Genomic DNA, 138,527 nt, shown 5'->3' with positions numbered 1-138,527 from the left:
GATAAGATGATATGTGTCAACCAGGTCAGCGTGCCTGACCACAAGACCCATGGGATTCCACAGTTACGACAAGAATGTGTTGCTAAGGACCAGCCGTATCTTGACGGTATGTGTCGACAAGCAGGACTTGCTTAATCTTTCGCTTTTTTTTTCAGTACAAGTGAGTGAGTGAGTGTAGTTTTACGCCGTACTCAACAATATTCCAGCGGCGATCTTTAAGTAATCGAGTCTGAACCACACAAACCAGTGATCAACATAATGAAGATCGATCTGCGCAATTGGGAACCGATGACATGTGTCAACCAAGTCAGCGAACCTGACCACCCAATCCCGTTAGTCGCCTCTTACGACAAGCATAGTCGCCTTTTATAGCAAGCATTGGTTGCTGAAGACCTATTCTACCCCGGGACCTTCACGGGTCCAGTACAGGTGGGCTGGACGGAAAACAAAATAATATGGATGGGGTATCGTGAGACAGGCTAGGCCAGTCTGGGTGGGTGACCGAGATAAAACACTGTGGTGTTGGTCATGAGGTTTAATGTTTGGTTTACACCGCTGCATGTCAGTCCCGGTTGTTGACCCTTGAAAGATAAAAGAACGTCGACCTGGTAACATTCATGAGTGACCGTCTTTGTCAAGGAGGTGGGCTCCAGACCACTAGGGATGTAGAGATTTTGAGGCCACGGTATGGTGCATATGTCGATACTGAGGCCACGGCAGATGCATATGTCGATACTGTGGCTACTACAGATACATATCTCGATACTGAGGCCACGAAAGACACATATGTCGATACTTAGGCCAGGACAGATACATCCGTCGATACTGAGGCCACGGTATGCATCGCGATGCTGAGGCCACGATACGATACGTATGTCGATACTGAGGCCACGACAAATACATATGTCGACACTGATATGATGCGCATGTTGATATTGAGGCCACAATATGATGTGTATGTTGATACCGAGACCACGATACGATACGATACGATACGATATATATGTTGATATTGAGGCCACAATATGATGTGTATGTTGATACCGAGACCACGATACGATACGATACGATACGATATATATGTTGATATTGAGGCCGCGATATGATAAGCATTCTGATTCTGGAGCCACAATGCGTATCTCGATGCTGAGGTCATGATGTAATACGTATGTCAATACCGAGGCCATGACGCGATGCATATGTCGATACTGATGCCCCAATAACAGTAGTCTGTCTATACTGAGGCCACGATACCGTTCGTGTGTCAACACTGAGGCCACGATATGATATGCGTTTCTATTCTCAGGCCATTATACATATCTTGAAGCTGACGTCACGATACAATGCATATGTCAATACTGAGGCCATAATATGATACCTATTTTGATGATGAGTCCCTGACTGATGCCGATGCCACGACACGATGCGTATGTCGACGCTAAGGCCACAATACGATACGTATGCTGATACTGAGGCCACGATACAATGCGTATGTCGATACTGAGTCTACGATACAATACATATGTCGATACTAAGGCCACGATACCTATCTCGATGCTGAGTTCACGATACGATACATATGTCGACTGTAACCATGGGAAGAATCGAACTCGGGACTTCAGTGTGACAAACGAACGCTCCAACTACTAGGCTACCCCACCGCCCTTCATGCAGTTAGGATAAGATGACGTGCAATCAACCATGTCACTGAATTTAACCACCCGACCCACGAATATACTGTGTAAAACGTTAGGCAGGGCGTGTTTTAACGTGTACATCTGGACGAGCATTTCATACTTTACTGGTTATACTTCAAGGTTGGAATAGTGAGAAAAAGGACCCCGATATTTGCCGACGGTAAGTAAACTGATTATGTTCGAATGATACCTGTGTGTATGTAGCTATTCCTGCAAGAATTATCAGTTCATTGTTTGACTCCGGAACTACTTACGTCTCACCGTAAGTACTTCCGGAATGTAATTGCGTCTGTCATGACCTACTTACAGACGCCATTCTAAAAAAACAGCTGGCTATTTTTTTGCAAGGTACTTTGGGGGTGGGGGTGGGGGGTCTTCACAAAAACATGAAATGTACTGAACAGCGAACGCAAGTTAAGAAAAGAAGAAATCTCAAGCAAGCGTCCATGTTTATGTCTTCTATTTCAAACGTGACCAAATGCCTGAGTTGCGTTTCTTTTTCTGTTTTCTATATATGATGATTAGCCCACTTACAAGGCGTCGAACACCACGTGATACGGGCATCCTCGAAGTGCAGACAACATAATTGACATTGTTACCCCGGATTAGCCAAGTTACATGGTTTTTCCGACCGGTTACTCTTTTTTGTGCTGGGTGAATAGAGGCAGTTTTCAACAAACTCACTTGCCTAGTGATCAACATCATGAACATCAATGTACGCAATTGGGAACCGATGACGTGTCAAGTACGTCAGCGTGTCTCACCACCCGATCCCGTTAGTCGCCTCTTACGTGAAGCATGGGTTAGACCAATGCTAACCCGAACCTTCACGGTTATTTATTTCGGGTTATCCACTATAACCACTAAATCCATTTGAATTGTAATACTATTATTACCATCGATATACTTAATAGCGATACACTGACATTTGTCAGCCAAGTGAGCGAGGATGACCACCCGATCGCCGCTTTTAGCAATGTTCCAGCAATGTCACGACGATGGACAGCAGAAATGGGCTTCAAAAACTGTAACCTTATAGGGAATCGAACCCGGGTCTTCGGCTTGACGAGAGAACTCGTTAACTACTACCCTACAGCTCCTCGCGAAGAAGAACCATCATGGCGCCCAAATCAGGAAGTAGGGGATCAAGATATAGTACGTTTATGACGAACACACTCATATCGAACTGGTGGATACAATGAAGAGTTCTTTTCAGAACACTTGCTGCAAGTTATAACAAACTGGCATTACTGGTCCTATTGAGTTAACCGTAGCTAGCTGTAATACAGTTTCACAAATCTTCGTTTTACTGATTACTTGGCATCCTGGTCTTCTACAATTATACTACAAGTATGTAACATGGGAAAAGCACCTGACTACTTTTCTGGAGAAACAAGTCTCTAGATTAACAGATCATGTGGTTTTTTTTGGTATACAACCATCACTAGGGTTACATCCGTGTCTCATGGTTTGATTTTACAATAAACATTCAAAATATAACAAACGCTTCACGAAAAATCCAGCCCCCAACCTGAATATCACGTACTCTCGCGATATCTCACAGATTAACAGTTATAACTATGCACAACGTTTTAATCTGGACAAGGGTGACGGTGGGGTAGCCTGGTGGTTAAAGCGTTCTTTCGTCACTCCGGAAATCCGGGTTCGGTTCTCCACATGGGTACAATGTGTGAAGTCCATTTCTTGTGTCCTCCGCCGTGATGTTGCTGAAATAGTGCTAAAAGCGGCGTAAAACCGTACTCACTCACTCAAGGTGTTCCCAAATATGCCACAGTTTTCACTCTCGACTCAGACAAAGGTGTAGCAACTTAAATATCCTTAACTGCGATAGACTCTTCTTGTTTCAACAATACCATTGGTGACAATGACATCTCATATATGTCAAAACAGCGCATAATATTTGAAATAATACAGTTTCGTAATGATTTCTACGTTTTGATATTTAAAGGAGAAAATTTATTTCCAAATTTTCCAAATTTTATGTACTTAATCAGTGCACAACTGTAATTAATCAGTGTCGTGTCGCTAGAAATTGTTCCAGATGTCAATATTCTCTGTTGATACATCCTAGACTTACATACATCTGATACGTGATACTTACAAGGCTTGCAAACAACGCAGTCTAACTGTTTCTGGATATTGTTATCCCAATATATCCTGTTTGTGAACAGCTGGTGTAACCGCTGGTCCAATAATGCAGCCTTTATAGCTGTTTGCTTTGATTCAAAATCGGAAATCGAAATTTGTTCCTCTCTTACATTGTTGGTTCCAGAATGATTCTTTGTCACTTCAATATCGGCTGAGATCAATGTCTAGTGTTGCAATACCAGGATATATGCCAGTTTTCTCTTTGGGTCCGTTTAAAATCAAGAAGTGGGGTGGGGATGCTATTGTCCACTGAACTTGTACATTGCGTGTGTATATGAGCACCCTCCATCTTCCTCCTATAAAAAAATCAACAGTCCTTTATACTTGTACTATCTGGTGTGATTGCTATGGATGTGTTAATTCGATAAAACCACAGGTTAAGTAAAAGATGATCTAGTGTAGTTTACAATTCATTATATTCTGAAAACGATCATATTCGTTAAACATGTATTACACATAGTTTGCAAATTGTCGGTTTTTCGTGATATAACACTATCATCCAACTGATAAAGACATATTCCAGTACAAAATGATTGGGTAACCCATGTTTTACCTCAGTGTTATGATGAACAGATAGAGGGATGATTGGGTAACCCTTGTTGGACCTCAGTGTTATGATGAACATACAGGTATGATAGGGTCACCCCTTTTGGACCTCGGTGTTATGATGAACATACAGAGGGATAATTAGGTAACCGCTTGTTGAGCCATCGGACGCTTTAACTACCTGGCTACGCCGCCGCCCAAGTAACCTGATGAAAGTATGCAGCAATTTGAAATCGATTTCAGACCGCGATATGATAAGCATTCTGATTCTGGAGCCACAATGCGTATCTCGATGCTGAGGTCATGATGTAATACGTATGTCAATACCGAGGCCATGACGCGATGCATATGTCGATACTGATGCCCCAATAACAGTAGTCTGTCTATACTGAGGCCACGATACCGTTCGTGTGTCAACACTGAGGCCACGATATGATATGCGTTTCTATTCTCAGGCCATTATACATATCTTGAAGCTGACGTCACGATACAATGCATATGTCAATACTGAGGCCATAATATGATACCTATTTTGATGATGAGTCCCTGACTGATGCCGATGCCACGACACGATGCGTATGTCGACGCTAAGGCCACAATACGATACGTATGCTGATACTGAGGCCACGATACAATGCGTATGTCGATACTGAGTCTACGATACAATACATATGTCGATACTAAGGCCACGATACCTATCTCGATGCTGAGTTCACGATACGATACATATGTCGACTGTAACCATGGGAAGAATCGAACTCGGGACTTCAGTGTGACAAACGAACGCTCCAACTACTAGGCTACCCCACCGCCCTTCATGCAGTTAGGATAAGATGACGTGCAATCAACCATGTCACTGAATTTAACCACCCGACCCACGAATATACTGTGTAAAACGTTAGGCAGGGCGTGTTTTAACGTGTACATCTGGACGAGCATTTCATACTTTACTGGTTATACTTCAAGGTTGGAATAGTGAGAAAAAAGACCCCGATATTTGCCGACGGTAAGTAAACTGATTATGTTCGAATGATACCTGTGTGTATGTAGCTATTCCTGCAAGAATTATCAGTTCATTGTTTGACTCCGGAACTACTTACGTCTCACCGTAAGTACTTCCGGAATGTAATTGCGTCTGTCATGACCTACTTACAGACGCCATTCTAAAAAAAACAACAGCTGGCTATTTTTTTGCAAGGTACTTTGGGGGTGGGGGTGGGGGGTCTTCACAAAAACATGAAATGTACTGAACAGCGAACGCAAGTTAAGAAAAGAAGAAATCTCAAGCAAGCGTCCATGTTTATGTCTTCTATTTCAAACTAGACCAAATGCCTGAGTTGCGTTTCTTTTTCTGTTTTCTATATATGATGATTAGCCCACTTACATGGAGTCGAACACCACGTGATACGGGCATCCTCGAAGTGCAGACAACATAATTGACATTGTTACCCCGGATAAGCCAAGTTGCATGGTTTTTCCGACCGGTTACCCTTCTTTGTGCTGGCTGAATAGAGGCAGTTTTGAACAAACTCACTTGCCTAGTGATCAACATCATGAACATCAATGTACGCAATTGGGAACCGATGACGTGTCAAGTACGTCAGCGTGTCTCACCACCCGATCCCGTTCGTCGCCTCTTACGTGAAGCATGGATTTTGACCAATTCTAACCCGAACCTTCACGGTTATTTATTTCGGGTGCGCTGTACAAAGACAAGCATAATGTGCTTACCCAGCTGCTCCCTCGTTGCCTTAACGATCTGATCATGTCATGGAGACTCAGTTTGTTTTCAGTCGTAGGTCGAATGTTTTCACTTTCGCATTTTTCTTCAGGGAATGATGATTGTTTTATAAACCATTCTTGTGTTATGTTTTTCTGCTCAGTAAATAGTTTTGTTCATAGATCTATGTGTCAACCATTCACTAATTTTAGTTACTTGTTATTGAAAAGTGGATATTACATGTTCTTATAACCTCAAACACCCCGCCGTTTCATGAACAGATTCATGTCTTTTACGTCAGTCTTATCTCGCTACTTCAGTTTATGGTATAACACAATACAGACTCACAGGGCATATCTGTATTACTACATTGTGAAGGCTTTTCTAGATTAATTAAAGTGTCATGGGCCACAGCTGCACTGTCTCTATTATTTAAAAACAATCGCGCACAAAATGAATCATGTGATATTCGATTACCTCTTAAAATGATTTGAAAGTTTTCTAGAAAAAAGAATCCAAAGGATGGTTTTTAAAACCAGTGGTGTTTGGTGTACCACAAGGATGTGTCTTAGACCCGCTGTTGTTTAATGGTTATGACAACCATAAACCAGTAGTCATGTCGATAAATGTAATTGTTGAAGATTATCTTACCGCATCTGGATCTTTTCATAATGATCGGGGAGGTGGGGTAGCCTAGTGGCTAAAGCCGAGGACCCTGGTTCGATTTTTCACATAAATGCTATATGTGAAGCCCATTTCTTGTACCCACCTCCGTCATATTGCTCAAACATTGCTGAAAGCTGTGTAAAACGAACCTTTGTTTTGTTGGTCACAGAATATGTTCCTGGGAAAAGTAGTTGCCTGATTAACGAATCAATAAAACTATGTACCTCGTACTTACAGAATGCCAGGACGTTGTCATGGCAACCAGGTCACGATAACCTGTTACACCTCTGACAGTAATTGTTAAATAATTAATCCACCTTTTAACCTTCTATCACAAAGTATATATTAGATCTATTTTGTTATTTCATTTCACTGATAAATCTTTCAATTATTTTGCATAATTTAACGCTTACAATTAATCTCACCCATTCACAATAATCTGAGCAAAAATCATCGATCAGAAAGTATAAGTTATTTTGAATCCTCATAAAACAGAACGTAATCACTTTGCTAAAAATTCAAAACATGTCTAATTCCTAGATCTCACACTGTATAATATTCTAGTACTCGTGGAATGATCAGGTTCAAGAAATAGTTATTAAAGTAAGTCAGATGGTAAAATGTTTAAATTTAAATGTTTAAATATTAATTTTACATGAGGACACTAGAATTTATATGTTTATTTGCTATCTCGGACACACACACAGACAGACAGACACAGACACAGACACAGACACAGACACAGACACAGACACAGACACAGACACAGACAGACAGACAGACACACACACACATGGTCCTCCATGTCGCTGTTCCGCATAGTATGACTGACATTGGAATTAACGAGCCTGATCTTTCTGTCTACTGAGATGGTCTTGGTTCTCAAGATGTTTCTAAGCTGTACATATGCTTCCGTTGTTCTTTTTTTCAAATTCTTGTCCTTACATTATGCCTCTGATTTGTCGACTTGTAAATCATCAATTATTACTTGAAATAAAAGTTGAACAAATCTGTGTTACCAACAAGGTAATTAATGTATTATACAAAACTAATAATAAGCCCAAGACCGATCTTTGAAAATGCCTGCCATCAGGTGAATAAATTCCGATTGTTATCCACTATAACCACTAAATCCATTTGAATTGTAATACTATTATTACCAGGAACATCGATATACTTAATAGCGATACACTGACATTTGTCAGCCAAGTGAGCGAGGATGACCACCCGATCCCCTGAACGCCGCTTTTAGCAATGTTCCAGCAATATCACGAAGATGGACAGCAGAAATGGGCTTCAAAAACTGTAACCCTATAGGGAATCGAACCCGGGTCTTCGGCTTGACGAAAGAACTCGTTAACTACTACCCTACAGCTCCTCGCGAAGAAGAACCATCATGGCGCCCAAATCAGGAAGTAGGGGATCAAGATATATTACGTTTATGACGAACACACTCATATCAAACTGGTGGATACAATGAAGAGTTCTTTTCAGAACACTTGCTGCAAGTTATAACAAACTGGCATTACTGATCCTATTGAGTTAACCGTAGCTAGCTGTAATACAGTTTCACAAATCTTCGTTTTACTGATTACTTGGCATCGTAGTCTTCTACAATTATACTACAAGTATGTAACATGGGAAAAGCACCTGACTACTTTTCTGGAGAAACAAGTCTCTAGATTAACAGATCATTTGGTTTTTTTTTTGGTATACAACCATCACTAGGGTTACATCCGTGTCTCATGGTTTAATTTTACAATAAACATTCAAAATATAACAAACGCTTCACGACAAATCCAGCCCCAACCTGGATATCGCATACTCTCGCGATATCTCACAGATTAACAGTTATAACTATGTACAACGTTTTAATCTGGACAAGGGTGACGGTGGGGTAGCCTGGTGGTTAAAGCGTTCTTTCGTCACTCCGGAAATCCGGGTTCGGTTCTCCACATGGGTACAATGTGTGAAGTCCATTTCTTGTGTCCTCCGCCGTGATGTTGCTGAAATAGTGCTAAAAGCGGTGTAAAACCGTACTCACTCACTCAAGGTGTTCCCAAATATGCCACAGTTTTCACTCTCGACTCAGACAAAGGTGTGGCAACTTAAATATCCTTAACTGCGATAGACTCTTCTTGTTTCAACAATACCATTGGTGACAATGACATCTCATATATGTCAAAACAGCGCATAATATTTGAAATAATACAGTTTCGTAATGATTTCTGCGTTTTGATATTTAAAGCAGAAAATTTATTTCCAAATTTTCCAAATTTTATGTACTTAATCAGTGCACAACTGTAATTAATCAGTGTCGTGTCGCTAGAAATTGTTCCAGATGTCAATATTCTCTGTTGATACATCCTAGACTTACATACATCTGATACGTGATACTTACAAGGCTTGCAAACAACGCAGTCTAACTGTTTCTGGATATTGTTATCCCAATATATCCTGTTTGTGAACAGCTGGTGTAACCGCTGGTCCAATAATGCAGCCTTTATAGCTGTTTGCTTTGATTCAAAATCGGAAATCGAAATTTGTTCATCTCTTACATTGTTGGTGCCAGAATGATTGTTTGTCACTTCAATATCGGCTGAGATCAATGTCTAGTGTTGCAATACCAGGATATATGCCAGTTTTCTCTTTGGGTCCGTTTTAAATCAGGGAGAAGTGTATATGCGCATGTATATTAGCACCCTCCACCTTCCCCCCATTAAAATATGAACAGTCCTTTATGCTTGTACTACCTGGTGTGATTGCTATGGATGTGTTAATTCGATAAAACCACAGGTTAAGTAAAAGATGATCTAGTGTACTTTACAATTCATTATATTCTGAAAACGATCATATTCGTTAAACATGTATTACACATAGTTTGCAAATTGTCGGTTTTTCGTGATATAACACTATCATCCAGCTGATAAAGACATATTCCAGTACAAAATGATTGGGTAACCCATGTTTTACCTCAGTGTTATGATGAACAGATAGAGGGATGATTGGGTAACCCTTGTTGGACCTCAGTTTTATGATGAACATACAGGTATGATAGGGTCACCCCTTTTGGACCTCGGTGTTATGATGAACATACAGAGGGATAATTAGGTAACCGCTTGTTGAGCCATCGGACGCTTTAACTACCTGGCTACCCCGCCGCCCAAGTAACCTGATGAAAGTATGCAGCAATTTGAAATCGATTTCCTAGAGTATTGTCGTTAAACTGGGACGCCGTGAAAGGGATCGATCTGTCTCATTTGCTACTACACGTACAGGTCTCTGCATGCCTGCAAAAGCCCGTAGACGCTCCGAGCGCACCGTGCACAAACACTGAATCAATTTTTTAAGGCACGCAGGTTGTCGCGTTTTTCACACGAACATTCCATACACGTCAAACCACTTCTTTTCCTTAACATACAAAAATGCGCGTTCCCTTTGAATAAATATGAAAAAACCCCAGGAAAACTGATTATATCGAGGGTGTGAAGCATTTTAGAAAAAAATTCTTCCTTATTATGCATGGTTTAAAGACGCGTGTTTCACTGTGGCTGGATACGAGAGGTATCCGAAAATCTGGTACCGGAAGTAAGTTGGACTCCGTCTCGTATATCGCAAGCTGGTGCCCGCAAAGGGAGCCTGAACCAGCTTAGTACCGGAAGTAGCGCCTCGCGAAACTAACATTCCTACAGCCATACTCGATAGTTGGCTTAGCCTTGAAGAATACAAACAAACATGAAGAAAAATCTCGATTTTAGCAAGAGAAGCAAGATACCGAAATGACTTAAATAAATATAAAACCTAAAGGCCAGAAAATAGTCATGAATGAATGTCTCTACCGAATGTCTCTATCAGATACAAAACACATAGGCTGCTAGGACTCGTTTCCATGGTTACGCACTTTTAAGAAATCACAGGTATAATTGACGTTCCTTAGAGCAATGCGTTAATGGGGAACACGCTTTCTTGGTGTAGGTTTTCTTTACTAGTAAACAGTCAACGGCGAATGTTCCTTTCTCAGCTCATTTGAAAGAGCCTTTCACAATAAAGGTGATGGTTTTGAAACCAGAACAGTCTTCCCATATGTCTGCGAGAAGGTGGAGAAGCCTGGTGGTTAAAGCTTCCTCTCGTCACGCCGAAACCCCCGGTTCAATTCCATACATGGATAAATGTGTTTATTTGTGCTTTCACATGCCATTGTGTTGCTTAATGTCTCTAAAGGAGCGTTCTGACTATGGACCTGTAGTAACAATATGCAACACATCTGCAACGTGAGAACACCCAAACCGCATAGAACTATGAACTGAGTTGAAAGAAACAGCATGTGTCCTAATTCCTACGGACTCATGAAGATCCGGGTTAGAGTTGATCTTCAGTAACTGTTGTCGTAAAGGGCGACGAATGTGATCGGGTGGTCAGACTCGCTGACTTAGTTGACACATGTCATTGTATTCCAACTGCGTAGACCGAATCTCATGTTGTTGATCACTGAATTGTCTGGTCCAGACTCGACTTTTTGCAGACCGATGCCATGCATCTGGAATATTGCTGAGCGCGACGTTAAACAGCCAACCAACAACCACCAATGTCTGTCTGCAAGCCTAACCAGTAGTCGTAAAACTAATTATAAACTCATATACTCCTAATTCCTACGACAAATATCAATAAAATCGTTGTGATCTGGTCCACCTCAGAGTGGTTTGTCGTTGTTTACTTATGGGTTATAGGAATGTTTCTGCAATGTTCCACCTAAGCATTTGTTGATCCAGGCTTCATCTTCTTCTTCAAATATGCACATTGACAGTAAGGCTAGTGCTTAATCTTCAATCCCAATATGCACATTGACAGTAAGGCTAGTGCTTCTTCAATCCCAATATGTACATTGACAATAAGGCTAGAGCTTCTTCAATCCCAATATGCACATTGACAATAAGGCTAGCGCTTCTTCTCCAACTGCAATATGCACATTGACAATAAGGCTAGCGCTTCTTCTTCATTCGACGATTCCATTTTTCCATGTCCGTTTATTCCTAAGAAATGTGCCATAAAAAAAATTCATTGTTGCCGAATAGTCATCGCTTCAACGGCTTGCCGTTTGTTTACAAATGCGTACAGAACGTTACACTCATTCCTCGTTCCCTGAATTGAAAATGCAGTGTATTCAGTGACTGAAACAAGGAAAGATTCCCGCATCGTGTCTGTCGATTTATGTTAATAACTTTTAATTTCAAAACCCATTCTTTCGCGAGTCCACGTGTTACTGATGAAGATAGAGATGCTGGCAGTGCATCGTTATGACAGATGTCGGTACATTCATAAAACATAATAATATGAACATATATGTATTAATAAAACGCATTATACCATATTAAAATGCAAACATATGCCGTCAAATGTCATTGTGCGTAACGACGTTACAGTGGACCAGATGCAAGAAAGAGTGAAAAAAATACATATTTTCTAATTTATCATATCAAATTACGAACGATCATTCGATCGATTTCTCGTTATTTGTTTTACGACACTCATTAACTTGCAAAGATATGCATACTGGCTAAAGAAAGATCCCTTGCAACTGTGGCGACCTATACATTGGAGAAACGCTGAGACCAATCAACACCAGATTGAAGGAACACCAGACCTCAGTCAGCAAACTCGACCAGAAATCGGCCATCTCTGAACACATTCTCAAGAACCCTGGACACTCAATTCGATGGGAGGACACTAGGATACTATCTACCAACAACAACAACTGGCGCCAAAGGAAACTGCAAGAGGCCATCGAGATCCGGAGACAGAAACCAGCCATCAACCGCGACCAAGGAGTGTACCTACCAAGTGCCTGGGACTTATTGATAAATTAATCTCATCTATCTGTGTACATTCTATCTATGTAATTCATGTATAGCCAATCTACCCGAGTACATCCTTACCTACTTGTGTTTGTACATCATCAACCCTCATGTAAACATGCTCATCAACCCTCATGTAAACATGCTCATCAACCCTCATGTATCATGCCCCCTATCGTGTGTTATGTAAACATCATCCAATCATGCGTAATGTATCACCATTGGCTTCTATCCTTATCCCCAATCATGTACATCGTCCTTACCCCGTATCTGTGTTATGTAAACATATCCAATCAACTGTAATGCATTACCATTGGCTCCCATCATTGTTATCATAACTATCGGCTTCCTATCAGTGCTTGTTTATACTGGCTTCCAGCTTTCGTTAACTCATTCCACTTGTTACATTGTTATTGTCTTACCTGTACATATAAATACAGCTCTGTACCCCATTCTCAATCACCTGATGAAGGAGTAAGCAATAACTCCGAAACGTTGTGTTCTCACATAAAGACGTTGTGTTCTCACATAAAGAAGTTGATATCCATAAAAAATCTTCATTCTTATGTATTTCACTTCTAAATGCCCTTCAAAGACTTGTCGTAAGTCTGTGTTGACGTGTGGGTGTTACGATCATCTGAGCGGTGCCATCGCTTTGTGAAACAGGGTCAAGATTCAATAATTCTGCGAACGAAAAGGACACAGGTCAACATTCTGTTCTAGAATGTTACGTTCAGTTAAGCCTATCAGCTGCAATTTCAAGAAATGCACTCCTCAGCAAGGTGTCATATTTCCCAATGCCCGAAGTATGTGCTACCACTGATTCAGACGCTTATAACACAGAATCAACCAATTCAGCATTTCATGTACATATATACAGCGGCCTGAGAAATTCTGATTCCCGTAGGGATATTCGAACCACAGACCTTCTGATCCGAAGTCGGAATCCTTGTCCACATTACCAAAGGGGTGATGAAGCTGAAAAGCACTACCCAGTGAGGGAATGGGTGTGTACCTTTGATGGTGCCGATATTTTATTTTGACATGAAAAATATTTCCCAAACCAAAACAACGGATGTACGTGGCCAACCTTTGCTGGCTTGCAGGAAGACTAGTGAACCTGTTTGTGCTACAGTGTGCCTGTGCATAGAGTCAGTCAAGAACCAACTCAATAGTTCATAAAACAACTTTACATTTATACAGTGGCCATACAATTTCCCAGTTCCGCCTTTTGATTCGAACCATGGACCTTCTGATCAGAAGTCAGGCGCGTTGTGAACACGATCAAAGAGGTTAATGAGGTACAATGTACATGTGTACATGTGTAGGGTGATTCAACGTCCTGGTACATACTTCCATGTCACCGAAAGGTAACACCCGAACGGGACAACAGGGTACTGAAGTTTATTTTGCTGAAGTGTATTATGAATATGCTCAGACCCATGGGCGCCAATGTAGTGGCCATAAAAGTAATCATCTACTAGGGGAGTCCACGCCATGTTGCACTTAAAGAATACAAACATAGTTTTTGCAAATGTCACATGTTGAATAGTCTGTGTATTATCCAAAGTAACTTTTGTTTCATGTTCCAGCATGTCAATATTCTGTTATTGTCACATGTCTCGTAAGGCTGTGAATGCTGAGAATTATTAAAGAGTAAAAAGAAATGTCACACACATATCATCTCCCCTGAGACATCGTTTTAGGAGAAATCACCATGACGACTGGGTTAGTCCAATAATCAATGAGGAAAACTCAATTTTTCTTCCTGCTTCGTTTAGCATTAATAGGTAAACTGCGTCATCTAATTAGATAGGTCGAACTTGTTTGAAATATTGAATAATGTGTCCCAGTCGGATTCTGGTAGAACGAACTGTCAGCTACAGGGCAACGTGACATGAATGTACTTTGTCACTGTTAGCATCAGGTACTAGCATCCATTGCTGACGGAAGTATCAGCAAGCAATAAACCTCTGGGCCGTAAAATGAGCGATTGTTGGCATTGTTCTCATGTCAGGGATGTATATTTACAACGAGTATAACGTTTACTGGACTCTGAAACCCTTGTAACGGAGCTTCTGCCTCGGTTGTTTGTTTGTTTAACGAGGCGCTCAGCAATATTCCAGCTACATGTTAATAATCGAGACTAAACATGTTAATAATCGAGACTAAACATGTTAATAATCGAGACTAAACAGACAATCCTGTTATCAACAGCATGATCATCAATCTACGCATTTGGGATACGGTAACATGTGTCAGCCAACTAGTCAAAACACTGATTATAGAACATTGACTCATTTCCTATTACCGGGTTCCGAATACCGCGCAACTAAGTGTCAGTCCTGATTTTGTAGGCTAAATTAGCTAACTAGATACATAAATATTAATCAGTATTAATACACGCGCATAGCGCACTCTGTGAGTCAGATGCATTGTAAATTATTTTACGACCTCTTGAAACAGGCGCAGTCTGTGATTTCTTAGTTAAGGTATGCTGCCTAAACCTCGACATAAAATAGAAATGGAGTGGTAAGAAAGTTTAAAATTAAAATTCATTTGTTGATACTATTTTCTTCTGAAACAAGGAATTGAAATTCAATGTAGCCAAGGCTGTGTGTGCTGTCTATTTTCACTTTTACACGAGAAAAGTTCGGACCGGCTGAAAAGAGGGTTATAGTGTGGGTAGGTTAATGAGAATCATGTTTCGGTATGTCAGGTCGCCTGACAACCCGATCGCGTTTGTCGGATTGCACGACAGGCATTAATTGGGAACGCATACTGTATAAACGTATAGTATCGTGACATATTCTATTAAGTTAAGGAACAAAGATACATAGTCTCGACACAATATGTACATGTATAAATGTCGATGTCTGTGATATTGCCCCACAAAACACATCCTTTCTCTTGCACCTGTCTCCACAGTAACGCTCTCCATGTGACAGGTCGATATGTCTCTGGGCGATCGATATGCCTGAAAGCTTTATTCCCTTTGCTTATCATACAGTTGTTGATAGCATCTGTAATTATTTTTCCATGACACAGCAACGCCGGGTTGGTGAGGCAAGTACTCAGTCCCCACCTATGTAACTGAAGGAATTACAGCAAATTTGAAGGAATTGCATCTCAAATGTAAACAAGTGCAGCCCACTCGCAAAACAATTGCAGTGATATCGGTAGTTAAGCGGTAATAACAGAAACACAACGCCCCTATCGGAAGCAATGTCGGTTATACTTGAAACACGCTCGGCCATCTTCGGAGATTTCTCGGCTCCGTTCCGTGATTTGTCGCTCGCGTTCTGAAACTCACACATCTAAATATGGCCTCACTGGAAGGAGCACGCGTCTCCGAGAGTTTTGGTTTTAGTTCCTGCTATAGAACCCGTTTTGAACCTGTCTTCAGTAGCCCATGCTAACGGGATCGGGTTGTCACGCTCGCTGATCTGATGCTTGTCATCGTATCCCAACTGCCTAGGTCGATGCTCATGCAACTGAGCAGTGTATTGTCTAGTTCAGACACGATTATTTACTGACCGCCGTTATAAAGCTGGAATATTGCTGGGTGCGGCGTAATACTGCACTCACTCACTCACTCAACCACAGTGTCTTAACCATTCGTATGTCCTGACGTCAAAGACACACTATACACATTTCGCCAATGCTCTCGTTTAGCACAACAAAGTCTTTGCGATCACTTCCCTCACTGAAAAAGTCTTAGACATGACAAGGAGCCTTTGTGAAATGGTGGTAAATCAAACTCATAATGGCAATGAAGGGAAATGTAACTGGACAGTGCTATCTGGAGAACACATTGACATCTTTCTTGTTCCGACCGACTGCAATACTGAAGATCAATAAATGTCTCTCCAGTAGACAATACCAGTTCTGTCTATGTACAGATCGTTGAGCCCAGTTGCACAACATCCACAGAATGCTATATGACTTTCATGAAGAAGATCGACAGGTGTCTCTCCAGGCGCATGCAGTGGTTACCGCCAGCACCAAAATACAATGACCATCATTGAGCCCCGACCTTCACTATTCTGAAGACGTCTTGGAAACGACAGAGAGATGTGTGTTATCGTCGCTGGTTTCCGTTCACTTTTATGATTTACTTAACATCTATGTCTTTCTACGTGAGAGGGAGTCACTTCATGCATCGTATTCATGAAGGGAATCGAATCCTGGTCTTCAGCCCCTACAGTAGTTTGAAATATTAATACGCATTCACATGTATTATAAACACAGACTAAACACACTATAATTATTCATTTGTTCAGGCTCGCCTGGTCTGGAGGTCCAATGAAAATAATAAGGAAATACGGTACACTCTAGGTTCTTTTGTTCGGAATCTTTAATTATGATATTCGTCGTTATCAATATTTCATTGATAGGCTTTTCCCCGTATGCTGAATCATGCGATTTGTAATAGTATATGATCATTGTATTCACGGGGCGGTGACCACTCGTTTTTTCATCGATCCTGTAGTGACAAACTGTGCGATTTTTCTGGATCATTTACGAATGTGTTTTCGAAAAAAATGAGGATTAGGAGGCAGGTCGATCACAATAAAGGGGTTATACAGTCAAGAACCCAATCTGGTTCTAAATTGCAGGACAGCAAAATATGACGTCACTATTTAGACTGGGCCATGTGTACTTCTGCGCTTGCCTGTGCGGTCGTTGATAAATATGATGTGCTACTCGTGCAGCATAGTCCAAGGATTTTTGTAGTCTGCATGTCAAACAATGTGTGCCGTTCATGTTTGGCCATGACATGCCTCTTGTAACAGTGCTATCGGCATAGCCGTAAAACGTTGTCTGTCACCGGAAGTGCAAAATGTCGCAAAGTCCTATGACCTATTCATGTCCTATTTCCATTTACAACATCCGATACAAATATACACGCCTACCTTTCCATACATTTGGCTGGTTTATCATGGAAGTACGGAATCCTAGAATGCGCATTGTTACGTTGTGCAATTGTCACATTGTGGCCCTTTCAAAGCAATCAGGGGTCGCACCGTTATGTCACAACATACCAAAGTGCGACAAAGCGACATTTTGACCATTTGTCTTATTCTCGCAATGTCGCTTTGAACAATTAATATTATTGATTTATTCAACGAAAGGGCGACAACACAACAATGTCCATTTATTCATACAGCGTGTGAAGCCCCATTCCGGTGTCCTTCGCCGCGATTGTGATGGAATATGTTTCATAAAATGACGTACAAGCATATTTGTGATATCTGTGCTGGTTGTGTTCACGGTTAGTCGGGAAATCACGCGACGAGGCAAAAGTTTGGTGGTTCTGATGGCTTTATGCAGTTATGGGGATTGTGCACGTGAGGGGGTGGTGCTGCTGACCTCTGGGTGACATAGCCTTTCTCGTATTCGAACCGCAGAACTTCTTATCCGAAGTCGGACACACATCTGTTTATTGGCTATCTCGGACACACAGACAGACAGACAGACAGACACACACACACACACACACACTTGATGTGTGTGTACCTGTGTGTAGCACGATGACTTCCTTATATATACTTCCAGTAGAAGGTACGTTCCGAGCCGCGTAGTAGGGCACTGATGCCAACTGTGCTCATGGCAGTGTACCGAGGCTTGTTTTACCCCTCGAAGCATATTGAGGCTTATTTTGCTCGTAAGAAGGTACTGAGGCGCATGTTGCTCATATGGCTACAATGTGTGAAGCCTATATTTGCTGTTCCCCGCCGTGATGTTGCTGGAATATTGGTACATGCAGCGTAAAACTATACTCAGTCAGTCAGTATTTTGCTCATAACAGGGCACTGAGCCTTATTTTACTGTTGCTCACGTGACTCACGTCTAATGCATACGTGTTTTCTGTTTTGTCCACAAGTCGCAGCGGCCATTGCTATATGATACATAACAGTAGTCATGCTGTAAAATATGTGCTTAAATTTGATACCTAAACATCCGCGTTGCGGAGCGATACAGCTGTTGCTGTATATTTAATTTGTTAGTGTAAATATACCTGTCAAATGTGTAGCAGGGCGTGGAGCCATCCCACAGATAACATTCGTACCTTGTCGCCATGAAAGAATAAACTCCAAAGGAACCGATAAATATCAGAACCAAAATTCTGACACACATTATCAGTAACAATATGTCCAAAAATAGCAGCGTGTTATTTATCGACGTATTGCTCCAGAAATTCCATATTTCCGCTGAACACAACATGTGACTATATATATATTTTATATATATATGTAGGTGTGGCTGTGTTTGTGAGTGTGCATGTGTTTACGTGTTCATATGTGTGCTTGCTTGAATGCGTGTATGTGAATGAGGGTATATGAGTGCATGTGTCTATATGTGTGCGTGTGTATATTGGATAGTGTCTGAGTTTTTGTGTGTGTGTGCGTATGTATGTTTGAGTGTGTATGCATGTGTGAGTGAGTGTGTATTCTTGTGAATGAATATGATCTCAGTGTGCATGTGTGCATGTATGTGAGTGTATGTATATGTGAGAATGTGTGTGTGTGTGTGCGCGCGCGCGCGCGCGTGTGTGTGTGTGTGCTTGTGTGAAAGTTTGTGCATGTCACTGTTTACATCTCCTTGTGACGACTAACAGACAAATCGATCACAATGTTCACTTCATCAAAACTGACACTTGATGTTTTTACGTTATGGTTATGTAGAGAATGCTACTGCATCAATGAAGAAAATTACGGCCGCCGATTCTGATGTTTTTCGTACCATCTAAGTGTCCCTAATTTTGTTTGTTTAGTGAAGACGCGATTGTGCAGAGTTTGCTTGCCATACTTCAGCCAAGGAACAAAAAGCTATTGTATCTCAATTCTCTGTCCACAAAATCCTGTGAAGTGAGCAAAGGACCTATCTGCCAGTCCAGTATGCACTGAAAGTAGACAGTAGACAGTATTCTCAGGCAGTATACAGTATTTTCAGGCAGTATACAGTATTCTCAGGCAGTAGACAGTATTCTCAAGCCTCCTTTGAAATGTATGTGCTGGTGCCTGTCCTAGACGGCATTGTGGATTTATTCCATTTTCGTTTAATGTGTATTTTGATAAACAATGTTTGTTATTGCATTACATTGTTTAAGAATAGTTCTTTGAAGTAATATTGACGTTACCATATTTGGAAGCTTTTACAACAGCATAGATTCGTTTGGCATAATGAAATTCTGGGTTCTCAAGGTATAGAATGCTATACAAGGGGCATTTGGATGCTTTTGTGATCTCTCAGAACATCAAGTCTGGATGGTGTGTCTAGACTCGACTAATTTTGGACACTCACCTACAACCATGTCAAGTGTACATTCTTATTATTGGCACAGACAATGGTATTGTCTTTTAAATTGCCGCTGAATATGACACTGGCGCTCTGACTTGACTGCTGCTGTAATTAGTCCGCAGTTATTTTATCAATTTGAAAACACGGTACAGTTAATTTAAAGTTTACCTCATGAAGTGGTATAAGCTCCGATTAGATTAGTCTATCAAGAGTTACGTCCCTTGGTTATTTCATATATAGTCCATTGGCTGGAGGGGGTCCACATGCGGCCCCCCCACAGTTCTACTTCTTGGGTATTTTCTAGTAACCATGGGTCTCTCCATCAGAAAAATGCATGTTAACATTTAATAAACTGGTTCCCGAGGTACCTATGGAGAGCATTTTTAATGCTACCCCACATGTTTTTCATACGCCATTTTTTGGGGGGAGGGGAAACAAATGCAACAATATCTTTTTGCCCTGTGAATTCACCGTAACAAACCACCACTCAAAATGTTGGTATTTGAATTCTCTTTCACATGGTACATAATATATGCAAATCAGGCGGACAAGTAGGTCACCAGAGGTCAAAAGGTCACACAATTTAGCAAAATCACAAAATCTTACTCTTGCTCCTATATGTCAAAGTTCTGGTTCCAAATAGGGAATTTTACCGTTATAACACCCCAGGAAGTGAACTATGATGATGTTGTAACAAAACAGAAAGGCTAATGTTCCATTATTTAACCAATTTTCACTTCTACTGAATGTGAAATAAAGGGATAAATCTCAAACCGTAAAATAGGTTTTGAAACTGTCACATGGTCAAAGTCATTCATCATCAGAGCTGTCACTCTCCTCGCTAGACACGTATTCTTCATCTGAAGAGTTGTGGTTCTCCTTCCCATCATAATCGTCATCATCATCATCATCATCATCATTTCCACCTAATTCACTGACAGTATCTTCTAAAATGTCAACCAACCGTTGAGGAAGGATGTCTCCATCAATCCATTGTGGCTGCATGACACCATTCTCGAATGTCCATGCGTGACCATCCATGGGATCAGGTAAAACTGGATCTGGAATATAGGCTTGCTTCCATATCAACACCTGATACTTCACTCGATTCACATGTTGTTTCAAACAGCTTTGACAGGGAGGTAGCGAACCCATCTCGAAGATCATTTTCAGATTCAATTTGGACTTGTTTCCAATGCCACATTTTGCTATCAATTTCTTGTACCGCAGATTATCAACATGCTTCTCACGTGTATCACCATACAAAGCACAGGTATATTCCTCAAGTGTTTCCATCACATGGCTGGATACGTCTGCACATTGTCCTAACTCACTGAATGCCTCTTCAAAGCGCAGGTTTTTTTTCAAAGTTTTAATGGGGTTTACCTTACCCTTGCCTTTGAAGGCGCTAGAGCTTTCACACCCAGTGAATGCGTGGAAGTTCAGTAGAGAAGAGCGGTAAATTGGTGACAGGGTGTTTGCTATAGCTGTGATATCTAGACAGGGCCTCTTGTTGCCTTTTCCAGTCTCAAATATCACATTAATGTTTTGAAGACGCTCTGCGTGGTGCAGTAAAATGAAAAATACATCTGTATCAGGACTCCGAACCCAGCCATACTTATACCCAGCCTCCTGTGCATAAAGACAATATAGGATAACCCTTGAATCTGTTTCCTCCTGTGTGGACTTTAGAGTTACAATCTCCTCCTCCACGGATGTTGTCTTCCCATCAGACGTTAGCTTGAACGCTCTCCCCTCAACCACAAGTATCACACTTCGTTCTTTAAGTGAAGAGTTGTAGTCACCACTACTCCACGAAGACATCAACACTGCCACTAGTTGTTTCTTGTTCTCATCATTTGTTAAGAAGACTGGCCAACTGTGTGGTCTCCGTGTTTTTTCACTACTCACAATGAGCTTCTCACCACAACCTCTCCTCTTCCTCTCGGCATCTTTTACAGAGTTGTTCTGGTACATGTCCCTGGTGCTACAGAACTGTTGAAACGTGGGGCAATAAGTGTAGCAAGATCTTTCATACCAGGGAACAGATGTGCAGTTGATAAGACTATTGAGGAGACGTTCATGAAGCATGCAAAGTCGCGTGGAGGTAGTAAGTGTGGCTCTGGGTTCTCTGGCATCCTAACCAACTATGGTGCATATCAGAGGTGGGCACAGTCATCAAAGGAACGTGCACAGTACCTGCAGGCAGCGTATAGTATGACAGATATGGTACCTGAATCTGTGACAGGAGAAATTCACAGGGACGTACGCAGGGCTGAAGTACTAAAAGGTGAAAGGCGTGTTGCGAAAACAGCTGCCACAATCAATACCTTCAACAATCCATTCAACACTGCAGAGAAAGGAAAAGTGTACAGCCCCCTCATCTGGTGCGCCGGACAGTTCTGATGTTGAGAATGACATACTAAGAGCAGATACCATTGGAGCAGAGAGCAAGAGCAGCTTTATTCAAGATAGGTTAGAAAAGAAAGAGAAATTCTTTGAACCGATCAAGAAGCTCAGACTGACGACAATGGCTGACATGAACAAATCAGTGAAACTGAAGTCATCACAAAATAAGGTGGTGGAATACAAACAGCAAGGCAACATTGCTCTACAGCTCCTTGTCAAATCTCAGACGCTTGAAGGTAAAACACTGAACCTTAGTCAGCTCATGACATACCCTCTGACAACTGTTCCATTCAGTTTGGCCGAAGCAAATGGTTTCATGGTGGAGACAGACAAGTCGAAAGGCTTACACTACCTGACAAAGCACATTGACGACACCCCCATATTTTTATCTGAAAATGTGAAGGGCACATTAGTCTTTGAAGATGGCAATGCCTGTTTCCATTACATCAAGGGGATACCGGCTACATTCCAAGGAATAGCACAGAAAATCTTCAACTGCATGAATAAAAGTTCAGATGTGGTCTTCAGCACGGACATGTACCAGAACAACTCTGTAAAAGATGCCGAGAGGAAGAGGAGAGGTTGTGGTGAGAAGCTCATTGTGAGTAGTGAAAAAGACACGGAGACCACACAGTAGGCCAGTCTTCTTAACAAATGATGAGAACAAGAAACAACTAGTGGCAGTGTTGATGTCTTCGTGGAGTATACGTAGTGGTGACTACAACTCTTCACTTAAAGAACGAAGTGTGATACTTGTGGTTGAGGGGAGAGCGTTCAAGCTAACGTCTGATGGGAAGACAACATCCGTGGAGGAGGAGATTGTAACTCTAAAGTCCACACAGGAGGAAACAGATTCAAGGGTTATCCTATATTGTCTTTATGCACAGGAGGCTGGGTATAAGTATGGCTGGGTTCGGAGTCCTGATACAGATGTATTTTTCATTTTACTGCACCACGCAGAGCGTCTTCAAAACATTAATGTGATATTTGAGACTGGAAAAGGCAACAAGAGGCCCTGTCTAGATATCACAGCTATAGCAAACACCCTGTCACCAATTTACCGCTCTTCTCTACTGAACTTCCACGCATTCACTGGGTGTGAAAGCTCTAGCGCCTTCAAAGGCAAGGGTAAGGTAAACCCCATTAAAACTTTGAAAAAAACCCTGCGCTTTGAAGAGGCATTCAGTGAGTTAGGACAATGTGCAGACGTATCCAGCCATGTGATGGAAACACTTGAGGAATATACCTGTGCTTTGTATGGTGATACACGTGAGAAGCATGTTGATAATCTGCGGTACAAGAAATTGATAGCAAAATGTGGCATTGGAAACAAGTCCAAATTGAATCTGAAAATGATCTTCGAGATGGGTTCGCTACCTCCCTGTCAAAGCTGTTTGAAACAACATGTGAATCGAGTGAAGTATCAGGTGTTGATATGGAAGCAAGCCTATATTCCAGATCCAGTTTTACCTGATCCCATGGATGGTCACGCATGGACATTCGAGAATGGTGTCATGCAGCCACAATGGATTGATGGAGACATCCTTCCTCAACGGTTGGTTGACATTTTAGAAGATACTGTCAGTGAATTAGGTGGAAATGATGATGATGATGATGACGATGATGATGGGAAGGAGAACCACAACTCTTCAGATGAAGAATACGTGTCTAGCGAGGAGAGTGACAGCTCTAATGATGAATGACTTTGACCATGTGACAGTTTCAAAACCTATTTTACGGTTTGAGATTTATCCCTTTATTTCACATTCAGTAGAAGTGAAAATTGGTTAAATAATGGAACATTAGCCTTTCTGTTTTGTTACAACATCATCATAGTTCACTTCCTGGGGTGTTATAACGGTAAAATTCCCTATTTGGAACCAGAACATTGACATATAGGAGCAAGAGTAAGATTTTGTGATTTTGCTAAATTGTGTGACCTTTTGACCTCTGGTAACCTACTTGTCCGCCTGATTTGCATATATTATGTACCATGTGAAAGAGAATTCAAATACCAACATTTTGAGTGGTGGTTTGTTACGGTGAATTCACAGGGCAAAAAGATATTGTTGCATTTGTTTCCCCTCCCCCCCAAAAATGGCGTATGAAAAACATGTGGGGTAGCATTAAAAATGCTCTCCATAGGTACCTCGGGAACCAGTTTATTAAATGTTAACATGCATTTTTCTGATGGAGAGACCCATGGCTACTAGAAAATACCCAAGAAGTAGAACTGTGGGGGGGGGGGGGGGAGGGGGGGGGGGGGGGGGCGCATGTGGACCCCCTCCAGCCAATGGACTAGTACGTAATCCAAGTCATCGCTGATACATGCGGATTATAGTAACACGTGTCATCGGCTCCCAGTTGCGCGGATTGATGCTCATGCTGTTGACCAATGGATTGTCTGGTCCAGGTTAAATTATTCTAATCGCCGCAATATAGCTGGAATATTGATGTGTGTGGCGTAAAACTAAGTTCACTATATATTAATGTATATGTCATAATCAACATAAATTCGCTTGACTGAAGGGAAATCATACATAACAACACAACTAAATACATTTGAATGTTTCATATTCATGTTCATATCTCCGACATTTTGGCATATACTTACAATAAACATACTATTTACGACTATTTTCAAAATATATTTCAGTTTGAAAAAGTAAACAAAGTCACGAGGTTACATGTCAGTGTAAAGTACTGTCTACAGATGGTTATTGCCTCTGATGAAAACGCAACTATGAAACGTCCAAACAAGTGGGAGCACAAAGCAGCATCCTTCTGCATTAGTGGTGCAATGGCCTTCCGGATAAACGTTCATTAGTCATGTAGGGTACACATGGGTGCGAAGCCTACTTCTGGTATCACCGCGGTGATATATCTGGAATATTCCTAAAAGCAGCTTAAAACCGGGTCAAATTCCTACAGTGAGTGCGTGAGTTGTGCTTTACGCCTCTTTTAGCAATATTCCAGCAATATCACGACGGGGAAAACCAGAAAAAGGCTTCGCAATTTGTAGAGGAATCGAAACCAGACTTTTAGCGTTACGAGTGAACGATGTGCTATCACAGCGCCCCTCAAGTTGTTACAATGGCTGTGGGTCACAACAGAATTTTTGTCTCATTGCGTATAATGCACCTTGCAAACTTCACTCGTAAATTCGTATCATGCAGCACAAGGAATGAATGTAAACAATCTGCTACCGCTTCTCAGAAAAAGACGATTGTTTGATTATAATGTAAAGCATTTTAAATCGGGAATGGGAAATTGTTAAAAAAAGTTAAAACGCCAGCAAACATCAGTATTACCAGCGCACTCGTTTGAATCTGTACCATGCAAGATAAAGAAAAGAACGAACGAAACAAAATTAGATCTCATGTAGGAAAGCCCACAAAACTGCGCCAAGTGTCCCTGACAGTAAAGCTACTTCCAGCCAGAACAGACAGATATTTACCCTCCTGTGAATCGGTTGGGTTTGTTTCTTCTTTGGAAGTTCTGTTGATTCTGCTGAAACACCATACCCGAATGGTTCATCTCCGCTGCCAGTTTTCCCCGTGTCTTTGTCGTTGTTATTGTTTGGATTGTGTCCCTTTGCTGTTGGATCATCTCCCCTTTCGAAGTAGAGCAGGACGATGCAAGCATTTCCGAGAACTGCAACGAAGCTTAGGAACAGCATGGCGGTTACGTACACGGCTGGAAAAAATAAAAATATAAAGAAACGTGTATGACCCCCTTGAAACAAGTGTGTTAAATGACCTGGTTTCGGTTAGTACGCGAGGTGAGAATATCCAAATGGTTAAAGCGCCACGGGTTTGATTCCACATATGGGCACAATTTGTGAAGCCCATTTCTAGCGTCCCCAGCCGTGACATCGCTGGAATATTGTTAAATGAGACGTAAAACCAAACTGACTCTAGTAGGCAATGTTTCCTGTAACCGACTACCGTTACAAGAGGCGATTGGTTGTTTGTATCACAAAAAAATATTAATAATCCGACAAGATTATGACAAAATGTTATTAAATTGAATCGGGATCAAATCATGCACTGCATGACATAATTCGGATACGGCCAGATCTGTACAGAATACTACACAAGTACAACAGGCACTAAAGGCAGTTATTTCGGAGCAAATGATACTTGTTGAACTCTGACTAATTAAGCAAGGAAGTTGCATTTTGTCTCGCTTTTAGCAATATTCCAGCAATATCACGGCGGGGGACACGATACATGGGCTTCAGAGATTGTACCCATATGGGGAATCGGACCGGGGCCTTTGGCGTGATGAACGAACACTTTAACGACAAGGCTACCCCAACCACCCCGAATTATGACAAATAGGATGTTCAAATTTCCAAGCGACAGGACAATAATGGGACATTAACTGGACGTGACATTTAAAAGCAGCTGGAGGTTTCGATCAATGCTCAAATTTTCAGTCTGATATAAAGCAAGGATAGTAACTGGACATTCACAGACAGTTAACTATCTACCCTCCAACAGATGGCCTTCATGTAGCTGGAATATTGTCCTGTGCAGCACTGAAGACACAAAAGCGAATCAACTACATTTACAAAGGTGTGTATACTCGTCACCTACCTAGAACAGAGACCGATGTTGAGACCTTTGGCATCGTGGAGTCAATTACTCCCAGGTACACTGTGAACGACAAGAGTGTCGTCATGGAAACCGACATCTTCTCCCCTGAACTTGCAGGAATAAGAAAGCTGACGATGCACAACTGGGACAGGATGAAGATGGGTAGGATAAGAACAAGAATGTAGTAGACAGGTCGACGATCAAGCTGTAGTTTGAACACCACTGCCTCGTATTTTGGGTGCTTCTCAACTTCAGCGACACGAACCTTGTACTCCCCGTTCTCAGTCAGTGCTGCGTCGTTTGGTATGGGATTATGATTTAGGACCATTTCAGTACTCACGTGTATCCAGCTGTACATGGTGATTTCACAATTCTGAGTATCAAAAGGAAAGAGGCGAATGTCAACAGGGCAGAATGTCTCCAGGGATACTGCAGGGCTGAAAACGACTGTTCCATTGCTGAAAATGCTGGCAAGATTCTCTCCATCCCACAGTGATCGCTTCTCACTCACTCTGAAACAAATGGAAACTTGCGTATGCCTATAAAGGAAATATAGACAGTGTTTTATTAGACGTCACATTCCTGTCATATGAATGAGTGAGTTTATTTTTTTTCGCCACTCAGCAATATTTCAACTATATGGCAGATGTCTGTAAATAATCAAGTATGGACCAAACAATCCAGTTATCAACAGCATGAGTATTGATCTACACAACTGGGATGTGATGACGTGTGCCGACCAAGTCAGTGAGCCTGACCACCTGATCCAGTAAGTCGATCAGGTGTTGAAGACCAGTTCTAACCCGGATCTTCATGGGTCACCTCTTACGACAAGCATGGGTTTCTACAGACCAGTTCTAAGCTGGATCTGCTGTATATAGTCGAGTCACGTGGATACAATTGCTTGTGGTAAGAAACTGATAAACACCGAAACCAACGAGATTGATCCTCATGAATAAGCATGAGTAATGGAGTGGGTTCGTTTTTTTATGCCGCGTTTTGTAATTTTTCAGCAATATCATGCTTAAGAACACCAGAAATTGACTTCATGCAATGAACTCATGTGGGGAATTGAACCTGGCTTCGGCATGGTGAGCAAACGTTTTAGCCACTGGGCTTCTCTAAAGAGTAAGAATGTGTAGATACCTGTGGTTGTTGTAGGAGGCCATTGATAGGATAAGTTGGTGAGGCTCAGTGAGTATGTTTGTTGGTGCATGTTATTGTATCACATTTGCATTGATTCATGCTCCGAATTTCAATTACCAGATTTCTAATTTGCAGATCGCTGCCACTGGGATTTTACTGACTGCAGCGTTAAACAAAAAAAAACAACAACAAAAACCCAATGATCATTGACGATCGCTCTTGGTCCAGAATAATTTTGGTTGGTAGACAAGACTTAGTGTAGATGGCTAAAGGCCAGGACCTGTTCAAATTAAGAATAAATAGAATGGGTTAGCGGAAAGGTGTTGGGAAGGCTGCTTAAAAAAACATGTATCAGTCACCATTAATTATACTTCTATCAGTTGAAACTTGAACTTGTGGAGGACGTACATGTTTTGTTTTGTCAATGAAAAGCATACTCTTTATTGGGATATTCCCAGAAATCTCACAAGTTCCTTTTTGTTTTGAGGAACTGAGAATTTCGAAATAGAGTCCATCTTTGCTTGGGCTGACAGTACCTGGTCTACCATACGAAACACAAATTGTGACTTTTTGCTAAAATTATGCTTGGCTTCAATGAGTCCCTGCAGAAGGCACACATCTGGTTACGGTTTCATTCCTTGGAACGAAATAGCATAACACTGTAATGTCAAAAGTCTAACTTGAATCTTGACAGCCCATTTAGGGGGAATCTGCCAATAACCTTTCATGGGGTCAATCTTGCTGATATACTTGGCTTGACCGAATCTGCAGATGCCGTCATTGGGTGTTGCTTGGAACGGGGTAAAAAATTAAGAAGCGGCGTTCACACGTTTCAAGTCGATACAGAATCTGTTACTTCTATCAGGCACAAGAATACAACGTGAACTCCAGTATTTTGACTTGTATTGAACATGTATTGAAGATCCTTATTCAAGACTTCAAGCTAATCTTCTAGGGGCGTTGTTGCAAAGGCACACTAGGTCACTCTCTTATAAAAGCAGGTGAAGGACAAGGTATGATAGAGGCCCCTACTGGCCTTTAAAAAAGTACAGTTTTTCGGTTTATGAAATTGCCCCATACAACATCTCAAAAAATAAACATTGACATAAACTAACATCTTTAAAAAACAATCCATCACATTTACACTTCTGTGCCATGATCCATTATATTTTGAATGGTTTTGTGCTCTAAAATACACATAGCAAACATCGTTATTAAAAATTTAAGTATCATAAGGCACTCACACGGCTGATTTATGAGAGGTAAACATTGGTGTTTGGTTGTTGGTCTCTGCTAGAAAAGTAAGAAGATGTCTGAAGATTTTCGAAATATGATCAAGCAGTACTGTAAAGGTGAGAATCTTTGTTATTATGTAAGAATTTGAGTTTTTCTATCATCTGTGTATCAAACACCTTTGAGTCACCTGTCACTGTCAAAATAACACTGTCATTCAACAGGTTTGCCATGTATAAACATATGCATTTTCCAAGAACTTATGTACCTTGATGTTTCAAATGACATATTAGATTTCATTTAACCAAAATGACTACACGTAACTGTATGAAAAGGATTTTTTTTAGGTAGAATAAGAACATTGCATCAAGGTCTAGCAGATGATGAACACAAGCAGACGTCAAGTCATACATAGTTGTAAAGTGTAATATATGAGCTTAAATTCACACTGGGAGGCAAAGGAATATGCAGCATAATGGATGCAATTGTGGACTGTTGGGTTTTTTGTTATCAGAAATGCAGGTTCAAATCCATGTACCTTCTTTCTTTTTTTCAAAGTTTGTTTATCAAGTCTACAATGTTTAACTAAACTGTTTCACATCAAATCCAAATATTGTAATTTTTTTCCTAAGTTTGGAAATCTATGTTACAACAGTGGCGAAACAGGCTTTAATTAACATCATGTAAATCTTTTCTTAAGACACTGACCATTCACCCTTTCAAGTCGGTCTAGTTGCCTTTGTTCCCAATATTTTAAATTCATATTTTATACATTTTGATCTACTTTAGGTTTATACACTTTTGAATACTGCAGTTCTTGAGAGTGAATCAGATACTGAGATTGATGACTGTGTGAATGAAGAGTAATAGTGGATGTTTTATATCTTTAAAGTGGATAAGTTGTGAATAATTACTCTGTGAAGTCTTTTGAATACTGACTTTAACATGTGCATGGTGTTAATATGAACCTGCGCTGACAATGAAATTTCACCCGAAATGGGCCCCACTGAGGTCAAGACCTGTGATTTTTAGTGCAACATGGTTTGCTATTGTAATAACATATGATGAGTGAGACGTTAACTGTATATTTGCTAAAACTGGTTGTAAATGCTGACTTGTACCACTTGCTAGTTAGAATGAAGCTGTGCCCAAAATGAAGCTTCACCCAAAACAGGCCCCTGTGATTGTTAGTGCAACATGATTGTTATCATGCTTACATGTTGTACAATGGACCCACGGATTACATTTGCAAAGAATGCTGTGGATTTGAGTTTTGGGGACACAACTGGCAAGTAATTGAATTAACAATGTTTTGCAACCCCAATTGGACCCCTTCAGGTTAAAACATTATGACTGACATTGACATGTTTTTCAGTATGACTACCTGTCGTAAAACTGCTGTAATTTGTATGTAAATAAAATAACAGTTGTAAATAAGCCATTATGGCACACTGACATTTTAGACTTCTTGTTATTTTTCATGGGAACGATAAAACCCATTTTGGGCTCCCCTGCAGTAAAATTACACCGCAGAACATATAAAATATAGCATTTTTATGCAAAGCTAACTTGTCTCTAAACAAATAACATGTTTTCAGCCAATTCTGTTAGTGGGCCAAAAACTACCCTTATCATACCTTGTCCTTTTGATAAGGTTATTGTTTATTCCAGTTAATACACTAATGTAACTTTGACTTGCATGTAAACAATCCAGTGACTGACATACTGAGCATCAATGAGAAATGCTTTCGGATACAATAACACGTTTATTTATTGACCCGAACACCTGATAGCGTCCGTCGTTCTTACGCGAAGCATTTTTTAACGATGAATTCGAATCAGGACCTTCACGGGTATTGGCTGATGTTGACATCAGTGGATAAATAGTCTGATCAGTTTAGGGTAAAGGACAAACCTCCCGATGTCCATACTAATCTCTTACAGTATGAACAGGAATGTTAATACTCACATGTTCATGGCTACTAGATCTGGAAGCCAGATGTTAGAACTTTGGACCTTGATCTCAGACACGCCACCATAGTCATCTGGACGCCACGTCAGAATCTCGTCCCGCCATGTCTATACATTCAGGAAATGTTCAGATAATAATAATAAGTGTATTTACAATGCACTAAACTCTATTCACTTGGTGAATGCGCACAGCGCTTACGATCTGGTTTTTATTATCCCAGAAGCCAAAGCTGCCTGTGAGGTGGTAGAAAGTTAATTGTCATATGATATTTCCCATCAGGTATCCATTTTCTGTTAGGTGAATTTTGAACAAATTCACTTGCCTTGCACTGAAGAATCTAGCTGCCAAACACTCATTCAGTCAGAGATCGTGCCAGGTAACTGACAACTCACACAATATTCCAGCTAAATATCATTTGTCTGCACATAGTCGAATCTACTCTGGTGCTTGTTATTGTGGGTAAGGTCCTAGGTACGCGGATTACTCAATCAACTCACCAACGTCAACGAGAATGATATCATGCTTCCATCCACTCAGGTGCAACTCTACTACATAGTGCAGATTTCTACCACGTTCCTTATATATGAAAGGCTTGAAGAGGTATAACATTGACGCTGCATCCATAGCTTTACCCGTAGACTGCCTGGATGAACGTTTATAACCAACACCTGCAAAATATGAAACACAGTCTCTCTCTCTCTCTCTCTCTATCTCTCTCTATCTCTCTCTATCTCTCTCCACACACATATACACACACAAACACAAACCTACACAAACACACACACAGCCTTGAGCACGTACTTGTTGCGTGGATATATGCGCTACATAAATATCCGAATGAATGAATGAATGAATGAATGTTCACATGCACGTCCCCTCTCTTCAGTATCGAAGGAGTGGTGGCTTAGCCTAGTGATTAAAGCATTCGCCTTCCAGGCCGAAGACAAGGTTCGATGGGTCACATTGGTATAATGTCTCGTTCAATGCTGTTGTCACCAGTGGTGATGTTGCTGGTGATGTTTGCTAAAAGCGAAGTTACAAACTGCTAATCCTTTCTGTTCCATTATATCTGTGTGAATCCCATTTTTGCTGCCCTCCGCTGTGATATTGTGAAATATGTATTACTAAAAACGGCGTAAATATAAACTCATCTTTTCAGACACCAAAACACACTATCACGTGATTATTACCATATATGTGAGTCCAATGGTTCTCATTGTCTGCCTTTTCAAGTCCTGCAAATGTATAATACTCATGTATAGTAATTATTGTGGAGTATGTTATACTTGGAATAGCACGTGCTCTTTTAGTGCAGGCTAATACGTGCGTTACTTCAAGAGTGTGGATTCGAATACAGGACAGAATTGAACTCCCAATAGTACTAGAACTGTACATTGCTGAGAAATTATAACCCCATACTTACGTTACGTCTGAAGTGTCTGACCACTTTCAAAAGTATACTGACTAGCAAAAGAAACGCAATTCTGCGTAACATAAATATATAAGTTTACAATTTATTTTGTAGAAAAATACTTTTTTTTCTTCAGCAAATTATGTTTTGATACATAATTACACTAATTACACTAATTACGACGCCAGTGTAGCCAGATCCTAGAGTACCTTGTATGTCCACCTTGGTATTTGACTGCGAAAATTAGGGCCATGAGTTAGCCAAGTGGTTAATGTGTTCGCTCGTCACGCGAAAGACCCAGGTTCAATTCCCCACATGGGTACAATAAGTTATGAAATATTGCTAAAACGGCATAAACCTAAATTCATTCACCCCAGGAAAATCGGTATGTTCTTACCCCGATGTTTGTTGGAGAAGTAGGTGTAGTTCTAACTGTTGAGGAGGTGGTAGGTGGTGTGTAGACACACATGTTTCAAAGATTATGCTGATGAAATGTAAACCTAATGACACTAAACAGATATCACGAAATCACTGGTTGTATTTATTTCAAAACTGATATTCAGCGAATGCACATACCAGATCATGGACGACGAATATCTGAAGGTCAAGGTCGACGCTTATTGCCTGACTTTGGTTCAGGAGAGGTCTTGCAGTGACACTGTAGTTTTGAAACAGGTCCTGCTGTAGGCGAACGACCTCCCAATAGTTGCCTGTTGCAAATGTACAAATAGCCAATATACACAGGACGTGACAACGTTCATGAATTTTATTCCAGAGGCACGAATACGTATATGGGTTAGTCACCCTTACAAGGTAGCTATATAAGTAGACACTGAGAGGGCGTGCATAAATGACCTACACTACAAGGGCATATTATTCAATACACGTCTAATGTATTAGGCATGATGGAGATTATCCGCATAAATACATTTAAAAAATGGAAACAACTGTCCTTGATCAGTTAGTCAGTTATGCTAATAAAACACTTCCAATAACAATGGACAATAGGTTCAAGTTTTCAATACATTACAAAGTTCTAATATTACTAACTGATATCGAAACAGAGTGAAATAACCAACGCAGAAATGCAATTGCTGACAATAAACTGTTCTTTCATGCTGAAATGCAATGAGCTACCAATAAACTGTTCTTTCATGCTGAAATGCAATGAGCTAACAATAAACTGTTCTTTCGTGCTGAAATGCGATGATCCCTGACAGGGCTCGATATGGTCCTTTGTTACTTGCACTGGTGTCGCCTAGTTATTAATCTACCTTCCACCAAGATCAAGTCCATTTTTGAGTAGGTATACCTCTGTATGAGTCATCTAAACAGTTCAAAAGCATATTTCTTTCACTACACATTGCAATAAAAGCAGTGCATCTGGAATTTGTCTGTTGCAGTTATGTTTCTATCTCAGGTTGCAGGTAGGATAACATCTCTTAAATCGAACCCTGCTTGACAAAATTAACATTCTTGGACATTTGAATACAAAAGACAAAAGAATCCTATATTTAGAAAGGACATGAGCCCAAACTCCCGCGATAGAAATACAGTTGGCTGAGAACCATATAATTTTATGATTGTTTATGAAATAGAGTGACTGATCAAAATTAAGATCATCTATGTATATTTTTTCTTGCAAAACACATGAATATTCTTCGATATTGAAAAAACAGTTCAAAACAGTATCTCCAAAATGTATTGAGACGTTGGGACGTTGCTTGTTACTGACTCTAATTCATTCCTTGATCAACAAATGTTTTGTATGCTGTTTAACGCAGCCCTCCAGCTTAACAAACATTTGGTCTGTATTGAGTCAGGTTCCGACTATCCAGTCACTGGGCATTGCAATTTGATACGGTGACATGTGTCAGGTACGTCAACGAGTCTCACCAACCGATCCGTTTCGTGCTCACCCTCATCCCGATCTTACGACAAGCATGCGTTGCTGAACATCAATTCTTACCAGATCTTCATGGTTTTTAATACGACAGAATTACGCCAAAGGGTTAGTTTTCTGGATATGTCGTCATCGGGTGTTGAAATTCACTGCTTTGGTGTTGTTTTGACAACCATTTGTATAAAGCAATCCACAGGTTTAAGAACCAAACAACGCAAAAATTGTCATTACCTGCGTAAACGCCCAGCTTCCACGTGAATAGCAGCAGGGTTTGGAGCTTGAATAGTAACAGGGTTTGGAACCACATCCTAACTGCGGGACAATGCTGTGGATTGTAATGACGGTGACGAGACATGTAGGTGTGGGCGTTCACTAAAACAAATACGAAATCCTGTTTCACCAATGTTTCAGAAAAGTGATTTGTTTTGAAGATAAAGATAATGCATGATTTTTCGAACCCCAAATGTAATGTTCCTAAAGCTAATGGGCGCCGAGATTATTATATTTATTTCGCACTTTGTTAAAAGGGAGTATCCATTAATAAGAACTTCGTCATGCTATGAAGTGCAAAGCTAACAACTAAAACTAATTGCAATTAGGTTACATCTATTTACTGACCCATTAGTAGCTGAAGGTCTAATGCAATAGAAAGGATCATTGTCGGTAGCCGTGCAGCTTGGTTTGATGCATCAGAGACCGATATGATTTTCCTGTAGTTCCTTCTTTTGAATTGCAAAGTGTTCTGTGAATTGTACAGTGAAATAGTGACTTCTTTTAACGCAGCTTGAAAGGCCCAGCAATATCACCAGAATTGGTCTTCATACATTGTACCCAAGTGGAGAATCGAACCAGGGTCTTCGGCGTGACGAACGACAGCTTTAACCATGAGGCTACTTCACTGCCTAGATTCTTCGTGGAAGAAGTCATAGTCCAACATAACGCCATAGGGTTCGCAGTAAACCATCTACCTTTGGTGGAGATATGCTCTGATTTTGCATTTCATCACTTGTACTGATCTTTGACGATACTTTCTCAAACACGCAAATTCAGATCACATTCAGACTTGATCTGGGCCGGTGGAGTAGCTTAATGGTTAAAGCATCAAGACGAAAACATGGAGTCTATTCGCCACATGGGTACCATATAAGAGGCTCATTTCTGGCGTCTCACGCTGTGAATACTGGATAGAAGTGCATGTACAAGACACTACATTAGTGAGTAAATGCAGTTTTACACCGCTTGTAGAAATATGCCAGCAATATCAGTGCAGAGGACAACAGAAGTGAGCTTCGCACAGTGCACCCAAGTAGGGATCGAACCAGGATCTTCAGCGTGACGATCAGACACTTTAACCATTAGGCTACCCAGCCGTCTCTCCCAAAACAATGCACTAATTAGAACGTAAAAAAGCGAGAATATCTCAACATTTATGTGTATGTGACCTATTATATGAATTATTAGGTTATAACTCGCACTGGTTTGCAAGTTTATCTGTGCGTTAATCTAGGAATATATCTTACCGATGCATTACCTTAATGCACCTAACATATGCTATGCGCGGGTTACACTTTCTTAGTAAAGGACAAATTCTAGTTTGTTGGGTTGAGGGCTATTTCGGGATTTAAACCCTTACCCTCAAAGTCAGGCACCTAATCACCAGCACACAAGTAGTGAAATGTGTACTTTAGTAAGAAATTGTAATCTCTAACACAATATATGTTACATTTGACCAGTTTCAGAATGGCATTGTGTATTATAACAAACTGACGGATGTAACGAAGGCACGAATGCACGCACGCACACACTCATGCATAGACACACCCTCACATGAGAAGGAAACCAACTCGAAACACAGTCACGCACGCACGTCACACACACACACACACACACACACACACACACACACACACACACACACACACACACACACACACACACACACACATACATACATACATACATACATGCATGCATGCATGCATACATACATACATACATACATACATCACTTATTGTCACGGGCACTATTGTGGTAGCGATTGATTTACACATGTTTGTTTGACACTTTCTGTGCCATGAGCAACCAAATCTTTACAAACAACGGTCCACCACATCTCCATAAAATGACTGAAGCATATTGATTCCTGTTGCACAAAGTGACGCGAAATGGTAGACCATGGCATGTGAATGCAATGCATTTGCTAACACGCATCTACCTGTACAACTCGGCTTCCGTATCTACATTCACTCTGTGTTGACAAGTCCATTAGATGTGTTGCTGCTTGGCATCCATATGCCAATACTAGATGTCAATGCTATTTAACTGGTGTAGGAATTTCTTACGTAGGTGAAAAAAATTCATCTCTATAGCTGCAGGCATCCTCCACGTGGGTGTAAATATCATCTATGTCGATGTAGAAATCTCCTGCGTCACTGTGTAAACACATGCATATGTAGGTATAATCTATGTACATGTAGGTATAATCTGTGTACATGTAGGTATAATCTATGTAGATGTAGGTATAATCTATGTAGACATGTGTATCATCTGTGTACATTTAGGTATAATCTATGTAGATATGTGTATCATCTGTGTACATGTAGGTATAATCTATGTAGATATGTGTATCATCTGTGTACATGTAGGTATAATCTATGTAGATATGTGTATCATCTGTGTACATGTAGATATAATCTATGTAGACATGTATATCATCTATGTACATGTAGATATAATGTATGTAGATATGTGCACCATATGTGTATATGTAGGTGTCATCTGCTATAGACATAGGTATCATCTGTGTACATTCAAATATATAATCTGTGTGCATGTAGGTGTCACATATGCAGATATAGGTATCATCTGTGTACATTCAGATGTATAATCTGTGTACATGTAGGTGTCACATATGTAGATGTAGGTATCATCTGTGTACATTCAAAAGTATAATCTGTGCACATGTAGGTGTCATCTATGCAGATGTAGTTATCATCTGTGTACATTCAAATGTATAATCTGTGTACATGTAGGTGTCACATATCTAGATATAGGTATCATCTGTGTACATTCAGATGTATAATCTGTGTACATGTAGGTGTCATCTATGCAGATGTAGGCATCATCTGTGTACATTCAGATGTATAATCTGTGGACATGTAGGTGTCATCTATGGAGATGTAGGTATCATCTGTGTACATTCAAATGTATAATCTGTGTTCATGTAGGTGTCATCTATGCAGATGTAGGTATCATCTGTGTACATTCAGATGTATAATCTGTGTGCATGTAGGTGTCACATATGCAGATGTAGGTATCATCTGTGTACATTCAGACGAATAAACTGTGTACATGTAGGTGTCATCTATGCAGATGTAGTTATCATCTGTGTACATTCAGATGTATAGTCTGTGTTCATGTAGGTGTCATCTATGCAGATGTAGGTACCATCTGTGTACATTCAGATGTATAATCTGTATACATGTAGGTGTCATCTATGCAGATGTAGGTATCATCTGTGTACATTCAGATGTATAATCTGTGTTCATGTAGGTGTCACATAAGCAGATGTAGGTATCATCTGTGTACATTCAAATGTATAATCTGTTTACATGTAGGTGTCACATATGTAGATGTAGGTATCATCTGTGTACATTCAGATGTACAGTCTGTGTTCATATAGGTGTCATCTATACAGATGTAGGTATCATCTGTGTACATTCAAATGTATAATCTGTGCACATGTAGGTGTCATGTATACAGATGGAGGTATCATGTGTGTACATTCCGATGTATAATCTGTGCACATGTAGGTGTCATCTATGTAGATGTAGGTATCATCTGTGTACATTCAGATGTATAATCTGTGCACATGTAGGTGTCATCTATACAGATGTAGGTATCATGTGTGTACATTCAAATGTATAATCTGTGTTCATGTAGGTGTCACATATCTAGATATAGATATCATCTGTGTACATTCAGATGTATAATCTGTGTACATGTAGGTGTCACATATGGAGATGTAGGTATCATCTGTGTACATTCAAATGTATAATCTGTGTACATGTAGGTGTCATCTATGCAGATGTAGGTATCATCTGTGTACATTCAGATGTATAATCTGTGTACATGTAGGTGTCATCGATGCAGATGTAGGTATCATCTGTGTACATTCAGATGTATAATCTGTGCACATGTAGGTGTCATCTATGTAGATGTAGGTATCATCTGTGTACATTCAAATGTATAATCTGTGTACATGTAGGTGTCACATATCTAGATATAGGTAGCATCTGTGTACATTCAGATGTATAATCTGTGTACATGTAGGTGTCACATATGGAGATGTAGGTATCATCTGTGTACATTCAGATGTATAATCTGTGTACATGTAGGTGTCATCTATGCAGATGTAGGTATCATCTGTGTACATTCAGATGTATAATCTGTGTACATGTAAGTGTCATCTATGCAGATGTAGGTATCATCTGTGTACATTCAGGTGTATAATCTGTGCACATGTAGGTGTCATCTATGTAGATGTAGGTATCATCTGTGTACATTCAAATGTATAATCTGTGTTCATGTAGGTGTCATCTATGCAGATGTAGGTATCATCTGTGTACATTCAGATGTATAATCTGTGTGCATGTAGGTGTCACATATGCAGATGTAGGTATCATCTGTGTACATTCAGACGAATAACCTGTGCACATGTAGGTGTCATCTATGCAGATGTAGGTATCATCTGTGTACATTCAGATGTATAATCTGTGTGCATGTAGGTGTCACATATGCAGATGTAGGTATCATCTGTGTACATTCAGACGAATAAACTGTGTACATGTAGGTGTCATCTATGCAGATGTAGTTATCATCTGTGTACATGCAGATGTATAGTCTGTGTTCATGTAGGTGTCATCTATGCAGATGTAGGTACCATCTGTGTGCATTCAGATGTATAATCTGTATACATGTAGGTGTCATCTATGCAGATGTAGGTATCATCTGTGTACATTCAGATGTATAATCTGTGTACATGTAGGTGTCACATAAGCAGATGTAGGTATCATCTGTGTACATTCAAATGTACAATCTGTGTACATGTAGGTGTCACATATGTAGATGTAGGTATCATCTGTGTACATTCAGATGTATAGTCTGTGTTCATATAGGTGTCATCTATAGAGATGTAGGTATCATCTGTGTACATTCAAATGTATAATCTGTGCACATGTAGGTGTCATGTATACAGATAGTGGTATCGTGTGTGTACATTCCGATGTATAATCTGTGCACATGTAGGTGTCATCTATGTAGATGTAGGTATCATCTGTGTACATTCAGATGTATAATCTGTGCACATGTAGGTGTCATCTATACAGATGTAGGAATCATGTGTGTACATTCAAATGTATAATCTGTTTACATGTAGGTGTCACATATCTAGATATAGATATCATCTGTGTACATTCAGATGTATAATCTGTGCACATGTAGGTGTCATCTATGTAGATGTAGGTATCATCTGTGTACATTCAGATGTATAATCTGTGTACATGTAGGTGTCATCTATGCAGATGTAGGTATCATCTGTGTACATTCAAATGTATAATCTGTGTACATGTAGGTGTAACATATCTAGATGTAGGTATCATCTGTGTACATTCAGATGTATAATCTGTGTACATGTAGGTGTCACATATGGAGATGTAGGTATCATCTGTGTACATTCAAATGTATAACCTGTGTACATGTAGGTGTCATCTATGCAGATGTAGGTATCATCTGTGTACATTCAGATGTACAATCTGTGTACATGTAGGTGTCATCTATGCAGATGTAGGTATCATCTGTGTACATTCAGATGTATAATCTGTGCACATGTAGGTGTCATCTATGAGGATGTAGGTATCATCTGTGTACATTCAAATGTATAATCTGTGTACATGTAGGTGTCACATATCTAGACATAGGTAGCATCTGTGTACATTCAGATGTATAATCTGTGTACATGTAGGTGTCACATATGGAGATGTAGGTATCATCTGTGTACATTCAGATGTATAATCTGTGTACATGTAGGTGTCATCTATGCAGATGTAGGTATCATCTGTGTACATTCAGATGTATAATCTGTGCACATGTAGGTGTCATCTATGTAGATGTAGGTATCATCTGTGTACATTCAAATGTATAATCTGTGTTCATGTAGGTGTCATCTATGCAGATGTAGGTATCATCTGTGTACATTCAGATGTATAATCTGTGTGCATGTAGGTCTCACATATGCAGATGTAGGTATCATCTGTGTACATTCAGATGTATAATCTGTGTACATGTAGGTGTCACATATGGAGATGTAGGTATCATCTGTGTACATTCAGATGTATAATCTGTGTACATGTAGGTGTCATCTATGCAGATGTAGGTATCATCTGTGTACATTCAGATGTATAATCTGTGTACATGTAGGTGTCATCTATGCAGATGTAGGTATCATCTGTGTACATTCAAATGTATAATCTGTGTACATGTAGGTGTCACATATCTAGATGTAGGTATCATCTGTGTACATTCAGATATATAATCTGTGTACATGTAGGTGTCACATATGGAGATGTAGGTATCATCTGTGTACATTCAAATGTATAATCTGTGTACATGTAGGTGTCATCTATGCAGATGTAGGTATCATCTGTGTACATTCAGATGTATAATCTGTGTACATGTAGGTGTCATCTATGCAGATGTAGGTATCATCTGTGTACATTCAGATGTATAATCTGTGCACATATAGGTGTCATCTATGTAGATGTAGGTATCATCTGTGTACATTCAAATGTATAATCTGTGTACATGTAGGTGTCACATATCTAGACATAGGTAGCATCTGTGTACATTCAGATGTATAATCTGTGTACATGTAGGTGTCACATATGGAGATGTAGGTATCATCTGTGTACATTCAGATGTATAATCTGTGTACATGTAGGTGTCATCTATGCAGATGTAGGTATCATCTGTGTACATTCAGATGTATAATCTGTGCACATGTAGGTGTCATCTATGTAGATGTAGGTATCATGTGTGTACATTCAAATGTATAATCTGTGTTCATGTAGGTGTCATCTATGCAGATGTAGGTATCATCTGTGTACATTCAGATGTATAATCTGTGTGCATGTAGGTCTCACATATGCAGATGTAGGTATCATCTGTGTACATTCAGATGTATAATGTGTGTACATGTAGGTGTCACATATGGAGATGTAGGTATCATCTGTGTACATTCAGATGTATAATCTGTGTACATGTAGGTGTCATCTATGCAGATGTAGGTATCATCTGTGTACATTCAGATGTATAATCTGTGCACATGTAGGTGTCATCTATGTAGATGTAGGTATCATCTGTGTACATTCAAATGTATAATCTGTGTTCATGTAGGTGTCATCTATGCAGATGTAGGTATCATCTGTGTACATTCAGATGTATAATCTGTGTGCATGTAGGTGTCACATATGCAGATGTAGGTATCATCTGTGTACATTCAGACGAATAACCTGTGCACATGTAGGTGTCATCTATGCCGATGTAGGTATCATCTGTGTACATTCAAATATATAATCTGTGCACATGTAGGTGTCATCTATGCAGATGTAGGTATCATCTGTGTACATTCAGATGTATAATCTGTGTGCATGTAGGTGTCACATATGCAGATGTAGGTATCATCTGTGTACATTCAGACGAATAACCTGTGCACATGTAGGTGTCATCTATGCAGATGTAGGTATCATCTGTGTACATTCAGATGTATAATCTGTGCACATGTAGGTGTCATCTATGTAGATGTAGGTATCATCTGTGTACATTCAGATGTATAATCTGTGCACATGTAGGTGTCATCTATACAGATGTAGGTATCATGTGTGTACATTCAAATGTATAATCTGTGCACATGTAGGTGTCACATGTCTAGATATAGGTATCATCTGTGTACATTCAGATGTATAATCTGTGCACATGTAGGTGTCATCTATGTAGATGTAGGTATCATGTGTGTACATTCAGATGTATAATCTGTGCACATGTAGGTGTCATCTATGTAGATGTAGGTATCATCTGTGTACATTCAGATGTATAATCTGTGCACATATAGGTGTCATCTATGTAGATGTAGGTATCATCTGTGTACATTCAAATGTATAATCTGTGTACATGTAGGTGTCACATATCTAGACATAGGTAGCATCTGTGTACATTCAGATGTATAATCTGTGTACATGTAGGTGTCACATATGGAGATGTAGGTATCATCTGTGTACATTCAGATGTATAATCTGTGTACATGTAGGTGTCATCTATGCAGATGTAGGTATCATCTGTGTACATTCAGATGTATAATCTGTGCACATGTAGGTGTCATCTATGTAGATGTAGGTATCATCTGTGTACATTCAAATGTATAATCTGTGTTCATGTAGGTGTCATCTATGCAGATGTAGGTATCATCTGTGTACATTCAGATGTATAATCTGTGTGCATGTAGGTGTCACATATGCAGATGTAGGTATCATCTGTGTACATTCAGACGAATAACCTGTGCACATGTAGGTGTCATCTATGCAGATGTAGGTATCATCTGTGTACATTCAAATATATAATCTGTGCACATGTAGGTGTCATCTATGCAGATGTAGGTATCATCTGTGTACATTCAGATGTATAGTCTGTGTTCATGTAGGTGTCATGTATACAGATGGAGGTATCATGTGTGTACATTCAGATGTATAATCTGTGCACATGTAGGTGTCATCTATGTAGATGTAGGTATCATCTGTGTACATTCAGATGTATAATCTGTGCACATGTAGGTGTCATCTATACAGATGTAGGTATCATGTGTGTACATTCAAATGTATAATCTGTGCACATGTAGGTGTCACATGTCTAGATATAGGTATCATCTGGGTACATTCAGATGTATAATCTGTGCACATGTAGGTGTCATCTATGTAGATGTAGGTATCATCTGTGTACATTCAGATGTATAATCTGTGCACATGTAGGTGTCATCTATGTAGATGTAGGTATCATCTGTGTACATTCAGATGTATAATCTGTGCACATGTAGGTGTCATCTATACAGATGTAGGTATCATGTGTGTACATTCAAATGTATAATCTGTGCACATGTAGGTGTCACATGTCTAGATATAGGTATCATCTGTGTACATTCAGATGTATAATCTGTGCACATGTAGGTGTCATCTATGTAGATGTAGGTATCATGTGTGTACATTCAGATGTATAATCTGTGCACATGTAGGTGTCATCTATGTAGATGTAGGTATCATCTGTGTACATTCAGATGTATAATCTGTGCACATATAGGTGTCATCTATGTAGATGTAGGTATCATCTGTGTACATTCAAATGTATAATCTGTGTACATGTAGGTGTCACATATCTAGACATAGGTAGCATCTGTGTACATTCAGATGTATAATCTGTGTACATGTAGGTGTCACATATGGAGATGTAGGTATCATCTGTGTACATTCAGATGTATAATCTGTGTACATGTAGGTGTCATCTATGCAGATGTAGGTATCATCTGTGTACATTCAGATGTATAATCTGTGCACATGTAGGTGTCATCTATGTAGATGTAGGTATCATGTGTGTACATTCAAATGTATAATCTGTGTTCATGTAGGTGTCATCTATGCAGATGTAGGTATCATCTGTGTACATTCAGATGTATAATCTGTGTGCATGTAGGTCTCACATATGCAGATGTAGGTATCATCTGTGTACATTCAGATGTATAATCTGTGTACATGTAGGTGTCACATATGGAGATGTAGGTATCATCTGTGTACATTCAGATGTATAATCTGTGTACATGTAAGTGTCATCTATGCAGATGTAGGTATCATCTGTGTACATTCAGATGTATAATCTGTGCACATGTAGGTGTCATCTATGTAGATGTAGGTATCATCTGTGTACATTCAAATGTATAATCTGTGTTCATGTAGGTGTCATCTATGCAGATGTAGGTATCATCTGTGTACATTCAGATGTATAATCTGTGTGCATGTAGGTGTCACATATGCAGATGTAGGTATCATCTGTGTACATTCAGACGAATAACCTGTGCACATGTAGGTGTCATCTATGCAGATGTAGGTATCATCTGTGTACATTCAAATATATAATCTGTGCACATGTAGGTGTCATCTATGCAGATGTAGGTATCATCTGTGTACATTCAGATGTATAGTCTGTGTTCATGTAGGTGTCATGTATACAGATGGAGGTATCATGTGTGTACATTCAGATGTATAATCTGTGCACATGTAGGTGTCATCTATGTAGATGTAGGTATCATCTGTGTACATTCAGATGTATAATCTGTGCACATGTAGGTGTCATCTATACAGATGTAGGTATCATGTGTGTACATTCAAATGTATAATCTGTGCACATGTAGGTGTCACATGTCTAGATATAGGTATCATCTGGGTACATTCAGATGTATAATCTGTGCACATGTAGGTGTCATCTATGTAGATGTAGGTATCATCTGTGTACATTCAGATGTATAATCTGTGCACATGTAGGTGTCATCTATGTAGATGTAGGTATCATCTGTGTACATTCAGATGTATAATCTGTGCACATGTAGGTGTCATCTATGCAGATGTAGGTATCATGTGTGTACATTCAAATGTATAATCTGTGCACATGTAGGTGTCACATATCTAGATATAGGTATCATGTGTGTACATTCAGATGTATAATCTGTGCACATGTAGGTGTCATCTATGTAGATGTAGGTATCATCTGTGTACACTCAGATGTATAATCTGTGTACATGTAGGTGTCATCTATGCAGATGTAGGTATCATCTGTGTACATTCAGATGTATAATCTGTGTACATGTAGGTGTCATCTATGCAGATGTAGGTATCATCTGTGTACATTCAGATGTATAATCTGTGCACATGTAGGTGTCATCTATGTAGATGTAGGTATCATCTGTGTACATTCAAATGTATAATCTGTGTACATGTAGGTGTCACATATCTAGATATAGGTATCATCTGTGTACATTCAGATGTATAATCTGTGTACATGTAGGTGTCACATATGGAGATGTAGGTATCATCTGTGTACACTCACATGTATAATCTGTGTACATGTAGGTGTCATCTATGCAGATGTAGGTATCATCTGTGTACATTCAGATGTATAATCTGTGGACATGTAGGTGTCATCTATGGAGATGTAGGTATCATCTGTGTACATTCAGATGTATAATCTGTGTACATGTAGGTGTCACATATCTAGATATAGGTATCATCTGTGTACATTCAGATGTATAATCTGTGCACATGTAGGTGTCATCTATGTACATGTAGGTATCATCTGTGTACATTCAGATGTATAATCTGTGCACATGTAGGTGTCATCTATGCAGATGTAGGTATCATCTGTGTACATTCAAATGTATAATCTGTGTACATGTAGGTGTCACATATCTAGAGATAGGTGTCATCTGTGTACATTCAGATGTATAATCTGTGTACATGTAGGTGTCACATATCTAGATATAGGTATCATCTGTGTACATTCAGATGTATAATCTGTGTACATGTAGGTGTCATCTATGCAGATGTAGGTATCATCTGTGTACATTCAAATGTATAATCTGTGTACATGTAGGTGTCATCTATGCATATGTAGGTATCATCTGTGTACATTCAGATGTACAATCTGTGCACATGTAGGTGTCATCTATGTAGATGTAGGTACCATCTGTGTACATTCAAATGTATAATCTGTGTACACATATGTGTCACATATCTAGATATAGGTATCATCTGTGTACATTCAGATGTATAATCTGTGTACATGTAAGTGTCACATATGGAGATGTAGGTATCATCTGTGTACATTCAGATGTATAATCTGTGTACATGTAGGTGTCATCTATGCAGATGTAGGTATCATCTGTGTACATTCATATGTATAATCTGTGCACATGTAGGTGTCATCTATGCAGATGTAGGTATCATCTGTGTACATTCAGATGTACAATCTGTGCACATGTAGGTGTCATCTATGTAGATGTAGGTATCATGTGTGTACATTCAAATGTATAATCTGTGTTCATGTGGGTGTCATCTATGCAGATGTAGGTATCATCTGTGTACATTCAGATGTATAATCTGTGTGCATGTAGGTGTCACATAAGCAGATGTAGGTATCATCTGTGTACATTCAGACGAATAACCTGTGTACATGTAGGTGTCATCTATGCAGATGTAGGTATCATCTGTGTACATTCAGATGTATAATCTGTGTACATGTAGGTGTCATCTATGCAGATGTAGGTATCATCTGTGTACATTCAGATGTATAATCTGTGCACATGTAGGTGTCATCTATGTAGATGTAGGTATCATCTGTGTACATTCAAATGTATAATCTGTGTACATGTAGGTGTCACATATCTAGATATAGGTATCATCTGTGTACATTCAGATGTATAATCTGTGTACATGTAGGTGTCACATATGGAGATGTAGGAATCATCTGTGTACACTCAGATGTATAATCTGTGTACATGTAGGTGTCATCTATGCAGATGTAGGTATCATCTGTGTACATTCAGATGTATAATCTGTGGACATGTAGGTGTCATCTATGGAGATGTAGGTATCATCTGTGTACATTCAGATGTATAATCTGTGCACATGTAGGTGTCATCTATGGAGATGTAGGTATCATCTGTGTACATTCAAATGTATAATCTGTATACATGTAGGTGTCATCTATGCAGATGTAGGTATCATCTGTGTACATTCAGATGTAAAATCTGTGTGCATGTAGGTGTCACATATGCAGATGTAGGTATCATCTGTGTACATTCAGACGAATAACCTGTGCACATGTAGGTGTCATCTATGCAGATGTAGGTATCATCTGTGTACATTCAAATATATAATCTGTGCACATGTAGGTGTCATCTATGCAGATGTAGGTATCATCTGTGTACTTTCAGATGTATAATCTGTGCACATGTAGGTGTCATCTATGTAGATGTAGGTATCATCTGTGTACATTCAAATGTATAATCTGTGTACATGTAGGTGTCACATATCTAGATATAGGTATCATCTGTGTACATTCAGATGTATAATCTGTGTACATGTAGGTGTCACATATGGAGATGTAGGTATCATCTGTGTACATTCAGATGTATAATCTGTGTACATGTAGGTGTCATCTATGCAGATGTAGGTATCATCTGTGTACATTCATATGTATAATCTGTGCACATGTAGGTGTCATCTATGCAGATGTAGGTATCATCTGTGTACATTCAGATGTACAATCTGTGCACATGTAGGTGTCATCTATGTAGATGTAGGTATCATGTGTGTACATTCAAATGTATAATCTGTGTTCATGTGGGTGTCATCTATGCAGATGTAGGTATCATCTGTGTACATTCAGATGTATAATCTGTGTGCATGTAGGTGTCACATAAGCAGATGTAGGTATCATCTGTGTACATTCAGACGAATAACCTGTGTACATGTAGGTGTCATCTATGCAGATGTAGGTATCATCTGTGTACATTCAGATGTATAATCTGTGTACATGTAGGTGTCATCTATGCAGATGTAGGTATCATCTGTGTACATTCAGATGTATAATCTGTGCACATGTAGGTGTCATCTATGCAGATGTAGGTATCATCTGTGTACATTCAAATGTATAATCTGTGTACATGTAGGTGTCACATATCTAGATATAGGTATCATCTGTGTACATTCAGATGTATAATCTGTGTACATGTAGGTGTCACATATGGAGATGTAGGAATCATCTGTGTACACTCAGATGTATAATCTGTGTACATGTAGGTGTCATCTATGCAGATGTAGGTATCATCTGTGTACATTCAGATGTATAATCTGTGGACATGTAGGTGTCATCTATGGAGATGTAGGTATCATCTGTGTACATTCAGATGTATAATCTGTGCACATGTAGGTGTCATCTATGGAGATGTAGGTATCATCTGTGTACATTCAAATGTATAATCTGTATACATGTAGGTGTCATCTATGCAGATGTAGGTATCATCTGTGTACATTCAGATGTAAAATCTGTGTGCATGTAGGTGTCACATATGCATATGTAGGTATCATCTGTGTACATTCAGACGAATAACCTGTGCACATGTAGGTGTCATCTATGCAGATGTAGGTATCATCTGTGTACATTCAAATATATAATCTGTGCACATGTAGGTGTCATCTATACAGATGTAGGTATCATCTGTGTACTTTCAGATGTATAATCTGTGCACATGTAGGTGTCATCTATGTAGATGTAGGTATCATCTGTGTACATTCAAATGTATAATCTGTGTACATGTAGGTGTCACATATCTAGATATAGGTATCATCTGTGTACATTCAGATGTATAATCTGTGTACATGTAAGTGTCACATATGGAGATGTAGGTATCATCTGTGTACATTCAGATGTATAATCTGTGTACATGTAGGTGTCATCTATGCAGATGTAGGTATCATCTGTGTACATTCAGATGTATAATCTGTGCACATGTAGGTGTCATCTATGCAGATGTAGGTATCATCTGTGTACATTCAGATGTATAATCTGTGCACATGTAGGTGTCATCTATGTAGATGTAGGTATCATGTGTGTACATTCAAATGTATAATCTGTGTTCATGTGGGTGTCATCTATGCAGATGTAGGTATCATCTGTGTACATTCAGATGTATAATCTGTGTGCATGTAGGTGTCACATAAGCAGATGTAGGTATCATCTGTGTACATTCAGACGAATAACCTGTGTACATGTAGGTGTCATCTATGCAGATGTAGGTATCATCTGTGTACATTCAGATGTATAATCTGTGTACATGTAGGTTTCATCTATGCAGATGTAGGTATCATCTGTGTACATTCAGATGTATAATCTGTGCACATGTAGGTGTCATCTATGTAGATGTAGGTATCATCTGTGTACATTCAAATGTATAATCTGTGTACATGTAGGTGTCACATATCTAGATATAGGTATCATCTGTGTACATTCAGATGTATAATCTGTGTACATGTAGGTGTCACATATGGAGATGTAGGTATCATCTGTGTACACTCAGATGTATAATCTGTGTACATGTAGGTGTCATCTATGCAGATGTAGGTATCATCTGTGTACATTCAGATGTATAATCTGTGGACATGTAGGTGTCATCTATGGAGATGTAGGTATCATCTGTGTACATTCAGATGTATAATCTGTGCACATGTAGGTGTCATCTATGGAGATGTAGGTATCATCTGTGTACATTCAAATGTATAATCTGTATACATGTAGGTGTCATCTATGCAGATGTAGGTATCATCTGTGTACATTCAGATGTATAATCTGTGTGCATGTAGGTGTCACATATGCAGATGTAGGTATCATCTGTGTACATTCAGACGAATAACCTGTGCACATGTAGGTGTCATCTATGCAGATGTAGGTATCATCTGTGTACATTCAAATATATAATCTGTGCACATGTAGGTGTCATCTATACAGATGTAGGTATCATCTGTGTACTTTCAGATGTATAATCTGTGCACATGTAGGTGTCATCTATGTAGATGTAGGTATCATCTGTGTACATTCAAATGCATAATCTGTGTACATGTAGGTGTCACATATCTAGATATAGGTATCATCTGTGTACATTCAGATGTATAATCTGTGCACATGTAGGTGTCATCTATGGAGATGTAGGTATCATCTGTGTACATTCAAATGTATAATCTGTGTACATGTAGGTGTCATCTATACAGATGTAGGTATCATCTGTGTACATTCAGATGTATAATCTGTGCACATGTAGGTGTCATCTATGCAGATGTAGGTATCATCTGTGTACACTCAGATGTATAATCTGTGCACATGTAGGTGTCATCTATACAGATGTAGGTATCATGTGTGTACATTCAAATGTATAATCTGTGCACATGTAGGTGTCATCTATGTAGATGTAGGTATCATCTGTGTACATTCAAATGTATAATCTGTGTACATGTAGGTGTCACATATCTAGATATAGGTATCATCTGTGTACATTCAGATGTATAATCTGTGCACATGTAGGTGTCATCTATGTACATGTAGGTATCATCTGTGTACATTCAGATGTATAATCTGTGTACATGTAGGTGTCATCTATGCAGATGTAGGTATCATCTGTGTACATTCAAATGTATAATCTGTGTACATGTAGGTGTCACATATCTAGAGATAGGTGTCATCTGTGTACATTCAGATGTATAATCTGTGTACATGTAGGTGTCACATATCTAGATATAGGTATCATCTGTGTACATTCAGATGTATAATCTGTGTACATGTAGGTGTCATCTATGCAGATGTAGGTATCATGTGTGTACATTCAAATGTATAATCTGTGCACATGTAGGTGTCATCTATGTAGATGTAGGTATCATCTGTGTACATTCAAATGTATAATCTGTGTACATGTAGGTGTCACATATCTAGATATAGGTATCATCTGTGTACATTCAGATGTATAATCTGTGCACATGTAGGTGTCATCTATGTACATGTAGGTATCATCTGTGTACATTCAGATGTATAATCTGTGTACATGTAGGTGTCATCTATGCAGATGTAGGTATCATCTGTGTACATTCAAATGTTTAATCTGTGTACATGTAGGTGTCACATATCTAGAGATAGGTGTCATCTGTGTACATTCAGATGTATAATCTGTGTACATGTAGGTGTCACATATCTAGATATAGGTATCATCTGTGTACATTCAGATGTATAATCTGTGTACATGTAGGTGTCATCTATGCAGATGTAGGTATCATCTGTGTACATTCAAATGTATAATCTGTGTACATGTAGGTGTCACATATCTAGATATAGGTATCATCTGTGTACATTCAGATGTATAATCTGTGCACATGTAGGTGTCATCTATGTACATGTAGGTATCATCTGTGTACATTCAGATGTATAATCTGTGTACATGTAGGTGTCATCTATGCAGATGTAGGTATCATCTGTGTACATTCAAATGTATAATCTGTGTACATGTAGGTGTCACATATCTAGAGATAGGTGTCATCTGTGTACATTCAGATGTATAATCTGTGTACATGTAGGTGTCACATATCTAGATATAGGTATCATCTGTGTACATTCAGATGTATAATCTGTGTACATGTAGGTGTCATCTATGCAGATGTAGGTATCATCTGTGTACATTTAAATGTATAATCTGTGTATATGTAGGTGTCATCTATGCATATGTAGGTATCATCTGTGTACATTCAGATGTACAATCTGTGCACATGTAGGTGTCATCTATGTAGATGTAGGTATCATCTGTGTACATTCAAATGTATAATCTGTACATGTATGTGTCACATATCTAGATATAGGTATCATCTATGTACATTCAGATGTATAATCTGTGTACATGTAAGTGTCACATATGAAGATGTAGGTATCATCTGTGTACATTCAGATGTATAATCTGTGTACATGTAGGTGTCATCTATGCAGATGTAGGTATCATCTGTGTACATTCAGATGTATAATCTGTGCACATGTAGGTGTCATCTATGCAGATGTAGGTATCATCTGTGTACATTCAGATGTATAATCTGTGCACATGTAGGTGTCATCTATGTAGATGTAGGTATCATGTGTGTACATTCAAATGTATAATCTGTGTCCATGTGGGTGTCATCTATGCAGATGTAGGTATCATCTGTGTACATTCAGATGTATAATCTGTGTGCATGTAGGTGTCACATAAGCAGATGTAGGTATCATCTGTGTACATTCAGACGAATAACCTGTGTACATGTAGGTGTCATCTATGCAGATGTAGGTATCATCTGTGTACATTCAGATGTATAGTCTGTGTTCATGTAGGTGTCATCTATGCAGATGTAGGTACCATCTGTGTACATTCAGATGTATAATCTGTGTACATGTAGGTGTCATCTATGCAGATGTAGGTATTATCTGTGTACATTCAGATGTATAATCTGTGTACATGTAGGTGTCATCTATGCAGATGTAGGTATCATCTGTGTACATTCAGATGTATAATCTGTGCACATGTAGGTGTCACATATGGAGATGTAGGTATCATCTGTGTACATTCAAATGTATAATCTGTGTTCATGTAGGTGTCATCTATGCAGATGTAGGTATCATCTGTGTACATTCAGATGTATAATCTGTGCACATGTAGGTCTCACATAAGCAGATGTAGGTATCATGTGTGTACATTCAAATGTATAATCTGTTTACATGTAGGTGTCACATATGTAGAAGTATTTATCATCTGTGTACATTCAGATGTATAGTCTGTGTTCATGTAGGTGTCATCTACACATATGTAGGTATCATCTGTGTACATTCAAATGTATAATCTGTGCACATGTAGGTGTCATCTATACAGATGTAGGTATCATGTGTGTACATTCAGATGTATAATCTGTGCACATGTAGGTGTCATCTATGTAGATGTAGGTATCATCTGTGTACATTCAGATGTATAATCTGTGCACATGTAGGTGTCATCTATACAGATGTAGGTATCATGTGTGTACATTCAAATGTATAATCTGTGCACATGTAGGTGTCACATATCTAGATATAGGTATCATCTGTGTACATTCAGATGTATAATCTGTGCACATGTAGGTGTCATCTATGTACATGTAGGTATCATCTGTGTACATTCAGATGTATAATCTGTGTACATGTAGGTGTCACATATGTAGAGATAGGTATCATGTGTGTACATTCAGATGTATAATCTGTGTACATGTAGGTGTCACATATGGAGATGTAGGTATCATCTGTGTACATTCAGATGTATAATCTGTGTACATGTAGGTGTCATCTATGCAGATGTAGGTATCATCTGTGTACATTCAGATGTATAATCTGTGTTCATGTAGGTGTCATCTATGCAGATGTAGGTATCATCTGTGTACATTCAGATGTATAATCTGTGTACATGTAGGTGTCATCTATGCAGATGTAGGTATCATCTGTGTACATTCAGATGTATAATCTGTGCACATGTAGGTCTCACATAAGCAGATGTAGGTATCATCTGTGTACATTCAAATGTATAATCTGTTTACATGTAGGTGTCACATATGTAGATGTAGGTATCATGTGTGTACATTCAAATGTATAATCTGTGCACATGTAGGTGTCACATATCTAGATATAGGTATCATCTGTGTACATTCAGATGTATAATCTGTGCACATGTAGGTGTCATCTATGTACATGTAGGTATCATCTGTGTACATTCAGATGTATAATCTGTGTACATGTAGGTGTCATCGATGTGGATGTAGGTATCATCTGTGTACATTCAAATGTATAATCTGTGTACATGTAGGTGTCACATATCTAGAGATAGGTATCATCTGTGTACATTCAGATGTATAATCTGTGTACATGTAGGTGTCACATATCTAGATATAGGTATCATCTGTGTACATTCAGATGTATAATCTGTGTACATGTAGGTGTCACATATGGAGATGTAGGTATCATCTGTGTACATTCAGATGTATAATCTGTGTACATGTAGGTGTCATCTATGCAGATGTAGGTATCATCTGTGTACATTCAAATGTATAATCTGTGTTCATGTAGGTGTCATCTATGCAGATGTAGGTATCATCTGTGTACATTCAGATGTATAATCTGTGTACATGTAGGTGTCACATAAGCAGATGTATGTATCATCTGTGTACATTCAGACGAATAACCTGTGTACATGTAGGTGTCATCTATGCAGATGTAGGTATCATCTGTGTACATTCAGATGTATAGTCTGTGTTCATGTAGGTGTCATCTATGCAGATGTAGGTACCATCTGTGTACATTCAGATGTGTAATCTGTGTACATGTAGGTGTCATCTATGCAGATGTAGGTATCATCTGTGTACATTCAGATGTATAATCTGTGTACATGTAGGTCTCACATAAGCAGAAGTAGGTATCATCTGTGTACATTCAAATGTATAATCTGTTTACATGTAGGTGTGACATATGTAGATGTAGGTATCATGTGTGTACATTCAAATGTATAATCTGTGCACATGTAGGTGTCACATATCTAGATATAGGTATCATCTGTGTACATTCAGATGTATAATCTGTGCACATGTAGGTGTCATCTATGTACATGTAGGTATCATCTGTGTACATTCAAATGTATAATCTGTGTACATGTAGGTGTCATCTATGCAGATGTAGGTATCATCTGTGTACATTCAAATGTATAATCTGTGTACATGTAGGTGTCACATATCTAGAGATAGGTATCATCTGTGTACATTCAGATGTATAATCTGTGTACATGTAGGTGTCACATATCTAGAGATAGGTATCATCTGTGAACATTCAGATGTATAATCTGTGTACATGTAGGTGTCACATATGGAGATGTAGGCATCATCTGTGTACATTCAGATGTATAATCTGTGTACATGTAGGTGTGATCTATGCAGATGTAGGTATCATCTGTGTACATTCAGATGTATAATCTGTTTACATGTAGGTGTCATCTATGCATATGTAGGTATCATCTGTGTACATTCAGATGTATAATCTGTGCACATGTAGGTGTCATCTATGTAGATGTAGGTATCATCTATGTACATTCAAATGTATGATCTGTGTACATGTAGGTGTCACATATCTAGATATAGGTATCATCTGTGGACATTCAGATGTATAATCTGTGTACATGTAAGTGTCACATATGGAGATGTAGGTATCATCTGTGTACATTCAGATGTATAATCTGTGTACATGTAGGTGTCATCTATGCAGATGTAGGTATCATCTGTGTACATTCAGATGTATAATCTGTGTACATGTAGGTGTCATCTATGCAGATGTAGGTATCATCTGTGTACATTCAGATGTATAATCTGTGCACATGTAGGTGTCATCTATGTAGATGTAGGTATCATCTGTGTACATTCAAATGTATAATCTGTGTTCATGTAGGTGTCATCCATGCAGATGTAGGTATCATCTGTGTACATTCAGATGTATAATCTGTGTGCATGTAGGTGTCACATATGCAGATGTAGGTATCATCTGTGTACATTCAGACGAATAACCTGTGTACATGTAGGTCTCACATAAGCAGATGTGGGTATCATGTGTGTACATTCAAATGTATAATCTGTTTACATGTAGGTGTCACATATGGAGAAGTAGGTATCATCTGTGTACATTCAGATGTATAGTCTGTGTTCATGTAGGTGTCATCTATACAGATGTAGGTATCATCTGTGTCATTCAAATGTATAATCTGTGCACATGTAGGTGTCATCTATACAGATGTAGGTATCATCTGTGTACATTCAGATGTATAATCTGTGTACATGTAGGTCTCACATAAGCAGATGTAGGTATCATGTGTGTACATTCAAATGTATAATCTGTTTACATGTAGGTGTCACATATGTATAAGTAGGTATCATCTGTGTACATTCAGATGTATAGTCTGTGTTCATGTAGGTGTCATCTATACAGATGTAGATATCATCTGTGTACATTCAAATGTATAATCTGTGCACATGTAGGTGTCATCTATACAGATGTAGGTATCATCTGTGTACATTCAGATGTATATTCTGTGTACATGTAGGTGTCATCTATGCAGATGTAGGTATCATCTGTGTACATTCAAATGTATAATCTGTGTACATGTAGGTGTCACATATCTAGAGATAGGTATCATCTGTGTACATTCAGATGTATAATCTGTGCACATGTAGGTGTCATCTATACATATGTAGGTATGATGTGTGTACATTCAAATGTATAATCTGTGCACATGTAGGTGTCACATATCTAGATATAGGTATCATCTGTGTACATTCAGATGTACAATCTGTGCACATGTAGGTGTCATCTATGCACATGTAGGTATCATCTGTGTACATTCAGATGTATAATCTGTGTACATGTAGGTGTCATCTATGCAGATGTAGGTATCATCTGTGTACATTCAAATGTATAATCTGTGTACATGTAGGTGTCACATATCTAGAGATAGGTATCATCTGTGTACATTCAGATGTATAATCTGTGCACATGTAGGTGTCACATATGGAGATGTAGGTATCATCTGTGTACATACAGATGTATAATCTGTGTACATGTTGGTGTCATCTATGCAGATGTAGGTATCATCTGTGTACACTCAATTGTATAATCTGTGTACATGTAGGTGTCACATGTCTAGAGATAGGTATCATCTGTGTACATTCAGATGTATAATCTGTGTACATGTAGGTGTCACATATCTAGATGTAGGTATCATCTGTGTACATTCAGATGTATAATCTGTGTACATGTAGGTGTCATCTATGTAGATGTAGGTATCATCTGTGTACATTCAAATGTATAATCTGTGTTCATGTAGGTGTCATCCATGCAGATGTAGGTATCATCTGTGTACATTCAGATGTATAATCTGTGCACATGTAGGTGTCACATATGCAGATGTAGGTATCATCTGTGTACATTCAGACGAATAACCTGTGTACATGTAGGTCTCACATAAGCAGATGTAGGTATCATGTGTGTACATTCAAATGTATAATCTGTTTACATGTAGGTGTCACATATGGAGAAGTAGGTATCATCTGTGTACATTCAGATGTATAGTCTGTGTTCATGTAGGTGTCATCTATACAGATGTAGGTATCATCTGTGTACATTCAGATGTATAATCTGTGTACATGTAGGTCTCACATAAGCAGATGTAGGTATCATCTGTGTACATTCAAATGTATAATCTGTTTACATGTAGGTGTCACATATGTAGATGTAGATATCATGTGTGTACATTCAAATGTATAATCTGTGCACATGTAGGTGTCACATATCTAGATATAGGTATCATCTGTGTACATTCAGATGTATAATCTGTGCACATGTAGGTGTCATCTATACAGATGTAGGTATCATCTGTGTACATTCAGATGTATAATCTGTGTACATGTAGGTGTCATCTATGCAGATGTAGGTATCATCTGTGTACATTCAAATGTATAATCTGTGTACATGTAGGTGTCACATATCTAGAGATAGGTATCATCTGTGTACATTCAGATGTATAATCTGTGCACATGTAGGTGTCATCTATACAGATGTAGGTATCATGTGTGTACATTCAAATGTATAATCTGTGCACATGTAGGTGTCACATATCTAGATATAGGTATCATGTGTGTACATTCAGATGTATAATCTGTGCACATGTAGGTGTCATCTATGTACATGTAGGTATCATCTGTGTACATTCAGATGTATAATCTGTGTACATGTAGGTGTCATCTATGCAGATGTAGGTATCATCTGTGTACATTCAAATGTATAATCTGTGTACATGTAGGTGTCACATATCTAGAGATAGGTATCATCTGTGTACATTCAGATGTATAATCTGTGTACATGTAGGTGTCACATATGGAGATGTAGGTATCATCTGTGTACATTCAGATGTATAATATGTGGACATGTAGGTGTCATCTATGCAGATGTAGGTATCATCTGTGTACATTCAGATGTATAATCTGTGTACATGTAGGTGTCATCTATGCAGATGTAGGTATCATCTGTGTACATTCAGATGTATAATCTGTGCACATGTAGGTGTCATCTATGTAGATGTAGGTATCATCTGTGTACATTCAAATGTATAATCTGTGTTCATGTAGGTGTCATCTATGCAGATGTAGGTATCATCTGTGTACATTCAGATGTATAATCTGTGTGCATGTAGGTGTCACATATGCAGATGTAGGTATCATCTGTGTACATTCAGACGAATAACCTGTGTACATGTAGGTGTCATCTATGCCGATGTAGGTATCATCTGTGTACATTCAGATGTATAGTCTGTGTTTATGTAGGTGTCATCTATGCAGATGTAGGTACCATCTGTGTACATTCAAATATATAATCTGTGCACATGTAGGTGTCATCTATACAGATGTAGGTATCATGTGTTTACATTCAGATGTATAATCTGTGTACATGTAGGTCTCACATAAGCAGATGTAGGTATCATCTGTGTACATTCAGATGTATAATCTGTGCACATGTAGGTGTCATCTATACAGATGTAGGTATCATGTGTGTACATTCAAATGTATAATCTGTGCACATGTAGATGTCACATATCTAGATATAGGTATCATCTGTGTACATTCAGATGTATAATCTGTGCACATGTAGGTGTCATCTATGTACATGTAGGTATCATCTGTGTACATTCAGATGTATAATCTGTGCACATGTAGGTGTCACATATCTAGATATAGGTATCATGTGTGTACATTCAGATGTATAATCTGTGCACATGTAGGTGTCATCTATGTACATGTAGGTATCATCTGTGTACATTCAAATGTATAATCTGTGTTCATGTAGGTGTCATCTATGCAGATGTAGGTATCATCTGTGTACATTCAGATGTATAATCTGTGTGCATGTAGGTGTCACATATGCAGATGTAGGTATCATCTGTGTACATTCAGACGAATAACCTGTGTACATGTAGGTGTCATCTATGCCGATGTAGGTATCATCTGTGTACATTCAGATGTATAGTCTGTGTTTATGTAGGTGTCATCTATGCAGATGTAGGTACCATCTGTGTACATTCAAATATATAATCTGTGCACATGTAGGTGTCATCTATACAGATGTAGGTATCATGTGTGTACATTCAGATGTATAATCTGTGTACATGTAGGTCTCACATAAGCAGATGTAGGTATCATGTGTGTACATTCAAATGTATAATCTGTGCACATGTAGGTGTCACATATGTAGATGTAGGTATCATGTGTGTACATTCAAATGTATAATCTGTGCACATGTAGGTGTCATCTATACAGATGTAGGTATCATCTGTGTACATTCAGATGTATAATCTGTGCACATGTAGGTGTCATCTATACAGATGTAGGTATCATCTGTGTACATTCAAATGTATAATCTGTGCACATGTAGGTGTCACATATGTAGATGTAGGTATCATCTGTCTACATTCAGATGTATAATCTGTGCACATGTAGGTGTCGTCTATGCAGATGTAGGTATCATCTGTGTACATTCAAATGTATAATCTGTGCACATGTAGGTGTCACATATCTAGATATAGGTATCATGTGTGTACATTCAGATGTATAATCTGTGCACATGTAGGTGTCACATATCTAGAAATAGGTATCATGTGTGTACATTCAAATGTATAATCTGTGCACATGTAGGTGTCACATATCTAGATATAGGTATCATGTGTGTACATTCAGATGTATAATCTGTGCACATGTAGGTGTCACATATCTAGATATAGGTATCATGTGTGTACATTCAGATGTATAATCTGTGCACATGTAGGTGTCATCTATGTACATGTAGGTATCATCTGTGTACATTCAGATGTATAATCTGTGTACATGTAGGTGTCATCTATGCAGATGTAGGTATCATCTGTGTACATTCAAATGTATAATCTGTGTACATGTAGGTGTCACATATCTAGAGATAGGTATCATCTGTGTATATTCAGATGTGTAATCTGTGTACATGTAGGTGTCACATATGGAGATGTAGGTATCATCTGTGTACATTCAGATGTATAATCTGTGTACATGTAGGTGTCATCTATGCAGATGTAGGTATCATCTGTGTACATTCAGATGTATAATCTGTGCACATGTAGGTGTCATCTATGTAGATGTAGGTATCATCTGTGTACATTCAAATGTATAATCTGTGTTCATGTAGGTGTCATCTATGCAGATGTAGGTATCATCTGTGTACATTCAGATGTATAGTCTGTGTTTATGTAGGTGTCATCTATGCAGATGTAGGTACCATCTGTGTACATTCAAATATATAATCTGTGCACATGTAGGTGTCATCTATACAGATGTAGGTATCATGTGTGTACATTCAGATGTATAATCTGTGTACATGTAGGTCTCACATAAGCAGATGTAGGTATCATCTGTGTACATTCAAATGTATAATCTGTGCACATGTAGGTGTCACATATGTAGATGTAGGTATCATGTGTGTACATTCAAATGTATAATCTGTGCACATGTAGGTGTCATCTATACCGATGTAGGTATCATCTGTGTACATTCAGATGTATAATCTGTGCACATGTAGGTGTCATCTATACAGATGTAGGTATCATCTGTGTACATTCAAATGTATAATCTGTGCACATGTAGGTGTCACATATGTAGATGTAGGTATCATCTGTGTACATTCAAATGTATAATCTGTGCACATGTAGGTGTCGTCTATGCAGATGTAGGTATCATCTGTGTACATTCAAATGTATAATCTGTGCACATGTAGGTGTCATCTATGTAGATGTAGGTATCATGTGTGTACATTCAAATGTATAAGCTGTGCACATGTAGGTGTCATCTATACAGATGTAGGTATCATCTGTGTACATTCAAATGTATAATCTGTACACATGTAGGTGTCATCTATGCAGATGTAGGTATCATCTGTGTACATTCAAATGTATAATCTGTGTACATGTAGGTTTCACATAAGCAGATGTAGGTATCATCTGTGTATATTCAAATGTATAATCTGTTTACTTGTAGGTGTCACATATGTAGATGTAGGTGTCATCTGTGTACATTCAGATGTATAGTCTGTGTACATGTAGGTGTCATGTATACAGATGGAGGTATCATGTGTGTACATTCAGATGTATAATCTGTGCACATGTAGGTGTCATCGATGTGGATGTAGGTATCATCTGTGTACATTCAGATGTATAATCTGTGCACATGTAGGTGTCATCTATACAGATGTAGGTATCATGTGTGTACATTCAAATGTATAATCTGTGCACATGTAGGAGTCACATATCTAGATATAGGTATCATCTGTGTACATTCAGATGTATAATCTGTGCACATGTAGGTGTCATCTATGTAGATGTAGGTATCATCTGTGTACATTCAGATGTATAATCTGTGTACATGTAGGTGTGATCTATGTAGATGTAGGTATCATCTGTCTACATTCAAATGTATAATCTGTGCACATGTAGGTGTCACATATCTAGATATAGGTATCATGTGTGTACATTCAGATGTACAATCTGTGCACATGTAGGTGTCACATATCTAGATATAGGTATCATGTGTGTACATTCAAATGTATAATCTGTGCACATGTAGGTGTCACATATATAGATATAGGTATCATGTGTGTACATTCAGATGTATAATCTGTGCACATGTAGGTGTCACATATCTAGATATAGGTATCATGTGTGTACATTCAGATGTATAATCTGTGCACATGTAGGTGTCATCTATGCACATGTAGGTATCATCTGTGTACGTTCAGATGTATAATCTGTGTACATGTAGGTGTCATCTATGCAGATGTAGGTATCATCTGTGTACATTCAAATGTATAATCTGTGTACATGTAGGTGTCACATATCTAGAGATAGGTATCATCTGTGTACATTCAGATGTATAATCTGTGTACATGTAGGTGTCACATATGGAGATGTAGGTATCATCTGTGTACATTCAGATGTATAATCTGTGCACATGTAGGTGTCATCTATGTAGATGTAGGTATCATCTGTGTACATTCAAATGTATAATCTGTGTTCATGTAGGTGTCATCTATGAGGATGTAGGTATCATCTGTGTACATTCAGATGTATAATCTGTGTGCATGTAGGTGTCACATATGCAGATGTAGGTATCATCTGTGTACATTCAGACGAATAAACTGTGTACATGTAGGTGTCATCTATGCCGATGTAGGTATCATCTGTGTACATTCAGATGTATAGTCTGTGTTTATGTAGGTGTCATCTATGCAGATGTAGGTACCATCTGTGTACATTCAAATATATAATCTGTGCACATGTAGGTGTCATCTATACAGATGTAGGTATCATCTGTGTACATTTAGATGTATAATCTGTGTACATGTAGGTCTCACATAAGCAGATGTAGGTATCATCTGTGTACATTCAAATGTATAATCTGTGCACATGTAGGTGTCACATATGTAGATGTAGGTATCATGTGTGTACATTCAAATGTATAATCTGTGCACATGTAGGTGTCATCTATACAGATGTAGGTATCATCTGTGTACATTCAGATGTATAATCTGTGCACATGTAGGTGTCATCTATGCAGATGTAGGTATCATCTGTGTACATTCAAATGTATAATCTGTGCACATGTAGGTGTCACATATGTAGATGTAGGTATCATCTGTGTACATTCAAATGTATAATCTGTGCACATGTAGGTGTCGTCTATGCAGATGTAGGTATCATCTGTGTACATTCAAATGTATAATCTGTGCACATGTAGGTGTCACATATCTAGATATAGGTATCATGTGTGTACATTCAGATGTATAATCTGTGCACATGTAGGTGTCACATATCTAGATATAGGTATCATGTGTGTACATTCAGATGTATAATCTGTGCACATGTAGGTGTCATCTATGTACATGTAGGTATCATCTGTGTACATTCAAATGTATAATCTGTGTTCATGTAGGTGTCATCTATGCAGATGTAGGTATCATCTGTGTACATTCAGATGTATAATCTGTGTGCATGTAGGTGTCACATATGCAGATGTAGGTATCATCTGTGTACATTCAGACGAATAACCTGTGTACATGTAGGTGTCATCTATGCCGATGTAGGTATCATCTGTGTACATTCAAATGTATAATCTGTGCACATGTAGGTGTCACATATGTAGATGTAGGTATCATGTGTGTACATTCAAATGTATAATCTGTGCACATGTAGGTGTCATCTATACAGATGTAGGTATCATCTGTGTACATTCAGATGTATAATCTGTGCACATGTAGGTGTCATCTATACAGATGTAGGTATCATCTGTGTACATTCAAATGTATAATCTGTGCACATGTAGGTGTCACATATGTAGATGTAGGTATCATCTGTCTACATTCAAATGTATAATCTGTGCAAATGTAGGTGTCGTCTATGCAGATGTAGGTATCATCTGTGTACATTCAAATGTATAATCTGTGCACATGTAGGTGTCACATATCTAGATATAGGTATCATGTGTGTACATTCAGATGTATAATCTGTGCACATGTAGGTGTCACATATCTAGAAATAGGTATCATGTGTGTACATTCAAATGTATAATCTGTGCACATGTAGGTGTCACATATCTAGATATAGGTATCATGTGTGTACATTCAGATGTATAATCTGTGCACATGTAGGTGTCACATATCTAGATATAGGTATCATGTGTGTACATTCAGATGTATAATCTGTGCACATGTAGGTGTCATCTATGTACATGTAGGTATCATCTGTGTACATTCAGATGTATAATCTGTGTACATGTAGGTGTCATCTATGCAGATGTAGGTATCATCTGTGTACATTCAAATGTATAATCTGTGTACATGTAGGTGTCACATATCTAGAGATAGGTATCATCTGTGTACATTCAGATGTATAATCTGTGTACATGTAGGTGTCACATATGGAGATGTAGGTGTCATCTGTGTACATTCAGATGTAGAATCTGTGTACATGTAGGTGTCATCTATGCAGATGTAGGTATCATCTGTGTACATTCAGATGTATAATCTGTGTACATGTAGGTGTCATCTATGCAGATGTAGGTATCATCTGTGTACATTCAGATGTATAATCTGTGCACATGTAGGTGTCATCTATGTAGATGTAGGTATCATCTGTGTACATTCAAATGTATAATCTGTGTTCATGTAGGTGTCATCTATGCAGATGTAGGTATCATCTGTGTACATTCAGATGTATAGTCTGTGTTTATGTAGGTGTCATCTATGCAGATGTAGGTACCATCTGTGTACATTCAAATATATAATCTGTGCACATGTAGGTGTCATCTATACAGATGTAGGTATCATCTGTGTACATTCAGATGTATAATCTGTGTACATGTAGGTCTCATATAAGCAGATGTAGGTATCATCTGTGTACATTCAAATGTATAATCTGTGCACATGTAGGTGTCACATATGTAGATGTTGGTATCATGTGTGTACATTCAAATGTATAATCTGTGCACATGTAGGTGTCATCTATACAGATGTAGGTATCATCTGTGTACATTCAGATGTATAATCTGTGCACATGTAGGTGTCATCTATACAGATGTAGGTATCATCTGTGTACATTCAAATGTATAATCTGTGCACATGTAGGTGTCACATATGTAGATGTAGGTATCATCTGTGTACATTCAAATGTATAATCTGTGCACATGTAGGTGTCGTCTATGCAGATGTAGGTATCATCTGTGTACATTCAAATGTATAATCTGTGCACATGTAGGTGTCATCTATGTAGATGTAGGTATCATGTGTGTACATTCAAATGTATAAGCTGTGTACATGTAGGTGTCATCTATACAGATGTATGTATCATCTGTGTACATTCAAATGTATAATCTGTCCACATGTAGGTGTCATCTATGCAGATGTAGGTATCATCTGTGTACATTCAAATGTATAATCTGTGTACATGTAGGTTTCACATAAGCAGATGTAGGTATCATCTGTGTATATTCAAATGTATAATCTGTTTACTTGTAGGTGTCACATATGTAGATGTAGGTGTCATCTGTGTACATTCAGATGTATAGTCTGTGTACATGTAGATGTCATGTATACAGATGGAGGTATCATGTGTACATTCAGATGTATAATCTGTGCACATGTAGGTGTCATCGATGTGGATGTAGGTATCATCTGTGTACATTCAGATGTATAATCTGTGTACATGTAGGTCTCACATAAGCAGATGTAGGTATCATCTGTGTACATTCAAATGTATAATCTGTGCACATGTAGGTGTCACATATGTAGATGTTGGTATCATGTGTGTACATTCAAATGTATAATCTGTGCACATGTAGGTGTCATCTATACAGATGTAGGTATCATCTGTGTACATTCAGATGTATAATCTGTGCACATGTAGGTGTCACATATATAGATATAGGTATCATGTGTGTACATTCAGATGTATAATCTGTGCACATGTAGGTGTCACATATCTAGATATAGGTATCATGTGTGTACATTCAGATGTATAATCTGTGCACATGTAGGTGTCATCTATGTACATGTAGGTATCATCTGTGTACGTTCAGATGTATAATCTGTGCACATGTAGGTGTCATCTATGCAGATGTAGGTATCATCTGTGTATATTCAAATGTATAATCTGTTTACTTGTAGGTGTCACATATGTAGATGTAGGTGTCATCTGTGTACATTCAGATGTATAGTCTGTGTACATGTAGGTGTCATGTATACAGATGGAGGTATCATGTGTGTACATTCAGATGTATAATCTGTGCACATGTAGGTGTCATCTATACAGATGTAGGTATCATGTGTGTACATTCAGATGTATAATCTGTGTACATGTAGGTCTCACATAAGCAGATGTAGGTATCATCTGTGTACATTCAAATGTATAATCTGTGCACATGTAGGTGTCACATATGTAGATGTTGGTATCATGTGTGTACATTCAAATGTATAATCTGTGCACATGTAGGTGTCATCTATACAGATGTAGGTATCATCTGTGTACATTCAGATGTATAATCTGTGCACATGTAGGTGTCACATATATAGATATAGGTATCATGTGTGTACATTCAGATGTATAATCTGTGCACATGTAGGTGTCACATATCTAGATATAGGTATCATGTGTGTACATTCAGATGTATAATCTGTGCACATGTAGGTGTCATCTATGTACATGTAGGTATCATCTGTGTACGTTCAGATGTATAATCTGTGTACATGTAGGTGTCATCTATGCAGATGTAGGTATCATCTGTGTACATTCAAATGTATAATCTGTGTACATGTAGGTGTCACATATCTAGAGATAGGTATCATCTGTGTACATTCAGATGTATAATCTGTGTACATGTAGGTGTCACATATGGAGATGTAGGTATCATCTGTGTACATTCAGATGTATAATCTGTGCACATGTAGGTGTCATCTATGTAGATGTAGGTATCATCTGTGTACATTCAAATGTATAATCTGTGTTCATGTAGGTGTCATCTATGAGGATGTAGGTATCATCTGTGTACATTCAGATGTATAATCTGTGTGCATGTAGGTGTCACATATGCAGATGTAGGTATCATCTGTGTACATTCAGACGAATAAACTGTGTACATGTAGGTGTCATCTATGCCGATGTAGGTATCATCTGTGTACATTCAGATGTATAGTCTGTGTTTATGTAGGTGTCATCTATGCAGATGTAGGTACCATCTGTGTACATTCAAATATATAATCTGTGCACATGTAGGTGTCATCTATACAGATGTAGGTATCATCTGTGTACATTCAGATGTATAATCTGTGTACATGTAGGTCTCACATAAGCAGATGTAGGTATCATCTGTGTACATTCAAATGTATAATCTGTGCACATGTAGGTGTCACATATGTAGATGTAGGTATCATGTGTGTACATTCAAATGTATAATCTGTGCACATGTAGGTGTCATCTATACAGATGTAGGTATCATCTGTGTACATTCAGATGTATAATCTGTGCACATGTAGGTGTCATCTATGCAGATGTAGGTATCATCTGTGTACATTCAAATGTATAATCTGTGCACATGTAGGTGTCACATATGTAGATGTAGGTATCATCTGTGTACATTCAAATGTATAATCTGTGCACATGTAGGTGTCGTCTATGCAGATGTAGGTATCATCTGTGTACATTCAAATGTATAATCTGTGCACATGTAGGTGTCACATATCTAGATATAGGTATCATGTGTGTACATTCAGATGTATAATCTGTGCACATGTAGGTGTCACATATCTAGATATAGGTATCATGTGTGTACATTCAGATGTATAATCTGTGCACATGTAGGTGTCATCTATGTACATGTAGGTATCATCTGTGTACATTCAAATGTATAATCTGTGTTCATGTAGGTGTCATCTATGCAGATGTAGGTATCATCTGTGTACATTCAGATGTATAATCTGTGTGCATGTAGGTGTCACATATGCAGATGTAGGTATCATCTGTGTACATTCAGACGAATAACCTGTGTACATGTAGGTGTCATCTATGCCGATGTAGGTATCATCTGTGTACATTCAGATGTATAGTCTGTGTTTATGTAGGTGTCATCTATGCAGATGTAGGTACCATCTGTGTACATTCAAATATATAATCTGTGCACATGTAGGTGTCATCTATACAGATGTAGGTATCATGTGTGTACATTCAGATGTATAATCTGTGTACATGTAGGTCTCACATAAGCAGATGTAGGTATCATCTGTGTACATTCAAATGTATAATCTGTGCACATGTAGGTGTCACATATGTAGATGTAGGTATCATGTGTGTACATTCAAATGTATAATCTGTGCACATGTAGGTGTCATCTATACAGATGTAGGTATCATCTGTGTACATTCAGATGTATAATCTGTGCACATGTAGGTGTCATCTATACAGATGTAGGTATCATCTGTGTACATTCAAATGTATAATCTGTGCACATGTAGGTGTCACATATGTAGATGTAGGTATCATCTGTCTACATTCAAATGTATAATCTGTGCAAATGTAGGTGTCGTCTATGCAGATGTAGGTATCATCTGTGTACATTCAAATGTATAATCTGTGCACATGTAGGTGTCACATATCTAGATATAGGTATCATGTGTGTACATTCAGATGTATAATCTGTGCACATGTAGGTGTCACATATCTAGAAATAGGTATCATGTGTGTACATTCAAATGTATAATCTGTGCACATGTAGGTGTCACATATCTAGATATAGGTATCATGTGTGTACATTCAGATGTATAATCTGTGCACATGTAGGTGTCACATATCTAGATATAGGTATCATGTGTGTACATTCAGATGTATAATCTGTGCACATGTAGGTGTCATCTATGTACATGTAGGTATCATCTGTGTACATTCAGATGTATAATCTGTGTACATGTAGGTGTCATCGATGCAGATGTAGGTATCATCTGTGTACATTCAAATGTATAATCTGTGTACATGTAGGTGTCACATATCTAGAGATAGGTATCATCTGTGTACATTCAGATGTATAATCTGTGTACATGTAGGTGTCACATATGGAGATGTAGGTGTCATCTGTGTACATTCAGATGTATAATCTGTGTACATGTAGGTGTCATCTATGCAGATGTAGGTATCATCTGTGTACATTCAGATGTATAATCTGTGTACATGTAGGTGTCATCTATGCAGATGTAGGTATCATCTGTGTACATTCAGATGTATAATCTGTGCACATGTAGGTGTCATCTATGTACATGTAGGTATCATCTGTGTACATTCAGATGTATAATCTGTGTACATGTAGGTGTCATCGATGCAGATGTAGGTATCATGTGTGTACATTCAGATGTATAATCTGTGCACATGTAGGTGTCATCTATGTACATGTAGGTATCATCTGTGTACATTCAGATGTATAATCTGTGTACATGTAGGTGTCATCGATGCAGATGTAGGTATCATCTGTGTACATTCAAATGTATAATCTGTGTACATGTAGGTGTCACATATCTAGAGATAGGTATCATCTGTGTACATTCAGATGTATAATCTGTGTACATGTAGGTGTCACATATGGAGATGTAGGTGTCATCTGTGTACATTCAGATGTATAATCTGTGTACATGTAGGTGTCATCTATGCAGATGTAGGTATCATCTGTGTACATTCAGATGTATAATCTGTGCACATGTAGGTGTCATCTATGTACATGTAGGTATCATCTGTGTACGTTCAGATGTATAATCTGTGTACATGTAGGTGTCATCTATGCAGATGTAGGTATCATCTGTGTACATTCAAATGTATAATCTGTGTACATGTAGGTGTCACATATCTAGAGATAGGTATCATCTGTGTACATTCAGATGTATAATCTGTGTACATGTAGGTGTCACATATGGAGATGTAGGTATCATCTGTGTACATTCAGATGTATAATCTGTGCACATGTAGGTGTCATCTATGTAGATGTAGGTATCATCTGTGTACATTCAAATGTATAATCTGTGTTCATGTAGGTGTCATCTATGAGGATGTAGGTATCATCTGTGTACATTCAGATGTATAATCTGTGTGCATGTAGGTGTCACATATGCAGATGTAGGTATCATCTGTGTACATTCAGACGAATAAACTGTGTACATGTAGGTGTCATCTATGCCGATGTAGGTATCATCTGTGTACATTCAGATGTATAGTCTGTGTTTATGTAGGTGTCATCTATGCAGATGTAGGTACCATCTGTGTACATTCAAATATATAATCTGTGCACATGTAGGTGTCATCTATACAGATGTAGGTATCATCTGTGTACATTCAGATGTATAATCTGTGTACATGTAGGTCTCACATAAGCAGATGTAGGTATCATCTGTGTACATTCAAATGTATAATCTGTGCACATGTAGGTGTCACATATGTAGATGTAGGTATCATGTGTGTACATTCAAATGTATAATCTGTGCACATGTAGGTGTCATCTATACAGATGTAGGTATCATCTGTGTACATTCAGATGTATAATCTGTGCACATGTAGGTGTCATCTATGCAGATGTAGGTATCATCTGTGTACATTCAAATGTATAATCTGTGCACATGTAGGTGTCACATATGTAGATGTAGGTATCATCTGTGTACATTCAAATGTATAATCTGTGCACATGTAGGTGTCGTCTATGCAGATGTAGGTATCATCTGTGTACATTCAAATGTATAATCTGTGCACATGTAGGTGTCACATATCTAGATATAGGTATCATGTGTGTACATTCAGATGTATAATCTGTGCACATGTAGGTGTCACATATCTAGATATAGGTATCATGTGTGTACATTCAGATGTATAATCTGTGCACATGTAGGTGTCATCTATGTACATGTAGGTATCATCTGTGTACATTCAAATGTATAATCTGTGTTCATGTAGGTGTCATCTATGCAGATGTAGGTATCATCTGTGTACATTCAGATGTATAATCTGTGTGCATGTAGGTGTCACATATGCAGATGTAGGTATCATCTGTGTACATTCAGACGAATAACCTGTGTACATGTAGGTGTCATCTATGCCGATGTAGGTATCATCTGTGTACATTCAGATGTATAGTCTGTGTTTATGTAGGTGTCATCTATGCAGATGTAGGTACCATCTGTGTACATTCAAATATATAATCTGTGCACATGTAGGTGTCATCTATACAGATGTAGGTATCATGTGTGTACATTCAGATGTATAATCTGTGTACATGTAGGTCTCACATAAGCAGATGTAGGTATCATCTGTGTACATTCAAATGTATAATCTGTGCACATGTAGGTGTCACATATGTAGATGTAGGTATCATGTGTGTACATTCAAATGTATAATCTGTGCACATGTAGGTGTCATCTATACAGATGTAGGTATCATCTGTGTACATTCAGATGTATAATCTGTGCACATGTAGGTGTCATCTATACAGATGTAGGTATCATCTGTGTACATTCAAATGTATAATCTGTGCACATGTAGGTGTCACATATGTAGATGTAGGTATCATCTGTCTACATTCAAATGTATAATCTGTGCAAATGTAGGTGTCGTCTATGCAGATGTAGGTATCATCTGTGTACATTCAAATGTATAATCTGTGCACATGTAGGTGTCACATATCTAGATATAGGTATCATGTGTGTACATTCAGATGTATAATCTGTGCACATGTAGGTGTCACATATCTAGATATAGGTATCATGTGTGTACATTCAGATGTATAATCTGTGCACATGTAGGTGTCATCTATGTACATGTAGGTATCATCTGTGTACATTCAAATGTATAATCTGTGTTCATGTAGGTGTCATCTATGCAGATGTAGGTATCATCTGTGTACATTCAGATGTATAATCTGTGTGCATGTAGGTGTCACATATGCAGATGTAGGTATCATCTGTGTACATTCAGACGAATAACCTGTGTACATGTAGGTGTCATCTATGCCGATGTAGGTATCATCTGTGTACATTCAGATGTATAGTCTGTGTTTATGTAGGTGTCATCTATGCAGATGTAGGTACCATCTGTGTACATTCAAATATATAATCTGTGCACATGTAGGTGTCATCTATACAGATGTAGGTATCATGTGTGTACATTCAGATGTATAATCTGTGTACATGTAGGTCTCACATAAGCAGATGTAGGTATCATCTGTGTACATTCAAATGTATAATCTGTGCACATGTAGGTGTCACATATGTAGATGTTGGTATCATGTGTGTACATTCAAATGTATAATCTGTGCACATGTAGGTGTCATCTATACAGATGTAGGTATCATCTGTGTACATTCAGATGTATAATCTGTGCACATGTAGGTGTCATCTATACAGATGTAGGTATCATCTGTGTCCATTCAAATGTATAATCTGTGCACATGTAGGTGTCACATATGTAGATGTAGGTATCATCTGTGTACATTCAAATGTATAATCTGTGCACATGTAGGTGTCGTCTATGCAGATGTAGGTATCATCTGTGTACATTCAAATGTATAATCTGTGCACATGTAGGTGTCACATATCTAGATATAGGTATCATGTGTGTACATTCAGATGTATAATCTGTGCACATGTAGGTGTCACATATCTAGAAATAGGTATCATGTGTGTACATTCAAATGTATAATCTGTGCACATGTAGGTGTCACATATCTAGATATAGGTATCATGTGTGTACATTCAGATGTATAATCTGTGCACATGTAGGTGTCACATATCTAGATATAGGTATCATGTGTGTACATTCAGATGTATAATCTGTGCACATGTAGGTGTCATCTATGTACATGTAGGTATCATCTGTGTACATTCAGATGTATAATCTGTGTACATGTAGGTGTCATCGATGCAGATGTAGGTATCATCTGTGTACATTCAAATGTATAATCTGTGTACATGTAGGTGTCACATATCTAGAGATAGGTATCATCTGTGTACATTCAGATGTATAATCTGTGTACATGTAGGTGTCACATATGGAGATGTAGGTGTCATCTGTGTACATTCAGATGTATAATCTGTGTACATGTAGGTGTCATCTATGCAGATGTAGGTATCATCTGTGTACATTCAGATGTATAATCTGTGTACATGTAGGTGTCATCTATGCAGATGTAGGTATCATCTGTGTACATTCAGATGTATAATCTGTGCACATGTAGGTGTCATCTATGTAGATGTAGGTATCATCTGTGTACATTCAAATGTATAATCTGTGTTCATGTAGGTGTCATCTATGCAGATGTAGGTATCATCTGTGTACATTCAGATGTATAGTCTGTGTTTATGTAGGTGTCATCTGTGCAGATGTAGGTACCATCTGTGTACATTCAAATATATAATCTGTGCACATGTAGGTGTCATCTATACAGATGTAGGTATCATGTGTGTACATTCAGATGTATAATCTGTGTACATGTAGGTCTCACATAAGCAGATGTAGGTATCATCTGTGTACATTCAAATGTATAATCTGTGCACATGTAGGTGTCACATATGTAGATGTTGGTATCATGTGTGTACATTCAAATGTATAATCTGTGCACATGTAGGTGTCATCTATACAGATGTAGGTATCATCTGTGTACATTCAGATGTATAATCTGTGCACATGTAGGTGTCATCTATACAGATGTAGGTATCATCTGTGTCCATTCAAATGTATAATCTGTGCACATGTAGGTGTCACATATGTAGATGTAGGTATCATCTGTGTACATTCAAATGTATAATCTGTGCACATGTAGGTGTCGTCTATGCAGATGTAGGTATCATCTGTGTACATTCAAATGTATAATCTGTGCACATGTAGGTGTCATCTATGTAGATGTAGGTATCATGTGTGTACATTCAAATGTATAAGCTGTGTACATGTAGGTGTCATCTATACAGATGTAGGTATCATCTGTGTACATTCAAATGTATAATCTGTACACATGTAGGTGTCATCTATGCAGATGTAGGTATCATCTGTGTACATTCAAATGTATAATCTGTGTACATGTAGGTTTCACATAAGCAGATGTAGGTATCATCTGTGTATATTCAAATGTATAATCTGTTTACTTGTAGGTGTCACATATGTAGATGTAGGTGTCATCTGTGTACATTCAGATGTATAGTCTGTGTACATGTAGGTGTCATGTATACAGATGGAGGTATCATGTGTGTACATTCAGATGTATAATCTGTGCACATGTAGGTGTCATCGATGTGGATGTAGGTATCATCTGTGTACATTCAGATGTATAATCTGTGCACATGTAGGTGTCATCTATACAGATGTAGGTATCATGTGTGTACATTCAAATGTATAATCTGTGCACATGTAGGAGTCACATATCTAGATATAGGTATCATCTGTGTACATTCAGATGTATAATCTGTGCACATGTAGGTGTCATCTATGTAGATGTAGGTATCATCTGTGTACATTCAGATGTATAATCTGTGTACATGTAGGTGTGATCTATGTAGATGTAGGTATCATCTGTCTACATTCAAATGTATAATCTGTGCACATGTAGGTGTCACATATCTAGATATAGGTATCATGTGTGTACATTCAGATGTATAATCTGTGCACATGTAGGTGTCACATATCTAGATATAGGTATCATGTGTGTACATTCAAATGTATAATCTGTGCACATGTAGGTGTCACATATCTAGATATAGGTATCATGTGTGTACATTCAGATGTATAATCTGTGCACATGTAGGTGTCACATATCTAGATATAGGTATCATGTGTGTACATTCAGATGTATAATCTGTGCACATGTAGGTGTCATCTATGTACATGTAGGTATCATCTGTGTACATTCAGATGTATAATCTGTGTACATGTAGGTGTCATCTATGCAGATGTAGGTATCATCTGTGTACATTCAAATGTATAATCTGTGTACATGTAGGTGTCACATATCTAGAGATAGGTATCATCTGTGTACATTCAGATGTATAATCTGTGTACATGTAGGTGTCACATATGGAGATGTAGGTATCATCTGTGTACATTCAGATGTATAATCTGTGTACATGTAGGTGTCATCTATGCACATGTAGGTATCATCTGTGTACATTCAGATGTATAATCTGTGTACATGTAGGTGTCATCTATGCAGATGTAGGTATCATCTGTGTACATTCAGATGTATAATCTGTGCACATGTAGGTGTCATCTATGTAGATGTAGGTATCATCTGTGTACATTCAAATGTATAATCTGTGTTCATGTAGGTGTCACATATGTAGATGTAGGTATCATCTGTGTACATTCAAATGTATAATCTGTGCACATGTAGGTGTCGTCTATGCAGATGTAGGTATCATCTGTGTACATTCAAATGTATAATCTGTGCACATGTAGGTGTCATCTATGTAGATGTAGGTATCATGTGTGTACATTCAAATGTATAAGCTGTGTACATGTAGGTGTCATCTATACAGATGTAGGTATCATCTGTGTACATTCAAATGTATAATCTGTACACATGTAGGTGTCATCTATGCAGATGTAGGTATCATCTGTGTACATTCAAATGTATAATCTGTGTACATGTAGGTTTCACATAAGCAGATGTAGGTATCATCTGTGTATATTCAAATGTATAATCTGTTTACTTGTAGGTGTCACATATGTAGATGTAGGTGTCATCTGTGTACATTCAGATGTATAGTCTGTGTACATGTAGGTGTCATGTATACAGATGGAGGTATCATGTGTGTACATTCAGATGTATAATCTGTGCACATGTAGGTGTCATCGATGTGGATGTAGGTATCATCTGTGTACATTCAGATGTATAATCTGTGCACATGTAGGTGTCATCTATACAGATGTAGGTATCATGTGTGTACATTCAAATGTATAATCTGTGCACATGTAGGAGTCACATATCTAGATATAGGTATCATCTGTGTACATTCAGATGTATAATCTGTGCACATGTAGGTGTCATCTATGTAGATGTAGGTATCATCTGTGTACATTCAGATGTATAATCTGTGTACATGTAGGTGTGATCTATGTAGATGTAGGTATCATCTGTCTACATTCAAATGTATAATCTGTGCACATGTAGGTGTCACATATCTAGATATAGGTATCATGTGTGTACATTCAGATGTATAATCTGTGCACATGTAGGTGTCACATATCTAGATATAGGTATCATGTGTGTACATTCAAATGTATAATCTGTGCACATGTAGGTGTCACATATCTAGATATAGGTATCATGTGTGTACATTCAGATGTATAATCTGTGCACATGTAGGTGTCATCTATGTACATGTAGGTATCATCTGTGTACATTCAGATGTATAATCTGTGTACATGTAGGTGTCATCTATGCAGATGTAGGTATCATCTGTGTACATTCAAATGTATAATCTGTGTACATGTAGGTGTCACATATCTAGAGATAGGTATCATCTGTGTACATTCAGATGTATAATCTGTGTACATGTAGGTGTCACATATGGAGATGTAGGTATCATCTGTGTACATTCAGATGTATAATCTGTGTACATGTAGGTGTCATCTATGCACATGTAGGTATCATCTGTGTACATTCAGATGTATAATCTGTGTACATGTAGGTGTCATCTATGCAGATGTAGGTATCATCTGTGTACATTCAGATGTATAATCTGTGCACATGTAGGTGTCATCTATGTAGATGTAGGTATCATCTGTGTACATTCAAATGTATAATCTGTGTTCATGTAGGTGTCATCTATGCAGATGTAGGTATCATCTGTGTACATTCAGATGTATAGTCTGTGTTTATGTAGGTGTCATCTATGCAGATGTAGGTACCATCTGTGTACATTCAAATATATAATCTGTGCACATGTAGGTGTCATCTATACAGATGTAGGTATCATGTGTGTACATTCAGATGTATAATCTGTGTACATGTAGGTCTCACATAAGCAGATGTAGGTATCATCTGTGTACATTCAAATGTATAATCTGTGCACATGTAGGTGTCACATATGTAGATGTAGGTATCATGTGTGTACATTCAAATGTATAATCTGTGCACATGTAGGTGTCATCTATACAGATGTAGGTATCATCTGTGTACATTCAGATGTATAATCTGTGCACATGTAGGTGTCATCTATACAGATGTAGGTATCATCTGTGTACATTCAAATGTATAATCTGTGCACATGTAGGTGTCACATATGTAGATGTAGGTACCATCTGTGTACATTCAAATGTATAATCTGTGCACATGTAGGTGTCGTCTATGCAGATGTAGGTATCATCTGTGTACATTCAAATGTATAATCTGTGCACATGTAGGTGTCATCTATGTAGATGTAGGTATCATGTGTGTACATTCAAATGTATAAGCTGTGCACATGTAGGTGTCATCTATACAGATGTAGGTATCATCTGTGTACATTCAAATGTATAATCTGTACACATGTAGGTGTCATCTATGCAGATGTAGGTATCATCTGTGTACATTCAAATGTATAATCTGTGTACATGTAGGTTTCACATAAGCAGATGTAGGTATCATCTGTGTATATTCAAATGTATAATCTGTTTACTTGTAGGTGTCACATATGTAGATGTAGGTGTCATCTGTGTACATTCAGATGTATAGTCTGTGTACATGTAGGTGTCATGTATACAGATGGAGGTATCATGTGTGTACATTCAAATGTATAATCTGTGCACATGTAGGAGTCACATATCTAGATATAGGTATCATCTGTGTACATTCAGATGTATAATCTGTGCACATGTAGGTGTCATCTATGTAGATGTAGGTATCATCTGTGTACATTCAGATGTATAATCTGTGTACATGTAGGTGTCATCTATACAGATGTAGGTATCATGTGTGTACATTCAGATGTATAATCTGTGCACATGTAGGAGTCACATATCTAGATATAGGTATCATCTGTGTACATTCAGATGTATAATCTGTGCACATGTAGGTGTCATCTATGTAGATGTAGGTATCATCTGTGTACATTCAGATGTATAATCTGTGTACATGTAGGTGTCATCTATGCAGATGTAGGTATCATCTGTGTACATTCAAATGTATAATCTGTGTACATGTAGGTGTCACATATCTAGATATAGGTATCATCTGTGTACATTCAGATGTATAATCTGTGTACATGTAGGTCTCACATAAGCAGATGTAGGTATCATCTGTGTACATTCAAATGTATAATATGTGCACATGTAGGTGTCACATATGTAGATGTAGGTATCATGTGTGTACATTCAAATGTATAATCTGTGCACATGTAGGTGTCATCTATACAGATGTAGGTATCATCTGTGTACATTCAGATGTATAATCTGTGCACATGTAGGTGTCATCTATACAGATGTAGGTATCATCTGTGCACATTTAAATGTATAATCTGTGCACATGTAGGTGTCACATATGTAGATGTAGGTATCATCTGTGTACATTCAAATGTATAATCTGTGCACATGTAGGTGTCGTCTATGCAGATGTAGGTATCATCTGTGTACATTCAAATGTATAATCTGTGCACATGTAAGTGTCATCTATGTAGATGTAGGTATCATCTGTGTACATTCAAATGTATAAGCTGTGCACATGTAGGTGTCATCTATACAGATGTAGGTATTATCTGTGTACATTCAAATGTATAATCTGTACACATGTAGGTGTCATCTATGCAGATGTAGGTATCATCTGTGTACATTCAAATGTATAATCTGTGTACATGTAGGTTTCACATAAGCAGATGTAGGTATCGTCTGTGTATATTCAAATGTATAATCTGTTTACATGTAGGTGTCACATATGTAGATGTAGGTATCATCTGTGTACATTCAGATGTATAGTCTGTGTTCATGTAGGTGTCATCTATACAGATGTAGGTATCATCTGTGTACATTCAAATGTATAATCTGTGCACATGTATGTGTCATGTATACAGATGGAGGTTTCATGTGTGTACATTCAGATGTATAATCTGTGCACATGTAGGTGTCATCGATGTGGATGTAGGTATCATCTGTGTACATTCAGATGTATAATCTGTGCACATGTAGGTTTCACATAAGCAGATGTAGGTTTCATCTGTGTATATTCAAATGTATAATCTGTTTACATGTAGGTGTCACATATGTAGATGTAGGTATCATCTGTGTACATTCAGATGTATAGTCTGTGTTCATGTAGGTGTCATCTATACAGATGTAGGTATCATCTGTGTACATTCAAATGTATAATCTGTGCACATGTATGTGTCATGTATACAGATGGAGGTTTCATGTGTGTACATTCAGATGTATAATCTGTGCACATGTAGGTGTCATCGATGTGGATGTAGGTATCATCTGTGTACATTCAGATGTATAATCTGTGCACATGTAGGTTTCACATAAGCAGATGTAGGTATCATCTGTGTATATTCAAATGTATAATCTGTTTACTTGTAGGTGTCACATATGTAGATGTAGGTGTCATCTGTGTACATTCAGATGTATAGTCTGTGTACATGTAGGTGTCATGTATACAGATGGAGGTATCATGTGTGTACATTCAAATGTATAATCTGTGCACATGTAGGAGTCACATATCTAGATATAGGTATCATCTGTGTACATTCAGATGTATAATCTGTGCACATGTAGGTGTCATCTATGTAGATGTAGGTATCATCTGTGTACATTCAGATGTATAATCTGTGTACATGTAGGTGTGATCTATGTAGATGTAGGTATCATCTGTCTACATTCAAATGTATAATCTGTGTACATGTAGGTGTCACATATCTAGATATAGGTATCATCTGTGTACATTCAGATGTATAATCTGTGTACATGTAGGTGTCACATATGGAGATGTAGGTATCATCTGTGTTTATTCAGATGTATAGTCTGTGTTCATGTAGGTGTCATCTATACAGATGTAGGTATCATCTGTGTACATTCAAGTGTATAATCTGTGCACATGTATGTGTCATGTATACAGATGGAGGTATCATGTGTGTACATTCAGATGTATAATCTGTGCACATGTAGGTGTCATCGATGTGGATGCAGGTATCATCTGTGTACATTCAGATGTATAATCTGTGCACATGTAGGTGTCATCTATACAGATGTAGGTATCATGTGTGTACATTCAAATGTATAATCTGTGCACATGTAGGAGTCACATATCTAGATATAGGTATCATCTGTGTACATTCAGATGTATAATCTGTGCACATGTAGGTGTCATCTATGTAGATGTAGGTATCATCTGTGTACATTCAGATGTATAATCTGTGTACATGTAGGTGTCATCTATGCAGATGTAGGTATCATCTGTGTACATTCAAATGTATAATCTGTGTACATGTAGGTGTCACATATCTAGATATAGGTATCATCTGTGTACATTCAGATGTATAATCTGTGTACATGTAGGTCTCATATAAGCAGATGTAGGTATCATCTGTGTACATTCAAATGTATTTTATGTGCACATGTAGGTGTCACATATGTAGATGTAGGTATCATGTGTGTACATTCAAATGTATAATCTGTGCACATGTAGGTGTCATCTATACAGATGTAGGTATCATCTGTGTACATTCAGATGTATAATCTGTGCACATGTAGGTGTCATCTATGTAGATGTAGGTATCATCTGTCTACATTCAAATGTATAATCTGTGTACATGTAGGTGTCACATATCTAGATATAGGTATCATCTGTGTACATTCAGATGTATAATCTGTGTACATGTAGGTGTCACATATGGAGATGTAGGTATCATCTGTGTTTATTCAGATGTATAGTCTGTGTTCATGTAGGTGTCATCTATACAGATGTAGGTATCATCTGTGTACATTCAAGTGTATAATCTGTGCACATGTATGTGTCATGTATACAGATGGAGGTATCATGTGTGTACATTCAGATGTATAATCTGTGCACATGTAGGTGTCATCGATGTGGATGCAGGTATCATCTGTGTACATTCAGATGTATAATCTGTGCACATGTAGGTGTCATCTATACAGATGTAGGTATCATGTGTGTACATTCAAATGTATAATCTGTGCACATGTAGGAGTCACATATCTAGATATAGGTATCATCTGTGTACATTCAGATGTATAATCTGTGCACATGTAGGTGTCATCTATGTAGATGTAGGTATCATCTGTGTACATTCAGATGTATAATCTGTGTACATGTAGGTGTCATCTATGCAGATGTAGGTATCATCTGTGTACATTCAAATGTATAATCTGTGTACATGTAGGTGTCACATATCTAGATATAGGTATCATCTGTGTACATTCAGATGTATAATCTGTGTACATGTAGGTCTCATATAAGCAGATGTAGGTATCATCTGTGTACATTCAAATGTATTTTATGTGCACATGTAGGTGTCACATATGTAGATGTAGGTATCATGTGTGTACATTCAAATGTATAATCTGTGCACATGTAGGTGTCATCTATACAGATGTAGGTATCATCTGTGTACATTCAGATGTATAATCTGTGCACATGTAGGTGTCATCTATACAGATGTAGGTATCATCTGTGTACATTCAAATGTATAATCTGTGCACATGTAGGTGTCACATATGTAGATATAGGTATCATCTGTGTACATTCAGATGTATAATCTGTGTACATGTAGGTCTCACATAAGCAGATGTAGGTATCATCTGTGTACATTCAAATGTATAATCTGTGTACATGTAGGTGTCACATATCTAGATATAGGTATCATCTGTGTACATTCAGATGTATAATCTGTGTACATGTAGGTCTCACATAAGCAGATGTAGGTATCATCTGTGTACATTCAAATGTATAATATGTGCACATGTAGGTGTCACATATGTAGATGTAGGTATCATGTGTGTACATTCAAATGTATAATCTGTGCACATGTAGGTGTCATCTATACAGATGTAGGTATCATCTGTGTACATTCAGATGTATAATCTGTGCACATGTAGGTGTCATCTATACAGATGTAGGTATCATCTGTGCACATTTAAATGTATAATCTGTGCACATGTAGGTGTCACATATGTAGATGTAGGTATCATCTGTGTACATTCAAATGTATAATCTGTGCACATGTAGGTGTCGTCTATGCAGATGTAGGTATCATCTGTGTACATTCAAATGTATAATCTGTGCACATGTAAGTGTCATCTATGTAGATGTAGGTATCATCTGTGTACATTCAAATGTATAAGCTGTGCACATGTAGGTGTCATCTATACAGATGTAGGTATTATCTGTGTACATTCAAATGTATAATCTGTACACATGTAGGTGTCATCTATGCAGATGTAGGTATCATCTGTGTACATTCAAATGTATAATCTGTGTACATGTAGGTTTCACATAAGCAGATGTAGGTATCGTCTGTGTATATTCAAATGTATAATCTGTTTACATGTAGGTGTCACATATGTAGATGTAGGTATCATCTGTGTACATTCAGATGTATAGTCTGTGTTCATGTAGGTGTCATCTATACAGATGTAGGTATCATCTGTGTACATTCAAATGTATAATCTGTGCACATGTATGTGTCATGTATACAGATGGAGGTTTCATGTGTGTACATTCAGATGTATAATCTGTGCACATGTAGGTGTCATCGATGTGGATGTAGGTATCATCTGTGTACATTCAGATGTATAATCTGTGCACATGTAGGTTTCACATAAGCAGATGTAGGTTTCATCTGTGTATATTCAAATGTATAATCTGTTTACATGTAGGTGTCACATATGTAGATGTAGGTATCATCTGTGTACATTCAGATGTATAGTCTGTGTTCATGTAGGTGTCATCTATACAGATGTAGGTATCATCTGTGTACATTCAAATGTATAATCTGTGCACATGTATGTGTCATGTATACAGATGGAGGTTTCATGTGTGTACATTCAGATGTATAATCTGTGCACATGTAGGTGTCATCGATGTGGATGTAGGTATCATCTGTGTACATTCAGATGTATAATCTGTGCACATGTAGGTTTCACATAAGCAGATGTAGGTATCATCTGTGTATATTCAAATGTATAATCTGTGTACATGTAGGTGTCACATATCTAGATATAGGTATCATCTGTGTACATTCAGATGTATAATCTGTGTACATGTAGGTCTCATATAAGCAGATGTAGGTATCATCTGTGTACATTCAAATGTATTTTATGTGCACATGTAGGTGTCACATATGTAGATGTAGGTATCATGTGTGTACATTCAAATGTATAATCTGTGCACATGTAGGTGTCATCTATACAGATGTAGGTATCATCTGTGTACATTCAGATGTATAATCTGTGCACATGTAGGTGTCATCTATACAGATGTAGGTATCATCTGTGTACATTCAAATGTATAATCTGTGCACATGTAGGTGTCACATATGTAGATATAGGTATCATCTGTGTACATTCAGATGTATAATCTGTGTACATGTAGGTCTCACATAAGCAGATGTAGGTATCATCTGTGTACATTCAAATGTATAATCTGTGTACATGTAGGTGTCACATATCTAGATATAGGTATCATCTGTGTACATTCAGATGTATAATCTGTGTACATGTAGGTCTCACATAAGCAGATGTAGGTATCATCTGTGTACATTCAAATGTATAATATGTGCACATGTAGGTGTCACATATGTAGATGTAGGTATCATGTGTGTACATTCAAATGTATAATCTGTGCACATGTAGGTGTCATCTATACAGATGTAGGTATCATCTGTGTACATTCAGATGTATAATCTGTGCACATGTAGGTGTCATCTATACAGATGTAGGTATCATCTGTGCACATTTAAATGTATAATCTGTGCACATGTAGGTGTCACATATGTAGATGTAGGTATCATCTGTGTACATTCAAATGTATAATCTGTGCACATGTAGGTGTCGTCTATGCAGATGTAGGTATCATCTGTGTACATTCAAATGTATAATCTGTGCACATGTAAGTGTCATCTATGTAGATGTAGGTATCATCTGTGTACATTCAAATGTATAAGCTGTGCACATGTAGGTGTCATCTATACAGATGTAGGTATTATCTGTGTACATTCAAATGTATAATCTGTACACATGTAGGTGTCATCTATGCAGATGTAGGTATCATCTGTGTACATTCAAATGTATAATCTGTGTACATGTAGGTTTCACATAAGCAGATGTAGGTATCGTCTGTGTATATTCAAATGTATAATCTGTTTACATGTAGGTGTCACATATGTAGATGTAGGTATCATCTGTGTACATTCAGATGTATAGTCTGTGTTCATGTAGGTGTCATCTATACAGATGTAGGTATCATCTGTGTACATTCAAATGTATAATCTGTGCACATGTATGTGTCATGTATACAGATGGAGGTTTCATGTGTGTACATTCAGATGTATAATCTGTGCACATGTAGGTGTCATCGATGTGGATGTAGGTATCATCTGTGTACATTCAGATGTATAATCTGTGCACATGTAGGTTTCACATAAGCAGATGTAGGTTTCATCTGTGTATATTCAAATGTATAATCTGTTTACATGTAGGTGTCACATATGTAGATGTAGGTATCATCTGTGTACATTCAGATGTATAGTCTGTGTTCATGTAGGTGTCATCTATACAGATGTAGGTATCATCTGTGTACATTCAAATGTATAATCTGTGCACATGTATGTGTCATGTATACAGATGGAGGTTTCATGTGTGTACATTCAGATGTATAATCTGTGCACATGTAGGTGTCATCGATGTGGATGTAGGTATCATCTGTGTACATTCAGATGTATAATCTGTGCACATGTAGGTTTCACATAAGCAGATGTAGGTATCATCTGTGTATATTCAAATGTATAATCTGTTTACTTGTAGGTGTCACATATGTAGATGTAGGTGTCATCTGTGTACATTCAGATGTATAGTCTGTGTACATGTAGGTGTCATGTATACAGATGGAGGTATCATGTGTGTACATTCAAATGTATAATCTGTGCACATGTAGGAGTCACATATCTAGATATAGGTATCATCTGTGTACATTCAGATGTATAATCTGTGCACATGTAGGTGTCATCTATGTAGATGTAGGTATCATCTGTGTACATTCAGATGTATAATCTGTGTACATGTAGGTGTGATCTATGTAGATGTAGGTATCATCTGTCTACATTCAAATGTATAATCTGTGTACATGTAGGTGTCACATATCTAGATATAGGTATCATCTGTGTACATTCAGATGTATAATCTGTGTACATGTAGGTGTCACATATGGAGATGTAGGTATCATCTGTGTTTATTCAGATGTATAGTCTGTGTTCATGTAGGTGTCATCTATACAGATGTAGGTATCATCTGTGTACATTCAAGTGTATAATCTGTGCACATGTATGTGTCATGTATACAGATGGAGGTATCATGTGTGTACATTCAGATGTATAATCTGTGCACATGTAGGTGTCATCGATGTGGATGCAGGTATCATCTGTGTACATTCAGATGTATAATCTGTGCACATGTAGGTGTCATCTATACAGATGTAGGTATCATGTGTGTACATTCAAATGTATAATCTGTGCACATGTAGGAGTCACATATCTAGATATAGGTATCATCTGTGTACATTCAGATGTATAATCTGTGCACATGTAGGTGTCATCTATGTAGATGTAGGTATCATCTGTGTACATTCAGATGTATAATCTGTGTACATGTAGGTGTCATCTATGCAGATGTAGGTATCATCTGTGTACATTCAAATGTATAATCTGTGTACATGTAGGTGTCACATATCTAGATATAGGTATCATCTGTGTACATTCAGATGTATAATCTGTGTACATGTAGGTCTCATATAAGCAGATGTAGGTATCATCTGTGTACATTCAAATGTATTTTATGTGCACATGTAGGTGTCACATATGTAGATGTAGGTATCATGTGTGTACATTCAAATGTATAATCTGTGCACATGTAGGTGTCATCTATACAGATGTAGGTATCATCTGTGTACATTCAGATGTATAATCTGTGCACATGTAGGTGTCATCTATGTAGATGTAGGTATCATCTGTCTACATTCAAATGTATAATCTGTGTACATGTAGGTGTCACATATCTAGATATAGGTATCATCTGTGTACATTCAGATGTATAATCTGTGTACATGTAGGTGTCACATATGGAGATGTAGGTATCATCTGTGTTTATTCAGATGTATAGTCTGTGTTCATGTAGGTGTCATCTATACAGATGTAGGTATCATCTGTGTACATTCAAGTGTATAATCTGTGCACATGTATGTGTCATGTATACAGATGGAGGTATCATGTGTGTACATTCAGATGTATAATCTGTGCACATGTAGGTGTCATCGATGTGGATGCAGGTATCATCTGTGTACATTCAGATGTATAATCTGTGCACATGTAGGTGTCATCTATACAGATGTAGGTATCATGTGTGTACATTCAAATGTATAATCTGTGCACATGTAGGAGTCACATATCTAGATATAGGTATCATCTGTGTACATTCAGATGTATAATCTGTGCACATGTAGGTGTCATCTATGTAGATGTAGGTATCATCTGTGTACATTCAGATGTATAATCTGTGTACATGTAGGTGTCATCTATGCAGATGTAGGTATCATCTGTGTACATTCAAATGTATAATCTGTGTACATGTAGGTGTCACATATCTAGATATAGGTATCATCTGTGTACATTCAGATGTATAATCTGTGTACATGTAGGTCTCATATAAGCAGATGTAGGTATCATCTGTGTACATTCAAATGTATTTTATGTGCACATGTAGGTGTCACATATGTAGATGTAGGTATCATGTGTGTACATTCAAATGTATAATCTGTGCACATGTAGGTGTCATCTATACAGATGTAGGTATCATCTGTGTACATTCAGATGTATAATCTGTGCACATGTAGGTGTCATCTATACAGATGTAGGTATCATCTGTGTACATTCAAATGTATAATCTGTGCACATGTAGGTGTCACATATGTAGATGTAGGTATCATCTGTGTACATTCAAATGTATAATCTGTGCACATGTAGGTGTCGTCTATGCAGATGTAGGTATCATCTGTGTACATTCAAATGTATAATCTGTGCACATGTAAGTGTCATCTATGTAGATGTAGGTATCATCTGTGTACATTCAAATGTATAAGCTGTGCACATGTAGGTGTCATCTATACAGATGTAGGTATCATCTGTGTACATTCAAATGTATAATCTGTACACATGTAGGTGTCATCTATGCAGATGTAGGTATCATCTGTGTACATTCAAATGTATAATCTGTTTACATGTAGGTGTCACATATGTAGATGTAGGTATCATCTGTGTACATTCAGATGTATAGTCTGTGTTCATGTAGGTGTCATCTATACAGATGTAGGTATCATCTGTGTACATTCAAATGTATAATCTGTGCACATGTATGTGTCATGTATACAGATGGAGGTTTCATGTGTGTACATTCAGATGTATAATCTGTGCACATGTAGGTGTCATCGATGTGGATGTAGGTATCATCTGTGTACATTCAGATGTATAATCTGTGCACATGTAGGTTTCACATAAGCAGATGTAGGTATCATCTGTGTATATTCAAATGTATAATCTGTTTACATGTAGGTGTCACATATGTAGATGTAGGTGTCATCTGTGTACATTCAGATGTATAGTCTGTGTACATGTAGGTGTCATGTATACAGATGGAGGTATCATGTGTGTACATTCAAATGTATAATCTGTGCACATGTAGGAGTCACATATCTAGATATAGGTATCATCTGTGTACATTCAGATGTATAATCTGTGCACATGTAGGTGTCATCTATGTAGATGTAGGTATCATCTGTGTACATTCAGATGTATAATCTGTGTACATGTAGGTGTGATCTATGTAGATGTAGGTATCATCTGTCTACATTCAAATGTATAATCTGTGTACATGTAGGTGTCACATATCTAGATATAGGTATCATCTGTGTACATTCAGATGTATAATCTGTGTACATGTAGGTGTCACATATGGAGATGTAGGTATCATCTGTGTTTATTCAGATGTATAGTCTGTGTTCATGTAGGTGTCATCTATACAGATGTAGGTATCATCTGTGTACATTCAAGTGTATAATCTGTGCACATGTATGTGTCATGTATACAGATGGAGGTATCATGTGTGTACATTCAGATGTATAATCTGTGCACATGTAGGTGTCATCGATGTGGATGCAGGTATCATCTGTGTACATTCAGATGTATAATCTGTGCACATGTAGGTGTCATCTATACAGATGTAGGTATCATGTGTGTACATTCAAATGTATAATCTGTGCACATGTAGGAGTCACATATCTAGATATAGGTATCATCTGTGTACATTCAGATGTATAATCTGTGCACATGTAGGTGTCATCTATGTAGATGTAGGTATCATCTGTGTACATTCAGATGTATAATCTGTGTACATGTAGGTGTCATCTATGCAGATGTAGGTATCATCTGTGTACATTCAAATGTATAATCTGTGTACATGTAGGTGTCACATATCTAGATATAGGTATCATCTGTGTACATTCAGATGTATAATCTGTGTACATGTAGGTCTCACATAAGCAGATGTAGGTATCATCTGTGTACATTCAAATGTATAATATGTGCACATGTAGGTGTCACATATGTAGATGTAGGTATCATGTGTGTACATTCAAATGTATAATCTGTGCACATGTAGGTGTCATCTATACAGATGTAGGTATCATCTGTGTACATTCAGATGTATAATCTGTGCACATGTAGGTGTCATCTATACAGATGTAGGTATCATCTGTGTACATTCAAATGTATAATCTGTGCACATGTAGGTGTCACATATGTAGATATAGGTATCATCTGTGTACATTCAAATGTATAATCTGTGCACATGTAGGTGTCGTCTATGCAGATGTAGGTATCATCTGTGTACATTCAAATGTATAATCTGTGCACATGTAAGTGTCATCTATGTAGATGTAGGTATCATCTGTGTACATTCAAATGTATAAGCTGTGCACATGTAGGTGTCATCTATACAGATGTAGGTATCATCTGTGTACATTCAAATGTATAATCTGTACACATGTAGGTGTCATCTATGCAGATGTAGGTATCATCTGTGTACATTCAAATGTATAATCTGTGTACATGTAGGTTTCACATAAGCAGATGTAGGTATCGTCTGTGTATATTCAAATGTATAATCTGTTTACATGTAGGTGTCACATATGTAGATGTAGGTATCATCTGTGTACGTTCAGATGTATAGTCTGTGTTCATGTAGGTGTCATCTATACAGATGTAGGTATCATCTGTGTACATTCAAATGTATAATCTGTGCACATTTATGTGTCATGTATACAGATGGAGGTTTCATGTGTGTACATTCAGATGTATAATCTGTGCACATGTAGGTGTCATCGATGTGGATGTAGGTATCATCTGTGTACATTCAGATGTATAATCTGTGCACATGTAGGTTTCACATAAGCAGATGTAGGTATCATCTGTGTATATTCAAATGTATAATCTGTTTACATGTAGGTGTCACATATGTAGATGTAGGTATCATCTGTGTACATTCAGATGTATAGTCTGTGTTCATGTAGGTGTCATCTATACAGATGTAGGTATCATCTGTGTACATTCAAATGTATAATCTGTGCACATGTATGTGTCATGTATACAGATGGAGGTTTCATGTGTGTACATTCAGATGTATAATCTGTGCACATGTAGGTGTCATCGATGTGGATGTAGGTATCATCTGTGTACATTCAGATGTATAATCTGTGCACATGTAGGTTTCACATAAGCAGATGTAGGTATCATCTGTGTATATTCAAATGTATAATCTGTGCACATGTAGGTGTCACATATGTAGATGTAGGTATCATCTGTGTACATTCAGATGTATAGTCTGTGTTCATGTAGGTGTCATCTATACAGATGTAGGTATCATCTGTGTACATTCAAATGTATAATCTGTGCACATGTATGTGTCATGTATACAGATGGAGGTTTCATGTGTGTACATTCAGATGTATAATCTGTGCACATGTAGGTGTCATCGATGTGGATGTAGGTATCATCTGTGTACATTCAGATGTATAATCTGTGCACATGTAGGTGTCATCTATACAGATGTAGGTATCATGTGTGTACATTCAGATGTATAATCTGTGCACATGTAGGAGTCACATATCTAGATATAGGTATCATGTGTGTACATTCAGATGTATAATCTGTGCACATGTAGGTGTCATCTATGTAGATGTAGGTATCATCTGTGTACATTCAGATGTATAATCTGTGTACATGTAGGTGTCATCTATGCAGATGTAGGTATCATCTGTGTACATTCAAATGTATAATCTGTGTACATGTAGGTGTCACATATCTAGATATAGGTATCATCTGTGTACATTCAGATGTAAAATCTGTGTACATGTAGGTGTCACATATGCAGATGTAGGTATCATCTGTGTACATTCAGACGAATAACCTGTGTACATGTAGGTCTCACATAAGCAGATGTAGGTATCATGTGTGTACATTCAAATGTATAATCTGTTTACATGTAGGTGTCACATATGTAGAAGTAGGTATCATCTGTGTACATTCAGATGTATAGTCTGTGTTCATGTAGGTGTCATCTATGCAGATGTAGGCATCATCTGTGTACATTCAAATGTATAATCTGTGCACATGTAGGTGTCATCTATACAGATGTAGGTATCATGTGTGTACATTCAGATGTATAATCTGTGTACATGTAGGTCTCACATAAGCAGATGTAGGTATCATGTGTGTACATTCAAATGTATAATCTGTGTACATGTAGGTGTCACATATCTAGATGTAGGTATCATCTGTGTACATTCAGATGTATAGTCTGTGTTCATGTAGGTGTCATCTATACAGATGTAGATATCATCTGTGTACATTCAAATGTATAATCTGTGCACATGTAGGTGTCATCTATACAGATGTAGGTATCATCTGTGTACATTGAGATGTATAATCTGTGCACATGTAGGTGTCATCTATGTACATGTAGGTATCATCTGTGTACATTCAGATGTATAATCTGTGTACATGTAGGTGTCATCTATGCAGATGTAGGTATCATCTGTGTACATTCAAATGTATAATCTGTGTACATGTAGGTGTCACATATCTAGAGATAGGTATCATCTGTGTACATTCAGATGTATAATCTGTGCACATGTAGGTGTCATCTATACAGATGTAGGTATCATGTGTGTACATTGAAATGTATAATCTGTGCACATGTAGGTGTCACATATCTAGATATAGGTATCATCTGTGTACATTCAGATGTATAATCTGTGTACATGTAGGTGTCACATATGGAGATGTAGGTATCATCTGTGTACATTCAGATGTATAATCTGTGTACATGTAGGTGTCATCTATGCAGATGTAGGTATCATCTGTGTAAATTCAGATGTATAATCTGTGCACATGTAGGTGTCATCTATGCAGATGTAGGTATCATCTGTGTACATTCAAATGTATAATCTGTGTTCATGTAGGTGTCATCTATGCAGATGTAGGTATCATCTGTGTACATTCAGATGTATAATCTTTGTGCATGTAGGTGTCACATATGCAGATGTAGGTATCATCTGTGTACATTGAGACGAATAACCTGTGTACATGTAGGTGTCATCTATGCAGATGTAGGTATCATCTGTGTACATTCAGATGTATAGTCTGTGTTCATGTAGGTGTCATCTATGCAGATGTAGGTATCATCTGTGTACATTCAGATGTATAATCTGTGTTCATGTAGGTGTCATCCATGCAGATGTAGGTATCATCTGTGTACATTCAGATGTATAATCTGTGTGCATGTAGGTGTCACATATGCAGATGTAGGTATCATCTGTGTTCATTCAGACGAATAACCTGTGTACATGTAGGTGTCATCTATGCAGATGTAGGTATCATCTGTGTACATTCAGATGTATAGTCTCTGTTCATGTAGGTGTCACATATGCAGATGTAGGTACCATCTGTGTACATTCAGATGTATAATCTGTGTACATGTAGGTGTCATCTATGCAGATGTAGGTATCATCTGTGTACATTCGGATGTATAATCTGTGTAGATGTAGGTCTCACATAAGCAGATGTAGGTATCACGTGTGTACATTCAAATGTATAATCTGTTTACATGTAGGTGTCACATATGTAGAAGTAGGTATCATCTGTGTACATTCAGATGTATAGTCTGTGTTCATGTAGGTGTCATCTATGCAGATGTAGGTATCATCTGTGTACATTCAAATGTATAATCTGTGTACATGTAGGTGTCACATATCTAGAGATAGGTATCATCTGTGTACATTCAGATGTATAATCTGTGTACATGTAGGTGTCACATATGGAGATGTAGGTATCATCTGTGTACATTCAGATGTATAATCTGTGTACATGTAGGTGTCATCTATGCAGATGTAGGTATCATCTGTGTACATTCAGATGTATAATCTGTGTACATGTAGGTGTCATCTATGCAGATGTAGGTATCATCTTTGTACATTGAGATGTATAATCTGTGCACATGTAGGTGTCATCTATGTAGATGTAAGTATCATCTGTGTACATTCAAATGTATAATCTGTGTTCATGTAGGTGTCATCTATGCAGATGTAGGTATCATCTGTGTACATTCAGATGTATAATCTGTGTGCATGTAGGTGTCACATATGCAGATGTAGGTATCATGTGTGTACATTCAGACGAATAACCTGTGTACATGTAGGTGTCATCTATGCCGATGTAGGTATCATCTGTGTACATTCAGATGTATAGTCTCTGTTCATGTAGGTGTCATCTATGCAGATGTAGGTATCATCTGTGTACATTCAGATGTATAATCTGTGCACATGTAGGTCTCACATAAGCAGATGTAGGTATCATCTGTGTACATTCAAATGTATAATCTGTTTACATGTAGGTGTCACATATGTAGATGTAGGTATCATGTGTGTACATTCAAATGTATAATCTGTGCACATGTAGGTGTCATCTATACAGATGTAGGTATCATCTGTGTACATTCAAATGTATAATCTGTGTACATGTAGGTGTCATCTATACAGATGTAGGTATCATCTGTGTACATTCAAATGTATAATCTGTGCACATGTAGGTGTCACATATGTAGATGTAGGTATCATCTGTGTACATTCAAATGTATAATCTGTGCACATGTAGGTGTCATCTATGTAGATGTAGGTATCATGTGTGTACATTCAAATGTATAATCTGTGCACATGTAGGTGTCATCTATACAGATGTAGGTATCATCTGTGTACATTCAGATGTATAATCTGTGCACATGTACGTGTCATCTATACAGATGTAGGTATCATGTGTGTACATTCAAATGTATAATCTGTGCACATGTAGGTGTCACATATCTAGATATAGGTATCATCTGTGTACATTCAGATGTATAATCTGTGCACATGTAGGTGTCATCTATGTAGATGTAGGTATCATCTGTGTACATTCAGATGTGTAATCTGTGTTCATGTAGGTGTCATCTATGCAGATGTAGGTATCATCTGTGTACATTCAGATGTATAATCTTTGTGCATGTAGGTGTCACACATGCAGATGTAGGTATCATCTGTGTACATTCAGACGAATAACCTGTGTACATGTAGGTGTCATCTATGCAGATGTAGGTATCATCTGTGTACATTCAGATGTATAGTCTGTGTTCATGTAGGTGTCATCTATGCAGATGTAGGTACCATCTGTGTACATTCAGATGTATAATCTGTGTACATGTAGGTGTCATCTATGCAGATGTAGGTATCATCTGTGTACATTCAGATGTATAATCTGTGTACATGTAGGTCTCACATAAGCAGATGTATATATCATGTGTGTACATTCAAATGTATAATCTGTGCACATGTAGGTGTCACATATGTAGATGTAGGTATCATCTGTGTACATTCAGATGTATAGTCTGTGTTCATGTAGGTGTCATCTATACAGATGTAGGTATCATCTGTGTACATTCAAATGTACAATCTGTGCACATGTAGGTGTCATCTATACAGATGTAGGTATCATGTGTGTACATTCAGATGTATAATCTGTGCACATGTAGGTGTCATCTATGTAGATGTAGGTATCATCTGTGTACATTCAGATGTATAATCTGTGTACATGTAGGTGTCATCTATGCAGATGTAGGTATCATCTGTGTACATTCAAATGTATAATCTGTGTACATGTAGGTGTCACATATCTAGAGATAGGTATCATCTGTGTACATTCAGATGTATAATCTGTGTACATGTAGGTGTCACATATGGAGATGTAGGTATCATCTGTGTACATTCAGATGTATAATCTGTGTACATGTAGGTGTCATCTATGCAGATGTAGGTATCATCTGTGTACATTCAGATGTATAATCTGTGTACATGTAGGTGTCATCTATGCAGATGTAGGTATCATCTTTGTACATTCAGATGTATAATCTGTGCACATGTAGGTGTCATCTATGTAGATGTAGGTATCATCTGTGTACATTCAAATGTATAATCTGTGTTCATGTAGGTGTCATCTATGCAGATGTAGGTATCATCTGTGTACATTCAGATGTATAATCTGTGCACATGTAGGTGTCATCTATGTAGATGTAGGTATCATCTGTGTACATTCAAATGTATAATCTGTGTTCATGTAGGTGTCATCTATGCAGATGTAGGTATCATCTGTGTACATTCAGATGTATAATCTGTGTGCATGTAGGTGTCACATATGCAGATGTAGGTATCATGTGTGTACATTCAGACGAATAACCTGTGTACATGTAGGTGTCATCTATGCAGATGTAGGTATCATCTGTGTACATTCAGATGTATAGTCTGTGTTCATGTAGGTGTCATCTATGCAGATGTAGGTACCATCTGTGTACATTCAGATGTATAATCTGTGTACATGTAGGTGTCATCTATGCAGATGTAGGTATCATCTGTGTACATTCAGATGTATAATCTGTGTACATGTAGGTCTCACATAAGCAGATGTAGGTATCATCTGTGTACATTCAAATGTATAATCTGTTTACATGTAGGTGTCACATATGTAGATGTAGGTATCATGTGTGTACATTCAAATGTATAATCTGTGCACATGTAGGTGTCATCTATACAGATGTAGGTATCATCTGTGTACATTCAGATGTATAATCTGTGCACATGTAGGTGTCATCTATACAGATGTAGGTATCATCTGTGTACATTCAGATGTATAATCTGTGCACATGTAGGTGTCACATATGTAGATGTAGGTATCATCTGTGTACATTCAAATGTATAATCTGTGCACATGTAGGTGTCGTCTATGCAGATGTAGGTATCATCTGTGTACATTCAGATGTATAATCTGTGCACATGTAGGTGTCATCTATGTAGATGTAGGTATCATGTGTGTACATTCAAATGTACAAGCTGTGCACATGTAGGTGTCATCTATACAGATGTAGGTATCATCTGTGTACGTTCAGATGTATAATCTGTGCACATGTACGTGTCATCTATACAGATGTAGGTATCATGTGTGTACATTCAAATGTATAATCTGTGCACATGTAGGTGTCACATATCCAGATATAGGTATCATCTGTGTACATTCAGATGTATAATCTGTGCACATGTAGGTGTCATCTATGTAGATGTAGGTATCATCTGTGTACATTCAGATGTATAATCTGTGTTCATGTAGGTGTCATCTATGCAGATGTAGGTATCATCTGTGTACATTCAGATGTATAATCTTTGTGCATGTAGGTGTCACATATGCAGATATAGGTATCATCTGTGTACATTCAGACGAATAACCTGTGTACATGTAGGTGTCATCTATGCAGATGTAGGTATCATCTGTGTACATTCAAATGTATAATCTGTGCACATGTAGGTGTCATCTATGTAGATGTAGGTATCATCTGTGTACATTCAAATGTATAATCTTAGCACATGTAGGTGTCATCTATGCAGATGTAGGTATCATCTGTGTACATTCAGATGTATAATCTGTGCACATGTAGGTGTCATCTATACAGATGTAGGTATCATCTGTATACATTCAAATGTATAATCTGTGCACATGTAGGTATCATCTATGGAGATGTAGGTATCATCTGTGTACATTCAAATGTATAATCTATGCACATGTAGGTGTCATCTATGGAGATGTAGGTATCATCTGTGTACATTCAGATGTATAATCTGTGCACATGTAGGTGTCATCTATACCGATATAGGTATCATCTGTGTACATTCAAATGTATAATCTGTGCACATGTAGGTGTCATCTATGGAGATGTAGGTATCATCTGTGTACATTCAAATGTATAATCTATGCACATGTAGGTGTCATCTATACAGATGTAGGTATCATCTGTGTACATTCAAATGTATAATCTGTGCACATGTAGGTGTCATCTATACAGATATAGGTATCATGTGTGTACATTCAAATGTTTAATCTGTGCACATGTAGGTGTCATCTATGCAGATGTAGGTATCATCTGTGTACATTTAGATGTATAATCTGTGCACATGTAGGTGTCATCTATACAGATGTAGGTATCATCTGTGTACATTCAGATGTATAATCTGTGTACATGTAGGTGTCATCTATGCAGATGTAGGTATCATCTGTGTACATTCAAATGTATAATCTGTGCACATGTAGGTGTCATCTATGCAGATGTAGGTATCATCTGTGTACATTCAGATGTATAATCTGTGCACATGTAGGTGTCATCTATACAGATATAGGTATCATGTGTGTACATTCAAATGTATAATCTGTGCACATGTAGGTGTCACATATGTAGATGTAGGTATCATCTGTGTACATTCAAATGTATAATCTGTGCACATGTAGGTGTCACATATGTAGAAGTAGGTATCATCTGTGTACATTCAAATGTATAATCTGTGTACATGTAGGTGTCATCTATACAGATGTAGGTATCATCTGTGTACATTCAAATGTATAATCTGTGCACATGTAGGTGTCATCTATGCAGATGTATGTATCATCTGTGTACATTCAAATGTATAATCTGTGCACATGTAGGTGTCATCTATGTAGATGTAGGTATCATCTGTGTACATTCAAATGTATAATCTGTGCACATGTAGGTGTCATGTATTCAGATGTAGATATCATGTGTGTACATTCAGATGTATGATCTGTGCACATGTAGGTGTCATCTATGCAGATGTAGGTATCATCTGTGTACATTCAAATGTATAATCTGTGCACATGTAGGTGTCATTTATGTAGATGTAGGTATCATCTGTGTACATTCAAATGTATAATCTGTGCACATGTAGGTGTCATCTATTCAGATGTAGATATCATGTGTGTACATTCAGATGTATGATCTGTGCACATGTAGGTGTCATCTATGCAGATGTAGGTATCATCTGTGTACATTCAAATGTATAATCTGTGCACATGTAGGTGTCATTTATGTAGATGTAGGTATCATCTGTGTACATTCAAATGTATAATCTGTGCACATGTAGGTGTCATCTATACAGATATAGGTATCATCTGTGTACATTCAGGTGTGTAAACTGTGCACATGTAGGTGTCATCTATACAGATGTAGGTATCATCTGTGTACATTCAGATGTATAATCTGTGCACATGTAGGTGTCATCTATGCAGATGTAGGTATCATCTGTGTACATTCAGATGTATAATCTGTGCACATGTAGGTGTCATCTATACAGATATAGGTATCATCTGTGTACATTCAAATGTATAATCTGTGCACGTGTAGGTGTCATCTATACAGATATAGGTATCATCTGTGTACATTCAGGTGTATAATCTGTGCACATGTAGGTGTCATCTATGCAGATGTAGGTATCATCTGTGTACATTCAGATGTATAATCTGTGCACATGTAGGTGTCATCTATGCAGATGTAGGTATCATCTGTGTACATTCAAATGTATAATCTGTGCACATGTAGGTGTCATCTATACAGATGTAGGTATCATCTGTGTACATTCAGATGTATAATCTATGCACATGTAGGTGTCATCTATGGAGATGTATGTATCATCTGTGTACATTCAAATGTATAATCTGTGCACATGTAGGTGTCATCTATGTAGATGTAGGTACCATCTGTGTACATTCAGATGTATAATCTGTGTACATGTAGGTGTCATCTATGCAGATGTAGGTATCATCTGTGTACATTCAGATGTATAATCTGTGTACATGTAGGTCTCACATAAGCAGATGTAGGTATCATCTGTGTACATTCAAATGTATAATCTGTGCACATGTAGGTGTCATCTATACAGATGTAGGTATCATCTGTGTACATTCAGATGTATAATCTATGCACATGTAGGTGTCATCTATGGAGATGTATGTATCATCTGTGTACATTCAAATGTATAATCTGTGCACATGTAGGTGTCATCTATGCAGATGTAGGTACCATCTGTGTACATTCAGATGTATAATCTGTGTACATGTAGGTGTCATCTATGCAGATGTAGGTATCATCTGTGTACATTCAGATGTATAATCTGTGTACATGTAGGTCTCACATAAGCAGATGTAGGTATCATCTGTGTACATTCAAATGTATAATCTGTTTACATGTAGGTGTCACATATGTAGATGTAGGTATCATGTGTGTACATTCAAATGTATAATCTGTGCACATGTAGGTGTCATCTATGGAGATGTAGGTATCATCTGTGTACATTCAAATGTATAATCTGTGCACATGTAGGTGTCATCTATGCAGATGTAGGTACCATCTGTGTACATTCAGATGTATAATCTGTGTACATGTAGGTGTCATCTATGCAGATGTAGGTATCATCTGTGTACATTCAGATGTATAATCTGTGCACATGTAGGTGTCACATATGTAGATGTAGGTATCATCTGTGTACATTCAAATGTATAATCTGTGCACATGTAGGTGTCGTCTATGCAGATGTAGGTATCATCTGTGTACATTCAGATGTATAATCTGTGCACATGTAGGTGTCATCTATGTAGATGTAGGTATCATGTGTGTACATTCAAATGTACAAGCTGTGCACATGTAGGTGTCATCTATACAGATGTAGGTATCATCTGTGTACGTTCAGATGTATAATCTGTGCACATGTACGTGTCATCTATACAGATGTAGGTATCATGTGTGTACATTCAAATGTATAATCTGTGCACATGTAGGTGTCACATATCCAGATATAGGTATCATCTGTGTACATTCAGATGTATAATCTGTGCACATGTAGGTGTCATCTATGTAGATGTAGGTATCATCTGTGTACATTCAGATGTATAATCTGTGTTCATGTAGGTGTCATCTATGCAGATGTAGGTATCATCTGTGTACATTCAGATGTATAATCTTTGTGCATGTAGGTGTCACATATGCAGATATAGGTATCATCTGTGTACATTCAGACGAATAACCTGTGTACATGTAGGTGTCATCTATGCAGATGTAGGTATCATCTGTGTACATTCAAATGTATAATCTGTGCACATGTAGGTGTCATCTATGTAGATGTAGGTATCATCTGTGTACATTCAAATGTATAATCTTAGCACATGTAGGTGTCATCTATGCAGATGTAGGTATCATCTGTGTACATTCAGATGTATAATCTGTGCACATGTAGGTGTCATCTATACAGATGTAGGTATCATCTGTATACATTCAAATGTATAATCTGTGCACATGTAGGTATCATCTATGGAGATGTAGGTATCATCTGTGTACATTCAAATGTATAATCTATGCACATGTAGGTGTCATCTATGGAGATGTAGGTATCATCTGTGTACATTCAGATGTATAATCTGTGCACATGTAGGTGTCATCTATACCGATATAGGTATCATCTGTGTACATTCAAATGTATAATCTGTGCACATGTAGGTGTCATCTATGGAGATGTAGGTATCATCTGTGTACATTCAAATGTATAATCTATGCACATGTAGGTGTCATCTATACAGATGTAGGTATCATCTGTGTACATTCAAATGTATAATCTGTGCACATGTAGGTGTCATCTATACAGATATAGGTATCATGTGTGTACATTCAAATGTTTAATCTGTGCACATGTAGGTGTCATCTATGCAGATGTAGGTATCATCTGTGTACATTTAGATGTATAATCTGTGCACATGTAGGTGTCATCTATACAGATGTAGGTATCATCTGTGTACATTCAGATGTATAATCTGTGTACATGTAGGTGTCATCTATGCAGATGTAGGTATCATCTGTGTACATTCAAATGTATAATCTGTGCACATGTAGGTGTCATCTATGCAGATGTAGGTATCATCTGTGTACATTCAGATGTATAATCTGTGCACATGTAGGTGTCATCTATACAGATATAGGTATCATGTGTGTACATTCAAATGTATAATCTGTGCACATGTAGGTGTCACATATGTAGATGTAGGTATCATCTGTGTACATTCAAATGTATAATCTGTGCACATGTAGGTGTCACATATGTAGAAGTAGGTATCATCTGTGTACATTCAAATGTATAATCTGTGTACATGTAGGTGTCATCTATACAGATGTAGGTATCATCTGTGTACATTCAAATGTATAATCTGTGCACATGTAGGTGTCATCTATGCAGATGTATGTATCATCTGTGTACATTCAAATGTATAATCTGTGCACATGTAGGTGTCATCTATGTAGATGTAGGTATCATCTGTGTACATTCAAATGTATAATCTGTGCACATGTAGGTGTCATGTATTCAGATGTAGATATCATGTGTGTACATTCAGATGTATGATCTGTGCACATGTAGGTGTCATCTATGCAGATGTAGGTATCATCTGTGTACATTCAAATGTATAATCTGTGCACATGTAGGTGTCATTTATGTAGATGTAGGTATCATCTGTGTACATTCAAATGTATAATCTGTGCACATGTAGGTGTCATCTATTCAGATGTAGATATCATGTGTGTACATTCAGATGTATGATCTGTGCACATGTAGGTGTCATCTATGCAGATGTAGGTATCATCTGTGTACATTCAAATGTATAATCTGTGCACATGTAGGTGTCATTTATGTAGATGTAGGTATCATCTGTGTACATTCAAATGTATAATCTGTGCACATGTAGGTGTCATCTATACAGATATAGGTATCATCTGTGTACATTCAGGTGTGTAAACTGTGCACATGTAGGTGTCATCTATACAGATGTAGGTATCATCTGTGTACATTCAGATGTATAATCTGTGCACATGTAGGTGTCATCTATGCAGATGTAGGTATCATCTGTGTACATTCAGATGTATAATCTGTGCACATGTAGGTGTCATCTATACAGATATAGGTATCATCTGTGTACATTCAAATGTATAATCTGTGCACGTGTAGGTGTCATCTATACAGATATAGGTATCATCTGTGTACATTCAGGTGTATAATCTGTGCACATGTAGGTGTCATCTATGCAGATGTAGGTATCATCTGTGTACATTCAGATGTATAATCTGTGCACATGTAGGTGTCATCTATGCAGATGTAGGTATCATCTGTGTACATTCAAATGTATAATCTGTGCACATGTAGGTGTCATCTATACAGATGTAGGTATCATCTGTGTACATTCAGATGTATAATCTATGCACATGTAGGTGTCATCTATGGAGATGTATGTATCATCTGTGTACATTCAAATGTATAATCTGTGCACATGTAGGTGTCATCTATGTAGATGTAGGTACCATCTGTGTACATTCAGATGTATAATCTGTGTACATGTAGGTGTCATCTATGCAGATGTAGGTATCATCTGTGTACATTCAGATGTATAATCTGTGTACATGTAGGTCTCACATAAGCAGATGTAGGTATCATCTGTGTACATTCAAATGTATAATCTGTGCACATGTAGGTGTCATCTATACAGATGTAGGTATCATCTGTGTACATTCAGATGTATAATCTATGCACATGTAGGTGTCATCTATGGAGATGTATGTATCATCTGTGTACATTCAAATGTATAATCTGTGCACATGTAGGTGTCATCTATGCAGATGTAGGTACCATCTGTGTACATTCAGATGTATAATCTGTGTACATGTAGGTGTCATCTATGCAGATGTAGGTATCATCTGTGTACATTCAGATGTATAATCTGTGTACATGTAGGTCTCACATAAGCAGATGTAGGTATCATCTGTGTACATTCAAATGTATAATCTGTTTACATGTAGGTGTCACATATGTAGATGTAGGTATCATGTGTGTACATTCAAATGTATAATCTGTGCACATGTAGGTGTCATCTATGGAGATGTAGGTATCATCTGTGTACATTCAAATGTATAATCTGTGCACATGTAGGTGTCATCTATGCAGATGTAGGTACCATCTGTGTACATTCAGATGTATAATCTGTGTACATGTAGGTGTCATCTATGCAGATGTAGGTATCATCTGTGTACATTCAGATGTATAATCTGTGCACATGTAGGTGTCACATATGTAGATGTAGGTATCATCTGTGTACATTCAAATGTATAATCTGTGCACATGTAGGTGTCGTCTATGCAGATGTAGGTATCATCTGTGTACATTCAGATGTATAATCTGTGCACATGTAGGTGTCATCTATGTAGATGTAGGTATCATGTGTGTACATTCAAATGTACAAGCTGTGCACATGTAGGTGTCATCTATACAGATGTAGGTATCATCTGTGTACGTTCAGATGTATAATCTGTGCACATGTACGTGTCATCTATACAGATGTAGGTATCATGTGTGTACATTCAAATGTATAATCTGTGCACATGTAGGTGTCACATATCCAGATATAGGTATCATCTGTGTACATTCAGATGTATAATCTGTGCACATGTAGGTGTCATCTATGTAGATGTAGGTATCATCTGTGTACATTCAGATGTATAATCTGTGTTCATGTAGGTGTCATCTATGCAGATGTAGGTATCATCTGTGTACATTCAGATGTATAATCTTTGTGCATGTAGGTGTCACATATGCAGATATAGGTATCATCTGTGTACATTCAGACGAATAACCTGTGTACATGTAGGTGTCATCTATGCAGATGTAGGTATCATCTGTGTACATTCAAATGTATAATCTGTGCACATGTAGGTGTCATCTATGTAGATGTAGGTATCATCTGTGTACATTCAAATGTATAATCTTAGCACATGTAGGTGTCATCTATGCAGATGTAGGTATCATCTGTGTACATTCAGATGTATAATCTGTGCACATGTAGGTGTCATCTATACAGATGTAGGTATCATCTGTATACATTCAAATGTATAATCTGTGCACATGTAGGTATCATCTATGGAGATGTAGGTATCATCTGTGTACATTCAAATGTATAATCTATGCACATGTAGGTGTCATCTATGGAGATGTAGGTATCATCTGTGTACATTCAGATGTATAATCTGTGCACATGTAGGTGTCATCTATACCGATATAGGTATCATCTGTGTACATTCAAATGTATAATCTGTGCACATGTAGGTGTCATCTATGGAGATGTAGGTATCATCTGTGTACATTCAAATGTATAATCTATGCACATGTAGGTGTCATCTATACAGATGTAGGTATCATCTGTGTACATTCAAATGTATAATCTGTGCACATGTAGGTGTCATCTATACAGATATAGGTATCATGTGTGTACATTCAAATGTTTAATCTGTGCACATGTAGGTGTCATCTATGCAGATGTAGGTATCATCTGTGTACATTTAGATGTATAATCTGTGCACATGTAGGTGTCATCTATACAGATGTAGGTATCATCTGTGTACATTCAGATGTATAATCTGTGTACATGTAGGTGTCATCTATGCAGATGTAGGTATCATCTGTGTACATTCAAATGTATAATCTGTGCACATGTAGGTGTCATCTATGCAGATGTAGGTATCATCTGTGTACATTCAGATGTATAATCTGTGCACATGTAGGTGTCATCTATACAGATATAGGTATCATGTGTGTACATTCAAATGTATAATCTGTGCACATGTAGGTGTCACATATGTAGATGTAGGTATCATCTGTGTACATTCAAATGTATAATCTGTGCACATGTAGGTGTCACATATGTAGAAGTAGGTATCATCTGTGTACATTCAAATGTATAATCTGTGTACATGTAGGTGTCATCTATACAGATGTAGGTATCATCTGTGTACATTCAAATGTATAATCTGTGCACATGTAGGTGTCATCTATGCAGATGTATGTATCATCTGTGTACATTCAAATGTATAATCTGTGCACATGTAGGTGTCATCTATGTAGATGTAGGTATCATCTGTGTACATTCAAATGTATAATCTGTGCACATGTAGGTGTCATGTATTCAGATGTAGATATCATGTGTGTACATTCAGATGTATGATCTGTGCACATGTAGGTGTCATCTATGCAGATGTAGGTATCATCTGTGTACATTCAAATGTATAATCTGTGCACATGTAGGTGTCATTTATGTAGATGTAGGTATCATCTGTGTACATTCAAATGTATAATCTGTGCACATGTAGGTGTCATCTATTCAGATGTAGATATCATGTGTGTACATTCAGATGTATGATCTGTGCACATGTAGGTGTCATCTATGCAGATGTAGGTATCATCTGTGTACATTCAAATGTATAATCTGTGCACATGTAGGTGTCATTTATGTAGATGTAGGTATCATCTGTGTACATTCAAATGTATAATCTGTGCACATGTAGGTGTCATCTATACAGATATAGGTATCATCTGTGTACATTCAGGTGTGTAAACTGTGCACATGTAGGTGTCATCTATACAGATGTAGGTATCATCTGTGTACATTCAGATGTATAATCTGTGCACATGTAGGTGTCATCTATGCAGATGTAGGTATCATCTGTGTACATTCAGATGTATAATCTGTGCACATGTAGGTGTCATCTATACAGATATAGGTATCATCTGTGTACATTCAAATGTATAATCTGTGCACGTGTAGGTGTCATCTATACAGATATAGGTATCATCTGTGTACATTCAGGTGTATAATCTGTGCACATGTAGGTGTCATCTATGCAGATGTAGGTATCATCTGTGTACATTCAGATGTATAATCTGTGCACATGTAGGTGTCATCTATGCAGATGTAGGTATCATCTGTGTACATTCAAATGTATAATCTGTGCACATGTAGGTGTCATCTATACAGATGTAGGTATCATCTGTGTACATTCAGATGTATAATCTATGCACATGTAGGTGTCATCTATGGAGATGTAGGTATCATCTGTGTACATTCAAATGTTTAATCTGCGCACATGTAGGTGTCATCTATACAGATGTAGGTATCATCTGTATACATTCAAATGTATAATCTGTGCACATGTAGGTGTCATCTATACAGATGTAGGTATCATGTGTGTACATTCAGATGTATAATCTGTGCACATGTACGTGTCATCTATACAGATGTAGGTATCATCTGTGTACATTCAGATGTATAATCTGTGTACATGTAGGTGTCATCTATACAGATGTAGGTATCATCTGTTTACATTCAAATGTATAATCTGTGCACATGTAGGTGTCATCTATGCAGATGTATGTATCATCTGTGTACATTCAAATGTATAATCTGTGCACATGTAGGTGTCATCTATGTAGATGTAGGTATCATCTGTGTACATTCAAATGTATAATCTGTGCACATGTAGGTGTAATCTATGTAGATGTAGGTATCATCTGTGTACATTCAAATGTATAATCTGTGCACATGTAGGTGTCATCTATACAGATGTAGATATCATGTGTGTACACTCAGATGTATGATCTGTGCACATGTAGGTGTCATCTATGCAGATGTAGGTATCATCTGTGTACATTCAAATGTATAATCTGTGCACATGTAGGTGTCATCTATACAGATATAGGTATCATCTGTGTACATTCAAATTTTCTAATCTGTGCACATGTAGGTGTCATCTATACAGATATAGGTATCATCTGTGTACATTCAGGTGTATAATCTGTGCACATGTAGGTGTCATCTATACAGATGTAGGTATCATCTGTGTACATTCAGATGTATAATCTGTGCACATGTAGGTGTCATCTATGCAGATGTAGGTATCATCTGTGTACATTCAAATGTATAATCTGTGCACATGTAGGTGTCATCTATGGAGATGTAGGTATCATCTGTGTACATTCAGATGTATAATCTATGCACATGTAGGTGTCATCTATGGAGATGTAGGTATCATCTGTGTACATTCAAATGTATAATCTGTGCACATGTACGTGTCATCTATACAGATATAGGTATCATGTGTGTACATTCAAATGTTTAATCTGTGCACATGTAGGTGTCATCTACACAGATGTAGGTATCATCTGTATACATTCAAATGTATAATCTGTGCACATGTAGGTGTCATCTATACAGATGTAGGTATCATCTGTGTACATTCAAATGTATAATCTATGCACATGTAGGTGTCATCTATACAGATATAGGTATCATCTGTGTACATTCAAATGTATAATCTGTGCACATGTAGGTGTCATCTATGGAGATGTAGGTATCATCTGTGTACATTCAAATGTATAATCTATGCACATGTAGGTGTCATCTATGGAGATGTAGGTATCATCTGTGTACATTCAGATGTATAATCTGTGCACATGTAGTTGTCATCTATACAGATATAGGTATCATCTGTGTACATTCAAATGTATAATCTGTGCACATGTAGGTGTCATCTATGGAGATGTAGGTATCATCTGTGTACATTCAAATGTATAATCTATGCACATGTAGGTGTCATCTATGGAGATGTAGGTATCATGTGTGTACATTCAGATGTATAATCTGTGCACATGTAGGTGTCATCTATACAGATATAGGTATCATCTGTGTACATTCAAATGTATAATCTGTGCACATGTAGGTGTCATCTATGGAGATGTAGGTATCATCTGTGTACATTCAAATGTATAATCTATGCACATGTAGGTGTCATCTATGCAGATGTAGGTATCATCTGTGTACATTCAAATGTATAATCTGTGCACATGTAGGTGTCATCTATGGAGATGTAGGTATCATCTGTGTACATTCAGATGTATAATCTATGCACATGTAGGTGTCATCTATGGAGATGTAGTTATCATCTGTGTACATTCAAATGTATAATCTGTGCACATGTACGTGTCATCTATACAGACATAGGTATCATGTGTGTACATTCAAATGTTTAATCTGTGCACATGTAGGTGTCATCTACACAGATGTAGGTATCATCTGTATACATTCAAATGTATAATCTGTGCACATGTAGGTGTCATCTATACAGATGTAGGTATCATCTGTGTACATTCAAATGTATAATCTATGCACATGTAGGTGTCATCTATACAGATATAGGTATCATCTGTGTACATTCAAATGTATAATCTGTGCACATGTAGGTGTCATCTATGGAGATGTAGGTATCATCTGTGTACATTCAAATGTATAATCTATGCACATGTAGGTGTCATCTATGGAGATGTAGGTATCATCTGTGTACATTCAAATGTATAATCTGTGCACATGTAGGTGTCATCTATACAGATATAGGTATCATCTGTGTACATTCAAATGTATAATCTATGCACATGTAGGTGTCATCTATGGAGATGTAGGTATCATCTGTGTACATTCAAATGTATAATCTGTGCACATGTAGGTGTCATCTATACAGATGTAGGTATCATCTGTGTACATTCAAATGTATAATCTATGCACATGTAGGTGTCATCTATGGAGATGTAGGTATCATCTGTGTACATTCAAATGTATAATCTATGCACATGTAGGTGTCATCTATGGAGATGTAGGCATCATCTGTGTACATTCAAATGTATAATCTGTGCACATGTAGGTGTCATCTATACAGATATAGGTATCATGTGTGTACATTCAAATGTTTAATCTGTGCACATGTAGGTGTCATCTATACAGATGTAGGCATCATCTGTGTACATTCAGATGTATAACCTGTGTACATGTAGGTGTCATCTATGCAGATGTAGGTATCATCTGTGTACATTCAAATGTGTAATCTGTGCACATGTAGGTGTCATCTATACAGATCTAGGTATCATGTGTGTACACTCAAATGTACAATCTGTGCACATGTAGGTGTCATCTATGGAGATGTAGGTATCATCTGTGTACATTCAGATGTATAATCTGTGTAGATGTAGGTGTCATCTATTCAGATGTATGTATCATCTGTGTACATTCAAATGTATAATCTGTGTACATGTAGGTGTCATCTATACAGATGTAGGTATCATCTGTGTACATTCAAATGTATAATCTGTGCACATGTAGGTGTCATCTATGGAGATGTAGGTATCATCTGTGTACATTCAGATGTATAATCTATGCACATGTACGTGTCATCTATACAGATATAGGTATCATGTGTGTACATTCAAATGTTTAATCTGTGCACATGTAGGTGTCATCTATACAGATGTAGGTATCATCTGTGTACATTCAGATGTATAATCTGTGCACATGTAGGTGTCATCTGTACAGATATAGGTATCATCTGTGTACATTCAAATGTATAATCTGTGCACATGTAGGTGTCATCTATGGAGATGTAGGTATCATCTGTGTACATTCAAATGTATAATCTATGCACATGTAGGTGTCATCTATGGAGATGTAGGTATCATCTGTGTACATTCAGATGTATAATCTGTGCACATGTAGGTGTCATCTATACAGATATAGGTATCATCTGTGTACATTCAAATGTATAATCTGTGCACATGTAGGTGTCATCTATGGAGATGTAGGTATCATCTGTGTACATTCAAATGTATAATCTATGCACATGTAGGTGTCATCTATGGAGATGTAGGTATCATCTGTGTACATTCAAATGTATAATCTGTGCACATGTAGGTGTCATCTATACAGATATAGGTATCATGTGTGTACATTCAAATGTTTAATCTGTGCACATGTAGGTGTCATCTATACAGATGTAGGCATCATCTGTGTACATTCAGATGTATAACCTGTGTACATGTAGGTGTCATCTATGCAGATGTAGGTATCATCTGTGTACATTCAAATATATAATCTGTGCACATGTAGGTGTCATCTATACAGATGTAGGTATCATGTGTGTACATTCAAATGTACAATCTGTGCACATGTAGGTGTCATCTATGCAGATGTAGGTATCATCTGTGTACATTTAGATGTATAATCTGTGCACATGTAGGTGTCATCTATACAGATGTAGGTATCATCTGTGTACATTCAGATGTATAATCTGTGTACATGTAGGTGTCATCTATGCAGATGTAGGTATCATCTGTGTACATTCAAATGTATAATCTGTGCACATGTAGGTGTCATCTATGCAGATGTAGGTATCATTTGTGTACATTCAAATGTATAATCTGTGCACATGTAGGTGTCATCTATGCAGATGTAGGTATCATCTGTGTACATTCAGATGTATAATCTGTGTAGATGTAGGTGTCATCTATACAGATGTATGTATCATCTGTGTACATTCAAATGTATAATCTGTGTACATGTAGGTGTCATCTATACAGATGTAGGTATCATCTGTGTACATTCACATGTATAATCTGTGCACATGTAGGTGTCATCTATGCAGATGTAGGTATCATCTGTGTACATTCAGATGTATAATCTGTGCACATGTAGGTGTCATCTATACAGATGTAGGTATCATGTGTGTACATTCAAATGCATAATCTGTGCACATGTAGGTGTCATCTATGTAGATGTAAGTGTCATCTGTGTACATTCAGATGTATAATCTGTGCACATGTAGGTGTCATCTATACAGATATAGGTATCATCTGTGTACATTCAAATGTATAATCTGTGCACATGTAGGTGTCATCTATGGAGATGTAGGTATCATCTGTGTACATTCAAATGTATAATCTATGCACATGTAGGTGTCATCTATGGAGATGTAGGTATCATCTGTGTACATTCAAATGTATAATCTGTGCACATGTAGGTGTCATCTATACAGATATAGGTATCATGTGTGTACATTCAAATGTTTAATCTGTGCACATGTAGGTGTCATCTATACAGATGTAGGCATCATCTGTGTACATTCAGATGTATAACCTGTGTACATGTAGGTGTCATCTATGCAGATGTAGGTATCATCTGTGTACATTCAAATGTATAATCTGTGCACATGTAGGTGTCATCTATACAGATCTAGGTATCATGTGTGTACACTCAAATGTACAATCTGTGCACATGTAGGTGTCATCTATGCAGATGTAGGTATCATCTGTGTACATTCAGATATATAATCTGTGTAGATGTAGGTGTCATCTATTCAGATGTATGTATCATCTGTGTACATTCAAATGTATAATCTGTGTACATGTAGGTGTCATCTATACAGATGTAGGTATCATCTGTGTACATTCAAATGTATAATCTGTGCACATGTAGGTGTCATCTATGGAGATGTAGGTATCATCTGTGTACATTCAAATGTATAATCTGTGCACATGTACGTGTCATCTATACAGATATAGGTATCATGTGTGTACATTCAAATGTTTAATCTGTGCACATGTAGGTGTCATCTATACAGATGTAGGTATCATGTGTGTACATTCAAATGTTTAATCTGTGCACATGTAGGTGTCATCTATACAGATGTAGGTATCATCTGTGTACATTCAGATGTATAATCTGTGCACATGTAGGTGTCATCTGTACAGATGTAGGTATCATCTGTGTACATTCAAATGTATAATCTGTGCACATGTAGGTGTCATCTATGGAGATGTAGGTATCATCTGTGTACATTCAGATGTATAATCTGTGCACATGTAGGTGTCATCTATACAGATATAGGTATCATCTGGAATATGTAGACTGGAATGTCACCGATGTCGCTGTACCTATCCTCTATACGTAGACTGGAATGTCACCGATGTCGCTGTACCCATCCTCTATACGTAGACTGGAATGTCACCGATGTCGCTGTACCTATCCTCTATACGTAGATGTAAGTAAAGTATTTGCAGGTATAAGCATCTTCTACATAGATGAGGCTGACAGCACAGTGTTCACCCCACCCTTACCTTGATACATATTCTCGTTAGACAGCGAACTGTAGGTTCCCGTCAATTAAACAGTACTTTGTATTGATTTTTTTCTTTGTATTTATACTTGGTGATGTACGGAAAGGAGCATTGTACAACGCAGCTTCTTGTTTGATCTTCTTCCTTCGCGTGACCTGAGTCCGTGTGTATATCTTTGCGATAGTTTTTCTCTCCTTGAATTGTCTCATTGAAGTCATTTCCCAATTGAATGAATACTTTATGTGAAATCAAGACAAGCTGAAGTAGTTTCAGTCTCTTTTAATAACTGACAAGAAACTTGAAACCTAGATCAAGTAAACAGGTGCAATATAAACTCAATGAAGAGACAAGTCTGCAACCAAACATCCTGCACTTTGCGCGGCGCATTAATCAACTGCAATCGCTTACTAAACCATCGATAGTTTACCGTCGATGCGTCCATACAGCCCTAGTTATTTACGTGTACGTCCAATTACTTGAGGGTGGGTGAGTGTAATGTCGCCTAGTAGAGTTCAGCGATATAAACGCGGGGACTTACATCAAAGGGACATTAGGGTGGCGATGCGGTTAACAGCAGAAAATACCAAATCATTTTGTAGATGATCTGGTATGATTCAGTGTGTGAGACCTTCTTCAAGAGTCTTCACGTTTATTCCTTGAATATATCTAAATACGCCGAAAAACTATATTCATACAGTACGATAATAATTGTAAGCGGATCGTTTTACACACATTTTGAAGATAGCCGGTGATCGCTCATATCATGAACGGCCTGGTTGTTTTTGTTTGTTGTGACTGCACTCAGCAGTATTCCATTTTATATGGCTGTGGTCTGTAAATAATCTAGTCTGGACCAGCCAATCCAGTGATCAACATCATGAGCATCGATTGACGCAATTTTGATACGATGATATGTGTCAACCAGGCCACCTGATCCCGTAAGTCGCCTCTTTTGACAAGCTGATGTTGTTGAAAATCAGTTCTAACCCTGTAGAGTTGTTTAGACTTAAGCTATAGGTAACCCGTATACAACTATATTGTGGATCAAAAGAAAGCATGCATTCGTCGATGTTTCTTAGCTGCTAACGACAAAAATGGCTATTCGATGGTGATGAATTTGAAACCTGTGACCCGGGATATAAGCATAATTTAGTGTTCCTGCTAATGCTTAGTCAATGTACGATTTGATAATAGTTGTATTCTTGATGGTGTTTCTATTTCGGTCAAATCCATATTTTCAAAATGTCTTACTTTGCTCATTTTACGTGTACCCAAAGACATTCAATAACGGGGTTATTGATGACGTATTCAGAATGAAAAGGCATGTCACATGTTACTTTATGTCCCCTAGTCTGTAACTCAGTGTCTATTTCTAATATCAAGAATACCTTACAACAACAAAGTGGCAACGATACTCATTAGATAAAGCAATCTGATTAAATTAACAGTGAACAATGGTCGAATGTTTTTATTTTCATTAGAATTTTGCCGCGTCGCATGTTTTCTATCGTCCCAGTTCACACATCCAGTACGAACCACACTTCCACAATCCCGCGGTACACGTGCACTCCCGGCAAGCTTGAACGTAATACTCACCTTCTTTGTAGATCTTCCCGTCGTGCATGCACGATGCTGAAAATGTCAAAATATGTTAATAATAATTTCAATGCTAAAAAGTGTTATGTGAGAAACATTCGATACACATCGATTCTACTTCTACTTGAAACCTTAATCATTTCTAGCTGAATAAATGTTTGGCAAATATTGTGCCTATGTATGCAAAGGTTTCTTGAAAGTATTTCACCGTGTAAGCAGCAAAGTGAAGTGTGCAGCTATCTGTGTCTACTTTAAATGTGTTCGGCTGGTTTGTTTGCTGTTATAACTAACACGGTCATAACGAACCGACGGATGTAACGAACTGTTCTGTTTGGTTCTCCCTTGAAATGAATCAACACACTCGCACGCACGCACGCACGCACGCACGTACACGCACACGCAAACACTCACATACACTTATACATGGACATGTATAATTTTGATACGCATGAAAACATATATTTATTTTTAACTATTAATCAAGTGCAAGTTTTCATAAGAAAATTTTGCTATTATATAGATCTTTGTTGTGATGAATCAATATTTGTTTTAATTTCTGGCTTTTTCAGAAGGTACTTAATTTGTCAAATCCTACATACTTCCCTGAAAATTTATTTTCCTGCTTATGTCATATCAGTACTGAAACATATCTAGCAAAAACAAACATATGAATACTAGCAGTAAAAAGTTTACTTGTATGAACCTTTATTGATATATTGCTTTTTACAGACGGTGCCACAAGGGGGCGTCGGTGACTGACGTCATGAACATCGTCATAGGCAGTTTGGATACGATGTGTCAACCATGTCAGGGAGTTTGACCAGCCGATCTGTTAGTAGTTGTTGGTTTTTTTGTTTTTTTACGACAGGCATGGGTTGCTGAATATCAATTCTAAACCGGAACTTCGCCAGTTCAAATATTTTCCAGATACCATGAAAATGGTAATACCATCTTTTGAAACGGAAACAATAGTCAGTGTCTTACAAACCCATGGCTTTTCGATGACATCATTTCGATGACATCATCTATCTACAGGTAAGAAGATCGATGTAACTCGGAACTTCACGGTAAGGTAGAGTGCAGGAGAGTGGGGTTAAGGTCGTTCTCAGAACTTTTATGCACGCTTCAAACATTTATCTGTGCAACGAGGAAGCTGAACCTAAAGTTGCATTCATGCGCCTGTCCGTCAGTTCCTCTATTAATGCTGATTGAAAGAGTTGGTTTTAATATTTTGAATAGCGTATGAGGTATATTATGGAGCATATTACAGCGAAGACTAGCACAATTCGATATGACGTGAGTAGGGACCTATTCAAAAGTAACATTCGGATAAAAATTCCATTCTTTTATAGATGGAAGTGTGGCCCTGTTTTCTGCCTGACAGAATCAGGAAACCTTAGAGTAACTAAAAAACTTAAAAGTGAGAAATCTTCCATTTTTGGATCTGATCAACCTCCCCATGGAAAGGGGCCGTGACGAAGCCTACTGGTTAAACCGTTCGCTCGTCACGCCGAAGAATCGAGTTCGAGTCCTCACATGGGTGAAATGTATGAAGCCCATATAAAGTGTCACTCGCCGTGATATTACTGGACTGTTGCTAAAGTACTGTCTGTTAAATTAAATGCTTACTTTTGGATGATTGACGTTTTTTGCAGGGTAGAGCAATACATCTTGGTCCCGTGTCCTCACATACACAATAGTGGCATCCGGTAGAGAAGGTATCTCCTATGGCGTGGCTCACTCCGCCATACTCACACGTGCTGCCTGGAACAGGAGTAGGTTCAGATGGATGTTTATACTCACAGGTGTTGACCAACATGTGTTAGGTTGGATACTACTTTCAGGTGTAAATTATGTACAGTAAAGTTTTGTTATAACTAACACGGTTATAACAATCTGGCGGATGTAACGAATGCACGCATGCACACAGGCTCACAATTGTACATAGACGCACACACTCACACAACAAAAACAAAACAAACGGGATTACTGCACAAACATAAACACAGTCACGCACGCACATTCTCATCCTCATGCACAGACACGCTCTCACACAACAAGAAGGAAGCAAACACGAAACATACACACAGTCACACACGCACACATGCACACACATATATACATACATACATACATGCACGCACGCACGCACATACATACACTCACACAACAAAAACGAAACATATAACACATACACATAAACATAGACATACACTCGCACAACAAGAACAACACCAGCGCGCAACGCATACAATACACAATACGCACACACACACACATATACACTCACAAAAAAAGAAACATACACACAGACACACGCACTGATAAACCATCAGCGATAGTCAGAACAGCAGATCCTGACACAATGAATGGACACATCCGCGGAAAGAGAATTGCTGTACTCTCCTCTCAGCCTACACAAAACACGCATGTACACACGCACGAAACCACCATACCTCTCTTGCCGAGTTGTGGACCACAGTACATAGCGGTACAGAGGGCCCCCCACTTGTCACACATGCAGGTGTTGCAGCCATCGCTGAAGGTGTCTCCCACGTGGTAGGTGATTCCGTTTTGCACACATGTCGGCGTCTCAACAGCTGAAGGATTTTTAAAGTTTGCAACAAACCATGAAATAAGCATACTCTCTGAAACTACTAGGCCCAGGGTCTAGATTTTCGAAGCTATCTCCGCGCTAAGATAGTCGTAAGTTAATGTTAATGTATGACACTCATGACTATCTTAGCGCTAAGAGGGCTTAGAAAATATAGGCCCAGGTTTCTAGCAACACCCGCCTCTCTACCTGTATTGCTTACAATTTGCAGTTCTCCTGGCAAGGTATTCTCGAAACGAACTTCTTAAGTCAGTTAGTAACCCGTAACTTACGATCAAAGTTAAGAATTTCTTAAAGAGCATTGACAACAGCTTCTGTGGTGTAACTACATCAAATTCGGTTTAAATGCGGAAGGTAGTGTTCCACTGGACATACATCTAAGCTTAACTTTTCCTGATAGTTTAAAGCAAAACCAGAAATGCTACAGAACCATCATCGCCACCTTACCCCTATCCTCTCGTTTTCCCAGCGTACACAGTACTCCACTATTACATTTGGGTCCGGTCAGTTCACAGGTGCAGATCTCGCAGATGCCCTCCACGTACTTTTGTCCGAGGGTGTAGGTGTGTCCACCGCTCTGGCACTTCATCAGTGTCTCTTCAGAAATCACAGGTTATACAGTTTACGTAAATAAAGTGTTGTTTTAGGTCCAACCTTTTCACCTGCTCTTTTTTATTTTTTGTTTGACGTTGTTTACCCGTGCTGCCAAGACGACAACCGTTAGGTAAAACCAATTTAGCATCTGGATGCTCAGTTATAGTGAGTGAGCGCTGACGTTATCTAAACTGACCCAAATGTTTAAATATCTACTAAAAAATCGACTTTTTCCACTGACTTCATCTGCAACGGCTTGTTGGCTCAATAATTATCCGGTTCGGTGTTATTCTCTGAGTGAGTGAGTAGATATGGTTCTACGCCGACTTTAGCAATATTCCAGCAACATCACGACTGGGGACACCAGAAGTGGGCTTCACACAATGTATCCATATGGAGGAATCGAACCCGGGTCTTCGGGGTGATGGGCGAACGCTTCAACCACTAGGCTACCCCACCGCCCCTACTCAGTTATTCACGAACCACGCTCACATACCTGTAATACTGCTGAGGAGGTGTTAAGGAAACAAACAAACAAATAGATTTTGTAAACGCAACTGAGCAGTCTGAGGTAACTGAATTGGTAAATGAAGACCTCAGGCTCGGGTAGTTGTGCTGAAGGAAGCGTTCGTCCGTTACGTAGGAGAGCCAGGTTCGAGTCTTCACGTGCAATGTCATTGTGAAGCCCATTTCTGATATACAGCGCAGTGACAAAGCTTTAAGTGGCGTTAAAACACACTGACTCATTTCTTCCAAAATTGTGGTCTCACCTTGTGTTGTTGACCCGATACATATGGCAAGCAGTATGAGAGTTAACGTCGCCATGTTGGACAAAAGCTATATCTATCAGATAAGAATAACTGATAGTACCTGAGTATACATTGTAGTGGACTTAATGCCACGCTCCCGTCGTTCCTATATTTATCTTATCACTGTCTTCGGTATATGTGGCTGTAGAACATTCAGGGTACAGAGATTAATGTTAGTTTGGGCGGTTCAACCTTAATGAATGGAAAATATTCGCGAAAGCGACTGAATAACCTATTTGGTTATATTTTTCATTCGTTTTATTAATTTTTTTATCTACTTTTCTGTTGGTTACGACCGGCCTCGTAATGGTACATCGAACATCCAACTATTACTTCTATGCTGAAGTCAATAAAAAATCAAGTGATCAGACAATACCGTGAACACCGGTAGCACGAACATCGACCTACACAGTTTGGATACGAAGACGCGATTCTAGCAAGTCAGCGAGATTGACAACGCGATCCTTTAGTCGCCTCTTACAACATCTATAGGTTGCTGAAGGTCGGTTTTAACTGTATCTTCACACTGCCTTCACGCCTTCACGCCTTCACGCCTTCATTTACAGAAACGATAAAGCGACACGGTCACATCTGAAGGCAATAAATCAGTGTAGCCCAGTGATTCAGGCATTCCTCGTGAAGCCAGAGACCGGGTCGATTCCCACCCTGGTGAACATGTGTGAACTTTCCCGCGGTATTTCTGGATTCTTGCCCTCACTCACTTACATATAATTACTGACGTTAGTACAGAATGACAAGATGAGCAAATTGCTTACACAAGATTAATGATTTTTTCACAACTATAAACAAAACACATCTGAAGTATTTAATTCGATCAATTGAACACAAATCAGCTAAACAGGATTCATTGTCCCTATGTACCGATTGATGCCCACGTAAAATCCATAACCATGGCTAAACGTGGTTTTGCAAGCACAGACACACATACAGGCAATTGCACATAGATAGAGACAGGCAGTATCCACACATTTGACGTAAAATACTGGTTAAAGGAATAGCTTGTGCCTTACGTTAAAGAATAACATAGAAAGGTGGTAAAATATTTATGTACCTCATAGAAATTATCCTGCATGTAAAGTAGATTCAGAAGATGGTTATCACTTTTTGTTGCTATGTCCAGCTTATAAGTAACTCCGGGGTAGGTATTCCCTGTGAATTTGCAAGTTCATATGGTAACGTTAATCGTTTAAACAACACAAAATGGTAGACTTAAACAATCTAGCCCGTGTTATCTATCATGCATACACAATGACAGAAAAGTTAGAAAACCAGACATAGGTAACAAAATTTTAAAATATTTCAGTACAGCAATACATACAGATGTTATTGATAATTTTCACTGAAGGTGTATGATAATCTGTGCAGGCAGACAGGTAAATGCTATGAATTTGTACGAAATTGTTTTCTCTTTTCGTGCAAGCCTTCATGCCTGTTTACAATAATTATGTATACTGGACAAAAATAGCTAGGGGTATTGTAAATTTTGAATTTATGAATAATGATCTATTTATTCAATGACACACTGATGAAATATGAATCATGAAATACCAATATCCCTAACTTATTTTGTCCAGTATATATCAGTATGTATATGGGCCTGTGGCCTTCACACGTAATAAAGATTTTGAGGATGATGATGGTGGTGGTGGTGATGATGGTAGTGGTGATGATGATGATGATGATGATGATGATGATGATGATGATGATGATGGTGATGGTGATGATCAACCTAGTCAGCAAGTCTGATCTTCCAATCCTGACTCGCCTCTATCAACAAGCATGGCATTTGCGGTGTCTCATGTCGGGAATCGAACCCGGGTCTTCAAAGTTCCGCTTGAAAATGAGACAGTTCCTGATTGTAAATTCAGTTTGTGAAAACCCGTGTGTAAATGTGATCGCGTACAACCCTACATACGTATATTAACAAAGAAATGAACATGACAGAATGTTGGAATTTGGTAACACATCACTGAAAGATTGCACTTGAACGTGTGGAAACTCAGAGATTAACATAAAGGTGGTGGGGTAGCCCAGTGGATAAAGCATTCGTTCGTCAGGAACAAGACCCGGTTTCGATTCCCCGCATGTATGAAACCAATTTCTGATGTCCCCTGCTTTGACATTGAATACTGCGTAAAGCGGCGTAAAACTACACTCAATCACTCACTCACTCCGAGAATAACACAGGTTATTGAGCAAACAAACCCTTTCAGTTATAGTCAGTGCAAAAGTCAAATTAATCTAGAAATATCCAAAGTCTGTATTAATTTCTGTGTTAAGGTCAGTGCTTAGGTAAGTTAACCACTTTATGGGTTTTCTGGTAACCAACACCTGGTCTTTGTTAATGAGTGCATGTGAAACTTGGCAGGCGCTAACCATTCCCCGCCAAAAGTAAACAAATGTCACAGTAAACTAAAATACAAACATTACTAGTAAAGCTACCCAGTGCTTGAGAAATGTGAACAAGTTCTTGAGTTCATTTTTAAATGAAAATGTGTAAAAGTAATTTTCAGACATAGCCATTTCTTGTGCTGTTACCCATTGCTGAAGCTAAGTGAACCAGTCAGGTGAGCCATTCCTCTAGTAAAATGAACCAGTCACTGAACCTTCTTACCTCTGTGGATGTGCAATGTTATTAAATGGACGGACAACATATACAAGTGCGAAAAAAGGGATTAGGCAGTCCACGACCAACGATAACTAGAGTCACTAGTAGAGTATGGCAAGGTTTACCAGTACAAGACATGAAGTCGGTTCAATTAGCCAAATTAATAAGCGCATCAGTTCAAGTAACAGATTAAAGAATTTATAAAATTTAAACAAAGCAGAACGCATGTTCTTACTTTGGGCTTACCAAAACATGAACACAGAATATTCTCAACTTGCAAATGAAACGTAACTCAATGGAATCGTGAAAGGGGTACTGTCGCATTGTTGTCTTTAAAAAGCATGCAAAGACGTACGAAGGGATGTCAATACGTTTTGAGCCTTGAACATTTTTCATATCTAGGTGTCACAGCCTATGGTACGACATTGAACCTTGGGGTGTAGCTGATGTGATATATAAGTTTTGGTATCCTACTCACAGAAGATATTGAACAGCTCACATTGACAGAAAATGAGCTTGATAATGAGTTTATTGCTGCTACTGAGGCTTGGTTTGAGGACCATCAGATGACATCAGCGCCTGGCAGAAAAGATGGAACAAATGTCTTGACTCACAAGGAGAAAATGTTGAAAAATAAATGTGGTTCATACCAATATTTTATGTTTTTCTATGCAAGGCTCAAAACGTATTGACATCCCCTCGTATATATAGCGATCGACTCCATCTCACAGATTTTCCATCCGGTTTATGTCTGGTGATCAGAAAGGCCATGGCAAGACATCGACCAATTGGCAAGGTATATAGCGGACAATGAGGTGTGCTGTATTTGACGTGGTGTTGTCAAGATGCTGGACGTGGCGTTGTCAAGATGCTGGACGTGGCGTTGTCAAGATGCTGGACGTGGCGTTGTCAAGATGCTGGACGTGGCGTTGTCAAGATGCTGGACGTGGTGCTGTCAAGATGCTGGACGTGGCGTTGTCAAGATGCTGGACGTGGCGTTGTCAAGATGCTGGACGTGGTGTTGTCAAGATGCTGGACGTGGCGTTGTCAAGATGCTGGACGTGGTGTTGTCAAGATGCTGGACGTGGCGTTGTCAAGATGCTGGACGTGGTGTTGTCAAGATGCTGGACGTGGCGTTGTCAAGATGCTGGACGTGGTGTTGTCAAGATGCTGGACGTGGCGTTGTCATGCTGGAACAACGCCTTATGACAGTTCATAATCGGAAGCAAGTGGCCAATTTTGATGTGCCGAATCGCTGTTATATTCCCCTTAACCACCTCTAAATCAGATCTTTGTGTTATTTCTATTGCACCCCACACCAACACACGATCTACCCGATTGGCGAACACTCAGTCGTGATTTCCTCTTATCCAGGCAAAAACAAACACAACGTTGATCTTTTATAGTGATCGATGCTTTTCCGTTTACTTGCACATGCATTTTGTTTTGCATGTTTTCTTGCTTACGTTTTGGCCAATATTTCTACAGATGATTCTAAAACAAAGGAAAGAGTTAAAATTGCCACGTTTTGGGACACAAAGATGACGTTTAGGGAAGAAATAGTAAACGTGTATTTTTTTGCCACAGATACATGATTCCAGTATTCTCAAAATCACCAGCGCGTTTCTTTTGTTTGAAGAGTGTATATAATACTACACTGGCCCAAAAAAGAAACGCATAGGTGAAAATCCAATGTTATGAGAGATGATTTATTAACTTAAATTGCACAAAAAGTAATGGAACTTGAGCAATGATAATTCACACGGGTATTAACAAATGTGTGTCAAGACATATACAATCATTCACAGTGGTATTAAGCGTCTCTATTTTCCATGGCATAGTGAGAAAGTCAGTATCTGGTGTGACCACCACGGGCATCAATCACTGCTCTGCATCGCCTGGGCATTGACTGTATAAGACGTCGTATCCGCCTTTGTGGGATTCTTCTCCACTCATCTCGCAACGCATTCACCAACTGTAGACGTGTCTGTGGCTGCGGCTGTCGACGTCGTAACCGTTTACCCAATTGGTCCCATAAATGTTCAATTGGGTTCAAATCCGGCGATTTTGAGGGCCATGGAAGAACTGTAATGTTGTTGTTGGCAAGGAAATCCGTGGTAATGCGTGCTGTGTGCGGTCTTGCATTGTCGTGCTGGAAAATTTCCCTTCTAGCGTCAATTGTAGGAACAACATGACGGTTCAGAATTTCATCCCGGTAGCGTACAGCATTGAGATTCCCTTGCACATGCACCGACTGTGTCCTGCCGTTCATAGATATGCCTCCCCACATCATTACACCTCCACCACCGTGTCTGTTGACCTCACGAACGCACTGTCGAGCATATCTCTCATTTCGACATCTGTAAACACGCATCCTTCCATCATGTCTGTACAGCAGAAAACGTGACTCATCGCTGAACCAGATCCTCCTCCAATTCAAGAGGTCCCATGCCCGAACGTTCCTGCAGTACTGAAGACGTGCACGACGGTGATGGGGATGCAGAACAGGTCCTGCATGAGGTCACATAGGTCGAATTCCATGCTCTCTTAGGCGATTCCTGATGGTTTGTGGAGAGACTCTACGCAGCCCAGGAACGTGATCAGCGGTATACGTAGCAGTGACGGCCCGATTACGCAGATGAAGCACCCGGATGTAGCGGTCTTGTGCTGGAGTTGTCACCCTTAGTCTCCCACTCCTTGGACGGTCTCTGGTCGAGTTGTGTTGCTTGTATCGTTGCCAGAGACGGGAAATCGTGCTCTGCCTCACATTCAGACGTCTGGCAACTGATGACTGACTTTCCCCAGCTTCCAGACGTCCAATGGCTCTATTTCTGTTTTCTTCATTTAACCTTGGCATTTTTCGCGTCGCATAGAAAGAAATTCGAAGAATGAATCGCAACAGGACCTGTCCCTTTTATAGCCATCATAATCAAGATTGAGATCCTGCATTTGCACGTGCATAATGCTTTCAGATTTTCCCACGTGCAGATTATACAAAGCGTTTTCAAGGTGCTGTGGTGTGGCGAATAATCACCAGAGGTTGTGTTTGTTTGTCTGTTTTGGTTGTATTGACTATAAAAACACTTAATATTTACATTAATTGTCATTCCATTCCATATTTTCCGAAAAAATCTACTTTAAAAATGAGATTTCAGCTATGCGTTTCTTTTTTGGGTCAGTGTATTAATGCATCAGTTTCCATGTGGTTTCATATACACAACCAGGAAGTGGGATATGATCTAAGTGATGCAGAGGGGCAGCTTTAGGATACTACGTCATGTCACAATGCATCTGGTTGGAAGAGGGTTTAATCAGAGATTTGCTTGCTTGTTTGTTTGCTTAACATTCCATAGCAATATTCCAGTGGCGTCAGTCTGTAAATAATGGAGTCTGACACAAAGGTTCCTGTGATCAACACAAGCATCGTACTATACAAATGGGAACCGACGATATGTGGCAACCAAGTCTGTGAGCCATGACCACCCGATCTCGTTTGTCACTTTTTACGACAAGCATGGGTTACTGAAGATCAATTCTCATTGCGTGATTCTTGTAATACTTTATAGATAATGTTAGTATAGGTGTAAATTCACTCAAGTGGAAATGATTTAGTTATATTAAAATTGACAACGGCTTGAGAAATTCACATTTTTATCAGCGTCCATACCTGTCCAATATTGTAGGTGTGAGAGTGTATGATTTTACGCCGCTTTTAGAAATAATCCATGCTCAAGCGCTGGTATTTTTCCCTCGATCTTTGGATGTCAATCTCAACAGCACATCGTATTTCAATCCCTGGGGAGTATACAACTTTTGCTGGGACACATAGTCACAGCACTTTGTCCAAGTTTACTCCACGTTGCTGTGCCCGCAACTAGGTGTATGCACGTGTTCATGTGGCCACCATCTGGTCATATACCAACCGATTCGTGGGTTCTTTTAAGTATACAGGGTTGTGTACTGTACACTAGGGGTTGTGACAACACTGAAAGAGTCTACACACAAAGTTGACGCCAAGGCTTTTACACCCGGTCCAAGGTGGGCTCGATCCCGAAACCTCAACCTCATTGGATCACTAGCCTGGCGCTTTAGCCTGCTCGCCCACCATGTTCCTAGACAATATTAATAGGGACAGCTGACGTGAAACATATATAACAAGGTACATAACCTACAACACTTGTCACACATGGACTTGTTTGTTCAAAATGCCATTGTCCTCTTACCAGGTGCCCTGGGTTCTATGGAATCCTAAACGGGGCATTGTCGCATTTTCGCCTATAAAGGTACAGGCAAAACCGTTATCATTAACCAAAGTACGACACGGCGATGACGCGACAACGTCCCTTTTAAAGTGTTCCATAATATTTACTAAACATATTGCCTACACATTATTTTGCTTGATAATTTCACTGAGCATGTGTCTTGTCATGTGTTATGGTATGCGAGTGTGTTTTCTTGCTTCTTTGTAATGAACACAATCCAGAGATTGAAAGCTTGAGTATTAACATTCGTAACTGGGAAACGATGACATGTGTCAGTGACAGTACAGGGGCAGAATGTCAATAGTCCTGTCTAAATTAGACAATCAAATTACTATACACATGGATGAACTGAACTGAGGCATGATGACATGCCGTTAAAAAGTCAGCAAGTCTGGCAACTGTCAACCGGTCGGTCATACTGGTAAACGCGGAGAACACGAAAGTCATAATGGCTGGTTGGCTGGTTAGTTGGTAGGTTGGTTGGTTGGTTGACTGCTTGGTTGTTCAGCACCACTCTGAGCAGTTTTTCAACCTCATGGCGGCGGTCTGTACATTATTAATTCTGAACCAAACAATCCAGGGACCAAGATCTACAGCATCGATCTACACAATAGATCTTCACGAGTGTTGCTTTATTGTAATACATGAACAACGCAATCCCAAACATAACCCATGTAAACATGAGTCCACTTTCTAAAAGTTGTTGAATGTGTATTCAGACGTAATCGGTTTCTATATTATTCTGCACAGTTGTAAGTAACCGTGAGACTTGCACTTTAAATATTGAAATGAAACAGGCACATTATTAAAATATGCGAGGTATAACTTGTCTAGTTTTATGTAAGTAAATAACTGGAAGACTTATGACTTGCCTTAGGACCCAGTAATAAAATGCTACAACAGCAGTTTTTCCACACATTGTTAAATTCCACTCGGTAAAGTCGCATGTTGATAAATTTCTCAGCCTTCTTTCTCAGGTCGAGGTTAATCCACAGATGTTGAGAGATGTTACCTCCCACTGTTCGTCGTAATAAATTTGAAGGAATCACGCAATTTATAAACTTAAGCGCATTCCTTTTCCCCAAGACATAGCCCATAGATCATCTAGAAAATACTATGTCAGGCTAAATCAAAAAGTTAAATATTTCTCGGGCAACAGCACATCACTGTTACGTGTGCCCGTAACATTTCTCATTGACATTTCAAAAAAATAATTTTGACTTTGCCGCGTCCCAATCATCCATTTGTCCACTGTGAGAATGAGTGTCTGTAAGAACGAGTGTCACCGAATCTTCCACTCATTTACACGTGCTAAACTTTCCAAGCTGTATTCCTGTGAAAAAGAAAAATATGTGTTCCTCCTTAGTCACTTGTTTTGCATAAACTCTCCCCCCAAAAAAAATAAACAAAACAAAAAAACAACAACAAAAAAACAAAAACAAAAACGAAACAAAAACGTCCTATCTCCTTCCAACTTTTGATAAATATGTGCTTGAGAAACATTTATTTTTGTTATGCAGCCTTAGTTACTCATTTAGGAACATTCTTCAACCATTGCGGTTGCTGTCCGAATTTAATCAATTCATGTAGCATACGATGTGGCGAGCTGCCGGTCGGCGACTTGAATAACGTGACGAAGAATATTCAGTTGTCAGAGAACACGAACTAAATTATTTCGCAAACACAATGATTGACTGTACTAAACTCGCACCATGTCAGTATCACATAATTGATGTCTCGGTCACACATGTGTGAAACCCGATGCTGGTGTCCCCCAATGCACAAACTCTCGAACACCACTACAGTACAGAATAGTACTTAATCTCTAAACAAACGGGCTCGGTGGGGTGGCCTAGTTGTTAAAGCGTTTGCTCGTTACTTTGGAGACCCGGGTTCGATTCCCCACATGGATGCTATGTGTGAACTCCATTTCTGGTGTCCACAGACATGATACTGCTGGATCATTCTTAAATGTGGAGTAAAACTAAACTCATTCGTTCATTCTGAAAATAGATGGTTTTCATGGAAACCGAAAAGCCAAGATAAGAAGAGAGAATCTGATAAATTGTAGATTTGCAGTATTTGGAGACTCTTGCTTTACGAAAAGAGCAGAAACGAAAATAATATGGTTCGTTAAGGTCGTTAATTATTCCATGGTACATTGGGGTTGAAAGACAATCTCGATTACATTTTCTATATAGGCGTCAGTACCCGCTGAATATCCATATGAAAAACCTGTTTCAAGCAGAGTCGGTTTACAATATACTGAGTGAATATTTTCCCCCTATATTCCGCTCATGCGCCATATACAGTGTAACAAAGTACAGTTTTTGTCCCAAACGTTTAAAGTTAAGTTAAGTTTTCATTTTGGAAGAAGACATCTTTTATATTTTCTGACAATTAATCTTACGTACAGTTGGTTTGATTTCGTTTGAGACTGATGAACTGCTCACAACACCGAATCATTCTGGTGTCCAAAATTTTGATACAAATCATCAGAGTTGGTCTCTCGATTTCATGTGATTGTGCAAAATATGGTTTATTAATGGGATTATGAATTTGCTATGAACACTTCAAGGAAAGAAAATGCGTTTGTTGTCAACGCTTTAATAGGAGAGAAAGAAAATACACACGATTCCGGGGAGTGTTTTTCCCTTTCAGGGATCTTCACCTCACTGAGTCTAATACTTTCTTCAGCGTCTAAAGCCCAGACATAATTTGAAATTACACTGACCATTAAGTTTTACATCGATATTATAACTTCCGTGTTCTCCGCGTTTATTCGCCGAAAGCAGATGATTCAATGCGACCACTTTAACTCCAAATACAACGAAACTGGCTTCCCTTTGATCCCAGCGTAACAGTCAGGCACTGACATTTAATATTTACGCGTACACGAAAGTCATAATGGCTGGTTGGCTGGTTAGTTGGTAGGTTGGTTGGTTGGTTGACTGCTTGGTTGTTCAGCACCACTCTGAGCAGTTTTTCAACCTCATGGCGGCGGTCTGTACATTATTAATTCTGAACCAAACAATCCAGGGACCAAGATCTACAGCATCGATCTACACAATAGATCTTCACGAGTGTTGCTTTATTGTAATACATGAACAACGCAATCCCAAACATAACCCATGTAAACATGAGTCCACTTTCTAAAAGTTGTTGAATGTGTATTCAGACGTAATCGGTTTCTATATTATTCTGCACAGTTGTAAGTAACCGTGAGACTTGCACTTTAAATATTGAAATGAAACAGGCACATTATTAAAATATGCGAGGTATAACTTGTCTAGTTTTATGTAAGTAAATAACTGGAAGACTTATGACTTGCCTTAGGACCCAGTAATAAAATGCTACAACAGCAGTTTTTCCACACATTGTTAAATTCCACTCGGTAAAGTCGCATGTTGATAAATTTCTCAGCCTTCTTTCTCAGGTCGAGGTTAATCCACAGATGTTGAGAGATGTTACCTCCCACTGTTCGTCGTAATAAATTTGAAGGAATCACGCAATTTATAAACTTAAGCGCATTCCTTTTCCCCAAGACATAGCCCATAGATCATCTAGAAAATACTATGTCAGGCTAAATCAAAAAGTTAAATATTTCTCGGGCAACAGCACATCACTGTTACGTGTGCCCGTAACATTTCTCATTGACATTTCAAAAAAATAATTTTGACTTTGCCGCGTCCCAATCATCCATTTGTCCACTGTGAGAATGAGTGTCTGTAAGAACGAGTGTCACCGAATCTTCCACTCATTTACACGTGCTAAACTTTCCAAGCTGTATTCCTGTGAAAAAGAAAAATATGTGTTCCTCCTTAGTCACTTGTTTTGCATAAACTCTCCCCCCCCCAAAAATAAACAAAACAAAAAAACAACAACAAAAAAACAAAAACAAAAACAAAACAAAAACGTCCTATCTCCTTCCAACTTTTGATAAATATGTGCTTGAGAAACATTTATTTTTGTTATGCAGCCTTAGTTACTCATTTAGGAACATTCTTCAACCATTGCGGTTGCTGTCCGAATTTAATCAATTCATGTAGCATACGATGTGGCGAGCTGCCGGTCGGCGACTTGAATAACGTGACGAAGAATATTCAGTTGTCAGAGAACACGAACTAAATTATTTCGCAAACACAATGATTGACTGTACTAAACTCGCACCATGTCAGTATCACATAATTGATGTCTCGGTCACACATGTGTGAAACCCGATGCTGGTGTCCCCCAATGCACAAACTCTCGAACACCACTACAGTACAGAATAGTACTTAATCTCTAAACAAACGGGCTCGGTGGGGTGGCCTAGTTGTTAAAGCGTTTGCTCGTTACTTTGGAGACCCGGGTTCGATTCCCCACATGGATGCTATGTGTGAACTCCATTTCTGGTGTCCACAGACATGATACTGCTGGATCATTCTTAAATGTGGAGTAAAACTAAACTCATTCGTTCATTCTGAAAATAGATGGTTTTCATGGAAACCGAAAAGCCAAGATAAGAAGAGAGAATCTGATAAATTGTAGATTTGCAGTATTTGGAGACTCTTGCTTTACGAAAAGAGCAGAAACGAAAATAATATGGTTCGTTAAGGTCGTTAATTATTCCATGGTACATTGGGGTTGAAAGACAATCTCGATTACATTTTCTATATAGGCGTCAGTACCCGCTGAATATCCATATGAAAAACCTGTTTCAAGCAGAGTCGGTTTACAATATACTGAGTGAATATTTTCCCCCTATATTCCGCTCATGCGCCATATACAGTGTAACAAAGTACAGTTTTTGTCCCAAACGTTTAAAGTTAAGTTAAGTTTTCATTTTGGAAGAAGACATCTTTTATATTTTCTGACAATTAATCTTACGTACAGTTGGTTTGATTTCGTTTGAGACTGATGAACTGCTCACAACACCGAATCATTCTGGTGTCCAAAATTTTGATACAAATCATCAGAGTTGGTCTCTCGATTTCATGTGATTGTGCAAAATATGGTTTATTAATGGGATTATGAATTTGCTATGAACACTTCAAGGAAAGAAAATGCGTTTGTTGTCAACGCTTTAATAGGAGAGAAAGAAAATACACACGATTCCGGGGAGTGTTTTTCCCTTTCAGGGATCTTCACCTCACTGAGTCTAATACTTTCTTCAGCGTCTAAAGCCCAGACATAATTTGAAATTACACTGACCATTAAGTTTTACATCGATATTATAACTTCCGTGTTCTCCGCGTTTATTCGCCGAAAGCAGATGATTCAATGCGACCACTTTAACTCCAAATACAACGAAACTGGCTTCCCTTTGATCCCAGCGTAACAGTCAGGCACTGACATTTAATATTTACGCGTACACGAAAGTCATAATGGCTGGTTGGCTGGTTAGTTGGTAGGTTGGTTGGTTGGTTGACTGCTTGGTTGTTCAGCACCACTCTGAGCAGTTTTTCAACCTCATGGCGGCGGTCTGTACATTATTAATTCTGAACCAAACAATCCAGGGACCAAGATCTACAGCATCGATCTACACAATAGATCTTCACGAGTGTTGCTTTATTGTAATACATGAACAACGCAATCCCAAACATAACCCATGTAAACATGAGTCCACTTTCTAAAAGTTGTTGAATGTGTATTCAGACGTAATCGGTTTCTATATTATTCTGCACAGTTGTAAGTAACCGTGAGACTTGCACTTTAAATATTGAAATGAAACAGGCACATTATTAAAATATGCGAGGTATAACTTGTCTAGTTTTATGTAAGTAAATAACTGGAAGACTTATGACTTGCCTTAGGACCCAGTAATAAAATGCTACAACAGCAGTTTTTCCACACATTGTTAAATTCCACTCGGGAAAGTCGCATGTTGATAAATTTCTCAGCCTTCTTTCTCAGGTCGAGGTTAATCCACAGATGTTGAGAGATGTTACCTCCCACTGTTCGTCGTAATAAATTTGAAGGAATCACGCAATTTATAAACTTAAGCGCATTCCTTTTCCCCAAGACATAGCCCATAGATCATCTAGAAAATACTATGTCAGGCTAAATCAAAAAGTTAAATATTTCTCGGGCAACAGCACATCACTGTTACGTGTGCCCGTAACATTTCTCATTGACATTTCAAAAAAATAATTTTGACTTTGCCGTGTCCCAATCATCCATTTGTCCACTGTGAGAATGAGTGTCTGTAAGAACGAGTGTCACCGAATCTTCCACTCATTTACACGTGCTAAACTTTCCAAGCTGTATTCCTGTGAAAAAGAAAAATATGTGTTCCTCCTTAGTCACTTGTTTTGCATAAACTCTCCCCCCCAAAAAAATAAACAAAACAAAAAAACAACAACAAAAAAACAAAAACAAAAACAAAACAAAAACGTCCTATCTCCTTCCAACTTTTGATAAATATGTGCTTGAGAAACATTTATTTTTGTTATGCAGCCTTAGTTACTCATTTAGGAACATTCTTCAACCATTGCGGTTGCTGTCCGAATTTAATCAATTCATGTAGCATACGATGTGGCGAGCTGCCGGTCGGCGACTTGAATAACGTGACGAAGAATATTCAGTTGTCAGAGAACACGAACTAAATTATTTCGCAAACACAATGATTGACTGTACTAAACTCGCACCATGTCAGTATCACATAATTGATGTCTCGGTCACACATGTGTGAAACCCGATGCTGGTGTCCCCCAATGCACAAACTCTCGAACACCACTACAGTACAGAATAGTACTTAATCTCTAAACAAACGGGCTCGGTGGGGTGGCCTAGTTGTTAAAGCGTTTGCTCGTTACTTTGGAGACCCGGGTTCGATTCCCCACATGGATGCTATGTGTGAACTCCATTTCTGGTGTCCACAGACATGATACTGCTGGATCATTCTTAAATGTGGAGTAAAACTAAACTCATTCGTTCATTCTGAAAATAGATGGTTTTCATGGAAACCGAAAAGCCAAGATAAGAAGAGAGAATCTGATAAATTGTAGATTTGCAGTATTTGGAGACTCTTGCTTTACGAAAAGAGCAGAAACGAAAATAATATGGTTCGTTAAGGTCGTTAATTATTCCATGGTACATTGGGGTTGAAAGACAATCTCGATTACATTTTCTATATAGGCGTCAGTACCCGCTGAATATCCATATGAAAAACCTGTTTCAAGCAGAGTCGGTTTACAATATACTGAGTGAATATTTTCCCCCTATATTCCGCTCATGCGCCATATACAGTGTAACAAAGTACAGTTTTTGTCCCAAACGTTTAAAGTTAAGTTAAGTTTTCATTTTGGAAGAAGACATCTTTTATATTTTCTGACAATTAATCTTACGTACAGTTGGTTTGATTTCGTTTGAGACTGATGAACTGCTCACAACACCGAATCATTCTGGTGTCCAAAATTTTGATACAAATCATCAGAGTTGGTCTCTCGATTTCATGTGATTGTGCAAAATATGGTTTATTAATGGGATTATGAATTTGCTATGAACACTTCAAGGAAAGAAAATGCGTTTGTTGTCAACGCTTTAATAGGAGAGAAAGAAAATACACACGATTCCGGGGAGTGTTTTTCCCTTTCAGGGATCTTCACCTCACTGAGTCTAATACTTTCTTCAGCGTCTAAAGCCCAGACATAATTTGAAATTACACTGACCATTAAGTTTTACATCGATATTATAACTTCCGTGTTCTCCGCGTTTATTCGCCGAAAGCAGATGATTCAATGCGACCACTTTAACTCCAAATACAACGAAACTGGCTTCCCTTTGATCCCAGCGTAACAGTCAGGCACTGACATTTAATATTTACGCGTACACACGCCTGGCGGAGTGCTCAACGCTTCCATATCCCTCTCTCGTACCACCAGATATATGCATATACATGATAACATCCTCTGTACGTGTACTGAATATACATCAACAGCGTAGCGTAGGTCATGCCCCTAGAGACAGTTGAGTCCTTCAGCATGCTGAAGGTAAGCTATCTTACGTAATAGAATACGATTTTTCATGACTTAAAGAGATCATTATCAACTATAAAAACCTTGTCAACACGTAAATTTATCTGAGATACTATTCCGTACCAGCGCAACAGGGATATTTCATGTAAAGCTATTCATGCTAATCGGACCAGCTGAGTCATTTGTGTCAGAGCAAGCATGGAACAAGGTGACTCGTTGAAAGAATTGAACAGTTTCTCCCTGATCAAAAGATTTCGTGATATATAGTGGTTTTACTATCTTTCATTGAGAGGCATTATTTTATCAAAGCTGGCCTGCATAAGTTGTTAAGTTTTGTAGACGCAGTGTGGTTGAAGTACTCCGATGTGACTTTACATTTTAACTCACTCACTCGACATGGCAATCTCGCTCGCTCTGGTATTTGTGATGTTTTGTATGAAACTAATACGTCAGAATCATGTCTGTCTCATACTAAAGCTGTGACAAGAGCAGATTCCACTGTACGGTTTGGACAACGGCATAAATAGTCATGATACAAGTGTTATCGAAATGGTGACTGTGACATGCAAAGGCAAGTTTGCAAGAAAAAGTACGGGATTCTGTCGGAAATAGGGAACTGCATTAACCATCAATTTGGTAAGTACCACATTTAAATTGACCTCCACGTGTTTCCATGAAAACGTTACTAAAGATTTACCAAACTACCTTCTAAAGCTGAAAATACTTGTAACTCAAAATAATGCCGGCGAAATTTTGCAATGACGCAACGCCCCTGTATGCCTCCATATGCCACAGGAAAACAACGAAAATCCCGGACAAAGGCTGTGAGTTATGTCAATTTTCTAAAATTCAAGCTTCATTGTCAGTGCGTATATTCATAGGTATTCCAGTCGTTCGACACGAGACAGTATTAATTGGAAACGTTGAATGACAGTCACGTCTGAATCATTATCTATATTCAGTGTGTAGCCTTCAACTGGTGTGGACTTGTACAGTATTTGATGACCTGTATATGTTGGGTGTCGTTGGTTAATGCTGGAAAGAAAGTTTTTATCTGACACTCAAGGAAATATTCCAGCAATATCACTTCGGAGGTCACCAGAAAATTGACTTCACACATCTTACCCATGAACCTGGCCCTGGGTCTTCTGCGTGATGACCGATCGCTTTAACCACTAGGCTACCCCGCCACCCCTTAGACAAATGTGAGGGGGAAAACGGAAGGGTAGGTGTCTATAGTATTTTGAAAAGTGTTTGGTCACATGCTACTATTCACGATTATGCATATGATTCCATGACTGGCTGAGATTTCCTTTACGTTGCTTGTTGCAATATTCTAGCAATATAACGACAGGGGGACACCGGAATGGGCTTCACACATTGTTTCCATGTAGGGAATGGGGACTCAAACCCGGGTCTTCCGGATGACGGGCGAACGCTTTAACCCCTAGGCTACTCCTCCCCATCACTACGGCGGACGGTAGTAAGCTGTGGTTCAGTCAGTGTGAGACAGACTACAGACATGTTAAGTGAGCCAGCCACAGAGAGCAACCATATCGTGTATGCTGTGGATACGGACAGTATATTTTCGTGATGTTTTGTTCACTGTGAACCAAACTATTCCAATACAAAGTTCCCCAATATGAGAGGATACCTTTTGGTAGTTTCACAATTTGTACAAGATCAAAGAGCAGGTAATAGCGATTTAGATGTCCGTATCCGATACATCATTTAGTTCTTAGATTCCCATATTCTCCTGTTTGTGTAGATGTATTTTGATTAATTTTGCATCATTATTAACGTAAATGAACATTTCACAACACCTGAATATTCATTCAATTTGAATATTCATTAAGGAAATAGACTTTTCTTATTATGATAATGAAATTATTTCACTTCATAAGTATGCAATGTAAGGTACAAAAAGATCGCTTTTTCAGTATACAAGTATTAGAATATGGACGTAAGGCTTGTCCGAATTAAGACATGACCTGGTTTATATATTTTTAACAATTTTCGTATAAATATTGTTTGAGTTAGATATTCTGCCATCAGGTATATTTTAGTCGAATTTGAATTGACTTCATTATCGAAAATAATGATAATGAATCATTCTTGACAAACTCGCACCTGGTCAATCAATATTCATAAATTATTTTGTCTATAAAAACGACACAAACCAATACAATGAACAACACAATTCCTTTAAATATGTGTGCCCCGACATTTCATAAAATGTACAAATCATTTTCATTAATATTATCAGTTTTAACTTATAAGTTATAATTAAATCGCTATTTATTAACCTGTTCATATGAAACTGCAATATTTGTCCCAACCTATTGAATATTGTACATCACGGGAACTAAAGCACATGTTGCAGTAATGACTACGTGTGATCCTCCAACACTTGTGTAGAGACTTAAAATGTGGTATAGTACACTTATTGAGTTAATTTCCCATGTAAATATTATTCAAACAATCAACAGCTTTCAAAGAACAAAAACGCATACCTTGTATCCACAGATGATATGGTGTTGAACATGGATATATGTAGATACTGAAATCAGTTTCATGAAAAAATATCTGAACGATACGCAAAATATACATCACAATACTAAAAGTGCAATCAGAATGACCAGTATGGGCATTGTGTTTACTCTTGTTCAACCGACCTTCACCTCAAAGAAATTGCCTAATATGTGCAACAATGTTGACGTGTGACATCACTACCGATGACCGATTTCTTTCAAAGTGGCGGCTTCGCTGACAAAGGGTACACAGGCATTTGCGAGAACATTTTCCTTGATTCAGGGATCTTTTGTATATAAATGTGAGATGTAAGTAATCAGAATTATTCTGACTACCTGTGTATTGTTATATGTTTTTATCGTTTATATTGTAAATGACAGAAGAAGCCAGAAATGCCGATAGGTTCCGTTGTCGTTCTGCGTGATTTTGCATCAGTCATGGCGTCCCGCTACACTTATAGTTTGACAGTTTCTAATGAATTACCAAATTATTACATTGTATCTATTTTCAATTTGCTATTTCTTGCTACGATACTCTTCCCCTGAATATACTAATCGTATTAAGCCATTGTAAGCAGTGATTAGACGGCTGGATGTCGGAAAATTGCCTAAAATGCTACGCAGTGTAAAATTGGATTTTTTTTTCACATTTCAAACAAGCGCTGTCTTTCGAGCATAGCGTTCGTTTTTATACCAGTTATCTTTCGTTTCGTTTTACCTAGACAGTTGGTATTGGTGACAAAGACCATTTGTAGTTTGATTCTAAGATGTGTGGGGAATTAAATGATGCATTTGTCGCAGCTGACTATGAAATATACGTGATGTTATAGGCGTCTCAATACCGGCCTTCTCGAAACGTGATTTTGTAAACACTAACCAATAGATCTATGGCGGAAAGCGCACTTCGGCGTTCGTGTAAGTGTATTTTCGAAAACATCCCAACCGATTCTGGGTTCATCGGCGACGTTTCAGAATTATCATTACTGGTTACATGAAAACTTGATATCACTGATCATTAATATACTATTTTTGAAATTCATTACTGCCAGTAATATTATCCGATTTTCACATTTCAAAACATACTGCAAATAACGCTGTGAATCTCGATTTTGTACAGTTTGAAAAGTGACATTTTCGATGAAGCCTATTTTTAAAAGCAATTTTAAGCACTTTAGCTTGGTCTGAGATAATACTGGACGGTATCAAGAAACAGGGCATTTTCCGCAGAATTCAAAACTATGTAGTATTTATGTATGCATGGTATATCTAGAATTTTATTGGACGTCAAAGTGAGGGATGTAGAGGAAGGACATATATATGTCCCTGTGGCATACAGAGGGGTAATCACTTTTAGAGCTAGATTGCAATTCGTCGGTCCACATTTCAGCCAAACGGACTGTAAATAAACGCACGCACGCGCGGAAGTGATGCCGCATGTTAAGTATGTTAAACACTTTGTAACCCGTCTCATTATTAAATATCAAATACCTATATCGTTGTAAGACCAGTTCAGTGTGTGCAACGATGAGGTATGGAAAACATCCTATACAAGAAACATCTGCCAGTATCCCAGTGCCATGTGTTACCAATTATATTGTTCCATTTCTGATGCTGTTGCTATATCCCAGCGTTCTATTGCTGGCAACATAATGTATATATTTATATACTATGTATGGTATGGTAATTATGTCATTGTCTGTCAGCGTACATTTAGGAGAGTAAGAAATATAGAATAAATGTAAATTTTGTCATATAGTGTCAAGGATGTTTTAAGTCTTTGTCATCGATAAACATTTTACAATCATTTCACTTGTTATGAATATGTGAAAGCGATGGTCATATTTACATACGAATGTATTTTTTCTGCTGAAAGTCGAACAAATGCTCTGAGTGATTCTGTAGATGCATGGTACCTCGATGCCTCTGTGTGGAACTGTGTTCCCTCGTTATATATTATATATCCTGTCGGCACGGTCTCTTTATCCTGTGTCTGATGTCCACCTTGATTTAATGTAGGCCGCTGTCTGCCTCCAGTACCTGTTATCCCTGTGTACTCAAAGTAACCACCTGTTGTTCCCCATTGTGCTACATATCTGTATACACCAAGAAGACTCTTTAAAACCATCTATGGTCCCTGTGTCTGGTATCTCTGTATTTGCTCAGTAGCCCAATGCAGTTTCCCCTTGTGCCTGACGTCTGTGCAGACTCGCAGTACTGATATTTTTTTCAAAATACGCCCCTTGTGTCTGATATCTCTGTATACACCCAGTAGGCTCATATTGTTCCTTCTTGTTCCTGATATCCCTGTATATGCTCAATATTAATAGGTCATATATTTCCCTTCATTCTCTTCCCACACAGGTTACTTTTCATATCTCCCCATGGACCTCTCTATACCCAGTATGCTCTTCTTGTTACCACAGTGTCTGATATCCCAGTATACACAAAGTAGGCCTCTATTGTTCCCCCTTGCGTCTGATGTATCTGTACACAGCCAGCAGACCCTTACTGTTCCCCCTAGCGTCTGATATATCTGTATACACCCAGCAGACCCCTACTGTTCCCCCTTGCATCTGATATATCTGTACACACCCAGCAGACCCCTACTGTTCCCCCTTGCGTCTGATATATCTGTTATTACCCACGTGGTACTTCGTAAAGACGTTTCATAACGAAGTATTATGACACATGTCATAACACCTTTCGAGTGATTTGATTGGGTAATACGTGAACTTTGACATTACTGTAACTACTTTCATCACTCATTCCATTCATGATTTTCATTCAAGTTTTCACATGTAATTTGTAAAACGAAAACACTTCTGTGGAATTAGATAAAATTTATTTCATTTATTTATTTTCAAATCTATGATAACTCAAATTTCTGTAATAAACACGAAAATGAAACAATCTATAAAAATACGTAAACAAATACGTCTAGTAGGCCTCTCATGAGTGTAGACAAATATGGCGTCGCTAGTGAAAGTTATTGATTTCGTCAAAATTGACGGACAGTTGGTTGGAAGAGTTGTGAATGTTATCAAGAAATCGAATACCTTCTGCGTGTATGTTGTCAGGACTGCACAGTAACACACAACATCAAAAGACGCTCTTGTATCTCTATCACTGCTACTGTCAGCCGCATCCATTCGCGTCCTCCCGCACAAACACATTGTCACTGCCATGCCTCCCGTGGTTTCTTATGTAGGGGTCAAAAGCACTTCCCAGAATCTGAACACAATAGGCTTGAAATCGTCTTCGTTCGAGGTTGTAGGCAGTGTTTTCAGACCCAATTTTCGGTGGAGTCTTCAACATACATATCGAATCTCGACAAGTGGGAATTACAAGCCGCGATGAGAAGGCGTCACTGCCATCCTGCGCAAAGCGTCGCCGAATTATTTACAGTAACTCGTCCTCCGATGAAGAACATTAAGTTCAACTATTTGAGACATGCAATTCCCTGTTATTCACATTCATCTTTGCTGTTGAGTTTGCCGTTCTTAACTAAATGCTCCCCAGAATTTTCTTCTTAGGGAACACTTCTCAACATGACGACTAGCCCGACAGTGATGGCCGACTGACGTACAGGCTAGATTTAGGTCACGTAATCAACTTCAAAATATTTACACTCCGCAAGTGTTTTGATGAATTACATTATTGCTTTTGAAAACAAATCCTCAACTGAAAACAATTAAATTTTCGTTACGACTTGATTCTGTCTTAATTTGTTTATTTTCTTGTGATTAGGCGGCGTATAGGAAATACATTGCCTCTACGCAGCGTACGTTTTCCTGGAGTGAAGCGGTTGATATTCCAATCACCAATATGATGTATTAATCCACGTTACATGGTTCTAGTTAGGAAAGCAAAATATTGCTTTATTTTAACGATATTTCCACCTTTTAGAACGTGGGTAATAAATAGGATACAAAACTCGTTCCCCTTTCATATCAAGTCACACAAAATTATTTCACTCGGGACATAAACTTGATATGAAAGGGGAAGCTCGTTTAATATCCTATAAATACACCCAGCAGCCCCCTA

General features: G+C 38.2%; 1 protein-coding gene across 1 annotated transcript; it reads right to left on the bottom strand.

The window, feature by feature from the left end:
• Window positions 1-24,921: 24,921 nt before the first annotated feature.
• LOC137255952 (uncharacterized) lies at window positions 24,922-117,139 on the bottom strand. Its single transcript, XM_067793561.1, has 11 exons — window positions 117,065-117,139; window positions 116,148-116,297; window positions 115,543-115,686; window positions 114,716-114,850; window positions 113,087-113,122; window positions 34,862-35,002; window positions 33,304-33,437; window positions 32,507-32,551; window positions 31,314-31,423; window positions 26,966-27,477; window positions 24,922-26,060 (listed from the first exon to the last, which is right to left on the bottom strand). Exons 1-11 carry the CDS (start codon window positions 117,117-117,119, stop codon window positions 25,735-25,737), a joined length of 1,788 nt encoding a protein of 595 aa, XP_067649662.1. The 5' UTR covers window positions 117,120-117,139; the 3' UTR covers window positions 24,922-25,734.
• Between the last annotated feature and the right edge of the window lie 21,388 nt (window positions 117,140-138,527).

Source organism: Haliotis asinina, chromosome 11, assembly GCF_037392515.1.
Source record: "Haliotis asinina isolate JCU_RB_2024 chromosome 11, JCU_Hal_asi_v2, whole genome shotgun sequence".
Taxonomy (NCBI): Eukaryota; Metazoa; Mollusca; class Gastropoda; order Lepetellida; family Haliotidae; genus Haliotis; species Haliotis asinina.
The sequence above is the reverse complement of the archived record's forward strand: the minus strand, read 5'-3'. Positions and strand labels throughout refer to the sequence as shown.

Excerpts from the sequence above, each read along its gene's own strand:
- LOC137255952 (XM_067793561.1), bottom strand. The coding sequence starts at position 117,119 with ATGGCGACGTTAACTCTCATACTGCTTGCCATATGTATCGGGTCAACA. Across the intron at positions 116,298-117,064 it reads TATCGGGTCAACAACACAAG|AGACACTGATGAAGTGCCAG; the intron begins GTGAGACCACAA and ends TGATTTCTGAAG. Across the intron at positions 26,061-26,965 it reads AACATCGGTCTCTGTTCTAG|CCGTGTACGTAACCGCCATG; the intron begins GTAGGTGACGAG and ends TATTTTTTCCAG.